Source organism: Amphiura filiformis, chromosome 17 (assembly GCF_039555335.1).
Source record: "Amphiura filiformis chromosome 17, Afil_fr2py, whole genome shotgun sequence".
Taxonomy (NCBI): domain Eukaryota; kingdom Metazoa; phylum Echinodermata; class Ophiuroidea; order Amphilepidida; family Amphiuridae; genus Amphiura; species Amphiura filiformis.
This window is the reverse complement of record NC_092644.1, coordinates 8,370,347-8,514,525: the sequence shown is the minus strand read 5'-3', so window position 1 is coordinate 8,514,525 and position 144,179 is coordinate 8,370,347. Positions and strand designations below refer to the sequence as shown.

The window sequence follows — 144,179 nt, the reverse complement described above, 5'->3', positions numbered from 1 at the left end:
ACCCAATGACCCCCTTTTTTGGTTGCGGCTACCCAATGCCCCCCTTTTTTCTAGAAGAACATCATCAAAATGCAACAAGATACTGTCAAAACTTTCAAATTATGCTCCATTTTTTCAAAATTTTGCCGAAACTTTCAAAATTTTGCTCCATTTTTTTCAAAAATTTCTACCCGATGACCCATTTTTTGAAATCTTATACTCAATGACCCCCTTTTTTCAAAATATTATACCCAATGACCCCTTTTTTATTTTGTTTGTACCCAATGACCCTTTTTTAAATAACGCTTTGTTACCGATAGGCCCCTACTTCGCGACACCGGTAGGCACATACCCGTCACTTCTAAAGTTGAGTGCCCCCCCCCCACGGATCCTTTTACACTTGGAAAAATAAGCACAATTTCAAAACTTAACCTAAAAATTTGTTTTTGTAATAGATGCACTATCTAATCCTGCACATTATGACACCACATTGAATCCATTCCAATGTGACCTCACGAAGAAAAGTTACAAGCAATTGAATAGACAAATGTCCCGTTTTAAAAGTGACAAATTGGCCTATACAAGTTTCTTTACCAACATCGAGAACAAAGCAGTCTATTGGTATCAAAGAAGGAAAAGGTTTTAGCAGACTCAAAGTGCAGCTATCTTCTTTTCAAAGAATGCAACGTTTTCACAAAAGAAGATATATATGACCTATATGCCGCTTTGATTTCAGATAGGCTAGATAATGAAGAATAATTTTCTTAATGTAGTGATATCGATGTGAGTGATCTCGAAGATAAACACACAATAAAAGAATTCAGTGAAACCAAGAAGAGTAGGAAGTAAATATCCTGCCCTTTGTCAATACATAGGGACAATCCTATGGTGGTCATTTTGGAGATTTGGTGATCATATTAGCCATCTTGACTCGCTATATAGCACTCTGTAGCTCGCTATAATTATAGCACTCTGAAACACTTGCTTAGAGGTGACAATGATCAAAGACAACTATTGAATGATTCATCAAAGACAACTATTACATTCTCTTATCAAAGACAACTTTCTTTCTTACATTTATCTGTGGCTTTGTGGCTGATATCATGCCGCTCTTTTTGGTGGCCATTTTGAAAGGCAACCTCAACTGTGACCCCCGGTATCTTCCTATTATTACATTGACTTAATTTTACTGTACTGGGATCAATATTAATTCAAGATCTGGTCAATTATACCTCTTTTTAAGTGACTATTTTAAGTTTAACGGTGTACTATGTTGGTCCGACCTTTTGAAAAGTGCCCTCAGCTGTGACCTCCTGGCACCTTCCTATTAATATCTTGACGTATATTTACATTACTGCTATCAATGCTTAACCAAAATCGGGTCAATCATACAGTGGTGTAGTACCAGAGGGGGCATCAACCAATATGGGTGGCAGTCCGGTTTTTTATTTTATTTTTAAAATTCAGATCGATTGGGGGCCATGTAACCCAGTGCCCCTATGACGTTACGCCACTGCAATCATACCTCATAAGTGACTATTTTAACCATATAATGCTTTTCATTGGATTTTGGCGGCCATTTTGAAAAGCGTTCCCAACTGTGACCTGTTGGTACCATTCTATTAATACCTTGACATAGTTATACATTACTTTCATCAATACAAATCCGAAATCTTGTCACTTTTATCTTTTATGCAACCTTTTTAAACGTATAGTAGCTTTTCATTGGATTTTGGCAGCCATTTTGAATAAAGCGCCCTCACAGGAAGTTATCAGGATACACGGTTTTTATTTTTACCTCATAAATTCTTGTTGCTCATGAAAAACTGGTCCAGAAAAACTATGTGAGAATGTTTCCTTTCATGTGTGGTAACATTTTTAACCTGGTCTAACTCTTATTTTATGGAAAAATGCCTATCTTTATGGCAACACTGTTTGCCTATATTAAAATTACCAGAACTTTTTTTTATTTATTTGGATACAGTACTATCTAGTCCAGCCACACTGAAAAATATAACATATAAAAAGCACCACTTTGGGGGTTACAGCTCATTGAATATTGCTATATTTCAGAAAGTCAAAATTAAGAAAACACCCTATTTGAAACAATGGAATATCCCAAGTAGGATAGACTGTTTGTTAAAACAACTGTATTTGTAGAAAGCTTAGATGTTGCCAATTATGTCGTGGAACTCTCAAGGTTTACCTCTATTTTTCCTTTATATGGTGAATCCTGAAACTTGTTATTTTTTTAGCCTTGTAAAAGTGCCGAAATAGTCTAAAACCTGTCATTTTGATGTTTTGGCCGTTGCTATGGTAACGAAGGTGCAGTGATGAAATAATTTTGATTTTTGTAGACTTTGACCAAAGTTGCATCCTGATATAAAGTAAGAAGAAATTCCATTTTTTGAAGTCTGCCAACTATTTTTGATTTTCTTTGACTGGTACGCAATACTACTCTTAAAATGCATTGCGCATAATTCTAAAAATATATCAATATGGGCATTGGCTTGTTTCACGGTTTTGATATCGTATTTAGTTTGTGTTGTGAAATTGTGCGTATACCGTAAGCTACCGTAGATCTTAGCATCCAGTCTATGTTTTGTATTTCCGTTGGTTCTATATATGTTTGATTGACACTGGTGCCATTGGTGAGCCCATAATGAAACAAATACTACACCATGTTCATCACGTAGACATCGTAAGAGTTTGAGGCAATAGTATGCTATAGGTATTAATTAACCCACAAGCCTGAGCATACTTTACAGGAATTCCCCAAAACAAACGTTACGTACCATAATAACCATTTTGAGCAACAATCAGGCTTGCAGAAGCGTACACCCCATACAAAAAAACATACTAAATCCGCGCATCGCAGCCAGGAACAGCTGCCCGAACTTCGGTATTACCTTCATGTAAGCATCACGAATATCACTAACCCTAACCATTACCCTAACCCTAAATCCTAACCCTAATCGATGATGCTTACATGAAAGTAGAACCCGAATTTCAAGTATTTCATGAGAACATATTCAGAGATTGCGCCGTGGCTTACTCGTATCGTCACCCACCACCGGAGTCCATTGACGCCCCGGATTGACGCCTTACTGAATGACCTAAAACTTGACTACTTGACATTTGAGATGTACAAACAGAATAGCAGATTGAATATGGCCGACAAATACAGCAGTATTGTCAAAGTTAATGCCCCATTCCACATACATATAGCTATTTTTTTACTTAAGTAGAGAAATTACAGATTGAAAATGTCTTATTTTGTCTTTATAATACGGCTTTCAGCTTACCACTAGCAGGCTATGTTAGCACATCTATCATTCTATGACACAAACAAAGGTGTCAAAATCTGAATTTTGGTGAATTTTACTAACCCTATTGTCATTATTGTACATACATAGTTCGAAAATATTCTTTGTGAAGGTCAAAAAACAGATACGCTTGAGTGTTTCATTATAAGGTGGAAGGCAAATTATCGTTTGAACCTTATTTGTCTGTAAAAAATAATTTTGTCTACATATTATGATGAATATTACTATTTTTGGAAGTGATTTACGTTGGTCAGTGATATCACACGTAATTTTGACCACTGCCTTTGGGACAGTATTCTGCATGACGTTGAGTAGCATTATAAGTCTTATCGCCTCTTAGTTCTCAGTCATACCTTAATACCATGTTTACCATGTTTACAAGAAAGACTAAATCTATGGATATTTCCTTCATGTGTAGTTAAAAACAACAACACAATTGTGACGTACCATGTCAAAACCAGACACTTTTGGGCAGGTTATCAATTTTGAGGTTTTTACATATCTTAAATAAAGAAATATTTTGCTCCACAACGCCGTTTTCTCCAATAAAATCGGACATTCCTAAGCGAAGATATTGAGTTCGTAAGTTATGGTATTATAAAATTGGAAATTGAGATATCTGCCTTTAAAAATATTATTGACAGTGTTGAGAGTAGGAATTACCTTGAAAAATGTCTCAAAAAGTACAAGATGGCAGTTATTTTCCGATCTGAAATTATCAGACAATATTTTAAAAATTACAAACATCACAAATTCGCAAAAATCCCAAATAATATTGTGAAAAAATCACCACCGAGCAGATGTTTGGCTATTTCTCCATTTACGATCCAGCCCAAAAGTTACAATTAAGTTAAATGAGGCAAACACATAATCAAACCAAGCGATAAAAATTGTCAAAAGCAGACACGTAAAAAGCGGTGACTTGACAGTAACAATGCTTACTGCTTGATTGGTGGTTTCCCCGGTCACTTCCCGAACCACAATGGCCTTTCAAAAGTTTCTGTCTTGGTATCTCCTGCCTCGGGTCTAGTGCCCGGTCTAGTGTCCTTCTTGAGGATGCCACTGTAGGTAAGGGCAGGTCTTCCAGATTTCCTTTTCCCGTGCTTCGATATCCAGGGACCAGTTTTGCCAATAAAGAGAGAAGTAAAATGCATGATCACATGCACCTAGCTATGGATGGTGACAGCAACGGACTGAAGCTTTTACACATCTATTGTGTCCGACTTGAGAATTGGAAAATGTTGCCAATCAGCCAAGTGATGGTCAGAATTTAGTCGGCCATAACTGGGTCCCCGGCGCACCAAACTGATGTTGTGACTGCCCAATTGAGTGGCTTATATCCGCTTAAAAATAGATTTTATGTTGTATTTTGTTTTAAACTTTCATCATTCTATTATCTATGTGTAACACGGCTGATGAAATGCAGTTTAAAATCCCCGCCAAGGACGCAACATTTCATATTTTAGGTGGGATATACCCGACGGGGACCCAGTTATGGCTGCCATTGACAAAAACCATGATTGAGGTGTAGGAATGCGTGAAATTGGATTCGTGTATAGTTTTACAATCAGGCGACTTTATTATTAGTAGGTGCTTGTATTCATACATCGGAGCAAGCAAACGTACACTCTTGGACCATGTAATAACAATGGTACCACTTTAGCGTTAATTTGCTGTCGGGACGGTTACCAATTAAATGGCGGAACCTTTTTTTTCGAAACGATGGTACCACTGTCGGCAAATGAAATTGCATCAATACAATGGGTTACGTAATCTATTTTATCTCCATGTTTATATTACCTCCTTGGGTAACAGCGCCAGGAATTTTGATACCGCAAAACCTCGATAGTTAGCATATGTGCTTACTATCGAGTGCTTTTGAAAACATGAAATTGTCCGGCACTTTACCAACTGAGCTAATGGGGTTGAGACACAAATATGCAGGTTTACTTGTTCGTATATAACTATGTGTATCGATGATTGCTCAATGGATGGATGGGCACTTCATGTTTGCATGATTTAAAAGCGCTCGATAGTAAGCACATGTTATGCTAGTTTTTACGGTATGTGATCCGAGCAAGCAAAATAAGGATGATCTACGAAACATTGGTCATTGTTTATTTATTTTATTTATTTATTACACTTTATCACTGGCACAGAATTACACAAAAATATATAATATTGCACATAAGTTACATCAAAAATTACACAATATTATGAAAGGAACTATATTTGTTTTAAAAGGTCCAGTGAATGGCTGGAGCGAACAGGTGCCAGGCACCTCTAAGACCGCCCCACCAAATCCAAACAAGAAGGGAAGGGAAATATAAATTAGAGGGGGAAAATCCCCGGGGGGAAAATGCAAGTTAAGTTACATTTGCCTGCAATTTGGACAATTACAAAATGAGGTCCAACTGCAAACAGAAGTTGCATCAAAGGTGCGAGCAAATTTGGACTGGTAAAACTCCAAAACTTGTTGCTTAAATGAAGCAACAGAATTTGTAGATCTGATAATACTAGGGAGCTGGTTCCAAATGGGCACCATACGCTGAAAAAAGCCCATCTTGTGGCACTCAGTTTTAGAAAGCTGATTTACCAGCAACAAAGGATCAGAGGAAAATCTGGTTGTGGGACGGTCTTTGTTAATACCATTAAGAACTACATAATCATCTAGATTGATGTCATATAATCCCAGATTGCACTTGAAAAATATATTGAGATCAACATATTCTCTTCTAAAAGTTAATGGAAGAAGAGTTAGCTGGGTTAACCTTTCTTTGTACTCAGCCTCGGTGTAAACTAAAATGAATTTAGTTGCCCTTCTCTGGACCCCTTCAACTTTCTGGATGTTGCACTTTGAGGTACCACTCCAGAGGGGACTGCAATACTCCAAGTCACTACGAACCAAGGCTGAGTACAAAGTCCTGGATACATTACGAGGGGCATCGAAGCCAATGGTGCGTTTAATCATACCAAGTTTTTTGTTACACTTTTTAACAACCCTGTTGATGTGATCATCCCAAGTGAAAGATGAGGAAATATCAAGACCAAGATCTTTGATGGAACTAACACGGTCTAGAACGGCACCATTCATTTTATAATCATGACGAATTACATTCCTACGTCTGGTGATTGATATGATCTGGCATTGAGAGGGATGAAAATGAAGATCCTAAGTTTTGCTCCAATTAAATAATGCATCAATATCACTTTGGAGCATGTGACAATCAGAGACATCAGAGATGTTTTTATAACATTTAGAGTCATCTGCAAACAAAGCTAAAGAAGAATTCTGGGCAACACTGGGCATGTCATTAATGTATCGAAACAATAAAGAACTTTTAAAGGATTTAAATGGTAAATCAGGTCACAACTCAAGCACAGCCGAGGCATTTTAGATCGTTGATTTAACGCTAATTTATTGTGCATTGATTTTGAAATCCTAAACAGAGCCATTAATATTATCTTTGCTATCTAAATCTTCTAGGGAATTCGCTCTGACATTTACTAATTGCTAGTAATGTCTGTTGACAATAATCACGATAATTTGTTTTTATCAATTCCGTTCAAATTTGGTCCGTTGCTAGGGTAAACCATTATAATAACCTCAACAATAGGGTGCATCATAGCTTATAGCGTGTGTTATTTAGGAGATAGAATTGGTTATTTCGTTGGAATGAGATTGTCGTGATAAAAAACAGGTCGCTTTTGAAAACCGCAAACATGGCACTGTGTGCGTCAAACTTCTCTTACTTAAATGTACTCAATCATTAAATATACACGCGGCCGATATACTAGATTTCATTTGATATGTATAGATATGACAAAAGTTGATAAAGTACCAAATGCAGCTCTCTCAAGAACCACTATACACTGCATCGATAGGTTTGTACACAGACATTCCTTTCTAGGGTCTAGGGTTTGTACCACCATGATCACTGATGATGATTGCTATGAAAATTGCTATCAATCACACCAATATTAGGGGCTGTGCAAAAATATTTGGCGAGCCGAAAGGGGGGCAAGCAATTTTTTGCAAGCCGAGAAAGGGGGGGGGCAAGCGATTTGTGGTACGCATTCATGGGGCGCCTTTTTAATAAATTAATTAATTAATCCTTTTCAATTAAGGAAAACAGTACGCAAACGCTTAAATATGCAAATTTTCCTGCTCGCTGCGCTCACAACATACATTTAGACCATTTTAGGTTTGCAATTTGGGATCCCACAAATTTGGCATGTTCAAGGGGGGGGGGGGGGAAAGAATTTTTGGCGGGCCGAGAGGGGCAAAGAATTTTGGCGGGCCGAGAGGGGGGCAAGCGATTTTGGCGAGCCGTTTGGAAATTTTACCCGGGGGGGGCTCATAATTATTGCACAGCCCCTTACAATCAGCCGCAGGTGTAGGTGTCGGTCGTTCTGTTTTAGAAAATCTCGACTTCGTAAACATGACACGAGTTTTTGCTAACAATCAAAGCTATAGCATTAAGGTATCGACACCGTCCAAATCACGCATAAAATGACTCCTATAGGTCATTCCAGCATTTTCAGTGGCGTACAAGGCACAGTTTCCAAGGAGCAAACTTCGATTAAAGTTGCTCTGTTGACTCACTCCCAGAATGGCTAAATCGGGACAAACCCCAAAAATTTGCAGTGGTAATGCTAAATGGATCAAAATGGGGTTAATTGGTTAATCTGTAACCGGCTAAACGGAAGATGAGAATCACACAATTTGGTCTCGGTATTGCGAGTAATAGGGCCAGTGGCGGCGCCAGAATTTTTTGTGTGGGGGCATTGAGGGGGCAAAGTGAATTTCAGGGGGGGGGGGCAAAATCAACAAAATTTGGCGCAAAATTGCAGCAAAAAGTGGAAATTTTCTTAATTTTGGGTTTTTATTGGGGGTGGGGCAACAGGGTGGGCAAGAGTTCTGACTGGGGCATTTGCCCCCTATTGCCACCCCCCCCCCGCGACGCCGTCACTGTATAGGGCTACTCGCGTTGTTCCTCCAGCTCCTCGATTGGTACGCCACTGTCATGACTGTGTCCTTAAAGATCGAGTAAAAGGCTCGTGGGATATTTCCGATAAAATACATTGAACATCTTCCATATTCACGTTTTTCATTACTATTTAATAATTTTCGGATCTTGAGCAGTATGCCCAACATTTGATACATCGTCAGCACAACCAGAAAACAGACCCGAATATATGAAAAGCCCGAGTACGAAATTTGACATGTTGAGAATATGACTTGTTTCGAAATGACCCATTCAATGATAAGGATTATTTCATTAATTTGTACAGTACATTAGATTGCCATGATTGTGAGACTTAATTAATCCCAGGATTAATCATCAACCTTGTGGTTGTAAAGGCATATAGTATAGACGAATCCAAATACACGCATTCCTACACCTGGCTCAGAGCAGCCTTTAGTTGGGTCCCCGTCGGCTACAATGCATCCAAAATGTGAAATGATTCGGCCTTGGCGGAAATTTTAAACTGCATTCCATCACCCGTTTTACACCTTCCGCGAAAACACAGGTAGACAAAAGAATGATTTACAACACAATACAGTTCCAACAGTTGTGCAAATAAAAGCCGCCTTACACCTAGAGAAGGTCGAGGAGGGTTAGAATAATACAATAGAGATAATTCCGCAGGTAATCCCGTCGCATCTATTCATAGATGTACAAATGGATGAACAAAAGGACTATGTATGAATAGATGCGACAGGATAACCTCTATTGTATATATTATTCTATTAACCATCCTCGTCTTTGCATCTTCTCTAGGTGTTAGGCGACTTTTATTTGCACAATCGGGCGCTCAAAACACCAGGTTGGTGCTAGCGGGAAACCAAAGATGGCCGACCAAATCCTGACCATGACTTGGCTCGTTGGATTCGTCTATAGCTTGGTTTTTGTTTAAGCGTTTTAGTATGGCCCTGATAGTATTAGTCAGGGGCTATTTTAACGTGCCTTTGTGCAGTGAGATTAAAAATCCGTGCAGTGAGAATTACAAATCCGTGCTATATTTCAATTCATTCAAGTTTCTCAGAGAAATAAGATCGAGTCGCAAACTCGCAAATCCTATGTAAAAATGTATTTTTCGGTAGGGAATGCCTCGGGACGAGAGCAGAGGCGTACCGATCGGGGAACTCAAGACTACCCCTTCGACCACCCCACCCCCACTCAGATGAAGTCTATTCTGTACCGTGGCATTCATGCCATATCTATATGCCACGTATCATTGTCAAAACCAATTCGCCCAACGCGTTAAATATGGCATATTAGTAGGCCTTAAAATTTTTTAATCACACTGATTAAAATCCTCGATGTAGCATAATTTGAAGCTGTGTTTGAGAAACTAAAAAGTTTTCGAGTCGGCATTACTTCAAAACATTAATGTACAACAGAAGACCTAGAAAAAAGGCTTACGGAATACAATGAAATGTGTATTTATTTCAGCTGTCTGCAATGTCAGAATGGGCAATCTCTATGGGGTTCCACATGGCCCGTTTCTTGGACCCATCTTGTTTGTCATATACATCAAGGATTAAAGTGAAAGTGCCCGTCTTTATTTCAGATGTCATGAGTCGGAATGGCCGTATCCCAGTGGGCACACTTGACGTTGTATCAACGTTGATACAACGTCGAAGTCCTAGCCTGTGCCCACTGGGCTACACACAGTGGAGTTCCTCATGGCTCATTTCTTGGACCAATCCTATTTGTCATTACACCTCAACGACCCACTTTACAATGTAGAGTTAAGAGTCAAGATATTTGCAGATGACACCGAAGTTCACAGATAAATGCACAGAGATGCCAAACCATGCGATTCAATGCTTCCAAAGAACAATTTGCAAAAGGTATGCGCAATAATGCCATAATAGGCAATATAAACCTGAAGGAAGAGACCGGGGGCACTGGTCATTGACAACGGGGTATCATGCGTGGCCACGACGTTTCAAATAGCACCCTAAACAAGTATTTACGAGGTCTGAAAAAATGCACCCCTAAAACAAGTATGACAAGTGCAATTTTATACCCTAAATAAGTATTGACATTATTTTTGCCCCATTTATGCAAGTAAATCAGTCATATTTTGACTCTAAAACCCTTCACGATAACTGGGAAAACACAAATTCATAACTTTTAACCTTTATTCCATACTACATATAATTTTGTCTCAAAGGACCCAAAACACAGTGATGTACAAGGTATACCCTTTTTCTTAAATTTCCTTGTTTTAGATATCCTATTCACGATACGTAAGTACACTGCCTGATCATGAAAAAAGACCCTTTTTACTTGAATCTTTGGCCATGCATGATACCCCCTGGTCAATGACCAGTGGCCTCCCTGGGGGAAGAGACCAAAGAGCTTTTAAATAGAAATAGAGTCGCAATAGATTATATAATCTTTTGTTCGTTTGATGCCGATTAGAAGTTGCGACAGGCTATTCATAAAAGTGGTACCATTGTTTCGAATAAAGGGGTTCCGCCATTAAATTGGTCACTGATCCGGCATCATATTAACGCTCTACACAACAGGCGAGTATCAATAAGTGACCACACTACAGTCATGTGTAAGGGCAGTCATGTGTAAAGTGGTACCATTGTACTCAATGTATCCCAAATGTGTGCTTGTGTGGGTCTGAAGACTATAAGGAGGCTTTAGCTGTCGATGCAATCATCTTTACCACCCACCTGACGATAGGTGTTTCATTTAAATAAATTGAATGCTCTTGGTGATCGATTACACATTAGAATGTATGAAGGCTGCCATTTCCAGTCCATATATCTATATTACACTATAATGGTAATCGCTATACGTATACATGTAAGTATAGGCCTATAAAGGTTGTTTTTAAGAAATTTCCATTTAATTTTATTTTAAGAAGGAGATTGGTATAGAAATAGTGGCGTACCAAAAGAGGGGAGGGGGTTGGGGAGGGACATATTCACCTCTGTGAGAAGCCTTGGGAGGGGGAGGGAGGAAGAGGGGAGGAGGGGATATAAATATAAGGAAAATGATGGGAATGAGAGAGGGAGGGTGAGAGGGGACATTGAGAGCGAGGGAGTGATAAAATGTGAGGCCTAGGAAAGAATAAGTACAGAGAAGGGAAAAGAAAGGAATGATGAATACATTTAATAATAATTATTAGGCCTATATAATAACTAAACACATAACAGCACTGGGCAGCCATTCGACGATGTCAATGCCTTTATTCGTTACGTAATTAAAACGCCCAGTCAGATGTATTTCACACCTACCATACACAACTCACCCAATTTCGCAAACTGGACGTTGAATGTACACTCTCATGAATATTGATTGGCAACATTTTCCAATATGTCAGCGCTCTAATCGGAAACAATAGAACAATAGACCCTGCAGAGCGTTGGAAGAGACTATGAGTATAATCTTGTTGATGGTCTTATCCAGGGGGATGACACTCTATTCACGTGGTTTCTTTTCCAACGCTAAAAGATTACGAATTTTGGTGGTTTGTAAATGAAAAGTGTCCGCACTATCGATTGATTACGTAACTGTTATGAATAATTTATTAGTTTTTCAATGCAATCGCCTCGACCCATTAATACATATTATCTGTATTTATCAAAGTACTTGGAATAGCAATCTGGTGAGTTCACTGAACTACGCCCAAATACTGATGGAGTTTTAATGGCGCTAATCCTCTCCATACACAGATGAACAAATACAATAGGAGAAGGTCAACACATATGACCTCCTATATGACATGTTATATGAGATGTACAACAACCTGAATATCATAAAGATCAGTGTTCGTTTGTGCATATGAACTGCATATTTACAATACTAAATATTACTCGTTATATATTATGTCAAATATTGGTATTATGACAACACGGTATATACATTGTATATAAAAGGACTAATAGATCCTACTATCATGGCGTCAGGTCATTGGTTCATCATATCCCGTATGTTTCTTAAAATTCATTCATATTTGAGACAAATTTCTGTGCCCATTTTATAGGCGTACAGGTGGATCCGGTTTTTTTTTGTCATTTTCATTTCTTTTTGATGAAAGAATTAAGGTTTTCCACTGCACGGAGGCCACTATGTGATACTAATTTAATGCTATTTGTAAATGAATGCGGATTCCCGGTTGTTGTTTTTCCACAGTGTGACAACTGTTCACCCATCCAGACAACATCATCACATAATAAAACGTCTGTATTTTTACGATGAGTAAATATTAAACTGAACTTTGCCTTGGAACATTGTGTAAGACGGTGTAAGATTTTGTGGGCGCCCTCAACATTATTATCCTCTTTGTATCCGTAAATGACATGGCATAGACTGTGTGAATTCTATGAAGACTAGGGGCCTACTTATACATGGGGTCATATCCATGGACACAAGTAACGATAATTGACAACACGATACGCGACTGTATTTAGGGAGGCTAACCACTAATAATTAATAATGCCGGGTAGGGCCTACTCCTGGGCGACTCGTGTGGGCAGTGACCAAATGAGTCTCAAATTTCACCGGGAGGGGCACTCAAGTATGATAATGTAGGCCTATACGCATGTGTGGCCAACTTTTTAAACACCCCCTAAAACGAGTTTTACCCTACCAGCAAATTTAGGATCAATAGGCCTAAGCTAACTTAATACACTAAAGGAAGTTTTGGATGAGAAAACGGACATTTTGATGAGAAACGGCCAAAATGGTGAGAATTTAAATTTTCTCATTCTTTTGGATGAGAAACTTCCTGGTGTGTGTGTCAATCATTATTGTCTTATTAAAATCCGGGACTTTGGTTGACCTGTGCTAGACTCCAGCACATGTTAATGACGCAAAGACAGTTGTGGTAACACCATGGTCGCAGACCTGCAAAAAGCTCAAAAACAGATAGTAATGAAACCAGTTTTTATTTTCCTTGCTCTAGCGAGTTCACAGAGAAGGTGTTTCTAGTACAATGCAGCGTCGGACTCTAGCTGAGAGCGTAGCCTGAGTCCAAACGGACTCCGAGAAGGGCTCTCCATACACAAATGAACAAACACAAAGGAAAGTAGTCTCCTCCGTGACCAGCTTGATTTCGATGGAGCGAAACCAAATTGGCTGCAGAGGAGACGGGTAATTTTGCCATGCAAATGAGGTGAGTGCCCTCTCAAGAATAACTACTCTCTGGTCTTATCCTACAGGACCCGTGAAGAAAAAGACCCAAGGTTAAGAAGGGAAGTCAATGCATTATAAAGCAGTACTGAATGTAAGGCTATACGCCGTAGAAGTGACGTAGTTAATCGGATTAACTACCATAGCAATAGATGAATACAATTTTGACTATACCACCCTGCACAACAACGTTCACGCGGTACTGATGCATTGAACCATAGATGTCAAAGAAAGGCTGATCACTCACACCTGTAAGATAAGTATCTTTGAAAAGAGCGGTATTGTATTCAATCTATGTTTGCTGACATACACAGGTGATTAGTTCAACCTGCTTGTAGTGCAGGGCGGTCTATTCAAAAATTGTATTCATCTATTGCTATGGTAGTTAATCCGATGTCACTTCTACGGCGTATTGCACCACCATTACTAAACTCAAGAAAGAACCTTCGCATGTATAATCATGTTTATGGTCCTGTGTCACAACCTGGGGTACCTTTGTGTTACATAGTAAAAAAATGAAATGGTTCATACATTTTACCTACACATCTCATTTGAAGTGGTTCATCCTTCTGAGCATTTTGACACCTTTTTTATGGAAATCGGTTAAAAAATGAGAGAGTGCGGGCAAACACAATCACAAAGTAGGAGGATGTAACCCCACCTCTTTTTTCCACATTTACAATCATTCTGAGCAAGTATTGGTCTTTTAAATGAACTTTTGTATTTATTCACTTGGTTTAGATGTCTGGGAGTTCATTTAGACATTTTTTTACTAGATTCAAATTTTTAAAGGGGGTTTTAAATCAAATTTACAATATGAATCCCTCCCCTAATCCTCCTCCCCTAATCCTCAGCCACCCTTGGCACATTTCATGCCAAACGTCATAAGAAAATAATTGAAAAATATTTGAAAACAGGATAAAAACATGAGTAATATAGAATAATTAGCCTCAATTTAAGACCTAATTGAATCTTCTAAGTGAAGGAATACTCAAGCGACAGTGTTTTGAAATCCAAACTGCACATCAAAATGTAACAAAGCCACCTTTTTGTGTACCCCAGTATATGGCACAGGATCTTATAACAATCAGACAATGCTGAACAAAAAGACGTACACGATTGTACATGGATGAGCAGCACTGCCAAGAACACCGCACACCGACATCGCCTGGTTAATAATTAGGCCTACATTGTACAGCAGAGCCACTAAAATGTATACACGGGATCGATACACGTGAATGTGCTATGCACGATTTGATATTCAGACGATAAATCTTTGGATACCGGGGTAGAAAATGATGAATATCTCCCGTATTTTTTTTATTCTAAAGAAGCTATATTTTCCCCTTGCACTTGAACATATGTGTTGAAAGGATATGATAGTCGTTAGTTTGCGTATTGAGAAAGAAGTGTGCGTATTGACCTCAAAAACTGACAAAAAATCTGATTTTATATGTGCCGAACTATAGCGCAGCGTAGGCTAGCTGCACTCACTCGTGGAGGCAGTCTAAAAGCAGATAACCTCATGGCGTATACATGCTCATTCACACACACAGAGGGCAGTTACCAGGCTATTGTCATTAGCCTTAGTCGGATGTCCCTCGGCTCATAATGCGTCTCGAAACTATTAAACAGGTCGGAACAAAATGGCCATGCGTGGCTGTGGATTCAACCTACCATGGCGATTTCTGTCACGAAGATATCGGGGCGATGACACTGTGCACCGTCGACTAAAGTTTGTGCGGTTTGTTTTTTGGTTGTTTTTTTCATTCATTAATTTATTTTGTATATACTTTTGTCTCGGATAATATTTTGTATTTTCTATAATCAATTTGTTTTATAAAAACACCAGAGGACAGGAAACTCTGACACGCATGGCTTACATCATATTGTAATACCGTGATAATATCAAAATACATTATCAGAAAGTTTTACGACGGAGAGCCATAACATTAATGGTAAGTTACATAATCATTTAATCAAGACGATTATTAGATTATCACGTTGGAATTAAAGGAGATATGTGACGCGTCATGTCAAAAACAGACACTTTTGGGCAGGTAATCAATTTTGAGGTTTTTACATAGCTTAAATAATAGAGATATTTTGCTCCACAACGCCGTTTTCCCCAATGAAATCGGACATTCCTAACCGAAAATATTGAATTCGTAAGTTATGGTATTATAAAATTGGAAATTGAGATATCGGCCTTTAAAAATATTATTGACAATGTTTAAGAGTAGGAATTATCTTGAAAAATGTCTCAAAAAATACTGAGATGCCAGTTATATTCCAGTCTGAAACTATCAGACAATATTTTTAACATTAATAACATCACAAATTCGCAACAAACACAAATTGTGAAAAAAATCACCCCGGACAGATTTTTGGCTATTTCTCCATTTACGATCCTGCCCAAAAGTGTCTGCTTTTGACATGACACATCACATATAAGCAATACGACAAATGATCAGCACACGAACAAGCGGATCAAGTATTAAATCTAACGAACCGTTCTATATCAGTCCAGTTTATATCATTGTATAGCGAGTCCCGGTAGCAAGTATTTTGCTCAGATTGCATAGTTATTTACTCTTCAAGACTCCTGCATATTTTGTGGAAGGGTTGTAGGTTGTAAGGTTTGTTATATGTTACATACATCTATTCAAGAACATCAGCATCGGTTTGTACCTGCGTCGGCTAATATTTTGCTGAATAATTCAGTAAACATAAACATTGAAACAACAATTGAACACATTCTTTATTATTTTCAACAATACATAATTATTGTGTGGCCGTAAGACGGTATGGTCGACCAATTTGTATTCCGTTGTCTTGCATCGTTAATTTCAATAAAGAAAATACGAGGGGTAGTCAGTATGTTTTAAGAGTGGACTCGTGACGTCATATGTGGATTGTTTTCACAGCATTTCTCAATGATTACATAAACACTGTACCTTTGTCTTTCAAACAACACATGCAAAATTATATCACACACATGATTACGTAACAGCATTAGCATAAAATCAATGGTCTAGAGTCACCTGGTGAAATTGAGTCGTTTTTGTTAAAGGAAATGAGAGGCTGAAATTAGGTATTGTTGTATTTTTTATATTTTCTCGGGAATTAAAGAATGGAGAATGCTGCCTTTTGGAACAGTAATAGAACACAAACTACCAGTTCATTAAACCATGTTTGTTGGGCTGTAAAGGTTTTAGTTTGCTTAAAATGCATGGTCAAATATGTCTTATTTTTGACAAAAACAAGATTTTTCTTTCTATACAAATCTTGATATTGCCAAAAATAGCAAACGTGGAAATTTAATTTTTTTCACCAGTTCTGTTGACTAATCTCCAAAAATTAAAACGGGAGACTCCCTAGAAAATATTTGAATCCATGTTTAAAATATAACTGTTATTCTACCATTGTTACATTTATACAAAAAGTAGTGGTACGGAGAGAGAGGCCATCGTTTTAATAAGAAATTTATTTTTAAAACTTTTCTGGTCATTTCAGGTTGAGATCATCCATAAAAATTCATATAAGTATTTAAATTAAAATTTTCATAGCATTTTGTAATATTTTAGGCCCTATTTACATGGAATTTGGCCATTTTCGTGCATTTTCACCATGTTGTATCGGTCATCCTACCTACGCATGCGCAGATTATTGTTTGATTTGCACCAGTTATCATCGCACTGAGTACTAGCTCTCACACGTGACCAGTCATTATATTTTAGTCTGTTTCATTTTGGAGATAATTAATGTCATTTGTAATAACTGCTTTTTCATTAACGCCATTTTTGCAGAATAATTTTGCTTCCATTCAAGCCCTAAAGTTGTTGAAGTTTCCAGACTTCCCATTTCCACCACAGTTTAATGACAAGTCTCATATTTTACCAAATGCAAACTGAGGACCTAGTGTTTATTCCTGCCGAAAACTAGCCTTATGCCCCTTGTACTTTCTCTGTTCTCGGACATTTTAAACACGTGTCTTTGCTGTAATTTAAAAAGCCCGCCTTTTTGAGTGATTTGGCAGTGTCCCTAGTATATTGATTTTATGCTAATGCTGTTACGTAATCATGTGTATGATATAATTTTTACATGTGTTGCTTGAAAGACAAAGGTACAGTGTTTATGTAATCATTGAGAAATGCCATGAAAACAATCCACATATGATGTCACTAGTCCACTCTTAAAACATACTGACTGCCCCTCGTATGTGATTGTTACGTTATTTTGATTTTTGCGGATTCTCGAATGGGACTTGACAACCCTGGAACTCAAAGTCAACATCTTTGTGTCGGATTTAGTTCAATGGACTTGATAGTTCCAACTTCTGTAATTTGAACATGTTGAAATGAACTCCTTAAATACCCAATTGTCTTGCACATGTTGCAGGTGTATTCATTTGTAGTGTTATATAATGCATTTGTTTGACCTTGAAAGATCATTCTAAAATAGTATTTATCCATCCTTCCTTGCAAAACTGTTTTCTTCCAGACCTCTTCACGCACCAAAACATAGCTTAATCCTTACAAAATCTGCCATGTAAATCTGTCCGCCTATTTCGTATGAAATCTTAACTAAGTGAATTGGGAAGAGATAATCCTTCTTCATGCGCTGCACACCCTTTCTGCCAATTATCATTTCCTTTATTCATCTCATTGCAGTGTTTACAAGGATACGCTAGCCAAAATAATCTCATTTCCAATTACGAAATTCACTTACCTCTGTTAAAGTTAGTAGAGATTAAAAATTGACCTCAAATTGAGGAATGCGAGTTTGAGTACTCCTTGCAATCGAAGTTATATGATTAGTCCATACTTTATCCATCTACAAACAAGTGACAAATGGTTTTTGTTTGACGAAAGAGATAAAAGGCAGACTCCCTCCACATAAACATTCTTTGGAGTTAATTGCGTAACTATATTACTGATACAAGCGGCTATACAAACATGTATTATTGTAAGACCAATTTATTGTTTTGCCTGTTTGTAATTCGTACTGCACAACTCTGCTAAGAAACTATATAAATCATTGTGATTGTTTATACCAACTTTGGAGCTGTAAGTCTAAGGGCAATACAAATTATTTAGGCCTAATCATGGTAATGTATTTAAAAGGGCATTTCATGATCCACAGCCTCATCCCCCCACTTTTCTCAAAAAAAGCTGAGATTTTTATATCACTGAAAACCTCTGGCTACATAATGTTTATGTACAAAATATTTCTTGCAGATTAATTCGTTTAGCAAAGATATCGTGAAATTTGAATTTCGTTCTGGTGCACCAGAACGAAATTACAACGCATTGTCTATGGAGCAGTGTAATACACATAATCATGCATAACTCGCGAACGCAAAATCGGAATCAACTGAAATTTTGGGAATAGGTTTTTTCGTGGATATCTAATGAAAAATGACATAAATAGAGGATGCTAGGATCACGAAATACTCCTTTTTACGTACTTTGCCTATTTTGAAAAATTGAAAAATACTATTGATTAGTCTTGGTCCCGTCCACTTTGTGCTCCTTCGTCGCTAGGTTTGTTTAATGAAGAAGGAACACAAAAAGGCTGGGACCGAGACTAATAATTGACTTTAACCTTGGCCAGATCAGATATCAATTAACAGTGGGTCTCTGGGGACTTGTCATGAACCCTGGTTCGCTTCCTTTGAATGTTTCCTCTCCTGTCATGTTTGATTAACTAATGTCAAAAGCGGCAGACTGGCTAACATGTTATTATTGCCCAGTGATGTTGACTAACATTCGGCACGTTTTTTTGTTGACTTTCATACAAAATTCTCAATAAATATGTTTTAGAACAGCGGAACAGTGACACATTTTCTTTTCATAACAAGGATGCATAAAGAATATTGAAAACACCTTGATAATCAAATGCTTTTTTATTATATGTATTTTCTGGTTGTATTATTTTGATAATTTATACATTATTATTGCTTACATAATTGCTTTTATCTATCTTTATGTACCTGCATATAATATGTTTTTAACCATGTGTACTTTTAAGTGTATTAAGTTTAAGTATTAAGTAAGTGTATTAGTTTTAAGCCAACTTGGTATTTTATGTAAAGCGCCTAGAGGCTTATGCATTGGGCGCTATAGAAATCTCTCTTATTATGATTAATATCATTATAATTTAGATTAAGATAAATAGCATAGACTCCACTCTCGAGCTCTCCTCCCCCCTTCCCTTCCAACTTCCAATGCTCTCTCCCCTCTGTTCCTCCTTCTCCCTCCCCTTACCCCCCCCCCCCCACATTCCCCCACTCTCTTCTCTCTCTATCTCTCTTCTCATTTCTTTCGAGTAATAAATAAAAGTCAATTTATATTGGAAGTCATATAGCTTTCTATTATATCGATCCTATGCGATATGCATATATAAATAGAGAAGTGTATAATAGTGTATATTGTGGGATATACTTTTACGACAGGAATCCATAACAATTAGTGTTTTTTAGCGGGTTCGCCGTCATATAAGTTTAGAACTGTCTCGGTCATATCGGTGGAAATATTTCCATGGTCTATATTTTTTCATAGTGAAATAAGCCTAGGCTATTTCCAAAACTAAATCACGCTTTCAAATGTAGATTGACTTGTTTGACTTCTCTGCTCGTGAATATTGCACTGCGAAATTTAAAAACTTCTTTTGGAAGTTGATCAAGGTAACTGCAAACCTAATTTCCGATTATATAAGAAACTGAATTAAAAACCGAAACGGCTTGCTACAGACAAAGATATCGATAATGACGCCACTCAAGAGCTACAGACAACGATATCGATAATGACGTTACTCAAGAGCTTAGGCAGAACAATAGGAAACCACGTGACCAAAACCAAAACTAAAACTCAATATTTGAAATGACCGAATGCTATAATTCAGTAGGTCTTTTCAAGTTTCAGAGTTGGACATCAAATCTCAATGATGTAGTTGGAAGGCGCATCTCAGGTGTGCTGATAATCACATAATGATAAAGAGAAGTCTTTTATATCGCCAATCATACATATTCAACAATACTTACAGAGCAAATACAACTCTACACCTATTGGCTTGACTGATCAACGGCGTCCTACGATTTTACGACACATCATCACATAGCTGAATTTTTAACCCGATTTCAAAACCAAAAACATTTACTTCAAGATTTCGGCAACTGATATTTTGGTATGCATGGAGCAAAATTAACAACAAGAGCTTATATGTGAACCATCACATCAAAAGGGACCTCTTCGCGGCACTGGGCATTTTGAGATACAGGCCGTTGAAGTTTACATATACTCAAAATCATGTCCAATGTCGATTTTTCAATTTCTACATAAACATAAACTTTGAAGTGTATATTTTAAGAAAATCAATATGAAATACCCAGAATGTTAATACAATTTGCACAAATGTAAGAATAAATTACCCATGTCAATTCATTTCTAATGTAAACCTTTATTTTAAAACCAATTTTTCTCAAAACATGATTTTCATGTTTGGGCAAGTGTCTATTTGATTTTTTGATAATATTTCAGAATGGCACATCCGACACCTATAAAAATGGTGTCATTTTAGAGCTAAGATAATCAGCTTTTATCTTGTATGAATAACTCAATTTTCATTCCCCCCCCCCCCAAGAGGTCCCTTTTGATGTGATGGTCCACATATTTGCAACAACCATGACAGCTTAAATTACAACCATGACAGCAGTAGTGTAATTATGGTGGTTCTGAATACAATCTGAATATGAAAATTTGACAATCTGAAATTACATCTCCCGACACTTCTCATAATGCCGATTTTCGCAATTACGACGTAAAACCACCATATAAACACCATTTACAACAGATGATCAATTGCATGTTGAAAATCAATTCGTTATCAAAAAAAAGACATACTAAAATGGATGGACTTGAAAGAAGGAACAATTATACACAGTTGTTGGTAAAGAAACAATTAAAACAAAGAATGGAAATACGTTTGCAATAATTTTAGAGGAAAAGTTTGGGCATGTTCAACATTAGCTAAACGGTTGAAGGAAGATAAGGATAAACCATTCCCGTGCTATGTTAAGCCCAAAGGGAAGTTTCAAAGAATAAATAGTATCAGTATTAATTCCAATTCCAATATCCATTTAGTGTGGTCTGAGTGAGGGATTTCAGCGGCTTGTAAATATGTTAATTTTGTAAATATATTACTTTTTTCAGTTTCCATCATTTCTGAATCAAAATAGTACGCTTAACGAGTTTCAGTTAATATGATTAACGAGTGTCGGTAGATGGATTTTCACATTCAGATTGTATTCAGAACCACCATAATTACACTACTACAGCTTATAATTACAATAAGCATGACAATGGGAAACAACATGACCAATCACGAAACTCAAACCAAAATCAGGAAGTTGAAAAGGGTCATTGAATTCGAAGCTCAAAATGTTCGATTCTCCAAACACAAAACGAACCCGGCAACAACTGAAGCTTCATACTTGGTACGAAACAAGGATGATTTCTACGGCTATAGCAACTATAGAATACTGTTGTATGAACTTTTATTTGTGACCTAATAAGATTTTATCTTACAGCTAACTTTTTTTCATCTTGCTACCGAATCAGACTGACGTAGGGCCTAAATCCCGAGACACACTTCCAGATAACACAATCAAAACATTATTTTCTTCAATAATAAAATAACCTCTTAAATGCCTTCGGGTCTGATTGGTTATTATAAGTCCAAATAGTACATGCAACATTTATTTTCAAAATAAACCAAATCACACCCATGCAAATCTCTTGTGTATATCACTTTCCATATTAAGTTGATAAATTTCCCATCCCGGGATAAATTTAGTTTAGTTCAGTACCATGCTAGACCTAGTAATATTCACAACTTTCCCGGGTGTTTTACTTCATGTCATCCATATCTCCCGTTATTAAACGCTATAAGCCAAAATAACCTCATTTACAACGTCAAAGTCCATTAGCCTCCTTTTAACAACAATAGCTCAAAATTTGACATCAATTTGAGGAGTATGAGTTTTTGTACCCAACCCAATAAAAGTTCATTGTAAATGTGCAGAAGCAGGTTGGGGTTAAAGAACTGAATCCTGATCGATTCGGATATTTGAGATCTTAGCAATATTATGTCACATACCTTTTTCTTTGTAAACTGATCCTTTAAGCGCGCTTCAGACTCCGTATTGTACGTACAATATTGTATGTACAATACTTTTCGTGACGTCAAAAAGTATTACACGTGCAATAAATAGTATGTACCGGGAAAATATATATTGTGCTACAATCATTGGTTGCTTAATTGATACGTAGTTGCCAAATTTCTAAGAGTGGTAAATTTAGTGAGTGTTCGTGCACGGAATGATGAACATCTTTTTATGTCTTTTTGTATTCAACTGTACTTAATATTAAAAGGCCTATTAATACTAACGATATTAATAATATTAAAATTGTAATAATAATATAAATGGCGCATTCAGTTCTTATTTATTTATTTATAGTTTTATTTATTTAGGCCTTTTTGTTTATTTATTTATTTGTTTATTTATTTATTGATTGATTGGTTGATTGATATTAATATTAAAAGGCCTATTAATACTAACGATATTAATAATATTAAAATTGTAATAATAATATAAATGGCACATTCAGTTCTTATTTATTTATTTATAGATTTATTTATTTAGGCTTATTTGTTTATTTATTTATTTGTTTATTTATTTATTTATTGATTGATTGATTGATTACTGATTGATTAATTGATTTAGCGATTCATTTACACTTACATTTAGTCATATATTGATTTATTCAGTTTCTTAAGTATTATTTGTAGGCCTATGTATTTATTCTGGTTTTGATTTGATTGATACTGATATTTTTATTGTTTTGGCATATAATATTATACATTATAACACGTTGTGTTATGAATTTGCAACATCTTTTTACATGTTGATATCGTTGAGGCATGTTATGATGGTGTATGTTATAGACCTACTTATGATCATCCCAATACATCCATAAACGTGTTAATGTGAAACGAGATTACTTGAAATATATATTTCAGAGTTGAAAGAGTTTCAAATATACGAACATAATTCTGAAATATGTCTCTCTGATTGGTTGATTGTCAAGAGGATTACGGCATCCTCAAAGCCTCTTGCTGTAATTCTCTAATCGATATCTATTATAGGACCAATCTTTTGAAATCCATACAACCGTGTCAAATGAAATAGTCTCGGATCATAGTTTGTGGACGATACAACATTGATACGTCAGATTTCGGAATTGTATTAAAAATAGGCACAAATCACATTGAACAGGTTGAATGCTGGCAAAAGCAGATAAAATAACTATGGGTCGAATTTACATTAATCAGCGTCCTGGGCCAGGATAACATTTAGGACTCCTTCGCATTCTAAAACAATACTTTGAACACCAAAAGTCCTTGCTTTCATTTTCTCATTTAATTTGTTTTAATTGTAATTAATTTCTTTGTCCACTGGCTCTGTGGTAAATCCGGTATTGCCAAATATTTATCGTCCATTACCCGTGTTAATCTATTTATTTATTAAAATGCACCATCTATTAAATTCCTGTGTATAGGCCTATAGTGTATTTGATAACAAATTTGTTTTTATTTTTTATTGGAATTTGGGTGCCATTACACGATTTCATATATATAAAATATGTTTGGGCATGGCGGAATTAGTATATGATTAAAGATAGACATACTCTTAGGCCTCCTTTTTTAATGTTTGTACATTATTAATATTAATATTTATGTACAAAATGCAAACGAATGTATATATATTTGATTGTTTTGTAAACATTAAATTTGATGTTTACTCATAATTATGTCTGGAAAGTCAGGGAAAAACTAAGGAGCGTCGGTATTTAGTTTCCTGGGAAAGTGGATCAGATGAGCAGTGAGTAAAAGCATTCGCCCTAAATCTTTATTTGATTTTTATTTTTTTATGAATTTATTAGGCCTACTGGTAAAGTGCAGAAAGAACCTCAAAACGCACTCTAGGATTTTTCATCAGCAGCAGTACAAATTTATCTTGCATAGATTTTCTGGTGTCCTCGCTTGGATTTAGCAAACAATGAACCGTCAGGGTTATAGCGCGTTATTTAATCTGATTCAACTCGTCGTGGCACGTATATTTATTGCACGTGTAATACTTTTTGACGTCACGAAAAGTATTGTACATACAATATTGTACGTACAATACGGAGTCTGAAGCTAGCCTTAGATTGTAAGCAATATGATATGTGTGTATAAAATCATAACATAAAATATTCAATATGGGGCAAGGATTGACGATTTTAATCAGTGTGACTAAAAGTTTAAGGTCTATTAAATATGTCATATTTAACTCGTTGGGCTAATTGGTTTTGTCATACGATACATGGCATGTTTACTGATATGGTATGAATGTCATGGTGCAGAATGGCCTAATACTTTATCGTGATATCGATGCACCGATATTCACACGACGGCCCTACAAAGATCAGTATGAAGGGTATATATAATTACTAGTATTGAAACATGCGATTTTAATACTGTACTACAGTCTCAAATTTCATGCTGATATCATGAATAGTCAGTAACACAACTCAGAAACTCCTGGTCGGCTGCGGAGCAGGCACCAATGACATCTGAGCTGCATTTCAAGGAACACTCTCAGAAAAAAGGGTGCTAGAGGGGTTATTCGCTTGTCCCGTATATGGAACCCTTTCAAAGGAACCACTAAAGGTTCTTAAGGCACACTGGGGAACCTTTGTAGGTTCTCTGTGCATGCTATAGAATCTCTAAGGGTTCCCCAAAAGGGTTCCTGGATTTCCTGGAACCTTTTTTGAGGGTTCAAGAGATAAAGTTCCATATAGGTTCTAATTGGCACCCTTTTTGCTAAGAGTGAATGCCCATTAGTCCTATACTAATCAAAGCCTCTAGCTTTTGTCAGGATGTTTTGGTGCCACACCAACGGAAGTGACCAAAAGGTTAACATTAACAATCATCACCACAAGCCCTTTATGTTCTCCTGGAAAGTTCTGTGCCAACAAGTCGTATCACGTGATCAGGTCTATATGGTCACACACCCATCAAAGTGCTCATAGATATTTCATGCTCATCAAATGGCCATCAGGTCGCATGACTATCTGGTACCAAGGTCCCACATGTATCTAAGCACCAAGGTCCCATGCACACCTATCCGAATGCCCCCAGACTCTGATCATGAAAGGGAGAGCAGGTTCAATGCCAATTGTGTGCCAAGGTCCCATACCAAGCACCAGGTTCCAACACCAACAGAGAGCCCAGATTCCATGACCATCAAAGTGTTTGCAGCTGGTCGCTGCTGGTGTTTATACATCCATTATCATGATAATACAACTGCTCAGTGCCAGAAGTGGGCAAGTGCAATAGCTGCCCTGTGAACATTTGGCAATTTACACACAATATATTGTACTCCTTGAATAAGTTCATCAGGATTGTAGATATCAATTATTGGTAAATTATGCTTTACAAATCCACTTGATTACTCACGTTTTTAGACGTTTCATCTTCCTACGGAAGACTTCATCAGTAATGTGATGAACCCGGTCAGACCAATTGTGGATTACACTGGATCCATCGCGTATCAGACATCTAAAGCGTTAGCGGAGATTCTGTCCCCCATGGTAGGAAAGACAGCCCATCATGTCACCAACTCGCGGGAATTAGCGGAAGAACTAGCTACGGTCAGAATTGACGACGAGGACATTTTTAATTCACATGATGTCGTGTCACTGTTCACGAATACCCCTATCAATAAAACGCTGGAGATAGTGAGAGATTATCTGGACAAGGACACCACGCTGAAACAAAGAACATTACTTAACACCGAGGACATTATTGAATTACTTGAATTTGTCTTGACGACGACATATTTTTGGAGCGGCCATGGGAAGCCCAGTGAGCGCGATCATCGCAAACATTTTTATGGAATGGCTGGAACAAAAAGCCATAGCCAATGCACCCATCGCGTGTCGTCCAAAATTATGGAAAAGATATGTCGACGATATCCTCGAGATTATACCAAAGGGCACTACGCAAGAACTGACAGATCACCTCAACAAAGCGGATCCAACCAACAACATTAAGTTCACGCATGAGGAAGAAGCAGAAGGAAAAATACCTTTCCTCGATACGCTGATCAATCGGAAAGAAGATGGTTCGGTAAAGACAACAGTGTACAGAAAGAAAACGCACACCGACCAGTATTTAAACTTTGCTTCGCTACATCCCTTACACCAAAAATTGGGTGTAGTCAGAACATTGCTTGATCGGAAAGACGCGATTGTAACGGAAGAGGAGGATAAACAACAGGAGGAGGAACACATCAAGCATGCGCTAAATCAATGTGGATATCCTAACTGGACGATTGAAAAAGTGAAACAACAGATCAGTGATAAGACCAAAGCGAAGAAGAAAGCAAAGGACAAGAACACAGAAAGAAGTAAGGGCATGGTAGTGATACCCTATGTCCAAGGCGTGTCCGAAAGACTGCAACGTGTGTTTAAAAAGCATAACATCCAGACAGCGATGAGACCACACAATACGCTGAAACAAAACCTTGTACACCCCAAAGACAAAATAGAAGCCACCAAAACTTGCGATTGTGTTTATGAAATACCATGCAAAAGTTGCAAGAAGTCGTACATTGGGGAAACCGGCAGACCTTTCGGGGTAAGACTGAAAGAACATTTAAAAGAATCTGAAAAAGTTAACAGAGAGGAAATTCACACGCGCTGTTGATGAAATTAACAAGTCCGCCATCACAGATCATGTTTCGCAACAAAACCATGTTACTGATTGGGACGGAGCCAAAGTAATCGACAAAGACTCATGTAAGCAAACCAGATGGATTAGATAAGCAATGTGGATCAGAAAACGGGGGGCCAACGTTATCAACCGCGATGAAGGGACATACTCACTCAATCATGTATATGACCAGCTATTGCAAAGAACTACACCCTCTGGAGATGAGAGTAGGAGTGTTGCTGGTTCATCACATTACTGATGAAGTCTTCCGTAGGAAGATGAAACGTGTAAAAACGTGAGTAATCAAGTGGATTTGTAAAGCATAATTTACCAATAATATATCGTACTCATTTACACATGACAGCTACACATGGCAACTATTGCACTTATCCACTTCTTTCACAGAGCAGTCACAGGTCTCCAAACTTGGATATGTGAAAGTTCTAATGTAAAGTTCACAGTGGTTTACCACTTAAAAATCCCAAGGATAGAGTGTCTTTAAACAACTTGTGTACAACTATGTTTAAATTCCTTGAGGTCTGGGAATACTAGTACTGCCCCTTAATTTTAAAGATAAAGTGTTCTTTATCAACTTGTAACATTAAAGTCGTTGACTATATAAGTGTCATGAATCTTTTTGTAATCCAGAATGTATGACTTTGATATTGCTAAAAAAGTTGAAACATACTAGAGGACATGAACTTGTGATCCCACATCTGATGCAATAAAAACAGTTTATTTCATTATTAGTAAGATTTAAGAGTAGGTTGCCGACATAATGTTATATGAAACACTTTGAACATACATTAAGTGTCACTCAGTAATAATGTTGAACTCCTTACATTACAGGATACTCCCAGAAGAGTTCCTGGTTAGGATTTCCTTTCAAAAGATTCCAACAAAGTGATCCTTAAGCTTTTTCTGTCAAATTCATGGCCATTTTTCGACCACAATGTTCCCAAGAGTTTCCTTCTCCTTTTGATGCTTTCCTTCCTCGCATTTCTCTCTGGAGACAAATCAAAGCACATACCATATCAACTTTAATTTCCTTCTTAACATTTTGCCCTTTTATCAAATACAGACTCTTCACGCACTCGGAGGGTGATGTTTATATACAATCCCCTGCATGTACCAACTACATTGTATAGAACAATTATATAATTCATGTACATCGTGGAACATACTCTTTGAGTGGCTGTGCATATATAGTAAGCTGTTGTACACAGATAACCTTGCTAATATGGATGCGTATTAGCATGATTAGTCACGGAGTAACAAGCATAGTTGAATGTTCCACGATGTACACGAATTAAATAATTCTTCTATAGTAGGCCCTTATAAAGTATATAGTTTTGAGGTAGGGGGTAAAGAGAGGTTGCATTATCAAAGATTTTCTGTTCTGTAGAAACTATTTTTGTCTTTTAGATGCTGGCCGATTTCATCATGAATATCCCATGTCTACTAGCATGTAAATGGGCAATTCCAAGCAACATCTTTCTGCAATGCGAAGTTTGCACATGAATCCTTTTTAATGCTGCAGCCAATTAGGTAGGTGAATAGTATAATGGAAACTATTTTGGTTAAGTGAAAGATCAAGGTGGGAGAAACTTTTCCAAACGACCCTAATCTGCATATGCAAACTTCGCATTGCGGAATGATGCTGGAAATTGCCCAAATAGCCCATGTGTATGTGTAAATTGCAATCCTCGGTGTCTAGTAATAAATAAACAACAGACATACATATCTTCAATAGATAGCCTCCACGATGACCAAAGTACATAATGTAATTTCAGTTGCAAGGTGTATTAATTAGTGGGTAAGTTATGTGCCTATCGACAGACATAAACAACACTTTCACCTGTACTCTTCATTCACATGTCATTACTTAACATTAGATTGCATGCAACAGAAAGTATAGAACATGTCTGTGCTTTTATTGCACATTGCTCAGGGTATCAATTTCACCTTGCAATATCCAAAATACATGGTGCAATTCTGTTGCAAGGTGCTCTAAAGTGGACTGGCAATTGGCAATTGCTTGGGAAATTGCCTCGTGTATTTTGGCCATCATGTTTGCCATTTGCCTGCTTCAAAAATGCAAAAATCAAAAACTTAGGGTGTTCTGGTTTGGCCAATCACTGAGAGTCCATTCAATTTCAATTTCAATTTCTTCTTCATCCAATCGAGAGGATGGTAGCAACAGTCTCTTCCACATATCCTGATAATAATATTGCGGTATGGGTGAGAAGAGGTGTTTTTACGTGGGTTTTAAGAAGAGTGTTCTTGGAATTGTGAAGCAGCAACCCTGGGAGTTTCATGCAGGAATCATGCATTGCCCACAGCTGTTGAAGTGTCCTTTCAGAAATTGACTTGCTAACAAAAACAAATTACATGACTATATATTACCACATTGCAAAGTCATAGTCTAAGGTTCCGTAATAAACACCTTCTCACTTTCTGAAGTTCTTTGAACTACTGTCCAATGATGATAAATAGTTGGCACAAAACTTGTATGTTAAAACAGAGACAAAAGTTGTGTAGCTGTTTATAATGTGTACAATTGGTATTTATTCTCACTGTATGATGTTCACTACACATCACATTATACTCTACTGTCTGTTCAATTAGCTTAGATTCTTGAATTTTTAAGATATTTGAAAAAATACATAATTGCGCCAAAGTTATCAAAGAACAGTGTTAGCACAGTCTTAGACCTAACGTGATTTATACTTTTCAAATTCCCAAGTTCAATTAAAAACCCGGTTTCTTTTCAATTTTGCCTCATTTTAGGCAGTTACTTGGGTCCACCCAAAGGGTTCGCGACCTTTTTACAAATCGAGTGGGACGGTCCATTCTCAACTTAGGGCTTAGACCCTATCCAATTTAGAAAAACAATCTGTCCAACAATTTCAATTGTTATACCGTTCCGGTTATTGGATAGGCTGTATAGATGATGATGGTCCACCTGTTTTTGTTACACAAAATTATAATGGCGCGATTACGTTTTATGCCTAACATTATTCTGAGCATTATTTTTTCCTAAACAATGACATTAAAGTTATGGACTTCGTTCTTATTTCAACTGGTTTATAATGTAAATTGAGTTTTGTTCCGGATTTTGTTTAATACCATGCATCACTCCTTCCCAAGAATATCAGCATTCGCTTGACATTTTCAGATACAGTGACTTTACAAGAATTGTTTTCTGTAACCTGATTGTTTTAAATAATATTTTCTTGTACAAAGGTTCTTTTGTTTCCAGATGTCCTTCTCATAGTTTGTATATATTCAACAAACAAAACGAAATAACAAATTGAAAATAAATGTGTAGTTTTATAATAGGCCTATAGGCATACACCTTCTCAGACCCATTCGCAAAATAAATAAATAAATGCAGATGGTCGAATAAATACTATCTCATATCAGCGCATTATGACATTCGTCCCCATTGCTCTAAATGGATTGATTCAAAAAAGTTTATGGTACCCGACGTTCTACGGCTTGTTATAAAAATATCGCGGGAAAAGACCAAAATTGAAAAGAAATGAGGTTTTAAATTGAACTTTAGAATTTGAAAAGTCTGTGCTAACACTTTTCTTTGATGACTTTGACCACAATTTTGTATTTTTTAAATATACAAGAATCTAAGCTAATTGAACAGACAGTAGCATAAACACTATAATACTGAATACAAAATTATGAGTTCTGCAAACTGGTTGTTGCAATCCAGTCATTATTCAGTTTGCAAACGTCAGATTCAATTCACTGTCATAGTGCACGTTAGTAACCATGGGTTACTGCTCCAAGCCTGGGCTCATACACCTGTTCCGAATTTTGATATACCATAGGCATTGTGTTGTGATCATTTCGATCAGTGGTTCGTAACAAAGGAAGCGTGATCCAGTTGACCTAGCAACAGTCATATTCTAACGTGCACTACGACTGCGAATACATGTTGAAGGTTCAGTGCAACATTGACTGATCTGTATTTGACAATTTTGAGAAAAAGACGATTGAAGATTTGGTCATGCTATATAACAACACGATGAGGCCTTGTTATACTGTCTTACAACTTCAGAAAGATGGGGTATGGATATAAGGCTTTGTGTTACTCGAAAGAGAATTTCATTCTGAACAGTTTGATATCAAAATCAAAATTTTGCCAAAATGTTGCCCTGAGCCCTCAATGCGATGCATTACAATGCGATACATTACCCTTATTATGGCCAGCCAAAGCTGTCATAACGGAACTTTTTGTTGTAATGTTTTATATATAGGTGAAGAAATAGTACTATCAGATTTGGTCATAAAGTTGATATCCTTAGGGAACAAACCAAAAGTTCAATGCTGACCTATAAACAAAGGTCAGTATGAGTTCAGTAGGAGGCTCACCCCTTCTCTGAAATGTAACTTGTTAAATGACATTGACATTCTAACTTGAATGATCAACTTTGACAGATATTTTAACTAGTTTTTGTAAAAATTTAATTTTGTTACCCCTTCCCCCTAGTGAACAAGACTTTCGTTTAGAGGACAACGTCAAACTTTTGATTTGTACCCTTACAGACATCATAAATACTATATCTATTTTGTTAAAACATTATTCCTGTACAATATATACATCTCACAGCTGATATAATATTCTAACTTCAAAGAATATATTAATTGGCACAGTTTCAAATCTCTAATACCATAAGTAGTAATAAGCAGTACACATGTTTTAGTGTAATCAATGCTATTCCAGCTGAAATCCACACTTTCCCTGAGGAAGATTTTGGAAATATCTTCCTCAGAAGAGAGTATGAATTTCAGCTCCATTTGAATTTCATACACCCTCTGAGAAAGATTCAACCTCAATCTTCCACACAGAGAGGGTGAACTTCAAATAGAGTTGGTTAATGTGCTTATTCCATTTGCAATTCATACTCTTCTTGTGAAAGATATTTCAAAAATATTCCATGGGGGAGTATGGACTTTAAATGGGAAAGCCCAATTTTGCTCATTGGGCTATAATAGCACAAAATAGATAACCACCACATTCCATATTAAGTGTTGAAATTCCAAATTTGTCTCCAAACTAATTTAGGGCTGAAATTTCAAACTTTCTTGATTTTTACATCTGTTCAAACATTTTTCCAAGGATTCTTCCAATCTGATTTGTGTGAATCTTATAGCTTTTTTGAACCTATGCACCAAGTAATGGGAAGAATCTAAAGATTCTCATAAAATGCTGTTGCCAGGTAAAACTAAATTCTACCTATGTATTTTGGCTCATTCATGTATTCAAAACAGAAACAAAGTTGTGGAATTTTATACTTTTTGCCCTGCATTGCTTGGAGCCTGTTCCAAAAATGACTTTGGATTTCTCAAAATCTCTTTTTTGTTCCCAAATAAATTTCTCTCTTTAGGCAACAAGAAAAAACCCTATTCTATGGAACAACCGACTAAGTATTTGCATTTTGGGAATTCGTTATTTTTCAAACTGAATGCGAGTAGAAACACCTATTTTTTGGTTTAAAGTGGATCGATTTTGACTGATATCTTTAGAACAAAGGTTTTTTTCAGATTTTTCAAGCTTTCAATGGTTTTATTAGTTCATTTAGCCTCTTCCAGGAAAAACAAATCCTGACCAAAAGACCCGACTTTGAAAGTCCACCCACCCGGCCGTAGAACAGGGAGTTTTTTCTTGTCACCTGACCATATGGTTGCTTATTTTCTGGAACAACTGAAAATATCTTAATAAATTACCTTTATTTTATACATGTGTACACCAGTCATCTACATCTTGAGTACACATATGTTTTAAAACCAATCATACATGATATTTTAAGAAAATAACTGAGCAAACCATTTTCAAATATTTTCGGTATCTTTAACAGGTAGTGCTCCAGGAGCACAGCTTGTGTGATGATAACCTCTCAGTGGTTCATTCATGTCATTTACTGCATAAAGCTCCCAGAGCATAACACATTGAAGGAATCTCCTCAATTTTGCAACCACTTTCAACTAGTTCAAATATTGCATATCTCATCCTAGGATGCCTTATCAGGAGCAGATGGTCTTATACATAACCGAGTACACTCGTCACTATAAAATCATCTCAACTGAAATGTTTATAGACATGAATTTCCTCTCTATGAACATAAATATAGGTACAGCTATAGGGCTGTAAGGACGGTTCTGGATTATTGCATTTCAGAGAATTCTCAGTAATTTATATATTAAGGTGGGGTAGCAATAATGTGGATGTAGCTCATACAGTTGATTTCCACTAGAGATATAAACAGCTCAAATAGTTTTTGTGGAATAGAAATAAAGTTTCAAACAATTTAACATAAAAGTGCAATGATTTATAGTGCACTTCTCACTGTTCTTAAACACTTGAGAAAGTTCCTGCAATCTTCTTGGTTCTTTAGCAATGTGATATTAGACGGTTAACACGGTTCAGCACGTGCAAGTCAACGCAATATGTGTACGCGCTAATTGGACCATAGCAACAATGGGACTGATCGTTTCTAAGCCCTAGTTAATTCCTTGTCAAATGAAGGAATTAATTTGATAACAATATTAATCATAAGTATACCGAATTCAAATAAAACTATTAATCATAAGTATACCGAATTTTAATTGAATTGAAGTGTTTAAGAATGAGAATAAAGGTATTGTATTTAGCTGTTTGTGTTGTTATTCTACTTCAAATAATGGTGCCCCCCCCCCCATGTTAGGGGCCATCCATAATTTTCGCCATTTTAAGTAATGCACAAAGCGTGCGTAAGAGGGGGGAGGGGGTAAAAATTGTGGGCAGTTGTGTGTTTAAATGCCGATTTATGTGAGCAAAAAAAAAGGTGAAAATTTATGATATTTTCGTTTAGAACTTCATATACACCAGGACAGAGTATTTGGATATCTATTTATCAGTAGTACACGTGGGAAATTTTTCGCCATTTTATTTGAGCATAACTCGAGGGGGGTAAGAAATTATGCACGCTTTGTGTATAAGCGAAAATTATGGACGACCTCTTATATGAGATGATACCTTTATTCTCTAAACATAAAGCCACAAGCCTCAGCACACTTTACATGGATTTACAAACCATTGTGGCCCAAGACACACCATATAAACCATTTAGCAATGATCAGCGACTTGCAGCTATGAAGCGTACACCCTATATATACCACAATAAACCATCGCAGCCAGGTTCATGTAGATATGGGTAACCAATGCAGTTAGCTATTCCATTTGAAAGCCACAACCCCCATGAGTAAGGAAAATTCCATAAATCAACCAAATTCAGCCATTTAAAAAAAAAAAAAAAATTGGAAAAAATGGTTGGATCGGGAAGGGTTAAAACCCTTCCGATCCAACCATTTTTTCCAAAAACAAAGTTTAAGATGTGGAAGATTTTGCATTTCCAAACACAATTTCCCAAATATGGGCTAAAATTATGCAAAATTAAACATTGTCCATAGTTTCCAGCTGGAACTTGGAAAAACTTTCCATGTGGAATGACCACAACTTTAATTGAGATAGCAGTGTCATATCTTCTCCGGCATGATAATTAGGGGATGCAGATTTTAAATGGAATAGCCCAATTATTCAGAGTCAAAAGATACCAGCTGATACCCCTACAATAATAAATTTACTTTCACACTGTCTCTTTTGCTTCTTGCCAACATAAATACTGTATCTTAACAGACTCAAGTTCATTTTGCTCCACTGATGGATATATGATTATAGCGGGTAACACCTCCAAACACGGTTATAATAACATACACACTGTTGATTTGCCAACAGGATGAAATGATTTCTGGTGCACACACATGACTAGACACATTATCGTTACCGTAACAATGCTAACTAAATGTGGCTAGACGCAGTACGGATAATAAAACATTGCACTACTTTGTTGTTCCGCCGCTCAATTATTGCCAAAATACGGGAAGTCTACGGTTTCTTTCAACCTACTTTGCGTTACAATAACACAGTTCGAAAAGAAAACTTGCCCCATTCTTACTGGGAATGTTTTGATATTTTTTGGTAAACCATTGCAAACCATCAAAGTTAAGGGTGGTTAAATGGACATTCCAGATGAAATCCTTATACCCCCTATGGTAGACATGACCTTAATCTTCCATACAGGGGGGTGTATATTTCAAATGGAGTTGCCAATTCAGGTAACTCCTATTTGAAATTCACACTCCGTATGTGGGAGATTAGGGTCATGCCTTCCATAGCGGGTGTATGGATTTTAACTGGAACAGCACATTTGCAACCTACTTTTTACATTACAATAGCACAGATCGAAGAGAAAATCTCTCTTAATATCTTATATAAGAATGTTTCTTTGATATTTGTTGGCAAACAATTGTAAACTAGTCAAGGGTATATAAATAGCTTGTAACTCCGATACATATACTAAAAAGATATTCTCTAATCTTTCCAGCATTGAATAAAGCCGGTACCCATTTATACACCTGGGTGGGGAGAGGCAAAAGGAATGAAAAGCATTGCCTAAGTGCACAACAAATTGATGCTGTTTGGACTCGAACCCACGACTTTTGAGTCATGGTCTGCTGTGCAATGTACCCCTTTAACATAGTATAGAGGCCGTCAGCCTTTCACCATCTTGTGGGTACAAATGATACATGTGTGTCGGACAATTACACGCAGGGCGCAGCTTGCCACGCAGCTGTTATCACATATAGCGACATGGTGATTTTGCTATTCACGCATAGGAATCGAATGACCATCGCAGCGTGTACCAACAAGATGGTGGCATATGACGTCACGCTGACGGCCTCTATACATGTACATAATTATCCTACCTCCATGTTAACGTCAGATTTGTCTTTATTAGATTGCTTCGACATTTGATATCTGCACAATTTATTAGCACTTGTCCGAAAAATGCTAAAATCTACATTTTCATGAATTTCAGAGTGTTGCGGTGGTTGAGCAAGTCGGGGTTAGAATTTTTGGTACAAATCCGTGAATCATTCCTTGCAAATATAATGTTCACAATCTAAACAGCTTAAAGTTTATACAAACCCTGCTGGCAAATACGAATAAAGTTAACATTTATGACTTCCACATGACATCAAACACATTTGAAATGAATATAATACATCCAATTCATGAGTCAACAGGGTATGTCAATCATTAGTCACTTATTCTTACCATGTAACTATCCAGAGCTCAAACAAGTGTATCCCACCAAATATTATCAAGTCATCCAGGCTCTGCTACATTCTACATAATATTAGGTATATCTTTACATAATCACAAGTCTGAATTTGTCTCGTGCTAGTGACAACTCATAGTCCTGCCGTTCAGCACTGCCTACACAGTATCTTGATAAACCTATACATCGGCGGGTTTATTAAAAGTTTGCTTCTAGGCCTAATATTAAGACTTACGTTTTAGGCCAAAGCTGCTTATAACTTAACCCACTCTACACGGGTGTCGACTGCAGACGAAAAGTTTCACATTTTCTTTAAAAATTCAAACAAAAATTTCAGAATTGTACATTTTGATGACCATATTTGGAATCGGCATAAAAATGCATCAACATGAGTACAAATAAGCCTAGTATTGGTTCAGTGGTTCTTGAGATAGCTCCTGATATTTTGAGAAAATATCTCAAAACTTGGATTTCTTATGTCATGAAGCTTAATGGCTAGCACATAGAGCATTAATGATTGTGTGTGAATAAGAGAGATGTATAACATAATACCCTGCAAACAATATATGATCTACCTACTTCCATCTGGTCTGCCCACTGCTTTTGGACTGATCAAAACCCAAACCAAACAAATCAATATTCATGATCTCCTTCTCATACCATGGCTCGTTTTTGGTGACTCCTTACAACGATTAAACAGTGGTATGTCCTCGTAAGTCTACCGTACTGGTCCATTTGTCCTGGGTAATTGCCCACTTGTTATGCTATACACTCCTTGAACATCACACAGAGATCAGCCTACCCCGTTTTGTCCGCTAGTCAATATTCATAATTGCCTCTCCCATACCCGTACTCATCCTGTGACCCCCTCACATCATTGTCATACTGATATCCTCCTATCGGTCTACCATACTGGTCCACTTCCACAGGTTGACCGTATTCGTCCACTGCTTGACCACTTGGTAAGAAGCCGACACGAGAGCCTGGTCTGAAGCCATCATAATCTTGGTTGTACCTGGACAGAAAAACAACAAAATGGTATAATTTGGTTAGAACAAATTCAAATTAATATGATCATCATGGCACATTTTAACTGTTGTTCTGGTTTCTGTGTATGAATCAAAGCGAGGGATCTGATTGAACGCATTTACTTCCAAACAGGGAGTGTGAATTTCAAATGGGGTTACCTGACTGGGTAAATAACAAGTCGTTCTCAATGTACTTGATCTATTCTATCCACTAATCACACCCCCCCTCCATTGAAAACCTTGGGAGAGGTGTTCACATTATCCTTTCAAAGTGGGCAAAATTTACATTGCAATGCACTTGACTAGAGACCCTAGTAATAAAGCAACCAGAACAGTGAAACAATTGAAATGGCAGTCATGTTGGAGGACAAGGGGGAGGACAGTTTGAGATGATAGAAGAATAAGTCTCTAGACTGATTACACAACCATTCATCATAACTACCACTTGTTTCATTATATGTGACTCCTCGGCACAACTGAGCCCGGAAGTCGCTAATCATCATTTTTGAGATATTCAACCAAAATATTCTGCTTGAAATTAGCTTTAAAATGATGTATATCATGTCTATAGTACTTGACATTTAAGTAGTGAAAAATCAATAAAACAGTCAATAAATCCTTTGTTTCCTATTGTTTATTGTTAAGTTCAATGGAGCATATCTCAATAGTGGCACTGGCGACATCCGGGCTCAGTTGTGCCGAGGGGTCACATATTGTCATGGGAAATTCACAGTGGTGGCCTCTGGAGGACACAATTTTATTTAAATGAAGATGAAATTTAGATGAGTAATTCATGTTTCTATGTTGTAAAATCATACATCCCATATTTGTAATAAATAGATTACTAAAGTTAACCATTTTTTTGTTAAATCGCAACATCCGTTACTTTGAATTTCAGATTTGTTAGTATGTAATTCATGTATACCCCATGATTTATAATGATCTAAATTACCTATTTCATGCAGCATTTTAATGTCTTCAGGTACCCCAAACATTTAAAATGTTTTGTCTTAAAAGACAAAACATTTTGTACAAGAAATATCTGATTGTCCCTTTAAAACAATACCGCAAAGCACAATATTTTCGCAGGACAAAAATTGTTCACAATTTTAAAAGACCATAATTTTTGCGGTACGTAATTTGTGCGAAAATACATTCTTAAAAGCAAAATAGGAAAAAGAAATATTTGCGGGCACGAAAATGTTACCAATCCATGTCACTTAAATTCACAAAAATGTCATACCCGCAAATATCTTATGCTTACATGGTATATCCAATAAGAGGAAGGAAGGAAGGTGAGGCAAAGGAAAAGCAAGGGTCTAACTTCCTACTTGTCAAATTTGATATTTCATCACTCACAAGAGACATCTAAAACAACATTCTTAAAACATAGTGAGGAATTAAGTTATTACACATATTGGTTATTACGCCCATGTTCACGTAAAGTACCAAAAAGTAACTGAAACTGTGATTCAGATAACGTTTTCTATATACCTAATTAGCACCCGGTGCTTGGAGTCGGTAATTTTCAAAAGGCATTTTCCCCTGGGGCATTTATATAAACAAAATCAAATAAAAACCATCATAATTCTAAACTGGAAGGTTTGTTTAGAAAAGTAATTTTATTCAAACATTTGATAGAATTTTGTTGTACAGAAAATGGACATGTAACAGCCATCACTCAAATAATTCTGCAGGGGGCATTTAAAGGTGCAGGTGGGACATTAATTAGGCTGAATATGGTATGCATCATATGCTACAGCTTTGTTAAAACTAAGAGTACTTTTGAAAATGTCACATCTTAATCAAATTACATTATCAATCTGCAACTTCGTCAGACATTTTATTTCACACATTCCAGCCTAAACATGTTGTATCAAAACCATCCATATTTATTTGTTTGTTAGTTCCGTTACAAACTTTTGTGGTGCCACGATTAATCATCACCTAACATTATATTTCTTGAATTCATTTAATCCTTTCCTTTTGTCAAAAAAATTTACAAACAAACCCGCAACATCTTTGTTATTGATATTTAAACTAATCGGCTACAACTACTGTTCATAGATGTTGAATGATAATGGTTTTGAGTTTGCCACCGCACTGTCAAAATTTCAAGGTTGCGGTTTGCAGCTCTGGGACTGGCAGGATTCTGCCCCGAATTGTGGCAAGATGGAGATCATCTCATCAATGTAGAACAGATTCTGAACAGAAAGAAAGAGTAAGATTTAGTGGGGGAAAATGGTCAGGAAACAGCAGCTCATAGAGACTAAGGTACTGACAAGCATACAAACAGACATGAGAATGGCTTTTTTCAAAACTCATTCATTCTTAAAAGGTCCAAAACAGGCTGAAAAAAAAATGCATAAATTTGGACAATAAAACTGTCTGAATTCAGGCAAAAGCCTGAAAATTATTATGCCTGAAACAAAATAAATGCCACAGGTTTGTGAGACAAATTACTCCTGCTTTATCAAACTCGATGAGAAGAAAGAAGAGGGCATGCCGAGTGAGCAAGAAAGGGATTAAATTAGGGATATAAAGAGGCGGAGAGAAGAAGGGGAGACAAGAAAGACAAAGACAAAGGCAAGAGTAAACAGACTGAGGACAGAGAGAGAGAGAGACAGACAAATCATAGACTGAAGGAGCAAGAGTGAGTGAAAGAAAGAATGTAGGGGAAACAGAAACGAGAGATGGAGAAAAGAGAGATTTGGAGACAACTCACAGGGGGTGAAATTTTCTTGCAGCATAGAAAAATCAATATTGATTCTCATCACAAGACTTTCGCAAGAATCAACCGATTCTGATGTTGTTTACTAACATTTTTGCACAAATTAATTTTGGTCCTTGCCAATCAAAATTTAGGAGAATCATTGTAAAAATTAATTCTCTGATTCTTGTCAAAATTGAATTCCTGACTCGCAACTGAATCAAAGTACTAAATATTTGAAAAAAAATTTTTTTGCTAATACCGTATCGCTCATTCTACAAAATCCGGTGCCAATCCACTAAAAAAATAGAAAAAATAAAAGTTGTTCAAAAAGACCTGCTTTTTGTGTTTTTTAAAAGTAAATGTATCACTACTTTCAGATGTAAAAATTGCCAACACCACTTGCATATTTTTCTTTCAGGAAGTCATGATGTTTTTAACACTAAAACTCAATGTAATGTGAGCTACGTTACCGACTATAAAATGGGCTGGTTTTACTCAATCCAAGGTCATAAAAAGCAAATTAAAGATCACTTGAGTGAAATGTAAAACAGATTTCACCATTTCATAGAAGTTTTGAAGATGCTTAAATGAGTGTGTAACGTAGCTCACAGTAACGTAGTTCACTGATTTTTAATGTTTTTAATGTGATTTGCGAACGTTAGAATGTTATGTCCGTTAATTCTAATATAAATGGGGTTCGACCACTGGTAGCTTTCACATATTATTAGGAAGTACATGTAATACAAGTGCATACTATAGAATCCTGGTAACGTAGCTCACCAATCTTAACATGGTTGGTCGAAATTTCAATGTTTACAACATTTCTATGCCAAAAATGCTACAGCATCACAATTTTACTGTGATTTTTAAAACCTATGAGTGTTTCCTTTCAAAACCGCAAATTACATTGATACCTCTGTTTTACTTCTTTCCAATAACGTGTGTTAAAAGGGGGTAACGTAGCTCACAGCGTTTTGGTGGAAAGTGCAATTTATTTTAGAATTACACAAAGACATTTTAATCACTAAAAAATAATGTTGATAAACAATATGATGGTACGTTATCTAATTAAAAAACAACAAATATGTAAAGAAATCGCATTTATTCAAAGAAAATATTCAGGGTTAGATGTGACACGTGAGCTGTGGAAACGCATTTTTAGCGATTTTTGAGCCTTTGCAAGGGTTAATCAGGCTGAAGAAAGCATTTAAAGTATGGAAAACTATATATGTCCGTGTAGATCTCGTTGAGTTCTACCAGAAAAACAACATATTTGAAGCCCTAAATGCTCGACAAAGTTTTTGTGGACCAAAGAATGGAAAAAAGGCTATTGGCACCGGATTTTGTAGAATGAGCGGTATGTCAAAAAGGTAATATCTGAATATCACTGGCACTAATCCAGCAAACACAGATATTCTGTCCATTTTCAGATCTAAGATAACCTTTAGAAAAATTTGCCAAGTAAATCAGTGTCATGCTAACCTGTAATTACACATGACAACTGCATTACCTACATGACATCCTCAATTTCTTCATTTGTTGAGGTTCTGAACTAAAAGTAAACCTTGGATATACTTACTAAAGATGAAGAATGGAGCTTGGGGAGACTGATAAAAATTGATGGAGAGGCTATTTTAAAGTGGACTCAAACCACTGACCACTGTCATCTGCATTAGCTATACTAGTACTTCTAATCGGCCACACAGGTTTACTGTCAAACAATGGGCTATTCCTGTTGAAATCCACATACCCCCAAAGAAAAACATGACTTTAATCTCCACACAGGGAGTGTAGATTTTAAGTGAAGTCACCCGTCCTGGTAACTCCATGGGAGATTAAGGCCATGTCTTCCATAAGGGGTGTATGGTTCACAACTGGAATAGCCCAATGTTAGCCTTAATCACCCAAACTGTTTAAGCAGTCATTAGATTCACCCAACCTATCTCAACAAGCCACCTAAACAGTTTAATAATAATCATAATCCTTCAAGATCAAAGAAGCGCACTCTGTGTGTCTTGGCTAACCCCAAACATTTGCAATGAAGGATGCCCATTACCTATGCTTTGGACCTGGGATCTTTCAGTTCTGATGTGTGATCACAGAGCTCAATTAAACTCTGAATATGATACAGAAATCTGAATCTGGAACATCCACACAAAGAAAGCACTAGATGGCTGTTACCCATGCCACTGCAGATGGCAGACCTGTCAACCTACCCAAGTCAGAAAGATCGAGGGACATTGAGGCCAAAACCACACAAACCAGGTACCGACAAATTCAAAGACTTGAGGTGTGCAATACTTTCAGAATTCAGGTAAGGTTTTGCAGGTCTAAATTTATCACAATAGACTAAAGAGAATGCTATAGCAAAATTTTAAAGTGAAATTTGAATCTTTTTTTATTGTTCTTACATTTAAATTTGCCATCACTAAAATTTTCAGAAAGCAGGACTGTCCCTCTTTTTCACTTTGGAAAACTCCAAATGAGCGACAGTCCTTCAAAATAAGGGACAGTTGGCAGGTCTGAGATGGCACTAAATATAAATGTCGCATGACAATCGCCACACCACCAACAAAAAAATGTATAGCAATCTAGCACCAATTTCAGAAAGGCTGAAGATCAAATGACTCAAGATTTGCTGGACACTGCACCAGAGGAAAACAAAAGCAGCTTAAAGAAGCCTACCTACCAGTACCCATGGTAAGAGATCCAGAGGGCAAGCATGCAAAAAGTACATCAAGCACTGGATGACACAGGAATACACCAAAACATCAACTGTATACAGAATATAGACAAGTGTGGAAAGCTATCACAGGTGTTCAAAGTCTTCGCTAGCAAATAAGCAAGCACACATTCATCTGTTCATGACTGTTCTCAGCATTTGTACTTTTTCCATTCTCATGAAAACATCTAATACCACATTCATCATCACTATTTATACGGATGTGAATATAAATTGAGGGAGACAAGTTTGAAATATTCAAGACTTACAAGAACTAAATGGGACGGGATGTTACATTGCATTTCTATATTTTTATGTAGAGTTAATGCACTTCAATTCAAAAATACCACCTATGTTTTTTTTTATTTCATATCATTTTGATAAAAACTTCAGAGGAAACATAATTTTACTAAATCTAAAAATTACTTAAATTGTTAGTAGCATAGATGTACTAAAAAAGCCACTATAGTATTAGTAGACAATGAGAGCCATCTATTAGAGACAAAATAAGACATTTTATATTTGCTGCAATATCTCTACTTAAGTGCATTGATATTAAGACTCTATATTGATAGAAGCTTTTGCATATTTCCAATATATTGATGCACACCATCCTGTCTCATGACCTTTATATTTTGACATGAAACAAATACAGTGACCCATAAAGAGTTTTCCTTGGCAATCGGTAGTGCACTGTTAAGAAATATCTAGAAAGACTAATAATATTTCTTCTTTTTTCTACTTTTTTTTATTGATGTATCCTTAAGGGATCTAAAATGAGCGTTTATTATGTTTCGACAGTATTTTTTTAGACATGAGAGCACCTCAGACTATCGAATTGCATTCTGAATCTGAAGCATGTCTTTCTGATATCAAATAATTTTCATTTTTGAAAATCACAATATAATACAAATTTTATGACAAATTATAAAAATTTGATATTTTTCAAATTTTGATATATAACAGTCCTCGAAGTAAATTATATAAATTTAATGATATATTCTTAAAGTGTATGTAGCAGGGAGGAAAAGCCGACGGTCAATTGAAAATTTTGACCTTTCATATTGAAGATATGGATTTTTTTCCCAAAAGACCTATTTTTTTTTTTGGTGTTTTGGGGAAAAAATCCATATCTTCAATATAAAGGTCAAAATTTTCAATTGATCGTCGGCTTTTCATCCCACCTACATACACTTTAAGTATAAATCATCAGATTTATAAAGTTTACTTCAAGTACTGTTAAATATCAAAAATATCAATTTTAATGATTTGCCATAAAATGTGTATTAAATTGCGAATTTCAAAAAATCAAAATTATTTGATATCAGAATGACATTCTTCATATTCAGAATGCAATTCGATATGTCTGATGTGCTCTGATGTCCCAAAATAAATACTGTCCAAACGTTCATACCCCAGCCCTTAAAAAAAGTACTTTTAATGTAATTCTATACAGATTTATCCTTTGTTAATAAATTTAAAAAATTGTTCATGTGCTTGCAAAATCACTGAAAATCTCTGTAAGATTATTTACAAATCATTTTGTCTGCAGTTAGCCGATTTTTCGATATCTATTAGTCTTAGATAAGTCATTGACCTATGCTTTCAATCAAGTGTAACATACTTTTATTATCATATTGTAGGCCTACAAGGGGGTCAAGAATTTGTAGGTCTTACAGATGCTACATTAAATCAAATTTCTTTTGTACTATAAGCAAATAACATGCGTCATATTTTCTTATTGTGGTTGATGATTTACAAACAAAACAATGAAAGCTCAAATGTTTGAATAAATATTATCATCAGGAAGTAAATCTTATACGCTCTTGATTTATTCGTTTCATCTTTTTACGTAATTCATGAAACATCTGTGCAGATCATTCTGGCCTGATGGTCATTGACCCTGGGTCATATCATGTCAATGACAATGGGGTCATCCAGGGAGTCATCATATCTTACTTGCAATAGATGTATATATCATAAAGCTTATCTGGATTATTCCCCATTATTCACTTTGAGCATAATTGACTTACTTTAATACTTACACTTGTATTTTAATTAAATATTGCATATATTTAATCTCAAAAGCCTGACTACACCTTCTGCTAGCCCTTTCCTTAACCTCAGTCATGCAGCTCTATGGGGGAATTGGCAAATAAAATTAAAGCACTGTAGTATTTTAGTACACCATTGGGCATTACAATCATGCAAATAGTAAAAATTCCAAGAAAAATTGAGGGCATCGCTGTGGAGCAGTTCCAATGTTTGTCCAAGCCGAGGCCTAGGTGGTCTCCTGTATAGCTATGTGTGATTTGCTCCACAGCGATGCCCTCAATTTTTTTTGAGTTTCTACTATTTGCATGATTGTAATGCCCAATGGTGTACTAAAATACCACAGTGTTTTAGTTTTATTTGCCAATTCCCCCATAGAGCTGCACAATTAATGGCTAAGTTGTTTTCTTATTTCGGCTTAAAATGAACAGAAAATCTCCTTGACAGTTGTTACTAATATCATCAATTATAATAATCAATTATAATAGTTATTGCCATGAACTAAAGGATTAAAACTCTAAAAATTAGTAATCAAATGAACTTGATAATTTCAATTATGTTAATTAATTAATGGATCCTTAGGTGGCATTGACCGAGCGGTGATGATGTACATGTAATACAGTTGTATCTCAAAACACCATCACATGTTGTGGTCACAAGTAAACAATTGACAAATTAACTATGGCGATCGAGGCCTAATCTTGAGGTTCATCAATTGCGCATATTAAATTATTTACTTTTGTGCTATACATCCGATGTAAATAATGATGTAACTTGCGCTGTATTACAAAGCAGGTCAGTGACCGCTGTTGTTAAGTATCTTTGATGTATTTTGTTTTCGCTTGTGCATTGCATGTCAGTAAAGTGTTTTTCATTTATTACCACTGGTTTTTTATTTCTTCTTTACCCTAGGTCCATATATTCAGATGGAAAATTACATATTCATCTATTCTCCTGTATGGCCTGGCCATTTTTGTATACACCAATACGAGAAGCGTTTAACGCATTTGGCCCTCTATTGACGGAATCACAGATGTACTAGTGCAGGAGATTTAATTTGTATGATCAATTCATGATCATGTATTGAAAAGCACTGTTGTGACAGTAATAAGTGATTGATGGAACCCCCGAGCTTGTGACACCGCAGATTGTGAATAGCATTTGAACATTGGGCTCATCTATCTTCTTAAATAATGGTCTCACTTAATCCCTAATTGGATGATTAAAAGCTTGTGAAATATCCTGCAAGAAGCAGGAAATCCTGAAAACAGCATGAAATTAGGCAAAAATACTCCAAAATGGACTGGAAATCAATACAATTGTGTAAATGTTGGCCACAAAAAATCCTGAAATCAGGAACTTAAAATCCTGAAGAATCGCACCCCTGTTACACGGAGTCATGGAACAGGTACACATAGATCCACAGCAACAGGGGCCTGCATAGGTATTGATTATGCCTCTGGCTTCTTGTCCATTTCTGCCACAAGAAAGGTCTAAAAACTATAAGCTGATCAATAGAAAGGTTTCATATGTTTAACAGATGCCTCTTTACCCACATCTACATTCTACAGCTAAACCTGTCACAGTGGCTCCATAATGTGGCTCTTTCTATCTACCCACAGGAATTCTGCCCATTACAAACAAAACATACATAAACATAATATCAGCCCATTGTTGACAAACTCTGCCTAAGGGACGTTTCAAAACACCACTTTAGGTTGGTCAACCAAACAGGTTTGTTACAATTGGACTTTTGCCCACAACAATGCTAATTTGACCATTTTGATTCCCTCACTTTCCTGTACAGTAGTCTGAATGACTGCAGTGAGTCGACACTACACAAAACCACTCGGATTCTAGGTTCATTTCTTTTCCAACTATTTCACGTTCGCCTTTCTTAATTTCTTGTCTTTTACAGTAATTTTCAAAAGTTTCAGTGGACAAGTTTCAGTTTCATAAATTCATTGGTGTAAATCTTGGGGGTGAGGGGATAACCCCCCCCCCAAGATGGTCCATACATTCGGGGACGGTCCATACATTCAACCACCAATGTTGACACCTCATTTGTGGGCATTTTAGCCCAAAAAAATGCCAATTTTTGTGGTCTTCACACAAATTTGTTGAACCATATTTACCCATTTTAGCTTCAATATGGCTAAAATGTCCTGTGCGCTTAGCGCCCATTTGTACCATTAACTTATTCTGTCGGCAAAAGGTGCTGGATTACCTATACTTCCAACCCTGTCCCTCCATGTCAAAAAGAAATCTATGCCATTGTTCCATTTGCCATCAAAACATAAAACCTGGATGTTGGCATCATGTAATGTTGCCTTCATAATGAACTTTCGGACAGGATATTGGTTTCATGAAGTTTTGGCTACTAAATAGGCCTCTTATAATAGTTTTGGCATTGTTCCACAGGTATATTAAGGTAACACTTGGTCAGTTGAGTGCTATATGAAGAAATGAAATAAATGGTCTATTTCACTTTCTTCTAATCGTCAAAGTAAATGTATCCACCAGCAGGTGGCCAATAGTTTTAAAGCTATCTCGAGACAGGAATATAATCACAACAAAACCACTGATTGAAGTACGGTACATAAATTTGACACAAGCCGAAGAAACATTTCACTAATTTACTGGGATGAAGTGGGTGTGTTCATGGATGGTATACATACAATGTATTTGAAATGGTAACACCCTTTTTCTTTGGGAAATTTGTTACTATTGAAAGACCACATTTTCCCAAGGAACCTACATTCACATTAACACCAAGAAGACCTTCATGGACAGATCGCACATTTTTATAAATTGCCATTTCTGTCATCAAAATATCCACATTTCTACAATTCTTAATGTCATCATTCTATATTTTCATGCTGCTGAGAGACATACAGCAGGATCAGGTCAGTCAAATCATTTTTTTGCACTTTTCCTAAACTGCCTCTGTACACTAGCCAATACCACACGCTTCTCACCACATAAAATCATCATTAACTGAAGCATAAACACTGACAGCAAAAAGAGATTTGATCGTTTCAATTAATTATTATTCTAATAAAAATTTCCTAAAGACAATTAGTTCATTTAAAAGAGAACTTCATGAATGTCAATCACATCATAATTGGTTAGCAATGATACTGCCAACAAGATCAATGACCCTGCTCCAGATATTGTGAAAGGGTTCCCATGCCAAATGCTGTTATTGCTAATAAAGCTGAGATTTTTGGGTAATTTACTGGCCAGTTATTAAAGGTATTATCATCAGGGATCAAATCTAAGTGGAGTGTGAAATGTGCACTTCAATTTTTTGAAATGGTCTCCAAACAGTATTTGTGTATAGCAATGATATTTATTGAAACTATATACCTACAAAATACTTAATAACAACAAGTCTGGCCTCTTGTAATTGGATTTTGTAATCAGGGACCAAGTTTAACAACATATTGGTGCCACTGAACTTTTCAGGCAAACTTTCATGCAAACCAGGCCAGGGCAAGGCTTGTAAATATATTGAATAAAAACTTTTTTTGGTATCCCACCCGAAATTCCAACCTGGTACCTTAGGAATGGGCAGTTACCCAAGAGCCTGCCCCCCCCCCCCTATATCCTAGCTTTAATTGCTAATGACAAAAGATTATTATTTCAATTTTTTTTTCAATTTTTTTTTTCAATTTCATTGAGCATCATACTGTTCATTGAAAAAGATAAATATTAAACAAAAGAAGGAACTATCACCTGAGAGTGTTCTGTGACTTTAAGACTACTTTAATGATAATCCAACTTGAACTTTTACTGAGTGTTTGTTATTTGTTTCTTGCATTGTGATATTTTTCTGTGTGTGTTCCATGGTCTCAATGAATTGGCCCCTAATATTGCTGTGTTTGAAGAACTGATTGGGTCGTATTCATGTATAGTGTTGTATCGTAATAGAGACATCAAATTCATCGATTGTTTAATTTAAACTAGCTGGCCCCTACCTCAAAACAACTTTACAGAAATCAAACCACGATCAGCCTTGACATAGAGAATTACAAAGAAGTTGAAACAATTACAATGTAAAATAATTAACATTGAAGTTGAAATATGTGCCAATGTCAGTGGTTGAAATATCTTGGAAGTAGCTATGCCAAAAGCACTTGTTGATTGATATCTCCGAAGATACCGCAAACCAGAAACACAGAATCATGAGCCAAGACAAGTTATGCAAACATTAATGTATTATCAAAGTTCAAAAGTTTTTCATTTGTAACAAGAGGCATATTTCTCAATTTTGTTCTTCTTCCATCATTACTGAAACCCAAAATGATTTTAATTTAGTATATCACAAGTATTTCCTTCAGATGGATTTCCTGAAACAAGTCTCCACTTCCTGAAGTCAGAAAATTTCCTGAAAATGTTCATCCTTACAGGAAAGCTTACAAGCTCATTCAGTTCCCTTAAATTGTGAGTGGCAAGCACAGGGCAGCAGGCCTGTCAACTTCAGAAAGTCAGTTTCAGCAGATCAAATCCATGTTTTATATTTTCCTTCAAAAGCTTGACCTTATACACTTGTTCTAAAATGAACATGATTGTCAATTTTCTAGCCATTCTGATTTTGGGCTTTATAGAGAAAGTCATAAATATTGGTTGCTGTCAAAGTTTAAAAGTTAAAGGCATATGTGTTCACTTGTTAGGAGAGACGCTCTCTCAAGATGTCTGTACCATATTGTCAGCCTGCTTCGCTAATTGCCCAAGTCATTTTTTGTAATTGTGAGAACAAAGAACAAAATGTGGTTCAAGCATGATCAGTTACGTAATCACCCTAATTATTTCGGATTATTCCCTTTCATTTGTTATTGTGCAAAGATTGGTGAATGAATATGTTTAAAATGCATGCTTGAACCACATTTTGTACTTTGTTCTCAAAATTACACAAAATGACTTAGGCAAAAAGCGTACCAGGCTGACGATATTGTTGTTCTTCTATCATACATTACTCAAAAAATTTAACGGATCAGAATCTGACAATTTTGATTTCACCCTCTTTCTTTTTTGTTCTTATGGTACAGACTTCAGTACTCGGTAGTGCAAGTGTTTGAATGAAATGATACTCAGCTGATTTACAAGGTTAATGTTTTTTTTTTTTTAAATACTAATAAATAAGTCTGGTCCTTTAATTTTGTTGAGTAGTGTATTACTGAAAGAAGAAAATATTTAAAATCAGCAAATTACAAGTGTTTCCTTCAGATGGATTTCCTGAAACAAAGACACCACATCCTGAAGTCAGAAAATTTCCTGAAAATGTTCATCCTATACAGGAAAACTTACAAGCTCATTCAGTTCCCACAAACCGTGAGTGGCAAGCACAGGGCAGTAGGCATGTCAACTTTACTTCTGTAAAAGAAAGCAACGGTCTCATCAACTTTAGGATGGGCATCAGGAAAACTTTCATCAGATCGATATCATTTTTATAAATTTATACTTCCTGAAATCTTGACCTTAACCTTGTTCTAAATTTAACACTGTTCTTGATTTTCTCCTTTTGAGTTTGATTTGGTTTGAATATAAATATATGTGTATTGCACACTGGTTTTTTTTTGGTAAGGTTTCTTTACATTTTGCATTTTCATAAGAAGGACTCGCATGCGGATTCCAACATCATAAAGTGATTGGTGACATCTTGTACAAGTTATACCAACCCTGTCATTTCATTAGCAATTCCATAATGGCCATATCATATGGGGATGTGCTGCAAACATGAGGCACATTTCAGAAATGATCATTTGGTATATCTATGACCTCCTTTTCGAGGTTTAATTTGGTATACAGATGGGTCATTTTTCAAAACACAATTCCCAAAAAATTGTGAAATTTAGTAAAAACTAAAGAAATACCTCCTCCATACCAAAACCAAACTTGAGCCCATCTTATAAAACAATAGTTAATCATAGTGTTACATTCATCCATGTATCTAAATATATTTTATTTTGCAAAACAAACTTTTGCAAGATATCTCAGCGGGTGTGCAAAATGTTGCCACTGTTTTCGCAAGCCTCCTAAGTAAGACTTTATCCTTGATGTTACATACATTATTCATCGTATCCATGAGGCCTACACACAGATATATTAGGATGTTGAAATTAAACCACCTTTCTGAAGCAAAACTAAAGAACAACAATACTTACTGGCGAGTGACAAGTTGGCAAAGAATGACTTTTCCTACTAAGGAAGTCTCAAAAAGTAGCAGGAAGTTACCAAAAAAAACCAACCAACTAGTGACATTACGACAAAATTGACAACTTAGTTCTCCACAAACAATAGACCAATCAACTTCAAACAATAACAAGACATGACAAATTACAAACAAACAAACAACAACAGCTTTGTTGCTTGCTTTCCGACGATAGGAAGTTTGCTGGAAACTTCCAGGAAGTTGTGTTATTAATTAGCAATGGAACAAACCAGGTGCTCTAATTATTACGTACGGACGAGGTTACTGAACGTATTATGTGTGATAACATTGTATAATCCTAATGACGTGCATAGACGATATTAATTCATAAACAATTATGATTAATAATTTCTCAACAGCTGATCAACGTTAATAAAAACAACATCATGTTTCATAAAGTTACAATTAATCTTTCTGGGAGAACAGTACAGGCATGTAATACAAGACGATCCCAAAGTTTGTGCACAGTGGGGCCAATTCCTTATATCGACATTCTTTATACAACAAGATGGTCCTGTACGAAAGATATTGACTCATTCTCTGGCCCTGGGTCCAATTAACAAACAGTTATATAATGTTCTAAGCTATGCGTCTCAAGTTATGATGGTCGCAAGTAAACATGGTCTATATTAGAAACCTAGAGTAAAGTTCTCGTAACTTGACGATGCATTCTGGGCTGGTCCATAAAAGACACATGCTTGAGTCCATGGGTAAATTCATGCAAAATGCATAAGCCAGGCTAGCCTAGCTTATAGATATAAGCCAGGCTACCCTAGCCTATATAAAAGCAAAAAATAAAAACAAAAAACAAAAGCAAAAAAGAAGAAGAAGCAAAGGAAAATCACTCGTAACAATTTTGTTTTTAGTCCTTGTATAGGTAATAGCTTTGCAAAACAGACGCATTATTATAATATTTTTTACCTTAGAAGTATTGCATTTCAAAAATATATATGCAGCTCTAAGTCAACTTTGAAAAGAGTAGGGTGAAAACCCTTGACTACCCTAATCTGTCCAGGTTGTATCCAGACAGTAGAGTCTATGTGCACAATTAAATGCGGTGTATCTGTAGGAGGCAGTCACTTTGCGCCACATTACGTGCTATAGATGCACCACCTTTGATCTTGTGTCTATCACACACGGACGGGTGTATCACAAGAGGACGCTACCGTCTTGAGAAAGACATATGGACTATGGTGGAATCAGAATCAGATCCTTTATGCCATGAGCCCACAACTGCAACCTTTAGCACAAGCCATGTCTGTACTATCCAAACATACCAGGGTGGATTGGGGCATACAGGGGTTATCACCCTACTCTTTTTGAAACTGCCAGCCACTTGTACATGTGTGGATCTTTGCACAAGGCAGTTTACTGTCCTCTTTAAAGGACAGAGTAGTTTGATAATTTGTATACACCAAATGTTGGGAATAGTGGAAGTCTGCTTTATTCTATAGAGGTTGCAAATTAAAATGTTAACTCTTCTTTCCAAACCAATACACCAGTAAGTCATCAGCACTGGGAATTGAACCAAGGACAGAGGTGAGGGTGAGGCAAGCACCCTAAACACTGCACCATACTCATCCCAAGAATATCAAGAAAATATGGTATCACCTGAACTGTCCAACATGAAATAACCTATCAATGACTTGTGAACACCTTGTACTAATAGCAAAGCCACAAACCCATGCTTGAGTGGGAGTGCATTGCTATCAACAAACATAGATAGTTCCGTTTGATTTGCTTGTGTTTTTCTTGTAACCGCCACCGAGTGATCATTCCAAGTGACCCTCATGTGAGGTTAAGTGCATCCGATAGATTTCTAAGAAATGCATGGTTAACATATCTACATTGCACCATAAATGTTTGCTTTGCTGAAGTACCATGACGAACATTTCAAACCTGGTTCTTGCCGGTTTTCTAGCTGCAGTAGTAGGACATTATTGTGTATAAATTTGTTCAAATATATTGGACTTTATAACGCACTAGTAATCATCTACCAATGGATCCCAAGGTGCCAGGTCGCAATGTTGAAAGGCAAGTGTATCACACCAACCTGTATAGAAACTGAAGAACATAATAAATTTGGACAAACAAATTAGTGAAGTACATAACTGATAATCCTAACCCCAGCCCTCACCATAACAAAGAATTTGAGGGTAATGTTGGGTGATGTCCTCTCCTTTAAATATGTGGGTAGTGATCTTTAGCATGCATTTGCAGTGCAGCAGACACAGTTGATGGTGAGAGAATTAAAAATGCTGGGGAATAAAAGCGTGGTGGTGAGGTGCTCAGTATAAACACATTATGTGATGCACTAGACAGTCTTAATCCTACATAATCCAAAGCCATTGAACTTAATCTGATATAATTGACCTTGCTAAGTCTGAAGTCTATATAGCCTGTCCTTCCACATATCACATTTGTTAGTCACACCCTTTCCAGGAAATCATTGTCAAGATCCCAACTTAACATTAATTAAATCAATGCAACATTAACAACATAAACTAATTAATCCATTGAACATCTGGCCCACACAATAACAATATTTGATATATGTCTAAAATTGGGATTAGATCCAAATTTCCAAGAATAAAAGAATTTTACATTCTTTATGTCCAGCACTAAAATTAAACATATGCCAATGAGTCCAGAAACACCTACTCCTGATTCCAGAAAAATACAGCATTAATTTTTGGAATTAAAACATATTTTCTTGTTTTGCCAAATGAAACATATCTATATCCTTATTCTTTAGTTAGTTCTAACTGTCAAATTTTAACATTTGAGGGAAAATGGACCAAAAAATATCAAGAGTACTCCTTGTTATGGTCCATGAGATATGTCTTTGATGTTATATTAGGCCGAAAAAATCTAATGTTTTGGTTCTCGTCCCCTTTCACCTCAATTTCTGGAATTTTTTAATTTTTCAGATTAAAAAAAAAATTTAAGACTTTGCAATGCTTTAATATTATTAAGAAAACCTTATTATATAAGTTTATAAGAAAACAAGGATCACTTCCAAGTCTTCTTGTGGTACTCTCTGGGGTTTATCCCTCAGAATCTCACAATAATGAAAAAGAAAACAGAAAAAGGGCCTGCTCCTTTCCTCGAGCACTGTTGGAAAAGACCAAAAACTACTAACAATGCTTAACTCACATTGAAGAAAAAAACTACCTCCCTCATCAATTCATGAAAATCCTCTGGACAGGAACAAAAAAAAATTAATTTCATATGTGACACGATCTGCTCCATAGGGGCCAATATTGAGTTACTATAATCATTACCTTATACAAACATTAGGCTATCATACACTAAAAACGCCAAAGGTCTAACATTCTTGGTTTTAAAGTTCTGACGTTTTGTGATGTCTATTTTCTTATGTACTTTTTACTCTATATTTTTGCCTTTATCTCAATTTAAATTTTGCCTAAACAAAAGTTGTCAGGCCTATATTGCAACGCTTTTAATCGAATAGGACAGTATGACCTTACAGGGGAAAGCGAGGAGTGAGAGTCAACACAGGTAATCCAACAGGTACTCAGGATATCCATTAATTAACAGCATAACCTGGTCAAGGCTCACATGCTCACTTAAGGGCTATTCCAGTTGAAATCCATACACCCCCTATGCAATACATGACCTGAAATTTGCACACAAGGAGTGTGAATTTCTAATGCGGTTACCTGAATAGAAGACTCCATTTGTAAAATAGTCACTCAGTGTGGGAGATTAAGGTCATGCCTTCCATACGAGGGTGTATGGATTTCAACTTAAATAGCCCAAACCCCGGGCCCAAACCAAAACTAGGTGATATAGTTTTTATAGATAGTTAAAACTTTCTTTGCCATGTTAGTTGGAATATATTTCATACAGTGGGTTTAAAATATGAGTCACAATTTCAAAGATATGTTAGCGCATTCTGTCATTAGTCCAAGTTGTGCATACCATGTGCATGGCTGCTCAGTTTATCTTACATCATATCATTTCTAGGCTCATTTACCTTCAGTGACCTAGGGATAATTGGCATACAGGATAGTCAAGAATTTAACTTTCATTATTGTTTCCATGTTAGGCTCTCTGGTTAATCGTATTAAAAACAAAAAACGTGGTGATTTACAGTGTGCTACGCACAGGCATAAACCCACAACCCTCAGCCCACTTACAAGAATTTACTTTACCACTATGGTCCAAGAGACACCATTTCAACCATTTAGCAACAGTCAAGTACTTGCAGCTAAGCACACACCTTCTACATACCAATATAAACCATTGCAGCCAGGAACAGCTCCCAGAGTTCTTGAATATATGATCGATAAAAATCGATAAATCGATTTTCCTCCCAATTTTACTCATATCTTCTACATTCATCCATGAATTTGATGATGTCGACACATATTACATGACATAACCCATACCTATGTAACAGGATGCATCCTGCCATTTGGACTCACAGATGCACCAGCCACCTTCTAGCGACTTATGGAGCGCTATGCCATTTGGACTCACAAATGCGCCAGCCACCTTCCAATGACTTATGGAGTGCTATGCCATTTGGACTCACAGATGCACCAGCCACCTTCCAGCGACTTATGGAGCCCTATGCCAATTGGACTCATGAATGCACCAACCACCTTCCAACGACTTATGGAGCCCTGATTTCTTGATCAGCAACTTGGATATATCGATTTTCATCAGACACTGATATTAGCGATATCGATATTATTGGATAGTCTATTTATTGATTATTATCGATATATCGACAGTCCTTACCTTCACTGAAGTCTGATATAATTATTCGAAAACAACAAAAATATATTTACCCCTTCCGTGGGGAAAACAAACTTAGAGTATCATAGCAACCATCATGCGTAGTCAAGTCCCTAAACTGTGGCATGTCCACTTGCACCTGTTCTAAAGGGTCCCCAGTCACAGCAATGGAATGCATGACCCCTAACTCTAACCACACCGCTGACGTGCTAAGCTTTCGCACATTTTCACTGCATATACCTAGTAATTGGCTCAGACATGATCTGATGAGGTCAATTAAGTTGATATTAGCTCCAAAATTAAATTACAAGTTGATTATCGCTTCACTACATCGTAGTGAGACTAATTACATACGGCACCAGTGATGATATCATGTTCAGGATCTTGCAAACTGAGATTTGTAAATCCTTGGCAAAGCTCAGTTATTATTCATAATTCATATCTACATAGTAAGTTGTCTTAATTGGTTACAAAGTCTAAGCCTTTGAGTCTCTTAAGGAGGTTGCTTATGACTATAAATAGTTGTTTTGCCTCCACGCTGACAAAACTAGTGTAACATTGACGTCAATCTTGTACATATTTTTCTTTTTTTAAATAACGGTCGTTTTGATGAAAAGCAGAAGCTTGAAATATCTACAATCAAGTGCAAATTTCCCTGGGACACTTGTTCATATTTCGTGCCCTCTGTTCAATAAAACCGGTCATATGAAGTTCACCATGTGATATTTTATTTGTATTAGTTTCCAACCTATTTCGAATCCCCTCCCTCCCCCCACCAACCAATGTTGGAGCAAAACTATACATGTAGGCCATTTACAAAATGAGGCGTTTGGTATACAACATTGAATAAGGGGGTGCGGGGAGGTCATTGAACTATGAAAGTGTCCCAGCAAATTTGCACTTGATTGTATAGGGATGCGAAAAAATAATCTATTAATATCAATAAAATCGCCATACCTCTCGAACGCGTTGCTCGATTTTCATAATTTTTTCAGTGATGTCAAGATAATTTCATTATGCATTACATGATTAGCCAATTTTTAAAAATTTATTAAAATAAACATTTTTTTGAATATCAAACCCTGCAATGCATGCATTTTTCAAGGAATATTTGACACATTGATTGCTTATATTAGAGTGGACATATAAATTATCCTTTGAAAGAATTTACAAACATAATAAAAGCAAACCAAATAAGAAATTAAGAAAATATAGAAATAAATAGAACAGAATCATGATGTTTGTCTCATTATTGATCTTTCAAACTTATTACCCTATTTCAAATGCTATTATCGGAATGCACGTTAAACTCTTTAATATAGGCCTTCAACTACCCATCACAGACACGCTAATTCAACGTAACAATGCCATGCCAAAAAGTGTATATATACAATTATATACAATTACACATTTTAAATGTGCTTATTATTGGTATTCAAAAATATAAAAAAGAGATAAAGAGCAGGATTTAAAAGTAAACATATCGGCGACAATGAGCTTGAACCGTAGCCCTCATGATCACAAGGCAGTAAGCAAACCACTACACCATGGTTGAGCTGTTGTTATTCATGCGAATTTATTTATAACAAGGATAACAAGAATTAATGACGCTATTACGGTCTACCAGAATAATATAACTTAAAAGGTAATATATATTTATTTAACATTATGGTAGACCGTGCTCATTTGGCTTAAATGGAGGAATAATTACCAATAAACATATCAAAGTTAGGAAGGTATGTATAATGTGACCGTGTATATTCAAAATATACGTAGATAAATGCTGAATACGACCAAAACATGAGTTTTAATGAATGAATTCATTGGATCGAAGCTCAATAACACAATACAGTAGCATTGCAATGATAGGATTAAATACGCTGAAATCGAGTGCAATTGTCATCAGTCTCCCGGTGGCATATAGTTACTGGCCTTGCTTCTCGCCCCGAGATCTCGAGTTCGAATCCATGTAATGCTATTTTTCTTTTTGTCTTTCTTTCTTTCTTGTTTCTTTTTTCTTTCTTTTTTTTTTTTTTTTTTTTTCTTTTTCCTTTATGTTGCCAATTTACATTTACATTTACCAATGAACTAAAGGGAAACAATTGTTTTGTTTTATGATTTTTTTGTTATTTCAGTAGGTATTTTTAACCGATTGTACTCTATATTTCCAATATGATTTAATTTTGATTAGTTTTTAATTGTTTTAAAAGTGAATTTTGAGATAATGCGCTTATAATAGCAATCATGTGTCAAATATGCCTTAAATAATGCATATATTACAGCGTTTTGATACCTAAAAATATTTAGTTTGACAAAAAACGACAATTAAAGTAACCAAAAAATGCTAATGTTATTTGTTTTAAATTAGTGAAAAAATCATGTCAATCGAGCATCGCGTTTATGCGAGTTATGGTAATTTTACTGAAAGTAATAGATTATTTTTGTCTTCTTCAATACAATCAAGTGCAAATTTCCCTGGGACACTTGTTCATATTTCGCCCTCTGTTCAATAAAACCGGTCATATGAAGTTCACCATGTGATATTTTATTTGTATTAGTTTCCAACCTATTTCGAATCCCCTCCCTCCCCCCACCAACCAATGTTGGAGCAAAACTATAGGCCATTTACAAAATGAGGCGTTTGGTATACAACATTGAATAAGGGTGTGAGGAGGTCATTGAACTATGAAAGTGTCCCAGCAAATTTGCACTTGATTGTATAGGGATGCGAAAAAATAATCTATTAATATCAATAAAATCGCCATACCTCTCGAACGCGTTGCTCGATTTTCATAATTTTTTCAGTGATGTCAAGATAATTTCATTATGCATTACATGATTAGCCAATTTTAAAAATTTATTAAAATAAACATTTTTTTGAATATCAAACCCTGCAATGCATGCATTTTTCAAGGAATATTTGACACATTGATTGCTTATATTAGAGTGGACATATAAATTATCCTTTGAAAGAATTTACAAACATAATAAAAGCAAACCAAATAAGAAATTAAGAAAATATAGAAATAAATAGAACAGAATCATGATGTTTGTCTCATCATTGATCTTTCAAACTTATTACCCTATTTCAAATGCTATTATCGGAATGCACGTTAAACTCTTTAATATAGGCCTTCAACTACCCATCACAGACACGCTAATTCAACGTAACAATGCCATGCCAAAAAATGTATATATACAATTATATACAATTACACATTTTAAATGTGCTTATTATTGGTATTCAAAAATTAAAAAAAGAGATAAAGAGCAGGATTTAAAAGTAAACATATCGGCGACAATGAGCTTCGAACCGTAGCCCTCATGATCACAAGGCAGTAAGCAAACCACTACACCATGGTTGAGCTGTTGTTATTCATGCGAATTTATTTATAACAAGGATAACAAGAATTAATGCGCAATAACGGTCTACCAGAATAATATAACTTAAAAGGTAATATATATTTATTTAACATTATGGTAGACCGTGCTCATTTGGCTTAAATGGAGGAATAATTACCAATAAACATATCAAAGTTAGGAAGGTATGTATAATGTGACCGTGTATATTCAAAATATACGTTAGATAAATGCTGAATCTGACCAAAACATGAGTTTTAATGAATGAATTCATTGGATCGAAGCTCAATAACACAATACAGTAGCATTGCAATGATAGGATTAAATACGCTGAAATTGAGTGCAATTGTCATCAGTCTCCCGGTGGCATATAGTTACTGGCCTTGCTTCTCGCCCCCGAGATCTCGAGTTCGAATCCATGTAATGCTATTTTTCTTTTTGTCTTTCTTTCTTTCTTTCTTTCTTGTTTCTTTTTCTTTCTTTCTTTCTTTTTTTTTTTTCTTTTTCCTTTATGTTGCCAATTTACATTTACATTTACCAATGAACTAAAGGGAAACAATTGTTTTGTTTTATGATTTTTTTTTGTTATTTCAGTAGGTATTTTTAACCGATTGTACTCTATATTTCCAATATGATTTAATTTTGATTAGTTTTTAATTGTTTTAAAAGTGAATTTTGAGATAATGCGCTTATTATAGCAATCATGTGTCAAATATGCCTTAAATAATGCATATATTACAGCGTTTTGATACCTAAAAATATTTAGTTTGACAAAAAAATGACAATTAAAGTAACCAAAAAATGCGCAATGTTATTTGTTTTAAATTAGTGAAAAAATCATGTCAATCGAGCATCGCGTGTGCGAGTTATGGTAATTTTACTGAAAGTAATAGATTAGTTTTTGTCTTCTTCAATACAATCAAGTGCAAATTTCCCTGGGACACTTGTTCATATTTCGCGCCCTCTGTTCAATAAAACCGGTCATATGAAGTTCACCATGTGATATTTTATTTGTATTAGTTTCCAACCTATTTGAATCCTCCTCCCCCACCAACCAATGTTGGAGCAAAACTATAGGCCATTTACAAAATGAGGCGTTTGGTATACAACATTGAATAAAAGGTGGGAGGTCATTGAACTATGAAAGTGTCCCAGCAAATTTGCACTTGATTGTATAGGGGATGCGAAAAAATAATCTATTAATATCAATAAAATCGCCATAACTCTCGAACGCGTTGCTCGATTTTCATAATTTTGTCAGTGATGTCAAGATAATTTCATTATGCATTACATGATTAGCCAATTTTTAAAAATTTATTAAAATAAACATTTTTTTGAATATCAAACCCTGCAATGCATGCATTTTTCAAGGAATATTTGACACATTGATTGCTTATATTAGAGTGGACATATAAATTATCCTTTGAAAGAATTTACAAACATAATAAAAGCAAACCAAATAAGAAATTAAGAAAATATAGAAATAAATAGAACAGAATCATGATGTTTGTCTCATCATTGATCTTTCAAACTTATTACCCTATTTCAAATGCTATTATCGGAATGCACGTTAAACTCTTTAATATAGGCCTTCAACTACCCATCACAGACACGCTAATTCAACGTAACAATGCCATGCCAAAAAGTGTATATACAATTATATACAATTACACATTTTAAATGTGCTTATTATTGGTATTCAAAAATATAAAAAAAGAGATAAAGAGCAGGATTTAAAAGTAAACATATCGGCGACAATGAGCTTGAACCGTAGCCCTCATGATCACAAGGCAGTAAGCAAACCACTACACCATGGTTGAGCTGTTGTTATTCATGCGAATTTATTTATAACAAGGATAACAAGAATTAATGGCCTTAATAACGGTCTACCAGAATAATATAACTTAAAAGGTAATATATATTTATTTAACATTATGGTAGACCGTGCTCATTTGGCTTAAATGGAGGAATAATTACCAATAAACATATCAAAGTTAGGAAGGTATGTATAATGTGACCGTGTATATTCAAAATATACGTTAGATAAATGCTGAATACGACCAAAACATGAGTTTTAATGAATGAATTCATTGGATCGAAGCTCAATAACACAATACAGTAGCATTGCAATGATAGGATTAAATACGCTGAAATTGAGTGCAATTGTCATCAGTCTCCTGGTGGCATATAGTTACTGGCCTTGCTTCTCGCCCCCGAGATCTCGAGTTCGAATCCATGTAATGCTATTTTTTTTTTTTTTTCTTTTTTTCTTTTTGTCTTTCTTTCTTTCTTTCTTTTCTTTTTTTTTTCTTTTTCCTTTATGTTGCCAATTTACATTTACATTTACCAATGAACTAAAGGGAAACAATTGTTTTGTTTTATGATTTTTTTGTTATTTCAGTAGGTATTTTTAACCGATTGTACTCTATATTTCCAATATGATTTAATTTTGATTAGTTTTTAATTGTTTTAAAAGTGAATTTTGAGATAATGCGCTTATAATAGCAATCATGTGTCAAATATGCCTTAAATAATGTATATATTACAGCGTTTTGATACCTAAAATATTTAGTTTGACAAAAAATGACAATTAAAGTAACCAAAAAATGCGCAATGTTATTTGTTTTAAATTAGTGAAAAAATCATGTCAATCGAGCATCGCGTTTTGCGAGTTATGGTAATTTTACTGAAAGTAATAGATTATTTTTGTCTTCTTCAATACAATCAAGTGCAAATTTCACTGGGACACTTGTTCATATTTCGCGCCCTCTGTTCAATAAAACCGGTCATATGAAGTTCACCATGTGATATTTTATTTGTATTAGTTTCCAACCTATTTCGAATCCCCTCCCTCCCCCCACCAACCAATGTTGGAGCAAAACTATAGGCCATTTACAAAATGAGGCGTTTGGTACATACAACATTGAATAAAAAGTCTTGAGGAGGTCATTGAACTATGAAAGTGTCCCAGCAAATTTGCACTTGATTGTATAGGGATGCGAAAAAATAATCTATTAATATCAATAAAATCGCCATAACTCTCGAGCAGCGTTGCTTTCGATTTTCATAATTTTTCAGTGATGTCAAGATAATTTCATTATGCATTACATGATTAGCCAATTTTTAAAAATTTATTAAAATAAACATTTTTTTGAATATCAAACCCTGCAATGCATGCATTTTTCAAGGAATATTTGACACGTTGATTGCTTATATTAGAGTGGACATATAAATTATCCTTTGAAAGAATTTACAAACATAATAAAAGCAAACCAAATAAGAAATTAAGAAAATATAGAAATAAATAGAACAGAATCATGATGTTTGTCTCATTATTGATCTTTCAAACTTATTACCCTATTTCAAATGCTATTATCGGAATGCACGTTAAACTCTTTAATATAGGCCTTCAACTACCCATCACATAATTCAACGTAACAATGCCATGCCAAAAAGTGTATATATACAATTATATACAATTACACATTTTAAATGTGCTTATTATTGGTATTCAAAAATTTAAAAAAGAGATAAAGAGCAGGATTTAAAAGTAAACATATCGGCGACAATGAGCTTCGAACCGTAGCCCTCATGATCACAAGGCAGTAAGCAAACCATGCACTACACCATGGTTGAGCTGTTGTTATTCATGCGAATTTATTTATAACAAGGATAACAAGAATTAATGGCTTAATAACGGTCTACCAGAATAATATAACTTAAAAGGTAATATATATTTATTTAACATTATGGTAGACCGTGCTCATTTGGCTTAAATGGAGGAATAAAATACCAATAAACATATCAAAGTTAGGAAGGTATGTATAATGTGACCGTGCATATGCAAAATATACGTTAGATAAATGCTGAATACGACCAAAACATGAGTTTTAATGAATGAATTCATTGGATCGAAGCTCAATAACACAATACAGTAGCATTGCAATGATAGGATTAAATACGCTGAAATCGAGTGCAATTGTCATCAGTCTCCGGTGGCATATAGTTACTGGCCTTTGCTTCTCGCCCCGAGATCTCGAGTTCGAATCCATGTAATGCTATTTTTCTTTTTGTCTTTCTTTCTTTCTTTCTTTCTTGTTTCTTTTTTCTTTCTTTCTTTCTTTTTCTTTTTCTTTTTTCTTTTTTCTTTTTTCCTTTATGTTGCCAATTTACATTTACATTTACCAATGAACTAAAGGGAAACAATTGTTTTGTTTTATGATGTTTTTTGTTATTTCAGTAGGTATTTTTAACCGATTGTACTCTATATTTCCAATATGATTTAATTTTGATTAGTTTTTAATTGTTTTAAAAGTGAATTTTGAGATAATGCGCTTATAATAGCAATCATGTGTCAAATATGCCTTAAATAATGTATATATTACAGCGTTTTGATACCTAAAAATATTTAGTTTGACAAAAAAATGACAATTAAAGTAACCAAAAAATGCGCAATGTTATTTGTTTTAAATTAGTGAAAAAATCATGTCAATCGAGCATCGTGTTTGTTAGTTATGGTAATTTTACTGAAAGTAATAGATTATTTTTTGTCTTCTTCAATACATGTATAGGGGATGCGAAAAAATAATCTATTAATATCAATAAAATCGCCATAACTCTCGAACGCCAGGCTCGATTTTCATAATTTGTTCAGTGATGTCAAGATAATTTCATTATGCATTACATGATTAGCCAATTTTTAAAAATTTATTAAAATAAACATTTTTTTGAATATCAAACCCTGCAATGCATGCATTTTTCAAGGAATATTTGACACATTGATTGCTTATATTAGAGTGGACATATAAATTATCCTTTGAAAGAATTTACAAACATAATAAAAGCAAACCAAATAAGAAATTAAGAAAATATAGAAATAAATAGAACAGAATCATGATGTTTGTCTCATCATTGATCTTTCAAACTTATTACCCTATTTCAAATGCTATTATCGGAATGCACGTTAAACTCTTTAATATAGGCCTTCAACTACCCATCACAGACACGCTAATTCAACGTAACAATGCCATGCCAAAAAGTGTATATATACAATTATATACAATTACACATTTTAAATGTGCTTATTATTGGTATTCAAAAATATAAAAAAAGAGATAAAGAGCAGGATTTAAAAGTAAACATATCGGCGACAATGAGCTTCGAACCGTAGCCCTCATGATCACAAGGCAGTAAAGCAAACCACTACACCATGGTTGAGCTGTTGTTATCAGAGATGCCACTGGGTTATGACAAAAAAGCTGAAAGCTGCGAGCGTAGGGAGCGAAGCGACCGAAGTCTCGCCCCCACGGCCGGGGGTCCAGGGGCCCGCTTAAGGGCCCCTGGTGGGGTCTAGGGGCAAAGCCCCGGTGGGGGTCGAGGGGGTGAAGCCCCCCGAAGCCAGAGGGTTTCTACACATTTTACACTGCAGGAGACACCATTTCTGAGGGTAAAATTACATTCAAATGGATTAAAAAATAAAGTTATTTTGAGAAAACAAGCCTAGATAGCAGTATTGAAGACTATCTATTATACATGTAATATTCTTCAAGGCTTGTTTTCTCAAAATTATACCATAAAATATGCAAATTAGGTACCTAAGCCCAGGCAATTTTAGCAGAATTAGCACCCCAAAAGGCCATTTTTAACATAAAAACCAGTTTTAGACTTTTTTGAAAAAATGCTTCCTTCATCCCAAAAAGTGGTTTTAAATGTTCAGTTTCCTATACTTTTGTACATGAGAGACATTTTCCAAAGTATTTTTTGGCCTAATAACATGGCCTACATGGCTGAAATGGATATATATAATGCGCAATATAAAAACAATGATTCATCAAATTTTTGACCCCACCCTATTTTTTTGTTAACTTTTCAAAAAATATTTTTGGCCAAAAAAGCAAGTTATATGCCCTAAATTACTTGTTATTTAATGTTGGAAACCATAGAAATACTGCTACTTAAAAAAATTGCCAATTTATGTTTACAAAGTTGGATAAAGTTGTACATTTTAATTACTTTTACTTCTACTGAACAGCTAGCAATGTATACTAATTCAATGTGTTCCTGACTGTGTCATAGAAGCAAAAGTAATCAAAATGTACAACTTTATCAACTTTGTAAAATAAAATTGGCAATTTTTTTTTTTGAAGTAGCAGTATTTCTATGGTTTCAACCTTGAATAACAAGTAATTTAGGCCTATAACTTTCTTTTTTGACCAAAAATATTTGTTGAAAATGTAAAAAAAAAAAAATTTTTTTTTTTTTTTTTTTTTAGAAAATCTGATTTTTTTGGAAAAATACAAAAAATCGGAATTCCGATTTAAATCGGAAGAGTGGCATCTCTGTGTTATTCATGCAAATTTATTTATAACAAGGATAACAAGAATTAATGGCCTTAATAACGGTCTACCAGAATAATATAACTTAAAAGGTAATATATATTTATTTAACATTATGGTAGACCATGCTCATTTGGCTTAAATGGAGGAATAATTACCAATAAACATATCAAAGTTAGGAAGGTATGTATAATGTGACCGTGTATATTCAAAATATCGTTAGATAAATGCTGAATACGACCAAAACATGAGTTTTAATGAATGAATTCATTGGATCGAAGCTCAATAACACAATACAGTAGCATTGCAATGATAGGATTAAATACGCTGAAATCGAGTGCAATTGTCATCAGTCTCCGGTGGCATATAGTTACTGGCCTTGCTTCTCGCCCCGAGATCTCGAGTTCGAATCCATGTAATGCTATTTTTCTTTTGTCTTTCTTTCTTTCTTTCTTTCTTGTTTCTTTTTTTCTTTCTTTCTTTTTTTTTTTTTTTTCTTTTTTCCTTTATGTTGCCAATTTACATTTACATTTACCAATGAACTAAAGGGAAACAATTGTTTTGTTTTATGATTTTTTTGTTATTTCAGTAGGTATTTTTAACCGATTGTACTCTATATTTCCAATATGATTTAATTTTGATTAGTTTTTAATTGTTTTAAAAGTGAATTTTGAGATAATGCGCTTATAATAGCAATCATGTGTCAAATATGCCTTAAATAATGTATATATTACAGCGTTTTGATACCTAAAATATTTAGTTTGACAAAAAATGTCAATTAAAGTAACCAAAAAATGCATAATGTTATTTGTTTTAAATTAGTGAAAAAATCATGTCAATCGAGCATCGCGTTTATGAGTTATGGTAATTTTACTGAAAGTAATAGATTATTTTTGTCTTCTTCAATACAATCAAGTGCAAATTTCCCTGGGACACTTGTTCATATTTCGCGCCCTCTGTTCAATAAAACCGGTCATATGAAGTTCACCATGTGATATTTTATTTGTATTAGTTTCCAACCTATTTCGAATCCCCTCCCTCCCCCCACCAACCAATGTTGGAGCAAAACTATAGGCCATTTACAAAATGAGGCGTTTGGTATACAACATTGAATAAGAAAGTCTTGAGGGAGGTCATTGAACTATGAAAGTGTCCCAGCAAATTTGCACTTGATTGTATAGGGATGCTTGAAAAAATAATCTATTAATATCAATAAAATCACCATAACTCTCGAACGCGTTGCTCGATTTTCATAATTTTTTCAGTGATGTCAAGATAATTTCATTATGCATTACATGATTAGCCAATTTTTAAAAATTTATTAAAATAAACATTTTTTTTTGAATATCAAACCCTGCAATGCATGCATTTTTCAAGGAATATTTGACACATTGATTGCTTATATTAGAGTGGACATATAAATTATCCTTTGAAAGAATTTACAAACATAATAAAAGCAAACCAAATAAGAAATTAAGAAAATATAGAAATAAATAGAACAGAATCATGATGTTTGTCTCATCATTGATCTTTCAAACTTATTACCCTATTTCAAATGCTATTATCGGAATGCACGTTAAACTCTTTAATATAGGCCTTGCAACTACCCATCACAGACACGCTAATTCAACGTAACAATGCCATGCCAAAAAGTGTATATATACAATTATATACAATTACACATTTTAAATGTGCTTATTATTGGTATTCAAAAATTTAAAAAAAGAGATAAAGAGCAGGATTTAAAAGTAAACATATCGGCGACAATGAGCTTCGAACCGTAGCCCTCATGATCACAAGGCAGTAAAGCAAACCACTACACCATGGTTGAGCTGTTGTTATTCATGCGAATTTATTTATAACAAGGATAACAAGAATTAATGCGCAATAACGGTCTACCAGAATAATATAACTTAAAAGGTAATATATATTTATTTAACATTATGGTAGACCGTGCTCATTTGGCTTAAATGGAGGAATAATTACCAATAAACATATCAAAGTTAGGAAGGTATGTATAATGTGACCGTGTATATTCAAAATATACGTTAGATAAATGCTGAATACGACCAAAACATGAGTTTTAATGAATGAATTCATTGGATCGAAGCTCAATAACACAATACAGTAGCATTGCAATGATAGGATTAAATACGCTGAAATCGAGTGCAATTGTCATCAGTCTCCGGTGGCATATAGTTACTGGCCTTGCTTCTCGCCCGAGATCTCGAGTTCGAATCCATGTAATGCTATTTTTCTTTTGTCTTTCTTTCTTTCTTGTTTCTTTTTTCTTTCTTTCTTTCTTTTTCTTTTTCTTTTTTCCTTTATGTTGCCAATTTACATTTACATTTACCAATGAACTAAAGGGAAACAATTGTTTTGTTTTATGATTTTTTTGTTATTTCAGTAGGTATTTTTAACCAATTGTACTCTATATTTCCAATATGATTTAATTTTGATTAGTTTTTAATTGTTTTAAAAGTGAATTTTGAGATAATGCGCTTATAATAGCAATCATGTGTCAAATATGCCTTAAATAATGTATATATTACAGCGTTTTGATACCTAAACATATTTACTTTGACAAAAAATGTCAATTAAAGTAACCAAAATTTGCGCAATGTTATTTGTTTTAAATTAGTGAAAAAATCATGTCAATCGAGCATCGCGTTTTATGAGTTATGGTAATTTTACTGAAAGTAATAGATTATTTTTGTCTTCTTCAATACAATCAAGTGCAAATTTCCCTGGGACACTTGTTCATATTTCGCCCTCTGTTCAATAAAACCGGTCATATGAAGTTCACCATGTGATATTTTATTTGTATTAGTTTCCAACCTATTTCGAATCCCCTCCCTCCCCCCACCAACCAATGTTGGAGCAAAACTATAGGCCATTTACAAAATGAGGCGTTTGGTATACAACATTGAATAAAGTGTGAGGGAGGTCATTGAACTATGAAAGTGTCCCAGCAAATTTGCACTTGATTGTAGTCAGCAAATGTTTCTTATTGACAGTATAATCATTTGTGACATGTCTCTGTACACAATATGAACAGTTAAACGAGAATTTAGAAAGTACATACAGGCGTTTGTGGACACATTGTACTCATGAATGCGTGTCTCCAGTGTGACATAAATGCACGACTTCACTCTACATGTGGTATATAAGGAACCCCCATGTGCGTGAAAAGGTCAGCGGTCAAATACGATTATGAGCACATAGGTCACACTCGACAAAGAGCAAAACAGCTTTCCTCAAGACCAAATCAAATAAATGAAAGGAATGCTTTGCATGACAAGCTGAAAAAAGGGATGATTTAAACCATAATAATCTCATTTTTAACAGAATATAAGATTCTTTGAACAAGTTCATTTGGAATGTTGGATTGAACTGTAAACATGGTTCGTTTTGAACATCTATCACAGACATTCACAAGTCAGCTATCACCGACCATGTAGCTTCTTCTAATCATTCCATCAATTGGGAGGACTCAAAAGCTATCGACAGAGAAGCTGACAAGACCACCAGATGGCTAAAAGAGGCTATCTGGATACACCGAAAAGGAAAAGACCCTCTAAACAAGGACGAGGGGGCCTATTCACTCAACAAAATCTTTGACCAACTCATCACGCCCTCAACGGCTACTGTTGACTATAAAAGGAAGCAGTCAAGATGTGATGAGTTGCAGTCTGAAGAAACCACTAGTGTAGTGGTGAAACATTACTGAAAATGTGAGTAGATCAACATCATTTTGCACTGGAATTGTTCAAAACTAACCATGTTTACAGTATATAAGATTTGCTATAATCAGCACACATATCAGGTAACTGCTGTGTTTATAAACAGTGTTCAAAATAAATTGGACCTCAGATTGGCCTAAGAGCCCCATGATGACTTCAACATCAATTCATGTCATAACCTGTTGTTTATGTGAGTCAAAGTCTTACAAAGTGTCACAAATGTGGATAAATCGTCGGCCGCAACACATAGTGGCGTACGTGAAGGACAAAATACGTTTTCGAGCAAACTGTTTTTGGAGGATATGCTACTAGTAACGGGGTCTATACTTCTCCACTGTTATCTCTCAGTGGCCCGATTCCATTTGAAATTGAAGTTTAAGGTTCAAACTATTAAACTGTGTCTTTAATAGTTAACAAGGAATAACTGTTATAGGATAATAGTTAGCTCTAAAGCTATACGCCACTATGTGAAACGGAAAATTTGGAAAATCACTCTACGCCATTATGTGTTGCGACCGACGAAATATAACTTTACCATTTAAATATGGGCCAATTAAAATTGACTAACCCGAATGCCCCAATGGGTTTTTGGCGACTGGAAGGGAAAGAAGGAAGGAATAAAGAGAGAAAACACGAAAAGAAGTTGTTTGCTCTGGGTGGGATTCGAACCCAAGACCCCTAGCATGCCAAGCACTAGGTCAGCGACACTTAGACACGGGTCTTCCGCTGGCCTGGCCAACGAAAGCATGCCTGTATATCACTTAGGGTGATTGCTTCATCACATCATGTGGGACGCATGCACGGCCAATGCATATATCAAGTAGTATTCTGTAGTACCTGGGCCCATTGATTTCAAACCCAATGACTTCAAATTATGGCCCTTTGATTTACGCTGAATTCAAACACATATAAACTCAGGTTAGGAACTGGTACAGATTGCAACTACCAACTCATGTGGAACAAATCCAACATGTGTCAGGCAAGGGACAGTCTATTTATTTAATAATCACACAAAGAGGTACAAGGTAACCTACTATCTTGCAATTCTCTGCAGTTGCATCAGCAGGTAGCTCAGCTTATACTATGTTGACAAGGGGCAGTATTCAGTGAATGGCTCTTTTCAGAGCCACCACTTATTTACTTTTCTCTGTTGACAAGGCACTGTGTTAGAGTGAACAGCTCTGTTCAGAGCCACCAAAAACTTTTACATAAGCAGATAGGTCAAGTCTGCTTGTTCACTGTTCACATGGGGCAGTCTTCAGTAAACGGCTCTTTTCAGAGTCATCAGTAGGCAAGGGGCGGCCAACATGTTTCATACTTTGGTATTTTGTCCTGAAAAAGTCAGAGTTACTTTTGATGAAAGCTTGACAGTTTTAAACTTGTCCAAAGATGAACCCGCTAAAAAAAACCTCCGTCATATGAAAGCCTATCCCACAAACCCAACTGTTCACTAATGCATCTAGGTGGGGTGAGGCACTTTGTTTAAAAGTGCCACTACAATGCAACTTTGGAATTCAAACCCCGACTATATGAATCAAATATATGAATCATGCATCAACATCTGTACACCTCCCAATGGTGGCACACAGATTTTTTTTTTACGGGGCATGGGGGATCGAAATGGGGGCAACTACATGTAGCTGGGGGAGCACTAGTTGGGGAAAATCCTCCATGGTGCAGCCACTGACACCACATGAGATTGAAGGTACAAATCATTATGTATAGGAGGTTACATAGGAGGTTTAAAACACATAGGAGGTTTTCCTGCCTAAGGACAAAATGTATACCCTTTAAGGGATCTGGAATGAGCGTTTTAAGCGTTTCAACAGTATTTTTGTGGGACGAGAGCACATCAGACATATCGAATTGCATTTTGAATACGAGAATGTCTTTCTGATATCAAATAATTTTCATTTTTGAAATTCACGATATAATACAAATTTTATGACAAATTATTAAAATTTGGTATTTTTCACATTTTGATATATAACAGTCCTCGAAGTAAATTTTATAAATCTAATGACATATTCTTAAAGTGTATGTAGCTGGGAGGAAAAACCGGCGATCAATTGAAAATTTTGACCTTTCATACTGAAGATATGGATTTTTTTTTCCCAAAAAGACATAATTTTTGTGGGTGTTTTGGGAAAAAAAATCCATATCTTCAATACGAAAGGTCAAAATTTTCAATTGATCGTCGGCTTTTCATCCCACCTACATACACTTCAAGTATAAATCATCAGATTTATAAAGTTTACTTTGAGTACTGTTAAATATCAAAAATATCAATTTTAATGATTTGCCATAAAATGTGTATTACATTGCGAATTTCAAAAATCAAAATTATTTGATATCAGAATGACATTCTTCGTATTCAGAATGCAATTGATATGTCTGATGTGCTCTAATGTCCCACAATAAATACTGTCCAAGCGGCCATACCCCACCCCTTAATGTGACAATAAGTAACATTTGTGCATTCTTTATATATCACAGATGTAGACATCAATTGTGATTTCCTATTCATCATCATGACAGTATGCAAAACAGTTGTTCATGAGGCTGCCTTAAAATTTCAACTATATATCAGACGTATTACAGCTAGTTGGCTTAAAGGTTATTAGTCCCACAAATAACCACATATACAAGCATTTTTGGCAGGGTCTCAAGTTTGCTCCAAATCTGTTTCTTAAGAGCCTTATCTCATTAGTATAAAGTCCGGTTCTTACTCCACATCGCAGCGCGATGCTGAGATGCTATAAAAATTGAAATCTGAGCCAGGTTTTTACGAGCTCGGCGGTGAAAATTCTCATCGCGCGGTTGAAATTTCGGTCCGCGATGGATTTGGATTTTGTTCAACTTTATAGCATCCCGTTGCGATATCGCAGCCGTGCACGCTTGTGATTGGCTGCTGGAAAATGAAGGTCGGTAAATTGACCATAAAAGGAGATACAGGCCCCACATGCTTTTAAAACATTGCAGTATCGTGCGATGAAATTAAAATGTACATTTTAATTTCATTGCAATGCTTTGAAACATCGAGCATCGCATCGCTGCGATGTGGAGTAAAATCGGACTTTAGACTATACTTTGAAAACCCCTACTAAAAAGGAATTTGAGTGCCTCCCACCCTGGCGATACCTCTCGGGCCCACACTTGGTATGACAATCCTTGTTTGCTGAAGACAAACTCTTTGGTGCATTAATATAACCTTTCAGATGCATCGTCTATTACAGGCAGCTAATCTTAGGGTTTTTGAATTATGTTGTTTGATTACACTTGTTGCTGGAATGGACAGCTTGTGTGGTTTGTAAAAAATAACATGTAATGGCAAAATGACCTCAAGCAACCCTTAAATGACCTTTGACACCACACATGCCAATGTACCCAAAGTCATTGTGTCCAAGTTCCATTGAAATCCATTAGAGCAAGGGTTAACATAAAGGTTTGTGCACATACAAACAGCCACACACCTTCGCATGGAATCACCTCCAAACGTGGGCACTGTTTAGGACTATGCAAATGCGGCCGTCTGAATCCGTACTCAATCGACATACCATGGTCTTTTTCCGCCATGTTTTTGTGTATTTTTGTGTGTATGAAATATTTAGGGGACGTTTGCAGAATCCTTGAACCGAGCATGGTCCACAATTGCAGAGAGGTCCACAGTTTGAATGTGAAAAGCAAGTGTGTGTCTTCATTTGCTGGCAAACACACACAGACATTGCAGCTCATTTTAGTTCGTTTGGTGGGGACAAAAATACCAATTTATTTGGGTATGACTTTATGAATAACTTCATTTTTTTCAATCAAAATAAATATTATTTGGTATTTTTAATATTTTATTTATATCACATGATTAAATAATCATGTGGTAAGTCAAAAGTCATTTAAAGCCAAATCAAATGCTATTATTAGTTCTAAAATTAGTCACATGCTTCAGAATTCAAATCGAGGTATCACTATTATTTAATTTTGCACCTCTAGTAGCAAAAAATTAACTTAGTTACTCTTACATTTGTCATGTGATTACTCATCTATCTACAGCATGCTATTTTCAACTTATTAAGGGCTGGGGTATGAACGTTTGGACAGTATGTATTGTGGAACATTAGAGCACATCTGACATATCGAATTGCATTATGAATACGAAGAATGGCCTTCTGATATCAAATAATTTTGATTTTTTTGAAATTTGCAATGTAATACACATTTTATGGCAAATTATTAAAAATTGATATTTTTGATATTTAACAGTACTCGAAGTAAACTTTATAAATCTGATGATTTATACTTAAAGTGTATGAAGTGGGATGAAAAACCGACGATCAATTGAAAATTTTGACCTTTCGTATTGAAGATATGATTTTTTCCCAAAACAAAAAAAAGGTCTTTTGGAAAAAAAAATCCATATCTTCAATATGAAAGGTCAAAATTTTCAATTGATCGTCGGCTTTTCCTCCCAGCTACATACACTTTAAGAATATATCATTAGATTTATCAAATTACTTCGAGGACTGTTATATATCAAAAATGTGAAAAATATCAAATTTTAATAATTTGTCATAAAATTTGTATTATATCGTAAATTTAAAAAATGAAAATTATTTGATATCAGAAAGACATTCTTCGTATTCAGAATGCAATTCGATATGTCTGATGTGCTCTCATGTCCCACAAAAAATACTGTCGAAACGCTCAAAACGCTCATTCCAGATCCCTTAACATTTTTGCTTTATAGTGATATTGCTGTCAGATATGAAGCCTTCTGCAGTTCAATCTCTAACATGATTGCTATGAGGTGTTTCAACTACACAACTGGGTGACTTTCAAAAAGTTTGCGGTGCCCCAGAAAAATGGTAATGTGCTGTAGGTATCCAGCTATAGTTTGTTATGACAATAATATGTACATAAATCTTTACAATCTCATCTGGAAAATGGAAGGAAATAGTCAAATATTTGGATCAAACTGTGATGCGATGCGATGCAATACTGAATACCAACTATCAGTAGCCCTGTAAACCCAGGCCTGTAAAATTGTATTGCCTGTTGCCCAACACATTTAACAAGTCCGTACTACAGACACACACACAAATTTGTGGCACATGCATTTCATGACCAGGTTTTGCAGCTGTGCATCCAAGTTTTGAAGGCTAGCGGGAGCCCTAGCTGATTCACTCAAATATTTGACTGCCAAATTAGGTGATTTCTTCATTGGATTCAGAAGAGCTAGTGCATAAATATCTGGATTTTGGCTGTCTACGTTTCTCACTGACAACAAAAATTCGGCTACTTGAGTGTTGCATGCCACATAACCCATCCTGATTGTTCTAATGACCTCGAGCCTGGTCATTGAGGCTTAAAAAAAGAGACCTCTAAAGTTGGGGTCGGTCGGTCAGTTAACTTTTTTTTTTTTCTGTTTTGCCACATACAATAGCAAGAAATGCAAGTTTACCACAAAATGCATAGAGTTTCTTTTGCAATATATTGGAGTTGTGCAGTACAAATTACAAACAGGAAAAACAATTTCACAACATTTTTAGTGTATTTTGACCAAATATGAAAATTCAAGTTGCGAAAAAAAGCTACTTTTTTTCAGATTTTAGGGTCTGTTGAAAAGGGCGATACAAATCTTTTACTTTTCAGCCTGATAATGACTTATTATTGAGCCTAGTCATTGAAAAGCTTGTCCCAGTTGGAGGGGGAAACAGACCCAAAAATAGCAGCTTTAACATAAATTTTCACTTTCGGACCCAATTTCTAGTAACAAAAATTTGATGGGGCAGTCTGCACATCCGCCATCTCTGGTTATGCCCATGGTCCTCACTGTGCATTTTTGGGCTGGAAAGTTCTGGCAACCCACATCTGTGTCAGGCCCAAACCTCAGATGTCAGTGGGTATAGAATCACATGCTGCTAGTAACCTGTCCATTTCATTTCACACTTAGATCTTGATAAAGCTTAACCATTTATTGCATACTTCATTATATGTGCCTTGTCATTTTGAGAGATAATTGACCAGCAACATATCCTGAAATTGCATAATCCAGTCATGTGTGTCTGATTTCCTAGTCAAGTACTTCTACATGTAACTGTAACCATCACATTTCTTTAGGGATTTTTTTATTTGCTGAGTAAATCAGCAAATTTTGAGATGTTTTCTTATATAGGCCTACATGCTTAGTCTTTATTAAATCTGTTAGGGGCTGACTGAACAATATTTGTGTTATTGTAGATTTGTAGCCACAACTGTGTCAGCCTAGCTGACAATTATTTTTCACCTAATGTTGCACAAGAATCATAAAACTGTCTGCTCCGCAAATTGACTCGAGCATAGTACATATAGCATGTTCACCATTTCTGCAAGCAAATGTTTGTAATAGTTTGTGAATTGTGGTACAACTTCTCCCCTCTGACATTTTCATTGGGTCACCCTGTACAATTGTACAGTTTTGCTCTTAGCCCTTGGGTAGAGAAATAAGAAATTGGGAATTCTTATTCCATTGCCCCCAGTGTCGATAACCCTATATTATAAATATAAACTTAATACTCTGTTGGTGAGCGACGGACGAGTGGTATTTCACCGAACGAAAGAAAAAGAGTTCTATCTGATTGCCTAGCAATCGATTGCTGGATCGCTCAGTGGTGAACTACAAACTCAAAATGGAGCGATGTATTCAATTCGATTGAAATCGATATTCTATTATTGACGCAGATAAAGAAAAAGGCATAGTGTGTATTGTATGACTTGTGATTTAATTTTTCTAATACATGTGTTCCTTTATAGAACTGGAATTCTCAAACAGTTGAATATATCACAATTTTTATTTTGAAGATCAAAATCATAACTTATAAAATGCAGTAAAATATATCCACAGCAAAATACCGTTCTCCGCTAATTAGTGTATTTACTTCCCAGTTAGTGTATTAAAAATAAAACCTGGGATTTACCTGACAACAAATCAAATTTTCTTGTAATAGAAATATCATATGGGATACTGATCATGCGCAAATCGTAAAAACATAGAATAGAAACTGTGTGGCAGGCTCTGTGGAATCTCATATCGTGTGTAAAATGGTATGCTTATAATTAGCCTGAGTCACTCAGCCTATCTCGAACAAAATCGCCATGCATAGCTGTTGAAAAACGAGAGGATTCATCGTACTATCATGGCAATTTTTGACACAAAGATATAGGGATGATGACGCTGTGCCCCGATACAATTGTTTCACTCTTTAACCTTTCATGTAATGAGTCAAATACACATTGTCTGGACTATTATGAATTGATAGGTTAAGAAGTCACAAACTTGAAAATCCCTTGTTATTGTTAACTATGTAAAGCATGTCAAATTTTACAAGTAGTGCTATGTTTCATTGGCAAATTTGATTTAAATTATGGAAGCTGAATATAGTTCATAATGCAGTTCATAATTAAAGTGGCTGCCACGCAAAATTAACAATGTCCGTCTAACTGTCTGAAAGATTGTTGAGTTGTCTGGTAAGTTGCAAAATCATGAACTTGTTTCAGACTTACAAATCCCACATAAATGCTATGTTTTATTTGCAAACAGTAAATTGCTATGCTTATGATACCATTAGTCAATATGTCAATCTGACAAATATTGGACCACTGCCTTAAAACTGTAAACATTACCATCCCGAATACAAATTTACCTGCACTATTCCAATCTTAGCCACTGTATCCAGTCACCTAGAATAAGTACCACAGGATGCCCAAAATTGAAGGGGAAAATAAGCTATTCCAGTTGAAATCCATACTCCCCCTTTGGAAGACCTGCCCTTAATTTCCCACACAGTGAGTGTGAGTTTCAAATGGGGCTACCTAAATGGGTAAACTCTATTTGAAATCTACACCCCCTGTGTGGGAGATTAAGTTCATGTATTCCATAGAGGGTGTAAGGATTTCAACTGGAATAGCCCAATACACCCCTGTCAAGTCAGCTTTACAGATTAGGTCTCCGGTGATTAAATCTATCGACCACTTCCTCACAACACTAGGGAGCTAGGGCAGTGTTCCCTAGCAACGGTACACAAACTAGTGTGGTAATTTTCTATTAGGGAAGTTAGGCTTTCATAAGGGTATTCCCAAAAAAATCATAACATGGGCTGTTACCAGAAGACTTATGATCGAGCTTAAGTTAAATGATGGAGAGTGTGGCCTAATTGTAAGGATACTCTCCTTTGTTGCATGAGGTCCCAGGTTCAATTCTTGGCAGTGACAACTTGCTGGGATACGACTGACTAACTGACTTTGGGTAAAAAGGTTTAATTAACATCATCTGTTGGTTAAATTCATAGTTCAGACTTGGGTAGATGAACCATAACAATATCTCGTCCTTTGGAGAGGATTAGTCAAATGTACAGAACAGTACCTGTACATGTCCCTAGCAGTCAGTTTTGATTGTAAAAAGTAGAGTGTTAACCCCAGGATCGAGTGTGAATGACCACAGTCTGAAATTTGGAAAGCTCCTATACTTTTGTACAGAGGAAGTGCAGAAAAGAGATAAAAATCAAGATCAAAAATCTCACACCCCTGTATCCTCTGTCTGTCCCAATCTATCCCAGTACTGTTTATCATGGACCCCCAATAGAAATCAACCACCATTTGGAGGCTTTTGTGGATTAGGCAGGATTTTGTCATCCAGCAATCCAAATAATCCACCCCCAAAAAAAAAACCTGTGGAAAGCTCTAAACAACATTGCTGTTCTCATTCTACACCTGCCATCAGATATCTTCCAAACTGAGATTGTAGCTCCTTCCTTTTGTGTAAACCGGGACATCAGAGATTATCTCTTGCCATCATATACACCGCCGCATCATTCCAACCTCTGACCTTTACCTGTTTACTTCATATCTTCATTGTCCCATGTAGTCAGCATCCTGTACATGGCCATGCAATAACATGCAACTTACCAAGGTACCCTAGAATTTGCATTATATTCTGTTTAACCCCATGAAAACTACCACCGATCTAACATTGCCTCTGATTGGTCAATTATATGGTATCTTCACTTTAATCACCAATCAGAATGGAGCTTTGTAAATAAGTCATCCCAATTTTTTTGTGTGGTGAAATTATTCTAACAAAATTGCTGATTGGGCCAATTGATAATGAAAACTTCTTTTTGGCCAATCAGCAGGTAGTTCTCATGGGGTTATGACCAATAAGGGAGCTTTAAGGGGAACAGGAAAGATCCAAGCTACTGCCTTGCCCATTATCATGAATTCAGGAATTTACTATGCCATCACATCTCTCTCATGCATCATCATAACCCCATTTGACCTTTGACCCTTACCTGTTTCCATATCCTCCTTGTCCCACATAGTCGCCATTCTGTACTTGGCCATAGTCATCCATGAATTCAGGAGTTACTACACCATCGTACATCTCCCCATCATCGTAACCTATTGGAATTAGAAAAAGAAATACAAAACATGGATGTACTTACATGTATAAATGAAGGTACAACCTTAACCTTAACACAACAAAAGATACCCAAAGGTTTCCAAAACCCTATGTGTTGATGGTAAGGGAGCAAAGCAAGTGATCGGCAAAGCTCTATAAACATATAAGGCACCTTGTCCTATCTGAGCGGGTCGATAAATACAAGAACTACCCTAGGCTTTACTCGCTTAATCTTAATTCCTAAAACACCTCGTAATTATTTTTGTCTTGAAAAATTGGTCATAAACCATTGAAACCACTGTGTTCTGTTTTTTACCGGTGTATGATCAGCGCTCACTCACTAACCAATTTTCTCTGATTATATCCCAATCTGCAGTTAGGACAACATGCCTAACTATTTTGTTACACAGCAGAACCCTCCATCCTAGAGACATACATGTATCATAGGGTGCATCCTCTTTAAATCTACTAAAATCAGGCAAAATCAGCATATATCGACCAATTTTATCCTCTCTTTCCCCGCCCCAGATTAGGTTTTGTTCCTAACCCTGAATCTATGCCGAGTTGCCTCCTCAAAATAATATTGATGTTTCTTGAGAGTATATATATGCAAAATGTAATCAACATTTTAACCCACTCCCTCCTTCGCTCTCTAGTTTCATACATACTGCTTCACCTCCACAATGTAAGTCGTGAGACCTTTGTTAAAATTGTACTTTTCTTGATATGCTTTATCATTCTTTTTGGTTTTGTAAGGCAAAATTTATGATCAAATACAGACTCGATTTTGTTTTCTCTTGCGAATTATTGTTACCACTCCAAAGCAATTCCCAAGACACTCCAATTCATAACATTATTTTATTCATAACTCCCGACATTGAGACTCATTTGTTAACTGATACACGTCCATACCATGAATACATAGGGGAATATTGTTGGCATTTTGACAGAAACGACCACCTACACATTTCCTCACACAATCGCAATACAATGACATGCAAGCATAATATAAAAAAATGCGATACCTGATGACTTTTAAGTTGCGGCAACTGTTGGTCTCGTAATAAACAGATTAAATCATGACATTAATGTAATCCTCTGTGCCACTGACACCTGTGTTTAACCTCACCTATAAAGGATATTACTTGAGAAAATGACAGAAAATTTGAACCATTTCTGCAAGTACTAATCTGATTTAATTTAAAATCCATAGTGCTTCATTCCCAATAGGACCGTATTCCTTCATTTCAATCAGTAAGTTAGTTTAAGGATGTCCCACAGGTAAAAACAGTACAGGTACTGTGTACTGAGTGACTTGTGATACTGTGCTTTAATATAAAAAAGTCCAAGTTTTGAGATATTTTCTCAAAACATCAAGAGCTATCTCAAGAACCATTGAAGCGATACTAGGCTTGTTTGTACTCATTTTAATGCATTTTACATGCTGATTCTCAATACGGTCATGAAAATTTACAATTCTTAAATTTTTGAAATTGTTTGACAAATTTTGACAGACTTGTTGTTTGCAGTCAACATCCGCATGGAGAGGGTTATATTAGTTTTACACATAACAATTTCTGTCCCTTATCTTGCAGTGCATGCATGAAACTGATGATAATTTGTATTTAGATGTCATCAGTTGATTGCAGTACCTGTATTATTATATATCAAGATATATATCCTGAATAAGATTGGCACAGAATTAAACATCAGAAAATCCATCAATGAGAGGAAATTGCGCTACTTTGGCCACATTGTAAGAAAGGATGGTGGAGTTGAGAAGCAGATTCTTCAGGGAGCCGTGGAAGGGGACGTCCATCAACATCTTGGACAAACAATGTGAAGGACGTTTGGTGCAACACGTTTGGCTTTTGATAGAAGTAGATGGAATGCTCTTGTGAAGACCACAGCAGCGCAATCCTGTGCCATCTGACCCAGCAAGAAAGAGAGATATATATACAATGAAAAGGAACATTTTGGGTTGGAAGGTCATAGGAACTCCTCCCGAACTCCTTTCAGATTTTGAATTGAATAAAGCCATATCACATTTCAATTTGAACTTCCAAATTTAACTGTTATGATAAAAATTCAGGGTGGGTGCAAAATTGCGATACAACTATTTAGCGATAAGATCTACATCTACAAAATACTCAATAAGGCAGCAAAAAGCAGTATCTAATTGAGATTGGTATGATGGATTTAGATGAAAATCCACATAAAAAAGGAATGAGTTACTTAATGTGATCTGAAATAGCTGCTTCAAAGCTTTCACTGCTAGTTAGGATGAGAATATTTGAAAGGAGGTCCATCCAATCCAAAGAGAAGGAATACCATCGGGTACGCATGCCTTTTTTGGGATCAATTTCTTGTAGGAGTTTCTCAATATCGTCTATAGACATTTGATTCGATTGTAGGAAAGGGCTCTCCATCCATATCAGGTATTTGATTGACATTCTCTGGTAAGAGAACACTATAATATTGATGGCTACATAAGAGCTTCAGCTTTACCCTTTGCAGATGATAGTTCTTCACCATCAACATTGAGAGTGGCCACTCCACAACTCTTTTAACGGATGTGGCATGTGTCCAGAATCTTTTACCTGCTGATGATATGGTTAAATGTACATGTACATTGGTTGATATTTTAGTTGGTGATTCTTCAAACAATGACATGAAATACTTATTTTTTGCCTTTTGCATGTGCCACTGAACCTCAACTTCAAACGTTTCTGAATTGGTCACTCCAAGAAGAGAGAAAAACTAATTTACAAACAACAGATGCATAATAACCATTTCCTCCAATCCTATGATATACCAATATTATAGCACCATCCACTCTTAGATTTACCAAGTGATTTCATATACCATGTTCTTAATAAGCACGGTCTCTATTAGATGCCCCCCCCCATTTTTTTTTCCAAAATGAAATTGAAAAAGCAATAAAATCTATTAAGTGCAAATATACATAAAAAGAATGTTAGATTATTCCTGGGTCTCACTGGATATTATAGGAAATTAATTTCTCATGATGATAAGCCATTCCTACTGCAAACAGATGTGTCTAAAACTGGAATGGGTGATGTTATTTTGGTCATTTGATGTAAAAAGCATTACACAAAAATTGATCCCTAATAAACGCCAAGCCTTCATTAAATGTCATGGCCCATGGGTGCTTATTAGGAACATGGTAACTTCAAATGTGACCCCTCAGCACAATTTTTGAGATATTCAACCAAAATATTCTGCTTGAAATTAGCTTTAAAATGATGTATATCATGTCTATAGTACTTGACATTTAAGTAGTGAAAAATCAATAAAACAGTCAATAAATCCTTTGTTTCCTATTGTTTATTGTTACCTTCCAAACTTTACATAGAGCCAAAAATTTACAAGATTAAATTTTTTATTTTGGCATAACAATTCAGGGAATTTTGTTTTGGTTTGTTAACGTTTGTTTTAATACGCAATCACTCGGGCACACCCTTTCCAACGAAAAATGAAAACTTTAATCTCAACATTTAATTTTGAGCATGGAGAAAGGAAATCATAATTTCCCTCCTGTTTCTCCCCATTTTCCCCTTCTGTTTTTTCTTCTCTTTTTTTTCATTTTGCTTTTCACCTTTCACATTTTTTTCTTCTCAGACAACCCTTGTTTACCAAAAGTAATAAATTTTATTTAATTTATGACGACACAGCATTCTGTCATCCCTGTCTAGCCCCGCTCCAAAGATCTGACCTGGTTGTTTAACCGGCGCAGGCCAGATGTCAGAACTGCAAATCAAATGCAGCAAGGTAGAGGTTGTAATATCGTGCACATAGCTACCTATACCTTGCTGTGTATAGTGAACAGAGCACATGTATTTTGCTCACTGGCAATTGATACAAACAGAAGGTATCAATAAATGGGACAGTATGAATGGATCATTTTCGAAGTTTATGTTGTGATGAAGTTTGGAAGTAAACATGTGCGATGATGCGAGTATTAGGAACAAACCAAAATATCAATGGCGTCCTATAAACGAAACTAGTTTCGTTTAGGGGTGAGGGGGTAAAATACTCGATTACGTTTGTACAAAACCATCGGTCTGAAGAATGTGTCATTATTATTATGTCAAAATTTTCAACATTTCATTATTACGTTTCTGGCAGGGAGGGAGGGGGTCGGCTGAGAAATGAAACTAGTTACATTTATAGGACGTCATCGATATTTTGGTTTGTTCCCTTATAGGGTCTACAGGGGTTTTAACAACATGGTGTATCGCCTAAACTTGGTCAGTTGTATTATTTTGTAGAGCTGAATAGATTTCGGGGTCATCCAAGGTCACCCAGGGTTCATCTGAGGTCAAATGACTAAAAACTGTCATATGGGCACGAAACTTGGTGGGTATAGTCAACACTTAGATTAAAATTTTGGAAGGTCATTTCGGTGTCATCCGAGGTCACCCAGGGGTCATCTGATGTCAAATTACTAAAAACTGACATAACAGCATGAAATTTGGTGAGTACAGTCAACATTAATAGTCAAATGTTTGGAAGGTCATTTTGGGGGTAATCCAAGGTCACTTAGGGGTCATCTGAGGTCAAATGACTAACATCTGTCGTATGGGCATGAAACTTGGTGGGTACAGTCAATATTGCTAGGAAACTGTCTATACATACAAACTGAACTTCCAAGACACGGCTCGGGTTGTTTTGGTAAAGCAATACCAACACCTGTTGTGAACTCGACACCACGAGGGGATATCCCATATCCCAACCCGTGCTCTGGCTGGGCATCTTGTAAAACATAAACATTACACAGCCGTGCGGCCTATTATTACATTTCCATATTATTTCCTTCTTTAATCACCCCACACTCCCCACCCACCATCCAGGCTTCGCCCATACAAGGTTCTGAAAAGAAACTCACATCTAAACACAACCACTACCATACCATCACCCAACAACCTTACACACCAACCGCGTATGCCGAAAACCGCGCAACCCGAGAACCGCTCTAGTTTATTGTTATGTTCAATGGAGCATATCTCAATAGTGGCACTGGCGACATCCGGGCTCAGTTGTGGAGGATGGTCACAAATTGATTTTAAAGTTACACTCAAAACACCCTAAAAAAAAAAAGATCCGGGATAGTAATTTCCTTTCAAACTAAAAACTATCTTGTCATTACACAAGTATTCCCAGTTACATATTCACAACAGGTGCGCATCAGGGAGTAAAATTGGTGGGATCAAGTAGTGTATATGCAGGCACTATCGCAGCTTGTCTGTGTGTCCCTATGGGATGGGAAGCTGCACTTTACACTTAACATTGTGTCAATTCAGGAATACTTAATTTTATAGACCACGTAACTACACTTGTTTAAAGCATATAAGATAATGCAACAAATACATTTTGACACCTCAATTATTACCTCAGGACAGGGTAGGGCTACATGGTACATATTGCTAGCAATTTTATCACAATAGTTTGGACATTTTAAGCTTACAGCCACCTTGATATGCTAGAATTGAAAGATCCATATGGATTTAATTTGGCAGTATATTCAAGCCTATATCCTTTATTAATATGTGACATGATTTGGTACATGGGTGCCAAAGGTCTATATAGGCTTGAATATACAGCAAAATTAAGATTGAGATAGAGGCAAAAATATGGAGTAAAAAAACAATAAAATACCCAAAAAAATATACATCACAAAACATCAGATCTTCACATGTTAATAACAGGTGCGCATCATGGAGTAAAATTGGTGGAATCAAGTAGTTAATATGCAGGCACTATCGCAGCTTGGCTGTGTGTCCCTATGGGATGAGAAGCTGCACTTTACACTAAATATTGTGTCACTTCAGGAATACTTAATTTTATAGAGCACGTAACTACACTTGTTTTAAAGCATATAAGATAATGCAACGAATACGTTTTGACACCTCAATTATTACCTCAGGCCTGGGTAGGGCTACATGGCTGCTACACGTAGCAATTTTATCACAATAGTTTGGAAAAATTAAGCTTACAGCCACCTTAATATGCTAGAATTGAAAGATCATATGGATTTAATTTTGCTGCATATTCAAGCCTATATCCTTTATTAATATGTGACATGATTTGGTACATGGGTGCCAAAGGTCTATGCTTGAATATACAGCAAAATTAAGATTGAGATAGAGGCGAAAATATTGAGTCAAAAAAACAATAAAATACCTAAAAAAATATACATCACAAAACATCAGATCTTCACATGTTAATAACAGGTGCGCATCATGGAGTAAATTTGGTGGAATCAAGTAGTTAATATGCAGGCACTATCGCAGCTTGTCTGTGTGTCCCTATGGGATGGGAAGCTGCACTTTACACTTAGTATTGTGTCACTTCAGTAATAGTTCAGTATACAGAGCACGTAACTACACTTGTTTTAAAGCATATAAGATAATGCAACAAATACGTTTTGACACCTCAATTATTACCTCAGGCCTGGGTAGGGCTACATGGCTGCTACACGTAGCAATTTTATCACAATAGTTTGGAAAATTTAAGCTTACAGCCACCTTAATATGCTAGAATTGAAAGATCCATATGGATTTAATTTTGCAGTATATTCAAGCCTATATCCTTTATTAATATGTGACATGATTTGGTACATGGGTGCCAAAGGTCTATATAGGCTTGAATATACAGCAAAATTAAGATTGAGATAGAGGCAAAAATATGGAGTAAAAAAACAATAAAATACCTAAAAAAATATACATCACAAAACCTCAGATTTTCACATGTTCATAACAGGTGCGCATCAGGGAGTAAAATTGGTGGGATCAAGTAGTGAATATGTAGGCACTATCGCAGCTTGGCTGTGTGTCCCTATGGGATGGGAAGCTGCACTTTACACTAAATACTGTGTCACTTCAGGAATACTTAATTTCATAGGGCACATAACTACACTTGTTTTAAGATATTGCAACAAATAGACTTTGACACCTCAGGCCTGGGTACGGCTACATGGTTGCACTAGCAATTTCATCACAATAGATATGGACAATTTTAGGCTTACAACCACCTTAAGCAACAAAAAAATAAATGATTGGTTTATGCTTCATGTCACTAAAAATAGTTTTAGCGTACTGGAACAAAGTACAATTTACAGCTTATATGTGACACGATCTGATCCATGGAGGCCATTCAGAGTGAAAAACAGTTACATTTGTTTGAAAGAGCATACGATTTATCATCCATGACGGCAACTACTGACAAGATACAATCTTGACCTTGTACATTGGATACCAATTCAAGTTTGTATTTATTTACTGTTGCCAGGTTTTCAGAACTTGTCACAGTCACTTGTCAACAATTTATCTAGTGTTGGAAACGTAACATGTACAGGGTTTAAGCAGAAACAAGCGCATATACGAAGGGGTATCCAGAAGTTTTTGACATCACCCAGAAGTGAAAGAGCTATGAAATTTTGTCAGTGTAATCACTGGTCCTTATGTACATTATGGTCCAAAAATGGTCTCATAAGTATGTTTACTTTCTTTACAGGTGGCGCTAGATGGGCAGTAGGCACATAACCTGCAAGATGGTGGAAATTGAGGAACGTAGCGTGATAAAGGTTCCTGCATTTGAAGGGTTAGGCCTACAATGCTCAGAAAATCTATGATGAAATTAAAGCTATCTATGGTGATGATTGCCCACCATATGGCACTGTTGCTTTTGGAAAAAGGAATTTCCAAACTGGCCACATGTCCCTCACAGATGAGCCAAGAAGTGGACGTCCATCCCTTATGGATGGTGCAGCCACAGTGAAGAAACTCAAGAAAGTGGAGGATCTTATCATGAAAAGGTTATGCGCCTACTGCCCATCTAGCTGGACCAATACAACTCAAAGTTTGGAAACATATTGCTTTACTGGTAGGCTTCAATCTAAGAGAGAAAACATAACAAGAAAAATCAGACCACACATTTTAAATTTACTCCAGGTCAGTCTATATAGACCCTAATCAAGCATTCACTCAATCAGTTGTCCTATCACAGGGTGGATTAACTCAATTTCAGATTATTAACTCTATTCACGCGGGTGTCGACTGCAGACGACATGTTTTTAAAAAAAATGTAAATTTCAAAAATGTAAATTTTCATGACCATATTTGGAATCAGCATGAAAAATGCATTAAAATGAGTACAAACAAGCCTAGTATTGATTAAGTAGTTCTTAAGATAGTTCTTGATATTTTGAGAAAATATTTCAAAACTTGAACTTTTTCCATTGAAGCGAATGGCTAGCACGCAGAGCATTAAAGAGGACCTCAATGGGGACATGGCTCATAGTGTCACATCCATCACTCATCCCTTAGTCTTGTCACAATATTGACTATGTCAGCCACTGAGAATTCCCATCCATCATCATCGCTTCATGTTTTAATGATCTAAACCACTTATTCATTATCCAATTTTCAACATTTTTATTCAGAATCATCAAATCTCCGAGCAGTTTCTTGTGTGAATTTAAATCGATTAATTTCCACAAAATGTCATGACCAATTATCCCGGGTTCCGTGTGCTCCCATGGGATGCGGGATACTACAAATGTGCTAAACACTTACACTTGTGCGAATTTGTACCGGTGATCTTGGACATTTAATGTGTTTATCTTTAAACCACAGTGTTGAGTACATACACATAGTAACATAATGAAATTAATACCGGGTGTCCCCAGAAAAGGTAACATGTAGATTTTTGAAAATAATCTAAATTAATATTAACAAATATAAATGTCATTTTCTGACATAATCTACGTACCCTCTACTAGTACCTCTGGGAATGTCAAGTTCACAAATTGCACACTTAGCCTGCATTCCACGCATTCCTGAGCAAGCTGTTTATGTGACATAATGCAATACAAGGTTCATTACCATTGTCACAGCTACCGTGCAATTGGCGGGCATTTGAGTAGGCCCAACCATAGCATGGCAGGTGCAGTATTTTCTGATGAACAGAGAATTCAACTTGTTCAGTTTTATTTCAAGAGAAATGTACAATATTCTTACAGTATATAACACAGCAGTGATTTCAACTCAACAAAACCCAAACAAAGCCTAAATGCCAAAGATTTTAATATCTCTCCCACAATAACTTCGTGTTTCAAAAGAGACCAAGAGTGGTTTAGTTTTTGTTCCTCAATTCACTGGCTTTTGTACCCTGAAATTTAAAAAATCTTGATCACTGAATTTGACTTATGCATTAACAACTTTTTGGCAAGCCCAATAACAGCAAATTCACTGGCTTCGAAGATGAACTTATAATGAAACAAATAATCAAACCGCTTCACCCACATTCCATATCTTCACAAATTTGAAGGTCAAGGGTATTCATTTTTGCAATGTCATCCATGTGTAAAAAAATCAACATGCACAGCTGCATCAAATAATGGTATGGCTCACTTCTAATAGCATGAATCCCCACGAGTCTATACAAGGGCCACATGCTAATGTCTCTTAGCAGTCCTTTGAGGGGCAATTCAAATGTGATCTGTCACAAACACCTCCAAGAGGCTTTTACTTGTCTACAGAAAACCAGAGTATATCCTTTTACAGGTACACAGATAATCCCCCACCTTCTTGTCAAGAAAACTTGGTCAAACCTGTCACAAATTTAAGCCTCAGACATTGCCGACTGTTGTGTCTAATAGCTAACCCGAGACATCAAGTGATATGGTCATGGCGGACTTACCTTACGACTCACAGGAAAACCTGTGGTGTGTGTACATATGTTCAAAAATCCAACACAGGTGGATTTGATTGTTTTATATACAATGATTGAATGCCAAGTCTCAATGGTATGGATCAAGTTAAATCCATTTCTTGGTAAAACTATGTTTATCTACACCAATGTCAGTTTGAACATCAGGTGTGCTTATCTTGCCATCGTAACATCTTAAAGGAAGCGGGCTATTCTCATTGAACTACATACACCTTCTATGGAAGACATAATCTTAATGTCCTACACAGGGGGTGTAAATTTGATATGGAGTCCACTTAATCAGGTGATCCCATTTGAAATTCACACTTACCATGTAGAAGATATTAAGTCCATGTCTTCTGCAGGGGGTGTATGGATTTTAACTGGAATACCCTCATATATTATGAGCTAAAATGGTATCATTTCCAATAGCATATTTAAATATCTCCCCCCCCCCCCTTTTCATTGCTCCAACAATCATTGCTCAAGATTTGATGCCAAGTTGTGGAGTGTGGGTCTGTGTACTCAAACCATTCAAAGGTCATTCTAGGAATGTACAAGCAATATTGGGGTTAAAGAACTGTGTCCTGGTTGATGAACATGTTTAACTCTCTCCATGTTGGTGTCGACTGCAGACGACAAGTTCCAATTTCTTTTAATTCAAAAATTTCAGAATTGTAAATTTTCATAACCATATTTGGAATCAGCATGAAAAGTGCATTAAAATGAGTACAAACAAGCCTAGTATTGGTTCAGTGGTTCATAAGATAGCTCTTGATATTTTGAGAAAACGTCGCAAAACTTTTTATGTTGAAGCCTATAACTAGCACACAGAGCATATCCTACAATGTAGTATGAGATGGTGACTTCTTCTCCCACCTGTTGTACATTATCAGGGATATCAACTCATGTTTAATCGGTGTCCCTTATCATCAACCATCAAGCTGTGGTGCTACTACGGTCACGTCTTTGTTCACACAAAACTTGTGGTTTTTGTGTATAATCTATTTATTGCTTATCTCCCATCAAGAAGGTATTAGCAGTCATGTCATGTATTCACCCACCTGTCCACACGATGACCCACAATTGGCTATTCCAATCCATACCCCCCCCCCCCCTATGAAAGACATGGCCTTTTATCTTCCACCAGAGGATGTTTAAAGACATTCCCATGACCCAATGGGGTTTCTGACCTTGGTATGTCTGGTTTTTGTACACATGTGGCAAGTTGACCATACTTTGCATTGGGATTGTGTGCAAATATCTGATGTTTTCATCCTATTATTTAACATTGAAAACATCGAGACTTAGGAATAAAATTAATGCAGTGGGACAATATGAATGTTTCCTGTAAGAAAATCAAATATCAGTCCTAAGTCTCAACTATTAGCTCGTTGGCTGCAGTTTTAAAATGACCATTTTGTGTGTGTGTCAATGGGGACTTTGCCTCTAAAATTAGGTTATATTGGTCAAATTTCCCAATCATAGTGCATTGTAGGAATGCCTTTAAGCCTCCTCTGATCTTCCACATAGGGTGTGAGAATTTCAAATGGGGTTACCTGAATGGGTGACTCCATTCGAAATCTACACTGCCTGTGTGGGAGATTAAGGTCATGTCTTCCATAGGGGGTGTATGGATTTCAATTGGAATAGCCATATTTGGGTATCAATTCGATGTGTTTGGATACAGTTAATCCTCCCACCTGTTGCTAAGATTGGGATCTATCTTGGTGTTGAGTATTAACTGTCAGATTATAAAACAGTGAAATGATATCCAGGTATACTTAATTATGGACCTTTGATTTTTACATGGGGTGGGCATTATAGGTTGCATGTTGAAGTCCACTACAGTCATTCTAAAGGTCTGTTCATAATACCACTGCATTTGTGATGCGTTGCTTTGCGATGCGGTACGTTGTCGCACTGCATCGTACTGCAAACTACTGCATTGCAATATCGCAATGAAGTTAAATACATTTTAACTCGGAAATGCGATGAGTTGCGTTGAGTTGCGGCAAAAAAGTAATCGATATATCGGCATCGCAAAGCAATGCATCGCAAATGCGGTGGTAGTATGAACGGACCTTTACCCATACAAGGTCCATAGAACAAGTCTGGTCCAACTGTGAAACTTGGAACAGACATAGCCTTAAGCCAGCACATCACAATTTTGCCAAACATATGGCACTGTCCCATTGGGGTGCTGGGCAAGAATCTCCAACATAGCCAGCCAGGCCTGTAGTGTAACTCTGAAAAGTTACAGGGCCGGGTGCAAAGTTATTGAAACTTGAGAGCATTTAAACAGAAAATTAAGCTGGGACACATAGCAACTTATTTCCGTCAATTACAAGTTTTTTTAGCTGATGGGGGTAGCTCTCCCCCTGTTGCCACTGCAACTATAGTCTGCTAGTCAGGAAAGTTACCAGCCCGGCCAAAAAGTTACAGGCCAATGGCTGGCGGACCAGTGCTTATTTTGAACGCTGGTACTAAAAAGACCTACCTTGCTGTCCATAGAACAGGTCTGGTCTATCCAAGATATCCGATTCTTGTATATATGGGCTGTATCCCTCATCACCATACATGACGCCATCGTTCTCATCCATCTGCTGGGATTCCACCATTTCCAACCACTGTGAGTTATGCCATCGGAATTTCTCCAGTTTGATCTTCCTGGCCCATTCTTCGTCAAACTCCTGCCAGATACACAAACAATACAATGCATGTAAATTAGTTGTATATCTACAGAGTTAATGCCCAAAACTAGATATACTTACCATGTTGAACTCCTGTTCGCTGACATTTTAAATAGTACAATTTAAAAGGCCAGCTATTTTAAGTAATTTTGCTTTGTCCACAGCCTACTGATTGTATGCTAATGCTGGTATGTGGTTTGAAAGACAAGGTTCAGTCTTCATGTGATTATTAATCAATTTAACCAAAAAAATCCATATATGGGGCCACAGTCCAACTTTCATTCATTTTTTACCACCCCTTATATAGTGTAACATACAGTGCTCAACGTAATTAGCCCCCTGGGGGATTTACACACAAAATAGTCAATCAGTGCATCTCAAGTCAAAATCATCATAATTCTAAGACAGAAGTTTTTTTAGACATTGAAAAGAGGAAACTTGACTGTCATCACTTACGGGGTACTTGTATTTTGATGGGAAAAAACAAGCCAAATCGTTATCAACAAGCTGGACAAGCTTATGTCAGGTATTTTTATATAAATATCTGACCAAAATAGCTTACTACAAGGTCAGCTAAGAAAATTTGTCATGCTATTAATAATCCGTCCTATGCCGACTAATGGCTAAATAGTTTGGTGGGTCAAATCAACTGTACATTTTTTTAATCCATAGGAAGTTAGCATTCAAGATGGTAACTTAATACTTGCAATCTTGACCAATGTTTAACAAAATCCTTGGGGCAGCCCACACAAACATTTTTTTGACTCCGCTCAATGAAAGTTGATCTGTTATTGCGTTTAAGCTGCAGAGTGGATTAATGAAAATGTAGACAAAATATGCAAATAAACTTATTAATATTCATAAATATGCAAGAAACATGACACAAAACTATACAGCACACCAGGCCACCATATCCAATCACCAAACCAAGTTTGATATAATATTGGATGGCTGAGCATGATACCATAACATATCGGATGAGTCATAAAAATATCGGACGAGCCAGCGGCGAGTTCGATATTTGTATGACGAATCCGATATGTTATGGTATCTTCTAAATAAGCCATCAATATTATCATTATTAGGTTTTCTTAACTCCTAATAACCCTGAAAACATAATAATGAAGTTGATCGGTTACTGCGTTTAAGCTGCAGAGTGGATCAATGAAAATTTAGGCAAAATATACAAATAAGCTCATTAATATTCATAAATATGCAAATAACATGACACAAAACTATACAGCACGTCAGGCTACCACATCCTATCCTCATACCAAGTTTGATATAATATTGGATGGCTGAGCATGATACCATAACATATCGGATGAGTCATATTTGTATGACGAATCCGATATGTTATGGTATCATGCGAAATAAGCCATCAAATATTATCATTATTGGGTTTTCTTAACTCCTAATAACCCTGAAAACATAATAATGTAGTTGATCAGTTACTGCATTGGTGGCTGCAGAGTGGATTAATGAATTTGCTTCCGCCCGGACAGCCAAACAAACAAAGATACAAAGAAAGAAACAAACAAAGAAGCAAACAACCATCTGGGTGATAACATAAGCCCCACATATGTGTGGGGGCCAAAAAGTACAAACATTTTCCCAATCTTATACTTGTATGTGTACCCTGACCACAATGACACACTGTTGTCATACACACACACCCCATCCACCCTACATACACAACACTGCCCAAGCTCATTCAAATACCTCATTACAAAAGCCATCAATCTGTCAACACAACAACAAACAAGAAACTTACCGAGATGATATCCAGTGTGTTGTCACAGACCTTCCTGATCTCTGCATTCTTGTCGTGCATCAAATCAATCAAATAGGCAGGAGCCTCTGTGTCAGCAGTAGTCAAGGACATAATATAACAACAATGTATATCCTATAGCTAGGATTATGTTGAACACACAGGACAAGTACTGACCTAGTTCATATCTCTTTTACATTAATACCTCATATTACATGTTAAAAAATCCTGCATATTCATACTTCTACAAAACAATGTATGACAGTTCTCAATGTTTTTTACAGTGGGTGTGAAGACTTTATGCCTATAACATACAAAATAAGCCTATTTTGGGGCATTTTGTGGCCATTCTTGCCGCTAGTATAGTGGTAATTAAGGTTTCTGCATACGCCCCAGAATTGACATGGTGGTATACCACCTGTGCTGTTCTATGGGCAATTATCATAAACGTTCTATGCTTTGTTACAGACCACTTGAACAATTAACTCATAGCTTGATGTAGTGTATGAGCCCAACCCCTCAGTGGGGAGGGGGGGTACCAGTGGGAGGGTTGTATTGCTACCAGAGATAGTTGACATCATGGGGTACACAACATGATAGCAAGGCCTCAAAAAATAAATTGTTTGATTGGCAAAAATTAGGGTAGGTGGGTTGGGATTTTTTTTACTTTTTAAGCTGTAAATTGTGTTTGATAAAGGCATTGGAACTATTTTCTTCTGTTTTAAACTTTATTTGTAATTTTTTTTTTTGCCAAAAACAAAACAAAAAGTCTAGGGTCAGACCTACTTTTAGGGTCGGGCCTACTTTTAGGGTCGGCCGGGTTACACCAATCAGTTTTTTAGGCCCAATTGAACCAGAGTAACTTTTGGCAGGTCACTGAACTTTACACAGGGTCAAATATCAAACTTGCTCAAATTGTGTTCAAAACCATGTATTCCTCTAGCCACAAGGATTCAGAAAATGAATAGTTTGACCTATCTAAGATTACCATTCTTGACGTTAATATCTGTTACCGTGGCTGGTTAATGCTATTGCAAACTGTTGGCAGATTGAATGAGCACTCTAATTACCCAAGGGGAACCCATGAAATACTGATCTGGAGAATGGACTTATGATAACCCTTTAGATCACACAGTGTTGAACAATTCACACAAAAAGATACGTGTTTGCTTGATGATGACTTCCCTGGTAGCTTCGTGGAATACCATCTGATAGAATACATAGACTATCTGACACACTATCTCATCGTCTTCTTGCTTAGCTATGGATAATAATCAAATAAAAAGACCAATTGTGAGTTATCACTGAATACTGGCATCTAATAGAAATACACTGTAATCTCGCTTAGCTAACTGGAAAAAATAAGAAGCACATACGTGGATCACAAGTTGTGAGGTTTCACATATTGGTGTATCGTAAGGAAAACTGTAAAGTGCATTTCGGAGAAAAAGGAGTTTGAAAATATTGCTGTTGCACTTACTTCGAATTCACTGTATGAAAACTGTTCCTAAATGTTCAAAGCACCCCCTTGCTCCATTTTTACTTCACATTTAAAAGGGGTAAAAATGTGCCAAATTTTCAATTTGTGGAACATATGTATCTTACCATTGAGTAGTTCAATCAGACATTGTATGATACCAGATTTAGCCAACATAGCAGCACAACTATCATCCATAGCAACTGTCCCTACCAACATCACAACCTCCAGTACCAAGTCATCTTCACCTGCACCTGTTAGAAACCAAAAATAAACAACAGTGTGAAAATTAATGAGTGATTGGTTCATATATAGTACCAAACTTTGAGAGCACTTCCTGGCTGCAAAGGTTGAAAATACATTGGAATCGTATGGCAGTGACGCTGTGTGAAGGGTGGGACAAAAATAGTCGCCTGGTTCCATCATTTTTATCCTGAATGGGCCACATTATGTGAGTCATAGGCGTGAAACGATGCCTGTCACCCGCTTAATTTCACCCTTGTGCAGAAGCCTTGCGGCAATAACCTGCGAACCCTGCTTGTGGGTTTAGCATAGAGTGTATATTATTGTGACACGTTTTTTACTTTTATATACATTGTGTAAGGGTCGTTATTTACCTCTATATATATTCTGTAAGGGCCTGTAGAAGTTGAAGCCTAAAATAGATTACTCCCTATTCCAGAAAAATACAGCACTAATTTTTTTGGATTCAAAAAATATTATCAGCACTAATTCTTTAGGATTAAAAAAATATAATCCATTTTTGCCAAATGAAACATAGCCAAATGAAACATAGCTCAATCCTAATCCTCCAGTTTACTGGCAATAAAAGTCCAAGTTCAATAGTTTGGTCAATCTTTGGAAATAAGGGCCAAAAATGTGTGTATTGGGGGCATTTTTCGTATGCTGTGACAATCAAGCTCAAAGACTCATACAAAGGCTAATTTCAAGTCACATACTCTAATTTTTAGAAAACACATTTTCTAATCTTTATCACACCCAATTATCAAAAATAACATAAAATAATAAAATTATGAGCTAACTCTTGGCCTATACTAAGATTTTGATTGGTTAGACTTGTGCCAAGTCTTAGAATTTTGAAACTGCTATTGCAAGAAAACATGCAAAATTGCATGTTTTTGGTCTATTTCCCTCCAATTTGCAAAAAAATTAAAATCTGACTTTTATTACAAGCTAAAGGATAAAGAAATAAATGTGTTTTACATTCCAAAAAATTAGTGCTGTATTTTACTGGAATTAGGAGTAGTATTAACGATCAACAAAAACCTAAGTTACCTGGTTCAAGCTTTCCTTTGATCCATGGCACCAAGTTGTATTCTTTCAAGATGAGTTCATAGTCCAAATCTGGGATTGTCAGATTGGCAAGTATACCTAAAGCCTCTACTACCAGTTCCTCATCGTCTGAATTCTTAACAATACTGGCTACATCGCTGATATATTCCTGCAATTGAAATAGTTTACTGACGTCAAGAAGAATGTTTCAGATCAGTGTGAATGATGAAAGTATAGGTTAAAGTGGACACTCTTGATTCAACATTTTTAAAATGGATGATATTCATACATATGTCTACTTTGTAACAGCAAGGTTATAAATACTAACTCAGTGGTTACTAGTTTTTATTCAAATTACTGAATTTAGAAAGTTGATCACTGATATTCGCCGTTGTCTGAGACAAGAATACCAGAAAAGATCGGAAGCACCTGCGAAATCTATTGTGAACAACTGAACCGTGCCAACTCACGTTTGCTTATCGTGTGCTAGAGACAAAATATCTGTAGTAAAGATTGTTACAAATTTTGAGGTCTGATTTGTGTTACCGACACATTCATATTTCATATCATTAAACTTAAGTTTTTTATATTTTGATGTTAAAATACACAATTTGTAGCTAAACTGTAGAAAATTGACTGTAATATTGAAATTTGACAAAAATGTAACAAACTTGTGCTTCAAACTACATATTATTGACCACTACATCATGATTTTTAACCATTACAATATGCATTATGCACTTTAAATTGACCAAGTTTTTGCATTAATTTGTAGGTTTTTTTTACCAAAAAATGTCACTTTTTTATGCCTAACCGGACATTGCACACAGCGATGAATGGGCTCAGGCTATGCTTCCGATCTCTTTTGGTATTCTTGTCTCAGCCGTCGTAGTGTGACGTCAAAATCGATTGCTGCTAGGTCAACTGGTTCATGCTATCAGTGTTCAGAACCAAAATCAAAATGATCACAACACAATGGGTAGTTAACAGGTGTGTAAACATAACCCTAAACCTGACCCTTACCCTAAACCTAACCCTAACAGAAACACTGAAAATTCCGACTACCGGTGGTTCGGACTGACGGGGAGACCCCATAGCAGCAGTTATGTATCTATTCGGGTAACATTGACAGCGTGATGTAAGATATTCAATTAACACCCCCTTGAAGTCTGCGAATCCTAATTGGAGATGTTCTTAAAGGGCATTCCATATGCCTGCAGAGTATGATAAAAATGGTCATGAGGTCTAAATAGACTGCCTTGGATTTGGATCACATGTATAGGTCTCTGGAATTGGAAGGTACATGGAGTCAGGTGCTTCACTGTACACATGAGGGGCATTACTGTTAATACGTAAATAATATATGAAGAGCTTATTTCCAAACCGTGTTAAGTCCACACACATGCAGTTGCTGTACAACTGTTTCCCGTCTTCGTTTGTTTTATTTTATGTTATGTATTTCACGGGAGTGCATCTTTAGAGATCCAGTTAAAGTATGTGTGTTTCGTCAACTTTCTGTCTACAAATTGTCTTATTTACCTGTGCGATATCATATTGCTATGGGTTGTGATGCTATAGGTATTATAATTTCAGTTGGATGCACCATTACAAAGCAAACAGTGGATGGATGCACAGTAATAGTACTGCGTGAGGCCTTTGATTCCCAAATGAGAACAATAGTCTGCATATTGTTAACCAGCATTGCTGTCGTAAATAATGGCTTGTTGATTGTACAACTCATTGTTGCTAAATGCTAATATCAAACTTGTCAACTGTGAGTGTATCACACAAGTATATGAGAAACTTGTGGTTGCAGACTTAACATGATTTGGAAATAAGCTCTTCATATAAACATCTCAAAAAAAGTAACTAACCCCCCTTAAATAATGGCCAATATTCAAAAAGGGGCTATTGTATTACAAATCTGTAAAATGCGTTGGAAGCAGAATTTATTTCTCGCATTTTGACACCTCATTTGATACGATAGCCCAGAAAACAATAAAACACCGGTCAATTTAATGTAGTGAGGTCCAGATTTGAAAGTTGCACTTTGAAAGTTGAAAGTTTTTACAATACAAAAACACTCAAATATCATGACACAGATTTCCTTCCAATACACTGAATGCAAAATCAATAGAATTTACTGCAACTTTCAAATCTTGGGCTACATTGATTTAAATGTACTCTGTGAAGTCAATATTTAGTCAATTGCTACAAAAGAGGTGTCAAAATGTGCAGAAATAAATTCTGCTTTCAACGCATTTTACAAATTTGTGATACAATCATCTGTTTTGAATAATGGTCATTATTTAAGGGGAGTTAGTTACTTTTTTTTAACAACCTTTAACTTACAATAAATAAATTCTTAGTTTGTCCGTCATGCTGTGATATATTGCGAATCATCTTCAGCAGGAGGGCATCTTTGAAGCGCAGGGCTCGTCTCATAAGCAATCTGAGACCATTCCCCTGACATACGAGCTGTGAGTTGCGCTTGTTACAGGCGAGATTGATACCCAGGGCTATCAACTCAGGTTCTAATCTCTCATCTGGAGATTCCAAGATCATTTTCATAACCTAGTGGGGAAAAAGTAGGAAAAGAAAAGTGAATAAATGTGTCAGGGTTGTTGATTAAAAATCAATGTGTGGGAGATCAAGGTCATGTCTTTCAAAGGGGGTACAGATTTCATAGTCCACTAACTAATAAGCTGTCCATTAATCACTACCTACATCTCAAGTCAGAGATCAAAGTTGCTGGAACCATTGCCAATTTAAAAAAGAGGAAATCAGCTAAAAAGAGGACAAGTTTCAGGTCTGAACCCATTCAGGTAACCCCATTATCAATTCACACTCCTGTGTGGGAGATCAAGGTCATGTCTTTCAAAGGGGTACAGATTTCATAGTCCACTAACTAATAAGCTGTCCATTAATCACTACCTACATCTCAAGTCAGAGATCAAAGTTGCTGGAACCCTTGCCAATTTAAAAAAAGAGGAAATCAGCTAAAAAGAGGACAAGTTTCAGGTCTGAACCCATTCAGGTAACCCCATTTTCAATTCACACTCCCTGTGTGGGAGATCAAGGTCATGTCTTTCAAAGGGGTACAGATTTCATAGTCCACTAACTAATAAGCTGTCCATTAATCACTACCTACATCTCAAGTCAGAGATCAAAGTTGCTGGAACCATTGCCAATTTAAAAAAAAGAAATCAGCTAAAAAGAGGACAAGTTTCAGGTCTGAACCCATTCAGGTAACCCCATTTTCAATTCACACTCCCTGTGTGGGAGATCAAGGTCATGTCTTTCATAGGGGGTACAGATTTCATAGTCCACTAACTAATAAGCTGTCCATTAATCACTACCTACATCTCAAGTCAGAGACCAAAGTTGCTGGAACCATTGCCAATTTAAGAAGTGTATTTACTGTGCACAGTAGATGCAGTAATTTTTTCTTGCTATATTATTCCAGCCAATGCAAATCATTCTTTATTTGGTTCATTTTACATGGCAAACAATTTGAGACCAGTTATGTTAAAATCAGACAATTTTGCAGTTTCTGTGGATCAAAAATGTACGCATCCACTTCCACTGGGCATGAAAAACTTAAAACTTATTAATGAAGCCCTAGTTGGTGTAAAAACCAGGTTTAAGTCATACAGGCACTTGTAAATTTCTAGCTAAGTACCCAGATTGCAATGCAGTAAATTCAAATTTCACAAACTGCATTGAGTAACCCATATGGAAGACATGACCTTTAGCTCCCACATAGGAGTGTAGATTTTTCCACACAGGAGTGTAGAATTCAATGGAGCACCCCACAGACCTAAAACTAACTATTTGTGAAAAAGAGGAAAATGCTTCAGGAAAATAGCGCAAATCATGATAAAAAAAAAAAGCTCAAATTGAGCTGAAAATAACAAATGTCTAAATTTCAGGAAAAAAAAAAGGAAATCAGCTAAAAAGAGGACAAGTTTCAGGTCTGAACCCATTCAGGTAACCCCATTATCAATTCACACTCCCTGTGTGGGAGATCAAGGTCATGTCTTTCAAAGGGGTACAGATTTCATAGTCCACTAACTAATAAGCTGTCCATTAATCACTACCTACATCTCAAGTCAGAGACCAAAGTTGCTGGAACCCTTGCCAATTTAAAAAAAGAGGAATCAGCTAAAAAGAGGACAAGTTTCAGGTCTGAACCCATTCAGGTAACCCCATTATCAATTCACACTCCCTGTGTGGGAGATCAAGGTCATGTCTTTCAAAGGGGTACAGATTTCATAGTCCACTAACTAATAAGCTGTCCATTAATCACTACCTACATCTCAAGTCAGAGATCAAAGTTGCTGGAACCATTGCCAATTTAAAAAAAGAGGAAATCAGCTAAAAGAGGACAAGTTTCAGGTCTGAACCCATTCAGGTAACCCCATTATCAATTCACACTCCCTGTGTGGGAGATCAAGGTCATGTCTTTCATAGGGGTACAGATTTCATAGTCCACTAACTAATAAGCTGTCCATTAATCACTACCTACATCTCAAGTCAGAGATCAAAGTTGCTGGAACCATTGCCAATTTAAAAAAAGAGGAAATCAGCTAAAAAGAGGACAAGTTTCAGGTCTGAACCCATTCAGGTAACCCCATTTTCAATTCACACTCCCTGTGTGGGAGATCAAGGTCATGTCTTTCATAGGGGGTACAGATTTCATAGTCCACTAACTAATAAGCTGTCCATTAATCACTACCTACATCTCAAGTCAGAGACCAAAGTTGCTGGAACCATTGCCAATTTAAGAAGTGTATTTACTGTGCACAGTAGATGCAGTAATTTTTTCTTGCTATATTATTCCAGCCAATGCAGATCATTCTTTATTTTGTTAATTTTTACATGGCAAACAATGTGAGACCAGTTATGTTAAAATCAGACAATTTTGCAGTTTCTGTGGATCAAAATGTACGCATCCACTTCCACTGGGCATGAAAAACTTAAAACTTATTAATGAAGCCCTAGTTGGTGTAAAACCAGGTTTAAGTCATACAGGCACTTGTAAATTTCTAGCTAAGTACCCAGATTGCAATGCAGTAAATTCAAATTTCACAAACTGCATTGAGTAACCCATATGGAAGACATGACCTTTAGCTCCCACATAGGAGTGTAGATTTTTCCACACAGGAGTGTAGAATTCAATGGAGCACCCACAGACCTAAAACTAACTATTTGTGAAAAAGAGGAAAATGCTTCAGGAAAATAGCGCAAATCATGATAAAAAAAAAAAAAGCTCAAATTGAGCTGAAAATAACAAATGTCTAAATTTCAGGAATAAAAAAAGAGGAAATCAGCTAAAAAGAGGACAAGTTTCAGGTCTGAACCCATTCAGGTAACCCCATTATCAATTCACACTCCCTGTGTGGGAGATCAAGGTCATGTCTTTCAAAGGGGTACAGATTTCATAGTCCACTAACTAATAAGCTGTCCATTAATCACTACCTACATCTCAAGTCAGAGACCAAAGTTGCTGGAACCCTTGCCAATTTAAAAAAAGAGGAAATCAGCTAAAAAGAGGACAAGTTTCAGGTCTGAACCCATTCAGGTAACCCCATTATCAATTCACACTCCCTGTGTGGGAGATCAAGGTCATGTCTTTCACAGGGGGTACAGATTTCATAGTCCACTAACTAATAAGCTGTCCATTAATCACTACCTACATCTCAAGTCAGAGATCAAAGTTGCTGGAACCATTGCCAATTTAAAAAAAGAGGAAATCAGCTAAAAAGAGGACAAGTTTCAGGTCTGAACCCATTCAGGTAACCCCATTATCAATTCACACTCCCTGTGTGGGAGATCAAGGTCATGTCTTTCATAGGGGTACAGATTTCATAGTCCACTAACTAATAAGCTGTCCATTAATCACTACCTACATCTCAAGTCAGAGATCAAAGTTGCTGGAACCATTGCCAATTTAAAAAAAGAGGAAATCAGCTAAAAAGAGGACAAGTTTCAGGTCTGAACCCATTCAGGTAACCCCATTTTCAATTCACACTCCCTGTGTGGGAGATCAAGGTCATGTCTTTCATAGGGGTACAGATTTCATAGTCCACTAACTAATAAGCTGTCCATTAATCACTACCTACATCTCAAGTCAGAGACCAAAGTTGCTGGAACCATTGCCAATTTAAGAAGTGTATTTACTGTGCACAGTAGATGCAGTAATTTTTTCTTGCTATATTATTCCAGCCAATGCAAATCATTCTTTATTTGGTTCATTTTTACATGGCAAACAATTTGAGACCAGTTATGTTAAAATCAGACAATTTTGCAGTTTCTGTGGATCAAAAATGTACGCATCCACTTCCACTGGGCATGAAAAACTTAAAACTTATTAATGAAGCCCTAGTTGGTGTAAAAACCAGGTTTAAGTCATACAGGCACTTGTAAATTTCTAGCTAAGTACCCAGATTGCAATGCAGTAAATTCAAATTTCACAAACTGCATTGAGTAACCCATATGGAAGACATGACCTTTAGCTCCCACATAGGAGTGTAGATTTTTTCCACACAGGAGTGTAGAATTCAATGGAGCACCCCACAGACCTAAAACTAACTATTTGTGAAAAAGAGGAAAATGCTTCAGGAAAATAGCGCAAATCATGATAAAAAAAAAAAGCTCAAATTGGGCTGAAAATAACAAATGTCTAAATTTCAGGAATAAAAAAAGAGGAAATCAGCTAAAAAGAGGACAAGTTTCAGGTCTGAACCCATTCAGGTAACCCCATTATCAATTCACACTCCCTGTGTGGGAGATCAAGGTCATGTCTTTCAAAGGGGGTACAGATTTCATAGTCCACTAACTAATAAGCTGTCCATTAATCACTACCTACATCTCAAGTCAGAGACCAAAGTTGCTGGAACCCTTGCCAATTTAAAAAAAGAGGAAATCAGCTAAAAAGAGGAGACAAGTTTCAGGTCTGAACCCATTCAGGTAACCCCATTATCAATTCACACTCCCTGTGTGGGAGATCAAGGTCATGTCTTTCAAAGGGGTACAGATTTCATAGTCCACTAACTAATAAGCTGTCCATTAATCACTACCTACATCTCAAGTCAGAGATCAAAGTTGCTGGAACCATTGCCAATTTAAAAAAAGAGGAAATCAGCTAAAAAGAGGACAAGTTTCAGGTCTGAACCCATTCAGGTAACCCCATTATCAATTCACACTCCCTGTGTGGGAGATCAAGGTCATGTCTTTCATAGGGGGTACAGATTTCATAGTCCACTAACTAATAAGCTGTCCATTAATCACTACCTACATCTCAAGTCAGAGATCAAAGTTGCTGGAACCATTGCCAATTTAAAAAAGAGGAAATCAGCTAAAAGAGGACAAGTTTCAGGTCTGAACCCATTCAGGTAACCCCATTTTCAATTCACACTCCTGTGTGGGAGATCAAGGTCATGTCTTTCATAGGGGGTACAGATTTCATAGTCCACTAACTAATAAGCTGTCCATTAATCACTACCTACATCTCAAGTCAGAGACCAAAGTTGCTGGAACCATTGCCAATTTAAGAAGTGTATTTACTGTGCACAGTAGATGCAGTAATTTTTTCTTGCTATATTATTCCAGCCAATGCAAATCATTCTTTATTTGGTTCATTTTTACATGGCAAACAATTTGAGACCAGTTATGTTAAAATCAGACAATTTTGCAGTTTCTGTGGAAAAAAATGTACGCATCCACTTCCACTGGGCATGAAAAACTTAAAACTTATTAATGAAGCCCTAGTTGGTGTAAAACCAGGTTTAAGTCATACAGGCACTTGTAAATTTCTAGCTAAGTACCCAGATTGCAATGCAGTAAATTCAAATTTCACAAACTGCATTGAGTAACCCATATGGAAGACATGACCTTTAGCTCCCACATAGGAGTGTAGATTTTTTCCACACAGGAGTGTAGAATTCAATGGAGCACCCCACAGACCTAAAACTAACTATTTGTGAAAAAGAGGAAAATGCTTCAGGAAAATAGCGCAAATCATGATAAAAAAAAAAGCTCAAATTGAGCTGAAAATAACAAATGTCTAAATTTCAGGAATAAAAAAAGAGGAAATCAGCTAAAAAGAGGACAAGTTTCAGGTCTGAACCCATTCAGGTAACCCCATTATCAATTCACACTCCCTGTGTGGGAGATCAAGGTCATGTCTTTCAAAGGGGGTACAGATTTCATAGTCCACTAACTAATAAGCTGTCCATTAATCACTACCTACATCTCAAGTCAGAGACCAAAGTTGCTGGAACCCTTGCCAATTTAAAAAAAGAGGAAATCAGCTAAAAAGAGGACAAGTTTCAGGTCTGAACCCATTCAGGTAACCCCATTATCAATTCACACTCCCTGTGTGGGAGATCAAGGTCATGTCTTTCAAAGGGGGTACAGATTTCATAGTCCACTAACTAATAAGCTGTCCATTAATCACTACCTACATCTCAAGTCAGAGATCAAAGTTGCTGGAACCATTGCCAATTTAAAAAAGAGGAAATCAGCTAAAAAGAGGACAAGTTTCAGGTCTGAACCCATTCAGGTAACCCCATTATCAATTCACACTCCCTGTGTGGGAGATCAAGGTCATGTCTTTCATAGGGGTACAGATTTCATAGTCCACTAACTAATAAGCTGTCCATTAATCACTACCTACATCTCAAGTCAGAGATCAAAGTTGCTGGAACCATTGCCAATTTAAAAAAGAGGAAATCAGCTAAAAAGAGGACAAGTTTCAGGTCTGAACCCATTCAGGTAACCCCATTTTCAATTCACACTCCCTGTGTGGGAGATCAAGGTCATGTCTTTCATAGGGGTACAGATTTCATAGTCCACTAACTAATAAGCTGTCCATTAATCACTACCTACATCTCAAGTCAGAGACCAAAGTTGCTGGAACCATTGCCAATTTAAGAAGTGTATTTACTGTGCACAGTAGATGCAGTAATTTTTTCTTGCTATATTATTCCAGCCAATGCAAATCATTCTTTATTTGGTTCATTTTACATGGCAAACAATTTGAGACCAGTTATGTTAAAATCAGACAATTTTGCAGTTTCTGTGGATCAAACTTGTACGCATACATTTCGACTGGGCATGAAAAACTTAAAACTTATTAATGAAGCCCTAGTTGGTGTAAAAACCAGGTTTAAGTCATACAGGCACTTGTAAATTTCTAGCTAAGTACCCAGATTGCAATGCAGTAAATTCAAATTTCACAAACTGCATTGAGTAACCCATATGGAAGACATGACCTTTAGCTCCCACATAGGAGTGTAGATTTTTCCACACAGGAGTGTAGAATTCAATGGAGCAACCCACAGACCTAAAACTAACTATTTGTGAAAAAGAGGAAAATGCTTCAGGAAAATAGCGCAAATCATGATAAAAAAAAAAGCTCAAATTGAGCTGAAAATAACAAATGTCTAAATTTCAGGAATAAAAAAAGAGGAAATCAGCTAAAAAGAGGACAAGTTTCAGGTCTGAACCCATTCAGGTAACCCCATTATCAATTCACACTCCCTGTGTGGGAGATCAAGGTCATGTCTTTCAAAGGGGTACAGATTTCATAGTCCACTAACTAATAAGCTGTCCATTAATCACTACCTACATCTCAAGTCAGAGACCAAAGTTGCTGGAACCCTTGCCAATTTAAAAAAGAGGAAATCAGCTAAAAGAGGACAAGTTTCAGGTCTGAACCCATTCAGGTAACCCCATTATCAATTCACACTCCCTGTGTGGGAGATCAAGGTCATGTCTTTCAAAGGGGGTACAGATTTCATAGTCCACTAACTAATAAGCTGTCCATTAATCACTACCTACATCTCAAGTCAGAGATCAAAGTTGCTGGAACCATTGCCAATTTAAAAAAAGAGGAAATCAGCTAAAAAGAGGACAAGTTTCAGGTCTGAACCCATTCAGGTAACCCCATTATCAATTCACACTCCCTGTGTGGGAGATCAAGGTCATGTCTTTCATAGGGGTACAGATTTCATAGTCCACTAACTAATAAGCTGTCCATTAATCACTACCTACATCTCAAGTCAGAGATCAAAGTTGCTGGAACCATTGCCAATTTAAAAAAAGAGGAAATCAGCTAAAAAGAGGACAAGTTTCAGGTCTGAACCCATTCAGGTAACCCCATTTTCAATTCACACTCCCTGTGTGGGAGATCAAGGTCATGTCTTTCATAGGGGGTACAGATTTCATAGTCCACTAACTAATAAGCTGTCCATTAATCACTACCTACATCTCAAGTCAGAGACCAAAGTTGCTGGAACCATTGCCAATTTAAGAAGTGTATTTACTGTGCACAGTAGATGCAGTAATTTTTTCTTGCTATATTATTCCAGCCAATGCAAATCATTCTTTATTTGGTTCATTTTACATGGCAAACAATTTGAGACCAGTTATGTTAAAATCAGACAATTTTGCAGTTTCTGTGGATCAAAAATGTACGCATCCACTTCCACTGGGCATGAAAAACTTAAAACTTATTAATGAAGCCCTAGTTGGTGTAAAACCAGGTTTAAGTCATACAGGCACTTGTAAATTTCTAGCTAAGTACCCAGATTGCAATGCAGTAAATTCAAATTTCACAAACTGCATTGAGTAACCCATATGGAAGACATGACCTTTAGCTCCCACATAGGAGTGTAGATTTTTCCACACAGGAGTGTAGAATTCAATGGAGCACCCCACAGACCTAAAACTAACTATTTGTGAAAAAGAGGAAAATGCTTCAGGAAAATAGCGCAAATCATGATAAAAAAAAAAAAGCTCAAATTGAGCTGAAAATAACAAATGTCTAAATTTCAGGAATAAAAAAAGAGGAAATCAGCTAAAAAGAGGACAAGTTTCAGGTCTGAACCCATTCAGGTAACCCCATTATCAATTCACACTCCCTGTGTGGGAGATCAAGGTCATGTCTTTCAAAGGGGGTACAGATTTCATAGTCCACTAACTAATAAGCTGTCCATTAATCACTACCTACATCTCAAGTCAGAGACCAAAGTTGCTGGAACCCTTGCCAATTTAAAAAAAGAGGAAATCAGCTAAAAAGAGGACAAGTTTCAGGTCTGAACCCATTCAGGTAACCCCATTATCAATTCACACTCCCTGTGTGGGAGATCAAGGTCATGTCTTTCAAAGGGGTACAGATTTCATAGTCCACTAACTAATAAGCTGTCCATTAATCACTACCTACATCTCAAGTCAGAGATCAAAGTTGCTGGAACCATTGCCAATTTAAGAAGTGTATTTACTGTGCACAGTAGATGCAGTAATTTTTTTCTTGCTATATTATTCCAGACAATGCAAATCATTCCTTATTTGGTTTCAGACAATTTTTTTCAGTTTTTGGCCCTGTTGATCAAAAATTTACGCATCCACTTCCACTGGGCATGAAAAACTTAAAACTTATTAATGAAGCCCTAGTTGGTGTAAAAACCAGGTTTAAGTCATCAAGGTCAATAATTTTTTTTTTTTTTTTCATTCAAATGACAGGCACTTGTAAATTTCTAGCTAAGTACCCGGATTGCAATGAAGTAAATTTAAATATCATAGACTGAAACTGCATTGGGTAACCCATATGGAAGACATGACCTTAATCTCCCACACAGGAGTGTAGATTTCTTCCACACATGAGTGTAGAATTCAATGGAGCACCCACAGACCTAAAACTGACTATTTGTTTAAAAAAGAGGAAAATGCTTCAAAAAAAAGAGGAAAATAGTGCAAAATCATGATAAAAAAAAAGCTCAAATTGAGATGAAAATAACAAATGTCTAAATTTCAGAATAAAAAAAGAGGAAATCAGCTAAAAAGAGGACAAGTTTCAGGTTACCCATTCAGGTAACCCCATTTTCAATTCACACTCCCTGTGTGGGAGATCAAGGTCATGTCTTTCACAGGGGGTACAGATTTCATAGTCCACTAACTAATAAGCTGTCCATTAATCACTACCTACATCTCAAGTCAGAGACCAAAGTTGCTGGAACCCTTGCCAATTTAAAAAAAGAGGAAATCAGCTAAAAAGAGGACAAGTTTCAGGTCTGAACCCATTCAGGTAACCCCATTTTCAATTCACACTCCCTGTGTGGGAGATCAAGGTCATGTCTTTCATAGGGGTACAGATTTCATAGTCCACTAACTAATAAGCTGTCCATTAATCACTACCTACATCTCAAGTCAGAGATCAAAGTTGCTGGAACCCTTGCCAATTTAAAAAAAGAGGAAATCAGCTAAAAAGAGGACAAGTTTCAGGTCTGAACCCATTCAGGTAACCCCATTATCAATTCACACTCCCTGTGTGGGAGATCAAGGTCATGTCTTTCAAAGGGGGTACAGATTTCATAGTCCACTAACTAATAAGCTGTCCATTAATCACTACCTACATCTCAAGTCAGAGATCAAAGTTGCTGGAACCCTTGCCAATTTAAAAAGAGGAAATCAGCTAAAAGAGGACAAGTTTCAGGTCTGAACCCATTCAGGTAACCCCATCATCACTTCACACTCCCTGTGAGGGAGATCAAGGTCATGTCTTTCAAAGGGGTACAGATTTCATAGTCCACTAACTAATAAGCTGTCCATTAATCACTACCTACATCTCAAGTCAGAGATCAAAGTTGCTGGAACCATTGCCAATTTAAAAAAGAGGAAATCAGCTAAAAAGAGGACAAGTTTCAGGTCTGAACCCATTCAGGTAACCCCATTATCAATTCACACTCCCTGTGTGGGAGATCAAGGTCATGTCTTTCATAGGGGTACAGATTTCATAGTCCACTAACTAATAAGCTGTCCATTAATCACTACCTACATCTCAAGTCAGAGACCAAAGTTGCTGGAACCATTGCCAATTTAAGAAGTGTATTTACTGTGCACAGTAGATGCAGTAATTTTTTTCTTGCTATATTATTCCAGCCAATGCAAATCATTCTTTATTTGGTTCATTTTTACATGGCAAACAATTTGAGACCAGTTATGTTAAAATCAGACAATTTTGCAGTTTCTGTGGATCAAAAATGTACGCATCCACTTCCACTGGGCATGAAAAACTTAAAACTTATTAATGAAGCCCTAGTTGGTGTAAAAACCAGGTTTAAGTCATACAGGCACTTGTAAATTTCTAGCTAAGTACCCAGATTGCAATGCAGTAAATTCAAATTTCACAAACTGCATTGAGTAACCCATATGGAAGACATGACCTTTAGCTCCCACATAGGAGTGTAGATTTTTTCCACACAGGAGTGTAGAATTCAATGGAGCACCCCACAGACCTAAAACTAACTATTTGTGAAAAAGAGGAAAATGCTTCAGGAAAATAGCAAATCATGATAAAAAAAAAAGCTCAAATTGAGCTGAAAATAACAAATGTCTAAATTTCAGAAATAAAAAAAGAGGAAATCAGCTAAAAGAGGACAAGTTTCAGGTCTGAACCCATTCAGGTAACCCCATTATCAATTGACACTCCCTGTGTGGGGGATCCAGGTCATGTCTTTCAAAGGGCGTACAGATTTCATAGTCCACTAACTAATAAGCTGTCCATTAATCACTACCTACATCTCAAGTCAGAGACCAAAGTTGCTGGAACCCTTGAAAAAAAAAAAAAAGAGGAAATCAGCTAAAAGAGGACAAGTTTCAGGTCTGAACCCATTCAGGTAACCCCATTATCAATTCACACTCCCTGTGTGGGAGATCAAGGTCATGTCTTTCAAAGGGGGTACAGATTTCATAGTCCACTAACTAATAAGCTGTCCATTAATCACTACCTACATCTCAAGTCAGAGATCAAAGTTGCTGGAACCATTGCCAATTTAAGAAGTGTATTTACTGTGCACAGTAGATGCAGTAATTTTTTTCTTGCTATATTATTCCAGACAATGCAAATCATTCCTTATTTGGTTTCAGACAATTTTTTTCAGTTTTTGGCCCCTGTTGATCAAAAATTTACCGCATCCACTTCCACTGGGCATGAAAAACTTAAAACTTATTAATGAAGCCCTAGTTGGTGTAAAAACCAGGTTTAAGTCATCAAGGTCAATAATTTTTAAAGGATGTTTCATTCAAATGACAGGCACTTGTAAATTTCTAGCTAAGTACCCGGATTGCAATGAAGTAAATTTAAATATCATAGACTGAAACTGCATTGGGTAACCCATATGGAAGACATGACCTTAATCTCCCACACAGGAGTGTAGATTTCTTCCACACATGAGTGTAGAATTCAATGGAGCACCCACAGACCTAAAACTGACTATTTGTTTAAAAAAGAGGAAAATGCTTCAAAAAAAGAGGAAAATAGTGCAAAATCATGATAAAAAAAAGCTCAAATTGAGATGAAAATAACAAATGTCTAAATTTCAGAATAAAAAAAGAGGAAATCAGCTAAAAAGAGGACAAGTTTCAGGTTACCCATTCAGGTAACCCCATTTTCAATTCACACTCCCTGTGTGGGAGATCAAGGTCATGTCTTTCACAGGGGGTACAGATTTCATAGTCCACTAACTAATAAGCTGTCCATTAATCACTACCTACATCTCAAGTCAGAGACCAAAGTTGCTGGAACCCTTGCCAATTTAAAAAAAGAGGAAATCAGCTAAAAGAGGACAAGTTTCAGGTCTGAACCCATTCAGGTAACCCCATTTTCAATTCACACTCCCTGTGTGGGAGATCAAGGTCATGTCTTTCATAGGGGGTACAGATTTCATAGTCCACTAACTAATAAGCTGTCCATTAATCACTACCTACATCTCAAGTCAGAGATCAAAGTTGCTGGAACCATTGCCAATTTAAAAAAGAGGAAATCAGCTAAAAAGAGGACAAGTTTCAGGTCTGAACCCATTCAGGTAACCCCATTATCAATTCACACTCCCTGTGTGGGAGATCAAGGTCATGTCTTTCATAGGGGTACAGATTTCATAGTCCACTAACTAATAAGCTGTCCATTAATCACTACCTACATCTCAAGTCAGAGACCAAAGTTGCTGGAACCATTGCCAATTTAAGAAGTGTATTTACTGTGCACAGTAGATGCAGTAATTTTTTTCTTGCTATATTATTCCAGCCAATGCAAATCATTCTTTATTTGGTTCATTTTTTACATGGCAAACAATTTGAGACCAGTTATGTTAAAATCAGACAATTTTGCAGTTTCTGTGGATCAAAAATGTACGCATCCACTTCCACTGGGCATGAAAAACTTAAAACTTATTAATGAAGCCCTAGTTGGTGTAAAAACCAGGTTTAAGTCATACAGGCACTTGTAAATTTCTAGCTAAGTACCCAGATTGCAATGCAGTAAATTCAAATTTCACAAACTGCATTGAGTAACCCATATGGAAGACATGACCTTTAGCTCCCACATAGGAGTGTAGATTTTTTCCACACAGGAGTGTAGAATTCAATGGAGCACCCACAGACCTAAAACTAACTATTTGTGAAAAAGAGGAAAATGCTTCAGGAAAATAGCGCCAAATCATGATAAAAAAAAAAAGCTCAAATTGAGCTGAAAATAACAAATGTCTAAATTTCAGGAATAAAAAAAGAGGAAATCAGCTAAAAAGAGGACAAGTTTCAGGTCTGAACCCATTCAGGTAACCCCATTATCAATTCACACTCCCTGTGTGGGAGATCAAGGTCATGTCTTTCAAAGGGGGTACAGATTTCATAGTCCACTAACTAATAAGCTGTCCATTAATCACTACCTACATCTCAAGTCAGAGACCAAAGTTGCTGGAACCCTTGCCAATTTAAAAAAAGAGGAAATCAGCTAAAAAGAGGACAAGTTTCAGGTCTGAACCCATTCAGGTAACCCCATTATCAATTCACACTCCCTGTGTGGGAGATCAAGGTCATGTCTTTCAAAGGGGGTACAGATTTCATAGTCCACTAACTAATAAGCTGTCCATTAATCACTACCTACATCTCAAGTCAGAGATCAAAGTTGCTGGAACCATTGCCAATTTAAGAAGTGTATTTACTGTGCACAGTAGATGCAGTAATTTTTTTCTTGCTATATTATTCCAGACAATGCAAATCATTCCTTATTTGGTTTCAGACAATTTTTTTCATTTTTTGGCCCCTGTTGATAAAAAATTTACCGCATCCACTTCCACTGGGCATGAAAAACTTAAAACTTATTAATGAAGCCCTAGTTGGTGTAAAAACCAGGTTTAAGTCATCAAGGTCAATAATTTTTAAAGGATGTTTCATTCAAATGACAGGCACTTGTAAATTTCTAGCTAAGTACCCGGATTGCAATGAAGTAAATTTAAATATCATAGACTGAAACTGCATTGGGTAACCCATATGGAAGACATGACCTTAATCTCCCACACAGGAGTGTAGATTTCTTCCACACATGAGTGTAGAATTCAATGGAGCACCCACAGACCTAAAACTGACTATTTGTTTAAAAAAGAGGAAAATGCTTCAAAAAAGAGGAAAATAGTGCAAAATCATGATAAAAAAAAGCTCAAATTGAGATGAAAATAACAAATGTCTAAATTTCAGAATAAAAAAAGAGGAAATCAGCTAAAAAGAGGACAAGTTTCAGGTTACCCATTCAGGTAACCCCATTTTCAATTCACACTCCCTGTGTGGGAGATCAAGGTCATGTCTTTCACAGGGGGTACAGATTTCATAGTCCACTAACTAATAAGCTGTCCATTAATCACTACCTACATCTCAAGTCAGAGACCAAAGTTGCTGGAACCCTTGCCAATTTAAAAAAGAGGAAATCAGCTAAAAGAGGACAAGTTTCAGGTCTGAACCCATTCAGGTAACCCCATTTTCAATTCACACTCCCTGTGTGGGAGATCAAGGTCATGTCTTTCATAGGGGGTACAGATTTCATAGTCCACTAACTAATAAGCTGTCCATTAATCACTACCTACATCTCAAGTCAGAGACCAAAGTTGCTGGAACCCTTGCCAATTTAAAAAAAGAGGAAATCAGCTAAAAAGAGGACAAGTTTCAGGTCTGAACCCATTCAGGTAACCCCATTTTCAATTCACACTCCCTGTGTGGGAGATCAAGGTCATGTCTTTCATAGGGGGTACAGATTTCATAGTCCACTAACTAATAAGCTGTCCATTAATCACTACCTACATCTCAAGTCAGAGATCAAAGTTGCTGGAACCCTTGCCAATTTAAAAAAAGAGGAAATCAGCTAAAAAGAGGACAAGTTTCAGGTCTGAACCCATTCAGGTAACCCCATTATCAATTCACACTCCCTGTGTGGGAGATCAAGGTCATGTCTTTCAAAGGGGGTACAGATTTCATAGTCCACTAACTAATAAGCTGTCCATTAATCACTACCTACATCTCAAGTCAGAGATCAAAGTTGCTGGAACCATTGCCGATTTAAGAAAGTGTATTTACTGTGCACAGTAGATGCGGTAATTTTTTTTCTTGCTATATTATTCCAGCCAATGCAAATCATTCTTTATTTGGTTTATATTTACATAGCAAACAATTTAAGACCAGTTATGTTAAAATCAGAAAATTTTGCAGTTTCTGTGGATCAAAAATGTACGCATCCACTTCCACTGGGCATGAAAAACTTAAAACTTATTAATGAAGCCCTAGTTGGTGTAAAAACCAGGTTTAAGTCATACAGGCACTTGTAAATTTCTAGCTAAGTACCCAGATTGCAATGCAGTAAATTCAAATTTCACAAACTGCATTGAGTAACCCATATGGAAGACATGACCTTTAGCTCCCACACAGGAGTGTAGATTTTTTCCACACAGGAGTGTAGAATTCAATGGAGCACCCCACAGACCTAAAACTAACTATTTGTGAAAAAGAGGAAAATGCTTCAGGAAAATAGCGCAAAAAATGATAAAAAAAAGCTTAAATTGAGCTGAAAATAACAAATGTCTAAATTTCAGGAATAAAAAAAGAGGAAATCAGCTAAAAAGAGGAAAAGTTTCAGGTCTGAACCCATTCAGGTAACCCCATTTTCAATTCACACTCCCTGTGTGGGAGATCAAGGTCATGTCTTTCAAAGGGGGTACAGATTTCATAGTCCACTAACTAATAAGCTGTCCATTAATCACTACCTACATCTCAAGTCAGAGACCAAAGTTGCTGGAACCCTTGCCAATTTAAAAAAAGAGGAAATCAGCTAAAAGAGGACAAGTTTCAGGTCTGAACCCATTCAGGTAACCCCATTTTCAATTCACACTCCCTGTGTGGGAGATCAAGGTCATGTCTTTCATAGGGGGTACAGATTTCATAGTCCACTAACTAATAAGCTGTCCATTAATCACTACCTACATCTCAAGTCAGAGATCAAAGTTGCTGGAACCCTTGCCAATTTAAAAAAAGAGGAAATCAGCTAAAAAGAGGACAAGTTTCAGGTCTGAACCCATTCAGGTAACCCCATTATCAATTCACACTCCCTGTGTGGGAGATCAAGGTCATGTCTTTCATAGGGGTACAGATTTCATAGTCCACTAACTAATAAGCTGTCCATTAATCACTACCTACATCTCAAGTCAGAGATCAAAGTTGCTGGAACCATTGCCAATTTAAAAAAAGAGGAAATCAGCTAAAAAGAGGACAAGTTTCAGGTCTGAACCCATTCAGGTAACCCCATTATCAATTCACACTCCCTGTGTGGGAGATCAAGGTCATGTCTTTCACAGGGGGTACAGATTTCATAGTCCACTAACTAATAAGCTGTCCATTAATCACTACCTACATCTCAAGTCAGAGATCAAAGTTGCTGGAACCATTGCCAATTTAAGAAGTGTATTTACTGTGCACAGTAGATGCAGTAATTTTTTTCTTGCTATATTATTCCAGACAATGCAAATCATTCCTTATTTGGCTTCAGACAATTTTTTTCAGTTTTTGGCCCCTGTTGATCAAAAATTTACCGCATCCACTTCCACTGGGCATGAAAAACTTAAAACTTATTAATGAATCCCTAGTTGGTGTAAAAACCAGGTTTAAGTCATCAAGGTCAATAATTTTTAAAGGATGTTTCATTCAAATGACAGGCAATGGAAGACATGACCTTAATCTCCAACACAGGAGTGTAGATATCTTCCACACAGGAGTGTAGAATTCAATGGAGCACCCCACAGACCTAAAACTGACTATTTGTGAAAAAAGAGGAAAATGCTTCAAAAAAAGCGCAAAATCATGATAAAAAAAAGCTCAAATTTAGCTGAAAAGTTTCAGGTCTGAACCCATTCAGGTAACCCCATTATCAATTCACACTCCCTGTGTGGGAGATCAAGGTCATGTCTTGTACAGATTTCATAGTCCAATAAGCTGTCCATTCATCACTACCTACATCTAAAGTCAGAGACCAAAGTCGCTAGAACCCTAGCGAACAGATTAGTCTGGTTTTGCAAATTCATCACAAATAAAAGACTTATGGTACACTCTGAGATAAAAACGATTCTGTAGTTCTTTAAAGGGCATTTCGTGATCCACAACCTCATCCTCCCACTTTGCTTTTAAAAAGTTGAGATTTTTATACCACTAGAAACCTCTGGCTACATAATGTTTATGTACCAAAAAATTTACAACAGTGGCCTATGGAGCAGTTTAATACACATAACCATGCATAACTTGCAAACGCAAAATCAGAATCAACTGAAATTTTGGGAATAAGCTTTTTCGTGGATATCTGAAAAATATCATGAAAAGAGGATGCTAGGATCATGAAATCCACCTTTAACATGCCAATATAGGGGAAAGCAATGTGAAGCTTGAAAGGCTGATAGCTTACAGGATAAAATCCCTATTCCTTACCAGTGGAATACAGTCAGTATACGTGAACATAGACTTGGCCTTGTCATCCATACTAATATGATATAAGATGCATAGTACAATAAGACGGTGGTTTTCATTGGCTGAAAATCAAACACAGAAATCAAACAAAGCGTCTTATTGGTGGAAACTTTGCCTTGTCATTCATACCGTGATAAATGCTGCATGAAACAAGTCCTTTTCATTTCAGGGGTGTGATTCAAAACGTGATTCAAATACTAAAAAACAATGTGAAATCAGGCTAAAATACCCCAAAACGGGCTGAAAATCAATAAAATTGCGTAAATTTTGGCCACAAAAGATCCTGAAATCGGGAAAAATCCTGAAGAATCACACCCTTGTCATTTACTACAATCACAAATTCCATCACAGTGACTTGGACCAGGGCTTGAGATGAGGTAAGGTAGCCATCCACATCAGTGCCAACCAACCATCACTGAATAAGGACATATAGGGAGTTTAATGTTTCCATGTGGATTACATACAGACATGTTTGCTAAACTTATAATAAAAAATTGGTTAATTTCTTTATTTGTTTTGCTATATTTGTAATGTTTATTACATGTCAGAACTTAGGAAATAGAATCAGCCCAATTTGTAGTGTTTGTAGACCATCAGAGCAATATCAACATAAAGTTGTATTAAGACATAAAGTTCCCCATATAACTCTAAGTTAAATGGCCAAAATAGCCAGTGAGGTTTCTTTCACTTTTCCTACAAATTTCAGTTTAAAATGGACAGAAACCCTTCCTGACAGTTATCACTAATATTAGCTCAGCACTTAGTGTAAAAGAATAACAAAATTTGAATAATAATATTTGATGGATTTTGTATATTATGGCTTTAAATCTTATTTAACCAGAATTTCTAATTTCTTATAAAAATGCTCACATAAAATACTTGGTGAGGATTATTATTCCATCTTTCACAGTACCACCAATCAGACGTCGGATGAAGTCCGATGATTTCGGAAGCAACATAGCAAAGGGAGTTGCAAAAATTTATTTTAAATATTAGATTTAATTTAAACAATAAATTAATACTCACATAATAGGCCAACTAATTTAGGCATCAAGCCAAGCTTGACCATCTTGCTCCTCAGATCAGTGTCAAAGGATAGATTCAACAGCAGTCTCAGACTGATATTCAGCAAATCCTTCAAATCGGAAATATATCACATTAGATTTTTAAACTGTTAGGCAACTTGTGATTACTTGGTGGGCATCCGTAGCTCTTTCCTCAAAGGCTGACATTGTTCACATTCTTGGTTAGGAGTGGCCTTCTTTTCTTTGTTCTTTATCCTCAAATCTGTTTCCTTTTTTTTTTCCCAGTGCCTACATGTATATGTTTTTAAGTCTCGCTTGCGCATTTATACCTGCACCTGGTCCCATCAGGACCATGTTTTCCCCTCCCCCATGGAACAACCATTTAAACAAAGAAACAAAGTACACTACAATATGATATTCAATTTAAAATCTGAAAAACCCTTGTGGAAGATTTAAGAAAAGTCTACCACAGAGGGGGTATGTTTTTCAAATGGAATTGGCTAGGTTTATTCATTTTGACATTACTCCTGTATATGGCTTTACCTAAGTATATCGTCCCCAACTGGAGTGAGTATTTCAATTGGAAGTTAACCCAATTGTCTATTTTATTTAAACCTCATACTCCCTCTGTGGAAGACTTGAGCTAAATCTTTCACAGAGGGAGTGTAGATTTCAAGTGGAATAACCCAATGTGGGTTCCCTGTTTAATTAATTTTTTTTGTCAAACATATCTAGGCATTACCAGGTGAATTCTAGGAGATAATGCTGACAAAACTTTGACCAGGCACAAGTGACCTGGTGAAGGGGGTCAGGACAGGCAAGTGTAGCCAACAATTGGGCTCAGCTAACCATTGGACTCTGTCCTGCTGGGAATTGAACCCTAGACCTCTCACACCAACGGCAAAGACCTTAACCAATGTGCCACGCTGCTCTTATTATGATTGATAAGGAAACCTCGGTATGAATTATAAGTCTTTTCCAATCTTACCTCATGGTCGCATGGTATCAGCTTTACTAACTTCTCTATAATATGATACTGGGACTGAAAACAATAAAAAGATAAGAAAAATGTAGATCACATCAAAGCTTTCCAATATCCAACAACATTACATCAGGTATATAGATAGAAAACAAGCAACAGATCTTTGGACAAAAATTAGGTCGCAATATCGACTGGTTACGAAAACACTGGCGATGGATGCCCAAGGCTAATATTTAGTCTGCCAATTTTTTGTCTGTGTACGAATTGTAATCAACTCCTTTTTGTAGGGGTTTAAGTTTTGAGATATTTTGTTTGTATTCATTTTAATGCATTTTTCATGCTGATTCTAAATATTGTCATGAAAATATACAATTCTGAAATTTTTGAGGAAATTTCAAGGAAATTTGAAACTTTTCGTCTGCAGTCGATACTCACATGAGCGGATCAAATAGCCAATAATTCTTTATTTCGGTCTACCTATATCTATTATAGTAGCAGTGGTGTGATAGGAAAAATAAATCACTGATAGATAAAAAATATGATTCCTTGAGCCCACATGTGTGCTCCAGTGAGCATAGTATTAAATCGATCGTGTTGGCTCAGAAGAACTGCAGTGTTTACATGCACGCTCAAAGGCGCTGCATCTGTACACATGTAAAGTTAACTGCGACAATGTAATGACATCAATCTCTTGAGAAAGCCAAATGGAACTTTTGTTTAGGACACAGTGCACAATCTTGCTGATAAAAGTCAATGTTGTGTCGGAGCATTTCAACGGTTGCAAGATGCAGTGTGTAGATAACTTAATATAATAGAGTGTAGACTAATTGTGTCTTTGTCAGTGATTGTAGGAATCGACTTCGCAACATCTTGCCATCGTCTTGCTCTGTGGTTTGCCATTCATTGTCAGAAACCTTTATACTACATGTAGTATTTATTGTAGTATTGTAGTTTAATCACTGTGAGCAATCTGTGGATCAGTCGATATAATCCAACAAAGAATGTATATCGATCATATATAAATCACTCAAGAACACTAATTTGTTAGGGTATTGTTGTCAAGTGTAATATAATCCGGTTGCGTGAAATATATGAGTTGGGTCAATAAACAGGGGTGTGAGTGACCACAGATACAAAAATCTGAAAAAGTCTGAAATTTGGCAAGCTCCTATACTTTTGTACAGAGAAAGTGTTGAAAAAGAGATAAATATCAAGATCAAAAAATCTGAATTCCGATTTTAATCTGAACTCTCACACCCCTGAATAAAGCAGATGAACGGGTGACTGAACATGCCTTTTTATCAGTAGATACACATTTTGCGATTGCATATCGCAATGGTATATTTATATCGTAGCATATTGGCATCATCTTGGGCCAGCGTCTTGGGTCCCAGGCACGTCAACGAGTCAGTCGGCAAGATTTTGCACTAAATCCTTACTATCACTCAATCAAACTTACCATTTCATTTTTATTCTCTACAAATATACTAAGCTTCTTGAGGAATGACACCACCAGTATAAGCAGCTCGTAATTGTCTCTCTCCAGAGTCCTCACCAGCATCTCTACGATACTCTTATTCTTCATCTTCATCTCAACTTTGGTGTCTTCAGCCAGGTTCAGCAGAAGATAGTAGGAAACTGTCATAGAAAATGCAAATAATAATCAATCAGTTGTCACTTCATGACATTGGACTATCATAGTTGAAATCCATATTCCCACCCCCTATGGAACACATGACATTAAGGGGGTACTACTGTACACCCCTGGCCAATTTTGTGCCTATTTTTGCATTTTTCTCAAAAATTATAGCACATTGGTGAGAAGTATCTTACTTCTCACCAATGTGCTATAATTATGTATATTATAGGGGCAAGGACTACAACTACTGCACTGAAAATTCAGCAACTCAAAGCAAGTAGTTATTGATTTATTGATCAAATATTGGTTTTCCCTCATTTTTGACTGTAACTCCACAATTGTTGTCTGTGCTGAAATAAAATTTCCAGTGCAGTACTTGTAGTCCTTGCCGCTATACTATACATATCTTACTTGTCCCCAATGCGCTATAATTTTTGAGAAAAATGCAAAAATAGGCATAAAATCGGGCAGGGGTGTAGTACCCCCTAAATAAGAAAGCTTATATTGTAGATCATCAAATTTTTTTTCTCTTCTATTCCATAAAAAATTAATAACTTCCAATAAAAATGCTAGACCAAAATATTCATTTTTATAAACAATATTTACCTCTCAGAAGCTGCTCTTGTTTCTTCAGCACTCCTTGGTATTTCTTGAAGCTTTTCTCAAAATCCTTTTTAGCCTGTGCACTTTCCTCTGGTGCAATGGTGTTAAAGAAAACTTTTAAAAATATCTTGGTGAAAATGTGTTGGGTACTTGCATAATTTTGCTTTTTATTTTCCAATTCTGCTTTTTCAAACTTTTGATCTACATTTGGAAACAACCCCACCCAAAAAACTTTATATCCTTCCTAATCTTCCCACAAATTAATTTCTGCAAGGCTGATTATAACACTAAATTGTGAAGGGAGAAGACAATAGAGCCCATTTCAATATAAGGTTACAGAATGTCTCAACATCCTTATTCAAATGCTTACAAAAAAAAGTAAAATACACTTTATTATTACACCTTAGCTAATATGCTGGCGAAGTTACGTAATAAATCGGATTAACTACCATAGCAATAGGTCAAAACAATTTTGAACATATCGCGCTTCACTACAAGCAGGTTGCATTCATCACCTGTGTATGTCTGCAATCATAGATTGAATACAATACTGGTCTTTTCAAAGATAATAATCTTACAGGTGCAAGTGATCAGCATGATATGGTTCAATGCAGAGGTACCACGTGAACGTATCAGTGCAGCGCGGTATATTCAAAAATTGTTTTGACCTATTGCTATGGTAGTTAATCCGATTATTACGTAACTTCGCCAGCGTATAGACTGTGGAACTTTGTCTTTCATAGATAGTTCATTATTTATCTGTTGGGCATATGATGACTACATGTATCATTTGAAGCCTGAGATTGAATCATATACAACCTCTATGTAGCATTTTAGTTATCTTTTGAGTCTTTTCATGAGTACTGGTGGAGCAGAGTCAAGGACACTCGTACAAATTGAAGGACTACTAGATCGCAACAATAGACACAATATGGCTCTCAGGAGCAACATATAACTTATCAGTCAATACTGTGATAACATTTTGCACTGTTTTTAAAAAAGGATATCAGCTTTACTCTTCTTCTTCAGTTCATCCACCCACACGTCATGCCGCTTCAGTTCATGCTGTACGATGGACATCACAAGGGCGCCTATCTTAAAGTGCGCAATCACGCCGTGAAATTCAGAAAAGCTGGAGAAGCAGAAGAACACGTAGACAATGTTGGTTGCCAGCTCTACGCTTCGTTTCCAGTCCTCACGGAGCACGCGGGCGAGAGCGCCAATCACGGTTTCTGGTAAGAGAAAAGGAATCAAAAGTTAGTACTCATCACATCTTGTCAGATATTCAACAAAAAAAAGCTTATTTTTATTTCCAAAATTTCAGTTCATGCCAATTTTGCGTTTGCGAGTTATGCATGATTATGCATTTTACACTGCTCCATAGTGTATTGTGTTGTAATTTCATTCTGGCAGGATGTAATTCAAATTTTTACATAAACATTGTGTAGGCAGAGGTTTCCACTCAAACCAAAGTCGGAAATTTTGAAAATTGAATCACTACCATTACTAACTTGCTCAGTACATACACTAAAACCAAGAATACTCCGCGTGGCGGAAATTCCGCAAAAAGCGCGGAATTCGGAGGTAAAGCAGAAAACGCATTTCTGAGAAAAACATATTAAAAAAAAGCAAAATGACCTAGAAAAAAAAAAAAATACAATTGAAAAGAAATAAATAAAATACAAAATGAAATGGGTCTTCAAAATTCATCAAAATAAAGTAAAATCCGTCATAGCTTTACCGTACAACGCCTGTCCTACCTCCCATTGCAGCCATGATACCCAATCACCCATCCCAACTTTGCAACATCGCAATGATCGTGGGCTTTTTAATGGGGACGTTGAAAGGCGACTATAGTAAAGGTAAGATTCTTGTGAAATTTTATTATGTCAGAAATGTGCTAAAATTACAAAGCGGAGAAAAGCGGAATTTAGGATTTGTAAAGCAGAAAATTCTTGGCTTTACATACACTTATTGATGTTGAATCACCAGGTCAGTAAGGTCACTTGAATACTTGGTTGCAAAGTTATGAACCTTTTATTTGGCCATTAACTAAAGTTTTTTGTTGGGTTTTTTTCCTCCTCACTATTGCCTATAGGTCTCAGTTTCATTATTGCCTACTTTAGCCTGATTTGATCAGATCTGGTCACATCATACAAATATTGACTGCTTTTTATTTGTGGCATGGTTAAAATGCGTAGCTGCCGAGTGGCATAGTCATGGTTTTGAGATCACTGCGGGCCTATAATTTTAACCATGCCACAAATAAAAAGCAGTCAATATTTGGTTTATATACTGGTACCAAATCTTAAGATTCTTGTCATCTGTTTGGTTAAAAGCATCGATTTTGGGAAGGGATATTAACAGTTTCAATGTGAACGGCACAGATTACAATATGTGATTTCCGCTTAATGATAGCGCGCGCAAACATTAATGTGTACGTAATAGTATTTTAAGCTGGGAACAAAGCACACACAGAACTATGCCCAGGGAATGGTTACTTTTAACCAATCAGATGGCGGGAATCTTTATACTTCACCATTTTGTAATAGTTCCTCTAAGTTATCCGGATTCCTAGCAAGTTGTAGTATTAGGGCTGTTCCTCTCACTTTCTCAGGGATATCCTCATATAATAGCTCTATGTAGTCCTCGATATCATTGATGTTAGCCGTTTCATCAAGCTGAATGAAAACAGTGAAAGAATTTAATAACAATATAACAATGGTTTTACGCCACTCATACCAGCTGTTCCTAGCCTGAAAGTAGGATGGCATGCCCAATCTCTGATGATGAATTAATTAAATCTATCTGAGGGAAGCGGGACGGTTGAGCGCCCTTAAAACTGGTTTAACCCACCAGAGTCTGGTCCTAAGTCCAGAGACCTCAGAGATTCCTGCTTCGTGGACACAATGTCTGAGGATGTCCTTTTGAACTCGCTGCACTTGAGCTTGTGTGTACGCAGGTGCTCGGGATCATTTTGGCTGGTGGAGTTCATGTCAGCACTGGAATATGCTCTGAGGGAAGCGGGGCGGTTGGGTGCCCTTAAAACCGGTTTAATTAGAGCCTGGTCCTAAGTCCAGAGACCTCAGAGAATTGATTGATGCCTATACCCAAGACAAGGAGATATGCAGTTCGAGAAATACTTCTCAAGACACCTTCAAAGATGCATTATAGTGGAGTGCTCATCTGTATAAGGGTGAAATAAGGCTCCGAAGGTGACTGCGCTGGTGCTCTACCAATGAATTACTTCTCTGACCAGCTCCAACAAAACCCGGAACAAGACGCCAGGCAATGTTTTTGAGTTATAGGCCTTTAAAGATGACATTCCCATAAACAAAATCAAATTTTGTGTAAAGCAGGAAACGAAATAGCCCATTTCTCAGAATAGCAGTTCGGCAAAAATATCAAGGTATCTCTCTCTCTCTCTCTCTCTCTCTCTGGGTCTTCACAAGAGTACGCCATCTACTTCTATGAAAAGCCAAACGTGTTGCACCATACATTCCGTGTGATGAAACGTTCTTCACATCATTTGTCCAAGATGTTGATGGACGTCCCCTTCCACGATGGCCTTCCACAGCTCCCTGAAGAATCTGCTTCTCAACTCCACCATCCTTTCTTACAATGTGGCCAAAGTAGCGCAATTTCCTCTCAATGATGGACTTTCTAATGTTTAAGTCTGTGCCAATCTTATTCAGGACCTAGATATTTGTCTTCTTGTCTTTCCAAGATACTCCCAACAGCCTCCTATAGCACCACATCTCAAATGCATCTATCTTCTTCCTGTCATTCTTTGTCATTGCCCAGGATTCGCACCCGTATGTAACAATTGAGAAGACTGTTGCACGTAGTAACCGTACCTTGAGGTTGATTGATAAACCACGACTCTTCCAGATCTTTGACATACTCTGAGTTGTTGTCCTTGCCATGGCTAATCTTCTTTTGATCTCGGATGTGCTATCACCTTTGTTGTCTATCATTGAACCCAGGTATTCAAATTGTTTAACCTCCTCGATCTTTTGACCATCTATCACAAAGTCCTCTCCAGTTCCATTTCTATCAATAACCATTACTTAAGTCTTCTTGGCATTTAGCAGAAGGCCTTTTTCTCCTCACTGGTTTCCTTGATGCATTTCAAAAGGGCCAGCAGTTCCTCTCTACTGCTGCATATTAGGGTGGTATCATCAGCATAGCGTAGATTTGTGATACTGCTACTGCCAAGGTATCATTTACAAAATTATCCGTTCTTGAAAAGTATTGATGTTATGTATATGATTTTGGTATCATTTTGAAGCTTATTGTCCCATGCTTACATTTTTGTTCAAATCATGAAATGTCAAAAATGCGACTTGTTCCTGGTTTTGTAAGTACGGGTCACATATGCTTACAGACATCTTGCTAATTATATATACAATGCATGTTGTGTTCTGTAATGGGGATGCATAATCCTGCCCCAGGGACCTTTTGGGGTGAGTTATTGTGCCAATAATGTCGCAAAGGTTTCAGATGAAGAAGAAAATTTTGAGACTTCATTAGCTGAGGATAGATTCTGCATCCATTTGGACTCTGAAACGGACAATGATGGTGCAGATAGTGATAATGAACCTGAAGTGACTATGAATTTGCGACAGTAAACAATGTTCAGTCTACCAAATTTGACAACTACAATGTTGTAAGCTTTGGACATAATAAGGTGGAGGTTCAATTCCTGATACAAAGGGTGTCTGGCAAAAACCATGGGGTAAAATAAAAATGGTAGGGTACTGACCCCCTTACAAACAATGACCAATTTTTGGAATTAAAAAAAATACTATCTAATAATCTTGTTTTGCCAAATTAAACATAGCTAAACCCTAATCCTTTAGTTAGTTCTAACTGGCAATAAGCCAAGTTTTAATATTTTTACAATTTGAGGGAAAATTTTGCATGTTTTCTTGCAAAATTCTAAGACTTAGCACAAGTCTAAGCATTCAAAATGCATGTTTTTGGCCCTTATTTCTAAAAATGTACCAAAATTTACTGGAATAGGGGGCAGTAGTTTTCTATTTAAACACCCCTAAAAATTATGACCACAAATCTTTCTTCACATATTAGTTCAACATAATGATTCAATCATTTACCTCTGTGCCTTCATACGGTGGTGGATCTTGCAGTTTACCCGTCATCTCACCTTTTTTGCTGCCAGCTGTGAAAAATAGACAGGGGAAAGCAAAAGCACAAAAAACAACAAACAAAACACAGGGAAGCAACATGCAGAGCAGGCAAAATGGAAACAAAAAACATGCAATTATTGACTTTTTAGTTTCATTATTTGTCTTTATTATATTTTGTGTGTGATAATATCACATTTTTACAAAATCTACACCTTCACTGTTGGCAGGGCACCCTTTTTAAAGGGTGCCACTTGGAAATTTGGAAAATCCTTAAAAGGGTGGGGGTTTAAACTTTGTTGGTAAAAAGGGTGGATTGATATAAAGGGTGGGAGTAAAATAAAAAGGGTGGGAGTGCCAGCTTAATTACAATATATTTTCATTGAATGATAAAATCATCCTAGTTTCCAAGAATAAGTGCCAAACCACAAGAATAAGTGCCAAACCACTGCCAGCAAACCATTACCATATATCGCAAGATAAAATTCCATTTGATGCATGTTTACATCCACTAGGCTATCCTGTGATGATAGGTGCAGAATTCGGCGTACTTAAAATTTACCAAATTGCCTGTGACTTCATCAATGTATACAAATGGGGGAAAAAGTAAAAAGTGGTGGGGGTCAGGAATTTTCAGTGTAAAGGGTGCCTCAGTATAAAGCGTGGGGGTCAGGAATTTTCAATATAAAGGGTGCTTCAATAAAAAGGGTGGGGGTAAAATAAAAAGGGTGGGGGTCAAACCCCACTGCCAAGTATGACCTTATTATATAGGTATATGCAGCTTATAAGTTGGTCCTTAGTTTTATACAAACTATTGTACCAGTCATTAAGGGTCTTTTTGATTCTCTCTGTTTAACGCTAACAGTCATAGGATTTGACAACATGGCAGAAAAGATTCTTCAGACTCTTCTGAACATTTTGATATGATTTGTCCACTTTTAACATCTGTCCTACGAAAGCGATAAATAGAGCACTTTAGGCTGCATAGCCCCTATACTGCCAGGCAGGCCTCCCAATTTCTGCCCGGCACTCTGGTAGATTGGAGCCTGACGCTCAGCACATAAAAATCTTCAAACTTACTCATAGTCATAATCACACAAAAAAACCTACATATATATTCATCGCTGTGTTTACAAGACATTCAAGTTCCATTGCAGAGTATAATATGTACACCCAATGTATATACAAAACACAATGATATTACACTAGGCTGACATTCCACATCTTTACTGAAAACCATAGCCTGGGTGTACTGTTACTAAAAATCGCCGTAATCACAAGCGCCTCACACTGTTATGTCGTGGCTTCTTTAATACTCGTAATGTCAACTGATCGGGGGGACCTAGCCATGCAGCATGGAGTTGGCTATGGCCAACTCATTTGCTTCTGATACCACTGGGCTCTCTGTAATGTTACAAGGAAAGCGTGGATTGGTCAGTGGTTGTGGTATCCACATAACTGTAATAACGGGTGAAGACAGAATTTTGCTTACACAATTGAAATAAAACTTACCAGTTGATGAGGTCTCCTTCCTGTTCTGCAGATAATACAATAGCTGTTCCACTTCTGGTAATTTTGACGGATGAATCAATTTGCACTTCTCTACCACCTCCCTCGCCAATGCTGCAATGTCCGTGTTGGCATTCAGACTCTTCACACGAATTCTGCACAGGGACATTGAGATGAAATTAGTTTGTTGATGAAGAAGAGGAAAAGATGAACAATACCATATTGTTTGTAATAAACGCCCAAAAGGCAGCATTTAGTGGATTTTTAGTGGAAAAACTTCAAAATAGGGTTCAAATTCCCAGTGGTGCTCCTGTAGAAAGGAGGGATTTACGACCAGGGTTTTCTTTAACGCACAAAACACGCGTATTTACGCGTTCAGGCACTTTTCTGACTCCTTCAAATCCCTAGTTCCAAAGTCCAATGTGTACAAAATTTTGAAAACGTACGCATTCAGATATTGCAAGAATTGAATAGAGAAACACCTGATACTGTGTATTTATTCTCGGCTTTTGGCATTTAGGACCTATACTCCCGATATGTAGGACAACGAAAGGCTTTATGGACAGGCATTTCACAATTTTCAGCTTTTCAACTGTTCAAATTTAAATTTTACACAGTAATAGTGCCAAAATGGTCCACCAAATCGCTTCAATTAGGTCTTCATTTTGCAAAATTTTCCAAGTTCTAAGGGGGGAACATCACCCTGCGTAGTTGATAAAGAAATGGCCACTTTCACTTCTGCTTAATTCGACATTTGCCAATTTATGTTTAACACAATTTATAGGCCTACCATAATAGGGAAAACTTGACGTCTACGAAATACTCCATGGACTGCTCATTTCACAAATGTTCGGCTTTTTTAAACTAAAATTTTACACATTAATATTGCCAAAATGATCCACCAAATTGCTTCAATTATGTCTTCATTTTGCAAAAGTTTCTTACTTCTCAGGGGGCATCTTTAAATATTATTATTTTCTTCTAAAATTTCCCACCCCCTTCTGACTGCTTTAGATCCGCCACTGCTCCAAACAGTGGCGTAGATTTCTTTTTGACTCGGGGGGGGGGGGGGGTGTCTTGAAGTATAGTAAATCCAGCACCTTTTGGAGGAAGAATAAGTTTATGGTACAACAAATTTTGCCATTTTGAAGCTTAACTGTTGAAATATGGTGCAAAAGTAGAATAAATTCGAGAGAAACAAGAAAAAATGTGCACTTTTGGGGCTAAAATACAGGCGTCAACATTGGAGGTAATTTTATGGACCCACCCCTGGCAAAATATTGGGGGAAATACCCCCCCCACCACCACCACCCCAATCCGGATCTACGCCTATGGCTCCAAAAACACACATATTGTTAAAAATGTCTTCAAAAAGAATATTATAAAAATACCCCTTGTGCAATGTTTTTGACTCCTTCAGAGGAAAAATTCACAATTGAAAGGGTCAAAAAAATTTGAAATTACCCCTTCAGCAAAATGCTTAAAGAAAAACCTGTTTACGACTATTCTAATACTAACTACTGCTGCAACGTGATATTTACGCAGTAAATACAGCGAAATTAATTACTGAAATTATACCATAATAAGGCAAAGATCTGGATAAAAGTTGAGTCAGAATAGGTTTGTCATGTAATTTAATGATCGTAATGGTATGCATTTTTGTCCATTTTGCAATGAAAAATTGGAGGGGCCATTTATTAGAGGGGGGGGGCGTTTCATACAAACAATATGGTAATTTATATAATATGATGCATCAACCCGAATACTTGATCGGAGCACTATATTTTAGTGAATGCTAGGGATCTGGGAAAAGGCTATGAGAGCATCACCACCCCCCCCCCCACTATAGATTTTTTTTGCTCTTTTTATGATAAAATATCATCACCGAAATTGTAAGCAAATTAAATTAAATAAAAATTCCCCGGAAAATTCGGATTCCAGATCCCAAAAAAACACGGAACCGTAAAAAAAACCGGAAAACTTACATCCCTGTAATGTTGACTCTTAGACTTAGTCTTACACTTACAATGGACCAGTGAGTTAACACATTATAACAGGTTTCATAAACATTCTACAACTGCATATTCACATGTATTAATTTAACCCTAACTGAACCAGGTCTCACTAAATCTCACTATTAAAACCACTGCTCGTGCATGCATTGCATGTGATGCGATGACTCAATCAGCCTAAGTCATATGCCGGGTGACCTTCTGCATGGCATGCGAGGGGTCCAAGGTTTCGAATCCCGGGGGGTACCAAGTGACTTCTTTGTTCATCTTCTCTCCTTTTTTGTTCCTTCTTTCTCTTCTTTCTTTCCCTTCCTAGCAAAAAAACCTTGTGTTCAGTTAGGGCTTGATATAGCATGTTTTATTTAGGCCTTATTAATACTTACACACCCACCCACCCACCCTGTGTATTCTTACATTTTCTGGCATTCCTTCCTCTCCCCCAGCATGGGGTCTCCCATCTCACCCAGGATAGTAGCTTCCAACTCATAGTTAACAACAAGAGCTTTCTCTGTTGGATGGACATCTATACTACCACCTTTCACCTTCCTGTAAAAAAACAAATTAACAAATATAAATGTGAAGTTAAAGCCTATATGTTTGTCCCCATGTGGAGTATTGTGTCCAGGCATGAAGTTCTTGTAAACCAAGTCGATGATGTCAAAGAAATTGAAAAGATACAAAGAAGAGCTACACTGTAGAAATTGTTCAAAGTTTATGAGATAAACTCTACTGAATCTTGGTAGAAGGCAGAAGATTAAGAGGTGACCTGATGATGGATGTATTCAAAATCTTGAATGGCCTAGAGGATATCAAACCAGTCTGAGGCCGTTGATAGTTTTTATTGATGATGTACATGTATGATACCTCCACCACACCACTCAAATATACCGTGGGGGTATTGAATAAGGTTAACTACTGATTACAGATTGCTATGATTTCACTTATTACTCGGTGCCTATTGCTCAGAAATCTAGAAAGTAAATGAGTTTGCATGCAAAGACAGACTTTATCAATTCAAGGTGAATGTCAAGACAACAAACTAATTCAAGGACAAAAAATAAAATTGACAAGTTTATAACAAGAATGGATATGGGGAACTAAAACTGATTAAACCTACAATGACATGTGGTCATGTGTCTTATGGTGGGACCACAAAATACCTGGTGGCGTTACATTTTTCTCTCCCCTTTCTGATTTAACTTGTTGTCACAAAGTTATTCTTTGTCCAATTGCATCAAGTTTGGGCTCATTATACAGCTTGATTATTCTAATTTTCAAATATGTTTCACAATTTGGAATTCCAATTCGTTTAATTAGCGAAAAATATTAAAATGTTAACGAAGGTAAACCTGGTGGATAAGTGGTAGAAGATAAGTGGTAGAGGAGTATGTACAATCTCTATGGCAAATGCTTTGAAGACATGAAATCTTTTTGAATTTTAATTATATCATTGTCAAATTGTGTGCTATACATGCAAATCATACCTGAAATGAAAGCTTGTTTATTCATTATTCATATTCAGCTATTAATTTTATCTAATCGTATTCACTGAGAACTGCAAGTCACAAGAACCACAATTTTTTACTATTCACTTACACACAAATGCCAAAATTTTCAGTCACAACATGCGTTTTGGCTTTCAATTGTTGTATCTTGAGAATTATACACCCTAAGATAGGAAAATTAAATACATTTTTGGAAAGCTTTTTACCCCAGGAATCTAAATATGCAGTTAAAATAAATGTAGGATACACTCTAAAGAAAATATTTTCAAAAATGTAATCAACATTTTGTGCATGAAGTTATGTATATTTTCACACCCTGTATCACAACTTTGGTCAGTCATAACATAGCAAAAGTATACATTTTATTAAAGCTCATAGTGTTGCCTGTCACAAAATTAGATTTCATTTGAGGTATTCCATATCAGTAGCAAATGCAGTAAATAATCAATTTACTAGTAAAATGTAATTTCTCATGATATCACCCTATATATTTTCTTACGCACCCTGTATACCAACTTCAAATTTGCATAGTTGGATTCCTTGGAACATAAGCTTTCCAAAAATGTATAGTTTTGCTGGTGTGAGATGTTTAGTTTTAGTCATGTATCATTTTTAGTGAAAAGGAAGACAAATGATCAAAATCAGTGCTTGTAACGCAAATGTGCCCCACCATAAGACACATGACCATGTATAAATAATTTAAATGTAAATGTAAGAGACCATTCACAAACACTAACAGGGGGCCTGATGCAAAAAGAAGCTAAAATTATTTTCAGCCCACCCCCCTCCATTTTCGCCATGAAAATGAATGGCAACCCACAATAGTATACAAATAATGAATGTTTATGAGTGCAATGGTAAGAATATTTTCATGAGTTGAAAAATTGAATGTTCCATTCAACGAAGCGAAGCTGAGTTGAATGGAACATTCCATTTTTCAACAAATGAAAATATTCTTTCCATAAAAAAAAAAAAAAAACATTCATTATTTGTTTTATATAACATCTAAGTAGATCTTTGTTATTTGATTGGTTGATTGTAATGGCTTTGCAGGAGTTAAAAAATATTGTACTAATCGTAGACAAATATGGTTTTTAGCAATACATTCTTGTATCAGCCATTCAAAAGTATTATTATAAGGGTCTATTATTATTTATACCAGGCATTTGCTACGCAGTAAAATAGAATTTAAGCTTACCTAGCCACCGAGATTATCCAATGCGTATTGTAAGCTTACCTTTTACTTTCTTGTTTTCTACTTTTTCTTTCCTCAAAGAAAAAAAATCGAATATGGCTAATTTGGCGGCTTTATATACTTGTAGATGTGGATTATATTTCTTCAAAAATATTCATCCAGAATTGCCGCAAATTAAGTTTTATTGTTTTAAATATCCCGTAACACGGTAGGGCCTATGTTATATACTGTTCGCCGATTGCACTGAAAAAAACATGCAATCTAGCCGTGCAATAGAACGAACGAAATATAACAAAAATGCACGGTGCATATAACGAAAATGCACGGCGATATAACCAAATTCCACGGTAGTGACGTGAGACCGTGAAATAGTTTATTTATTGAATGACATGTGACCAACAATCAACCAATCAAATGACAAGGATCTACTTGGGTGTTATATAAAAAATAATGTTAATGCATGTTTTAGCTCTACATGTAGGCCTACATTGTACGTCTATAGAAAAATTAAGGTGGTATTTTTAAACGCCCCCCATTCCCCCGTCTTTAGTTTAGGTATGACAGGCCAAACCTTAGTTAACTTGCTAGTCAGCCAAATTCGCCTAGAACACAATACATAGGCCTATTTACAATGTACATAGAAATTTAAAAGAACAGGTAGGTCAAGGAAACCGACATAAATATGTTGTCTATACTTCACTTGACCCAAATATATGATTTTTTATGGTGATGAGACACTCGCACATGGAATTTTAGAGGGATTTTGACAGTAGAAAAGCTGCTATCATCATGAGACTAAGATCTAGAAACACCACTGAAATGCTGTTTTGTTAGCTGAATCTTTTGATAAAAGTCAATCTTTGACAAGATGTAACTTTGCTACAGAAAGTGCTGTGACAAAAAGGTTTTCAGTTTTGGCTTTCTTACTCAAGGGCTTTAATTTGATATATAAAATGATGCAGTTTGATGGCAAATTTGAATTCACCTAGCATACCTATCAATTCCATGACAAAAATCAATGACAATGTTTAAGTTTTAAAACATTTAACTTGTAAGCTTACCTCTTCAAATATCTTGCGTCCTCAGCCTGCATTTTGGCCGGTTAAAGGTTTACTTCAGTGTTTCAGTCACATCATTTAGAAATCTGTGTAAGTTGCTTTTTTTCTGGCAGTAGCCTGAAAGCCAACGAAGAGTATTTGAAGGCGAAATTGATTAATTTATGCGGTTATGCACATTCATGACATTAATTCACTGCTGTCAAAAATGTTAACGTGAAGCACGCTGGGAAGGTTTACAGTTTTATATACAAACTTGTTACTCCCTTGTAAAAAAAATACGAGAGTCGTGTTTTTTCATAAAATAGTGCAATTCTGTGTTTTAATTAATCGCTCTTCAATTTTCAATCTTAAAGTTTATTACAAAATAATAACCTACATAAATGAATAACAATTTATTTCATAAATAAAGCAAAATACAAGATATTATTTTCTTTCAAAGGGAGTTATAACTTAAAATAGAACAGCAAATTATGATGACCTGACATGACCCGAAAATTAGCGTTTCTAAATTTTTATAAAATAGTTTTTATTTAAAATTTTATAAAGATACTTTTAGAACTCTCTCGAAGATTTATCCAATTTTTAAAAGAAGATAGGCAATTCACATATAAACATTATATATTATGTCTTTTAGAATAGTGATTAGTGCTATAAAAGTAATACATTTTAGTTTTTGAATACTTGCATTTCTAGGAACACTAACATAAATATAAAATTAATTAAATGGATGCACAACACACACGTGCGAAGCGGCGAAATTTTCCTTGACGACCGCATGAAAACGTCCAAAATCAATCGTTTTACACAAGTCTAATACACTTCAAACTACAAGAAAATCATAACCTTCCAATGGCGGTAGCCAAATATGCTATGAACAAAGACTCCTTTTATCAAGATGCTGCCAATTATTGGGAGACTGTACCAGCGACTGTGAACGGAATGCTTGGTGGATATGGACACATTTCCAGCAAGGACATTGGTGGTTCAATTCAGTTCCTAAAACCATTCCTTACCGTAAGATTTATCCGTTTATAAATGGTTAACAGTTACCCGAGATAAATGTAATGAGATCATAATTTAATGTGTGTAAAAAATGAAAATGCCCATACAAAGGCGATCCTGCATGTCCTGACTTCTGAAGTTGAGTTCTTCTTCTTCCATTGTCCGAGTCAGTTCCAATAATTGAAACTCCCCGCTCCGACGGGGAGTTCCAACAGGTGCTGTGTATGTATGTGTTTAATGTGCATTCACATACACACTTAGCCGTTCGAAATTTGTAGTTACTACAAGTTACAACTGCCATTGAGCATGTTGAGTACATCCCTCCGTAGACGGTAGGGTGCATCTCTTGCCCCTCATGTTACCCAAATTTCTTGTCCCTAGTCTCAAAACGTTCCATTGGTCAAAATATTACTCCATACCAAATTTAAAATTATTCCGAAGTCGTTTAGGGGGCCTCCGTGACATTGAAATTGTTGGTCATTTGCCATACCATATGCATAAGGCAGCTATTTTGTTTAGATGGTTAACATTAGAAATTACTGCTGCCTTATGTATTTTGTCCATGTAGTTAGGACTATTGGGTCAGTCCATGTCGAAACAGATTGAGTGTACACCCACCCTCTTGGATTTTGCTCTCCTTTGGCTCAGGGGTACCTTTCATGGATCCCTAGGTGAGGTCACAAGAAAAAAATTCAAATTCCATTTCGTTTGCGAATGGCGGGCAATCAAAGTTTGGCGACCTCGACCAAAATTGTGAATTTAAGGGGTCCAAATGACAAAGTGCTCTCTTTGAGGGGCACTTTCTTCTTAATTGAATCAGTTGTGATCCTCTTTTGAATGTGGTCACTCACTGGCTGTGTCTGAAATACCTAATGCCAAAAAAGACAGATTTCCGGATTTCGTTGGGATTTCAGAGGGGTCAAAATCAGCACTTCGTACTGTTCAATTAAATTATCTTGATTTTGAAGGACCCATGATAATGTCACAGTGCACTTATAGGTCCTAATTATGTTCAGAATGGATTAACCATATGCCAGTGTCTATGAGCAATTCAAAAAAAAGAGAAATTTCTAGACCCCTACAGAATTTTAGGCCACCCCTAAAGTGGTTCAGCCACAAATGGCACTTAAAGTCGGCAAATTTTGACCCCTAATAACTTTAGGTGTACACCAGATATGAATTTCTAGTCTTTTGCATCTGAAAGAATGTAGTTTAATGTTACTAGGAACATAAGATTTGTTTTGTATTTTTTGTGTTTTAGTAGGGGGGTCACACATTTGCTCATTATGTGTCTGCATACGACCCATAAATGAACAATGGCATGTTTTGAGCATAAAAAAATATCAAATTGTTTTCTTCATACAGACCTAAACATTTTGAAATATTTATTTAGTATATGTGTAGTTACAAAAAAAAAAAATTTTTAGGTCTATTGACCTTTTGAATTTTACACGGCGGCTCTGTGAAAGCACCCGATTATTTATCAGCAAAGACCAGTGTCTGGATCCGCAGAAGAAATTAAGAAATTGCCTTTAGAAAGTGAGTTTTTCGACCCGGTGCCAACGATGTAGTGAATTTTAAAGTTACTTTTTCTGAACCATGAGAAATGTATCTTTATTTTGGCACAACTTGTTTTTTTCTACGATAAATTTGAAAATTTGATGTTTTTTTTGCCCGAACGCGTGTATTTTCCCCATAGGAAACGCCATCCAAGGGTGAAATTTTGATATGATGACTGTAGATGATGAGTTACCCTACTGTGTGCCACATGTGCAATCAAATTGAGACTCCTTTTTCCTGAATCTCCACAAAAATATCTTTCTTTTGACGTAAACAAGAAATTTCTAGGATGTTGGGTTCAAAAATGGCAATATATTGAAACATTTGTTTTTTGGCCATTTTCCTGTGTATTTTCCCATATAGAAATTGTTGACCTTACTTGTGAAGTTTTCATATTTTTCCATTTCTGGAGTGTAGTTATCAACATATTATGACCAACTTGTTGTTTTTATCTACTGCAGTGGTCCAACTTGAAGTCCTAGAGTTGTTTTACCTTGAATATGGATGTACAAAGTTGATATTTTATTCCGAGGGTGTCCGTAATTTGCTGTTTCATTCTGTAGCACTTTTTTACATTGAGCGGCAATTTCCTTGATTTTCTAGATTTTTCCCACTTTGGAGGCAATTTCTCACAATATTTTGATGCACATGAAGCTTTTGTTGTTGTTTTTGTGTTTCAACCCAAGGGTTAGAGTTGGCTTAGTGTAAATGCAGCCATTCACAATTCATATTTTTAATCTGAGATTGTCGTAAACCTGCAATTTTATTCTGCAAGGGGTTAAAATGAGAGTGCGACGATCCTTGATTTTGGTGTTTTAGTCCATATTTGGAGTAATCTTTTTCAAAAACTGAAGCAAATGATGTACCTCTTGACATATCTATGTTGAAAGACTCAGTTATACAGCAACTTAAAGTGAAAATCAGACATAGGAAGCATATAATTTTGATTTTTTAGTCTTCAAACATGCCATATTGTCGAAAACATGCGTTTTTATCCAAATCATGCTGAAAAACAGCAATTTTTTTTTAATTTTAAATTGGCGTAACTCGAAAACGCTTTATCCAATTTGAACCATTTAAATTGCTATCTTCATCTTTTTGCAAGATGCTTCTGAAAAACTTAATGCCAAACATTTATATTGTAGATAAAATAATGATGTGACCCCCTAGTTTTAGTATTAAGTTGACGCTTTCAAAAATAGTCATTTTTGCCTAAACATACCATGCATACAGGATACGGTACAAAATGCCAATTTTATATGATATTTTTTTATATTTTTGATCACTTTATAGCCATTTGTATTATTTATCCTGATATTTCAAGTTGCTCTTGAGTCAAGTAATAAGAAAAAACTACTTTCTAATCCTCTGTATGGATTTTTAAGGGGATCAAAAATGCACTTCCTGGCAACGATGCACATGCAAAGTACAGGTTATGGGGTCAAATTGTCAGAATGCTCCCAATTATGTCAAGTAATATATCAAAATACTCGTATGGTCATGAGGATTCCAAAAATGTAAAGTTTGTTATGTGTCAGACCTTTCAGGAAAAAAAAAAAAAAAAAATGTTCATAGGTCAACGACCTTTTTGAAAGTATCAAAACACAAAAATACAAAACAAATCTTATGTTCCTAGTAACATCAGACTACATGCTTTCAGATGCAACAGACTAGAAATTCATATCTGGTGTACACCTAAAGTTATTAGGTGTCAACATTTGCCGATTTTAAGCGCCATTTGTGGCTGAACCACTTTAGGGGGCCTAAAATTCTGTAGGGGGTCTAGAAATTTTCCTTTTTTGAATTGCTCATAGACATTGGCACATGGTTAATCCATTCTGAACATAATTAGGACCTATAAGTGCACTGTGGCATTATCATGGGTCCTTCAAAATCAAAGATAATTTGATTGAACAGTATGAAGTGCTGATTTTGACCCCTCTGAAATCCCAACGAAATTCGAAATCAATCTTTTTTGGCATTAGGCATTTCAGACACAGCCAGTGAGTGACCACATTCAAAAGAGGGTCACAACTGATTTAATTAAGAAGAAAATGCCTCTCAAAGAGAGCGCTTTGTCATTTGGACACCTTAAATTCCCAATTTTGGTCAAGGTCGTCAAACTTAGATGGCCCGCCATTCGCAAACGAAATGGAATTTGAATTTTTTTCTTGTGACCTCACCTAGGGGTCCATGAAAGGTACCCCTGAGCCAAAGGAGAGCATAATCCAAGAGGGTGGGTGTACACTCAGTCTGTTTTGACATGGACTGACCCTATTATGAATCAAGATGTAAAAAAAGCCCATGTCCCAAAATTAAACATTTAAGGGAGCTATCTACAAGGACCACGTTTATGTAAACATAAATGGCTGCCCTTTGCTGTCTTTACTGTGTAATTGTGAAATTACTTAAATATTCATAACTTTCCTGTTTCCATGCCAACTTTGAACCGTTAGGCTGATAGTTACTACTACAGACTATAATGATCACACACTTGCATCTAGACCTTGCTGAATTTGATGAGACAACACACACAGGACTGAGGTTCTTCAAATCTTGATATTGGATATCTCCGACTGGTACTGGCATGATCATTTTACCTCATTCAGCTTTATACATTGTCTTTGTTGTTGCCGTTTAAGCCAGTGCTTCTTCTGTGTTGGTACTTTGTCAATTGTCACTGCAGAGTGCAAAATTCTGCAAAGTGTACCATTTTGTTTGGTTTTACATTGCAACTTTCTTTTATGTACTATGATTTAACTGGCATTGAAATTATATGATTCACATACTTAAGTAACCTTTGTAGGCCTATGAATATTTCCATGAGAGGTACATGTAGTTCTTCTTGGATTGGAACCTCAATTCAAGTTAAGCAGATCTTTATGGGGAACAAAAGTTTTGCCATTCGTCTGGCCTAGCATCTACAATGCTCTGGAATCTTAAACTTAACTTCTGAGTTTGCTCACCACTACCTACAATAATGCAATTCACAACTTCGCGAAATCATCTCTGCTGAGAACTCCGATCTGAAGATTTGAAGAACCTCAGCCTTCCATTCTTTTTAACGTATAACATGATGCTGTCTCATCAAATTGAGCAAGGTCTATAAATGTGCAAGTGTGCGATCACTCGATCTTCTGTAGTAGTATCAGCCTAACAGGTCAAAGTTAGCACGAAAACAGGAAAGATATGTATATCTAAGCAAATTCACAATTACACAGTAAAGACAGCAAAGGGCAGCCATTTATGTTTACATAAACTTGACCTCTGTAGATAGCTCCCTTATGTTTTATTTTTTTGAGTTAGACTATTTTAACATCTTGATTCATTAATAGTCTTAACTACATGAACAAAATACATAGGGCAGCAGTCATTTCTAATGTTAACCATGCAAAACAAAATAGCTGCCTTATGCATATGGTATGGCCATTGACCAACAATTTCAACGCCACGGAGGCCCCCTAAACGACTTGAATAATTTTAAATTGGGTATGGGGTAATATTTTAACCAATGGCACATTTTGAGACTAGGGACAAGAAATTTGGGTAACATGAGGGGCAAGAGATGCACCCTAGTAGACGGCGTAGTGGAGTATAGTCGTACCTTTCGGTGACCTTTCCACCCAAGCTATATTATATTTAATACATGATTTTGTAGGGATGAGAGGGAAACGTCAGTTAACCTGTAAATTTGCTAGTCAGCCAAAATGGCCTAAACCGGCAATACAAATTTACATTGAAATTTAAAAGAACCGCTTGCTCAAGGAAACCTACAATACATATACGGTATATGTTGTCTATACTTCACTTGACCCATCCCAAATATATGATTTTTTTGGTGATGAGAGAATCGCACATGGAATTTCAGAGGGATTTTGATAGCAGTTCCATTAAAAAAAGCTGCTATCGTCATGAAACACCCCCGAAATGCTTTTTGGGGGAATTTTGCCAGCTGAATCTTTTTGATGAAAGTCAATCTTTGACTAGATGTAACTTTGCTACGAAAAGTGCTATGACAAAAAGGTATTCAGTGTTCACTTTCTTTACTCAAGGGCTTTAATTTGATGTACATTGTATAAAATGATGCAGTTTGATGGCAAATTTGAATTCACCTGGCATACCTAAAATCATTTTGTATACCGTACTGTAGTCTGTACAAATTGCAAATTTATCATTAAACTTTCGCAACAAGGTTAAAACATGTTTTCAACTACAGGTACAAACATACCTTTTATTCCATTGAACAAGCTTTATTTTGTTCCAAAATTCACGTTTTTATAGCCATTTTTGACGTAAAAGAGAGCCCTGGTAACAAAACCGGTGATGCCAGCTCTGAAATTTTCACGTAGCACAAGCGCTTGATGTACGCTCGTTTTGACGGTAATTTACGCTAGCGTATCATGCATTTTCAAGAGTGTTTGACATCGTTTTACTGCGTGACGCAATTCTGCATTCATTCAAGATGGCAAATTTCTCGAAAAACATTATGTATTTTACCCCGTAATTTCCCTCATTATACTCAAACAAAGCCCTGCCCTCTTTCACAATATTTTAGCTTCCTGGATATCATCGGAAACATAGATTAGTAATATTAGGTAGGTCACTGTACTCCCCGATGAAAAAATTGATTTTTTAAGCGTCTTTTCAAAAATGGGTTTTAGCTTGTTAAAAAACGGGTAAAAAAATCATTTAAATAGCTTGTTGGATATTTTTGCTTAATAATAAAGCTTGACTCCTTAGATGAAACTTTTAGATTAAGCTTGTTAGAATATTAAACGTTGATGAAATAGTATAATATTTGAGATATAGCGCAGGTGGTCTAAAAGTCAGGATTGCCTGAATGAATTTGAATGGTGTCACACTGGAATGGCGAGGTGACCCACTACAGCTTGGTGAAAGATGGTTAGTTGTGTCTACTTTTCTTAAGGTCTGCAAGTTCTCCCAGAGATTTAGCTCCGAGACTAATTGAAGAAACATCACAATGTGGGTTGTTTGTTGGGCTCTAAAGCTGATTATACATTACATTGTACATCCAGTTTTTTTAGCGTTCCTGAATGTCACCGCTAACATTTCCTTTTCCGGTGGTGAGAAAAGATGTTTTTATTCATACAGGTTTTTTGCCAAATGTTTTTAATTTTGATGTTATTATTATAACATTATTAAATCGTTTCCTTTCATTGCAGTGCGAATGGGATGATAGAGTTTTAAATGAGAGAGCCCTCGACTGTGGAGCCGGCATTGGTCGTGTGTCCAAACATCTCCTCCTCCCTCTCTTCCAGCAAGTGGACATGGTGGAACAAAATCAAAAGTTTGTGGATGCAGCTCCGAAGTATATAGGAGAGAGCAGCAGCAAAATGGGAAAGTACATCTGCAGTGGGTTACACCAGTTTGTCCCGCAGGCTCAATGGTACGACGTCATATGGATCCAGTGGGTACTTGGACATCTCTCGGATGACCATCTTGTTAATTTCTTCAAGAGATGCAAGACGGGGCTGAAAGAAAATGGCATAATCTGTGTGAAAGAGAACATTTCTAGGGAAGGTGTGATTTTGGATGAACAGGACAGCAGTGTAACCAGGTCCAGTAAAGAATTGAAGAGAATCTTTGAGAAAGCTGGTCTGACTGTCGTTAAGGAAGATGTACAGAAAAACTTCCCTCTTGAAATCTATGGAGTTGAGATGTATGCACTGAGATAAAGGGCCAAAAACCCTTGCAGAGGAGTGATAATAGGTGCCCTGCATCAAGGCATTAGCCAGAGGGGTGTCTTTAGGGTGTCCAAAATGGTCCAAAATACCTTATTCTTCAAAATCAGGGTGTCCACTTCCTATTCACTCCATTATAAAAATCAGAATTTTAGGGTGTCCAAATTGAAAACAGGGTGTCCAAATGACACCTGGACACCTCTCTGGCTAATGCCTTGCCCTGCATGTTAGCTGCAATCATGGTCGAATGCTCAACTCTGTTCAAAAGAAACATACCAATTATCTCTAACATCAGTATTCTACAGAAAATTACTTGAGTGATTCCAACAGTTTATTGAATAGACTGTATTTATATGCCTTTGGGCGCTATTTTGAATCCTTTATGTGTTGAAGTCGATCGTTAAAAGCATGCAGGGCCTCTATAGGTTCTAGTGATCAGTTTACTGGTGTTAAAATTTTTTACTTTTATATGATAGACTTAAGGGACCATTCACAAACACTTGTTAGGGGGCCTGATGCAAAAAGGGGGGCCCTGAAAATTTTTGACCCTCCTATTAAGGGGGACCCTGAAAAGAATGACCACAAATTTTCCTTGGAAAATTGAGTTTATATGCTTTTCTATGGGGTTGACCCATAATTTTCATGTAAAAAAGGGGGCATGAAATTTTTGAGGTCTGTAAAGGGGGGGGGCCCGAAAATTTTTTGTGATGAAATTTTTTTGCATCTGGCCCCCCCCCACTTACAAGTGTTTGTGAACGGTCCCTAACTTGGAATGTTAATTGTTATGCATTTCATCAAATTTAGTCAAATTTAATGTTGAAATTCACATCAGATTGGAAAGAAAATTTGTGACTTGCCTTGCATGTGTGTTCAAAATTTACGATACTACATTGTATGTACATCAACAAGCTACTAAAAAGAAGAAAATGAATATTTATACATGTATTGTACATTGTAGGTTCCATTTAGAAGTTTATGACTACGCATCAGTCATTATAATGTGAAATGTTTAAACTTTTTGCTTCAAATTGAGGAATATTAGGGACACAGCCTGAGGTCCAAGCAAAATGTTTAGAATTTTCACAATATTTTTACCTGAAAAATAATATAAAGTTTTTAACCTCATTCATAAATGTCATGCTTTTTGTTACAAAATTCATTATTAAATTTATGGCAGTCAGCGCACATTTAAATTGATCAAGCAGTCAGCACATAAACCGTCATATGACTTGGTCATTATGAAGTGTCTTACAAGATACAATTCCAATAACCTACAATACATTTACGTCTGCATTTTTACAAATCATAATGAATCCGATGTTGAATTTCAATATTGTTACTATAGAGAGGTCACAATCACACTATACAATAATATGTGACCCGCTCTGACGAAACCCGCCATAAGTTGGGATACTGCAAGTCAAAGTTGGGAAAGGGGTTAAACCTTGCAGATTTTGTTTTTCAGATTTTATTATTTTTTGATTCTTTAATATGTTTACTTTAACCTACTATTGAAAACAAAATACTATTTTATGTCTAAAGCACCCAAATCTAGCATTTTCTGAGCAGAAAGCAAGTCCTTAACATGTCATTTTACAACTTCAAAGCCATTCTTCTTGCATTTGCCTTTTCTTTATGTGTCGCTTCCATGTACTAAATGATGACATCAAAAACTCAATTTTCAAAATTAGTGGCTTATGTCTGGTTTTGTGGGAGCGGGTCACATACATTTGTATACAATGTAGCTTTATCTGTGTCTGCATCAAAGCACATACACTCATTTGAATTAACCAGAATTATACATTTTGTTCATTCCATCCAGAATACAATCCTTCTATATGAACTCTGTAAGATATATAAATTTTTACATATTATGGAAGGCAGTGGCATAGATTTCTTTATGACATTCGGGGGGTGGGTTGAAAAAAGTTTCTTGAAGTATACGGTAGTGATTCCAGCATTTATGATACAAATGCACACGAACAATTTTGCTATGTATATTGAAGCTAAAATGGTGAAGTACATTGTATGGTGCAAAAGTAGAACAAAGTAGTGCAAAGAGCTCTAAAATTGGCACTTTTGGGTTTAGGCTAAAATGACCAAATATGAGGAGTTATGACATGGAGGTTGGGGATCTACCTCCCCCGAACCCCCACCGCTAGATTTACACCATGCTGGAGGGTGTGTATTGTTTGATGAAGTTGTTTCATTGTTTTTTATTTGAAAATTAGTAGTAGTTACTTAGTATTGACTTTCCCACGATTTTTGGATCTGAAGTTGTGATCGAACAAAATTGTGTGTATATTTCATAAGACATATATATCCAAAAATTCATGTTTTCTATCGGAAAATGTCGTATTGTCGGACATTCTAACCAACTTGGAGAACTAACTGGCAATAAAAAAAAGCCGAATGATATATTTATTTTTGAAAATCAACAATTTATGAAAAGAAACAGTAAAAAGGTTCAATAGAGATTGGCAATTTACCATTTTTATGGCATTGCGAACTGATATATATATATTCAAAAGAAGTTTTCATGTTTTTGGAGGTGTCTGCAAATGAAATTAATTCAAATTATCCCCTGAGCACTACCTGCCGATCTAACATTGCCTCTGATTGGTCAATTACATGATATCTTCAATTTAATCACCAATCAGAATGGAGCTTTGCAAGTAATTCACCCCAGCTTTTTGCGCGGTGAAATTATTCCTAACAATGTTGCTGATTGGTTCAGTAACTTCAGTTGATAATGAAAACTTCTTTTTGACCAATAGGCAGGTAGTTCTCATAGGGTTAATTAACAATCTTGCTGGCTATTTGCATTTGAAATCTGCCATACCCCTGTGGAAGTTTGTTTTTAAAGTTCCATCTGTAGAAGATCCTGATTAAATCTCTCTCAGCAGAGGCTATATGAAATTAAAAAATGGAGCTACCTAATGTGTTCATTCCATTTGAAATTCATACTCCCCCTGTGAAAGATATTTCCAAAATCTTCCATAGGATTATTGTGGACTTTAAGTGAAATAGCCCAATTGGTTACAGAGACTGACTCAAGGGCTTACATTACCTGCTTGAACCAAAGAACAAGAATTGACTATAATACTTTATGTACTTAAAAGCCAAATGTATGATTTCTGTCAAATTTCAATGTTGGTAATCTTTGCCAAAAATTATTACATAATTAGTAACCACCACGGAGTTATACTTGCTGGTCACCTCACCTCACCATGGTTAGATGTACAATTTTGTATGTACATACATTGTACCTCAGGGTGCCGGGTGCGTAACTTCCAAAACTGGTCCTTTTCCCAAACTTTAAATCTTGTTTGAATGACCAGTTTGACGTACATGTGAAAACTGGGTCGCACCCACCCCCACCCCATCCTGACTACGGCCCTGGTTGAAACGCCTCTTTAGTTGACCAGACCTACCGTATTTCGTCAAATAGTTGCCCCCCCCCCCCCTCAAATAAACGCCCCCACCACTTTTTCAACCAAGATGTTTCAAAAATTCTGATATTTCCATGCTATCTTGTGTAGTAAGCTTACCAAGTTGCTCACATGGTCAATAATAGCAGCAATAAATGGCGAAAATCTG

At 36.3% G+C, this 144,179-nt stretch overlaps 3 protein-coding genes across 3 annotated transcripts; 2 read left to right on the top strand and 1 right to left on the bottom strand.

Moving 5' to 3' along the window:
* The first annotated feature begins 26,431 nt into the window (after positions 1–26,431).
* Positions 26,432–28,206, top strand: LOC140138361 (uncharacterized). Its single transcript, XM_072160269.1, has 2 exons — positions 26,432–26,987; positions 28,142–28,206. Exons 1-2 carry the CDS (start codon positions 26,432–26,434, stop codon positions 28,204–28,206), a joined length of 621 nt encoding a protein of 206 aa, XP_072016370.1.
* A 4,566-nt stretch (positions 28,207–32,772) lies between these two features.
* LOC140136896 (kinesin-associated protein 3-like) lies at positions 32,773–132,500 on the bottom strand. The gene is made up of 19 exons (XM_072158516.1): positions 132,319–132,500; positions 128,972–129,103; positions 126,549–126,700; positions 125,007–125,071; positions 122,429–122,570; positions 120,897–121,121; positions 119,893–119,982; positions 119,107–119,285; positions 117,654–117,707; positions 116,667–116,775; positions 115,602–115,702; positions 98,157–98,378; positions 95,808–95,973; positions 94,640–94,765; positions 94,197–94,295; positions 93,038–93,123; positions 91,071–91,263; positions 78,729–78,837; positions 32,773–37,489 (listed from the first exon to the last, which is right to left on the bottom strand). The coding sequence occupies exons 1-19, from the start codon at positions 132,348–132,350 to the stop codon at positions 37,294–37,296; spliced, it is 2,478 nt and encodes an 825-aa protein (XP_072014617.1). The 5' UTR covers positions 132,351–132,500; the 3' UTR covers positions 32,773–37,293.
* Positions 132,501–133,020: 520 nt separating this feature from the next.
* LOC140136895 (N-terminal Xaa-Pro-Lys N-methyltransferase 1-B-like) lies at positions 133,021–141,882 on the top strand. Its single transcript, XM_072158515.1, has 2 exons — positions 133,021–133,329; positions 140,061–141,882. Exons 1-2 carry the CDS (start codon positions 133,165–133,167, stop codon positions 140,571–140,573), a joined length of 678 nt encoding a protein of 225 aa, XP_072014616.1. The 5' UTR covers positions 133,021–133,164; the 3' UTR covers positions 140,574–141,882.
* The last annotated feature ends 2,297 nt before the right edge of the window (positions 141,883–144,179 follow it).

Excerpts from the sequence above, each read along its gene's own strand:
- LOC140136895 (XM_072158515.1), top strand. The coding sequence starts at position 133,165 with ATGGCGGTAGCCAAATATGCTATGAACAAAGACTCCTTTTATCAAGAT. Across the intron at positions 133,330-140,060 it reads TCCTAAAACCATTCCTTACC|TGCGAATGGGATGATAGAGT; the intron begins GTAAGATTTATC and ends CTTTCATTGCAG.
- LOC140138361 (XM_072160269.1), top strand. The coding sequence starts at position 26,432 with ATGGGAAGCCCAGTGAGCGCGATCATCGCAAACATTTTTATGGAATGG. Across the intron at positions 26,988-28,141 it reads GGACAAGAACACAGAAAGAA|GATACTCCCAGAAGAGTTCC; the intron begins GTAAGGGCATGG and ends CTTACATTACAG.
- LOC140136896 (XM_072158516.1), bottom strand. The coding sequence starts at position 132,350 with ATGCAGGCTGAGGACGCAAGATATTTGAAGAG. Across the intron at positions 115,703-116,666 it reads TAAATTAGTTGGCCTATTAT|CCAATGAAAACCACCGTCTT; the intron begins GTGAGTATTAAT and ends TTTGATTTTCAG. Across the intron at positions 78,838-91,070 it reads CCTGTTCTATGGACAGCAAG|GTTACGATGATGGGGAGATG; the intron begins GTAGGTCTTTTT and ends TAATTCCAATAG.